This window comes from Falco peregrinus, chromosome Z (genome assembly GCF_023634155.1).
Source record: "Falco peregrinus isolate bFalPer1 chromosome Z, bFalPer1.pri, whole genome shotgun sequence".
NCBI lineage: Eukaryota > Metazoa > Chordata > Aves > Falconiformes > Falconidae > Falco > Falco peregrinus.
Window position 1 is genome coordinate 12,166,453 of NC_073739.1, and position 144,179 is coordinate 12,310,631.

At 42.8% G+C, this 144,179-nt stretch overlaps 1 protein-coding gene and 1 long non-coding RNA gene across 5 annotated transcripts; one reads left to right on the forward strand and one right to left on the reverse strand.

Moving 5' to 3' along the window:
• Positions 1–4,363: 4,363 nt before the first annotated feature.
• Positions 4,364–81,863, reverse strand: LPAR1 (lysophosphatidic acid receptor 1). 4 transcript variants are annotated; one of them, XM_055791066.1, is made up of 5 exons: positions 81,345–81,436; positions 80,775–80,932; positions 57,075–57,244; positions 44,843–45,590; positions 4,364–10,280 (listed from the first exon to the last, which is right to left on the reverse strand). In XM_055791066.1, exons 3-5 carry the CDS (start codon positions 57,132–57,134, stop codon positions 9,979–9,981), a joined length of 1,110 nt encoding a protein of 369 aa, XP_055647041.1. In that variant the 5' UTR covers positions 57,135–57,244; positions 80,775–80,932; positions 81,345–81,436; the 3' UTR covers positions 4,364–9,978. The 4 variants fall into 4 exon arrangements, with proteins under 4 accessions (XP_055647041.1, XP_055647040.1, XP_055647042.1 ...); XM_055791065.1 differs by lacking the exon at positions 80,775–80,932 and adding an exon at positions 65,740–65,841 and having other exon boundaries at positions 81,345–81,412; XM_055791067.1 differs by lacking the exons at positions 80,775–80,932; positions 81,345–81,436 and adding an exon at positions 81,689–81,863.
• A 26,978-nt stretch (positions 81,864–108,841) lies between these two features.
• On the forward strand, positions 108,842–112,554 carry LOC129782767 (uncharacterized). Its single transcript, XR_008744867.1, has 3 exons — positions 108,842–108,991; positions 109,875–109,963; positions 112,056–112,554. It is a non-coding gene; the product is annotated as an uncharacterized LOC129782767 (long non-coding RNA).
• Positions 112,555–144,179: the final 31,625 nt, after the last annotated feature.

A 144,179-nucleotide genomic window follows, 5' to 3' on the forward strand; every position in this document is an offset into this window, starting at 1 on the left:
TGCTGCTGCCACCACCCCTGCCTGTGAGCACACGACCCTTTGGCCAGCAACCTGAAAAGTCTTAGTTTGCTGCTGGGATCCAGTGTGCCTGGTAGTTTATAACCCTGGAGGGATGTCCCCACCTGGACATTAAAGGTAAAGTAAGTGACATGGGAAGGGGAAAACAGCCATGAGTAAAAGTAGTGCCAAGAACCAGACTTTTGCAGACATCCACAGAAGCATGGTTTCATCCTTCACTTCCTCAGGCATGGGCTGTGAACCTTCCTCATCCTTCTCCTCCTCCTTTTCTTTTTCTTCCTCCTTCTCCTTGTCCTTCTCTTCCTCCTTCTCCTCCTTCTCCCCAGTGTGTTGACCACCTCCAAAATGAGTGGTTGGCACTGCCAGGCTTGGGGTCCATGTACACACAGGGCACTGTTGACACTGGTTGGGCAGTGCAAGCCTGTCCTGGCCAGAGCCGGACCGTTCCTGAGCCCTTTGACAGACGCTCTCTTCCTTCTGCCCCTGTGCCTGTCCCAGGTTGAGCATTCCTCATCCCACCACTCTTTCCACTGACACTGCTGGAGGGAGCAGAGCCATGGACAGGAGTGCGTGTATCACTGAACAGCAGGTGAAAGGATAGATGATCTGAAGGCTAAGCAACAGCTCACGCCTAAACATGTTCATGCAAAGATGTAGGAATGATATTTCAAAAATAAAAGAAAGGTCAGTCATCTTTTTCAAACCCTTAACCCTGTCCAGCAGAGGAAACTCTGTTTCCCTGATGTGCTTCTTTAAGAAATAACACAGGGGCAACCAGCTTGCCTGCAGCATATTGCGTTAGCTGTAAGGACATATATATATGATATTAGCATGTCCCCTGACACAAGAATTTCTATACAAGGTTATTGTCACTTGCTAGCATCTAGTTGTGGCTCAAAATCAGACCTCACTGTGAGCAAACAAGATAGGGGTCTGGGAGGCAATAGCAGCTGGACTAGCTCAAAGCAGGCACATTTTTTAGTAACTCCCTTGAACTAGGGAGTGTTTACTTATTTTGAAAAAGCAGGATTGCAAAGAGACACTTGAGGACAAGAAGAATGTACAAACTTCAAAACCTGCGGCAGAATAAGCATTAAAATATCCAGATATCATGAACCTTGGAAATAAGAAGTGAAAAAAAATAATCTGTGTCAGTCCTTGAAGCATCCTTCAACCTTTCAGTGGTAAAACACCATTTATATAAAACCAGTTTAAATTTCTGTTGAAGTGTGGGTGGGAAATGGGAAAGCTTCTCGTTTCATTTGGCCTTTTGAGCTCTTAATAAATGAAATACACCTAAAACAACAGTGTTCTATGGCCGTGTGTGTCTGTGCGTGTGTGTGTGTGTGTGTCTGTCTGTCTGTCTGTCTGTCTGTCTGTGTCTGTGTCTCTGTGTGTGTGTTTGTCTCTGTGTTCGTGTCTGTGTCTGTGTGTCTGTGTCTGTGTCTGTGTCTGTGTGTGTCTGTGTGTCTGTGTGTGTGTGTGTGCGTGCGCGTGTGCGGGAAACAACAAAAAAAACCCCAAGAGGCAATGCCATGGAAAGGACATTATTCTTTCCAAGACAAAAAATGCCACAACCCAAAATCCTTTCTGAACTTGCCAGAAAGCCTTTCAAAGGATCATACAAACCAAATCCTGCACAGAAGGACAGAGGGTGTTGTCTCCTCTGCTGTCCCTCCCTCACTGCAATTTTTCACCTCCCTGTTCTCTATATATTCTGTTTCTTTATTTTCCATAGAAACATTTAGACTGGAAAAGACCTTTAAGGTCATTGAGTCCGACTGTAAACCTGACACTGCCAAGCCATGTCCCTAAGTGCCACAGCTACATCGTTTAAACACCTCTAGGGCTGATGACTGAACCACCTCCCTGGGCAGCCTGTTTCAATGCTTCAGCACCCTTTCAGTGAAGAAATTTTTCCTAATGTCCAATCTCAGCCTGTCCTGGTGCAACTTAAGGCCGTCTCCTATTGTCCTGTTGCTTGTTACCTGAAAGAAGACAGTGACCTCCACCAGCCTACAGCCCCCTGTCAGGCAGTTCTAGAGAGCAGTAAGGTCCCATCTCAGCCTTCTTTTCTGCAGATTAAACATCCTCAGTTCTATCACCAGACCTGTGCCCCAGCCCCTTCCCCAGCCCCGCTGCCCGTCTCTGGACACGCTGCAGCCCCTCTACGTCCCCCTTGCAGAGAGGGGCCCAAGCCTGAACACAGCATTGGAGGGGCAGCCTCACCAGTGCCCAGTGCAGGGGGACGGTCACTGCCCTGGTCCTGCTGGCCACACTGCTGGGGACACCAGCCAGGGTGCTGCTGGCTGCCTGGGCCCCCTGGGCACACTGCTGGCTCCTGCCCAGCCGGCCGTCACCCAGCACCCCCAGGCCCTTTCCCACCAGGCCCTTTCCAGCCGCTCTGCCCCAGCCTGTAGCGCTGCGTGGGGCTGGTGTGACCCAAGGGCAGGACCCGGCACTGAGCCCTGCTGAACCTCACACGACTGGCCTGGGCCCATCGCTCCAGCCTGCCCAGGTCCCGCTGCAGAGCCTCCTGCCCTCAGGCAGGTCAGCACTCCCCCCAGCTTGGTGTCATCTGCAAACTGACTGAGGGTGCACTTGATCCCCTCATCCAGGTCATCAATAAAGATATTAAACAGGACTGGCCTCTGTACTGAGTCCTGGGGAACACCACCTGTGACCAGCTGCCAGCTGGATGTAACTCCATTCCCACATCATCCCCCAGGGAATTACAAAGAAACCGTATCTGTGATGGAAAGTACCTGGTGTTTACCTTGCAGCTTGGTTCAGAGATGGTTTAGTATGTGGAGGAGCTGCAGAGAAAAGCAACACAAATGAGGAGGAATTGGGAGGGCTCTTTGGAGAGGTGACAGGAGAGTCTGGCAAGAGATTGAGCTTGCAATGACTAAAGGAGCGAGCAGCAGATTCATAACCATGTCAAGGCTAAGCAGTTGAGAAGAGGATGGCTTTAGACAAAAGTGGAAGAGGCTGATTCACATCTGCTCCTGCCGGACCAGCTCATCTGAAGCAGTCCTGTCTTCCCAGCCTGGGAGGCGCAGATCTCAAAAGGCACAAAGCAGGATGGAGCGGTTGGCCCATGCAATGCTGAGGACTGTGCTGCCGGCTCTGGGCATTGTCATCCCAAATGTGCTGGCTCTCCAAGCTCCTGCTCTGCATGCTGCCTACTGCATGCTGAAGCTGTGTCCTGCATTGCTGCACGTGTTGTGTATTTAATGTTAACAGATCACCATATAAACAGTCTGACTTTGCCAGCAAATGGTGATCCGGGGCTTAAAACAAAAAATCCCAGAGGCATTGCAGTGTGTTTTCACAAGGCGTGATTTATTTAGCAATTGTGTATTTTGGCTTTCTGCTTGCTATGTCCAGTAATCAAGCTCTGTGGGGCTGCTTTACATTACACATGCCATATCATGGAAAGCTCAGCACCATGGCATTAGTCATGAATCACCAGGGTTTGGGGACAAGAAAAAACCAAACTCATCCCTTTTTGTATTTTTGTACTTAGTAATGCCCTGAGTGACTAGTACTGCAATTTTACCTTAGGCATGCCAACTTTACTTTCTGTTACTTTGCTGAAGCAGACACTTGGTTTCTTTCAGTATGTAAGTGATTAGCTTCTCTAACAAAAGGCAGGGAGGGGGTTAATCCTTTGCCTAGGTTAACCCTTTACTTAGGACCTCATTTCTTCAAAATGTGAAACAGGAATTGGCATAAGAAATAGAGTCTTAAGCCAGCTATGCTCAAACAACATTGAAATAACACTTTTTTTTTTTTTTTTTTCAGTTCTTCCTCCTTCCTATGGCTTTGCAAATGTGTGTGTGGACACATTAATTTCCATGTATAAGCCAACCAACTTTGGTTTAGTCAATGTACAACCTTCTACAGTATAACAAAAACTGGGGACTCATTCTAAAAGAAACAGGTCCCTGCACAGCCAGAAAGGAAAGGGTAAGCGAGAAGAGAGAAAGGAAAGGGAGAAGGGAGAGGGAGAAAGGAAAGGAAAGAGGGAGAGAGAAAAGAAGCAGCAGGTTTGTTTTCTCTATGCAGGAAAACTTTTCAATGTAGCAACAATTACATAGGAGGCCTGAGGTTAAATGGTACAAATGTGGACTTGAAGGAAGTGGGGCAGGTAGAAAGCAGGAATAGAACTGATTAGATGATTTACTGGCAATAACCCACCCCTTCACTGTCCCCGTGTTTCAGCCCTACACCATCTCCTGGAACAGGCCAGCCGTGCCTCTACACAGACACACTTTTTGGGTAATTCCCCTCCACACCCAAAATACTAGCTCTCCCGATGAAGGTTATTTCTTGCACACTCTGTATTACACATGCTAAATACTTTATTGTACTAGATACAACCTCTAAACATTTACAGTAAGTGCACTTAATAGCAAAATTGTTTGCCAGACTTCACTGGCTCTCTCCATACTTGTGAGTTATAAACATGGTTTTCTTTTAACAGGAAAACAAACGAACAGATTCCTGAGTCTCCCCCCAACACTTCTGGTTATCAGAAGTGTATCACATGCAAATGGGAACATTTCACAGAGGCTCTTGTTATAATGCTGGCTGCTTATTAGTGCTGGATTTCCATATACCACAGAAGACAGCAGCATAGTTTAATAACCTTGGTACTTGGGTGGGTTTTTTTGGTTTTTTTTTTTTTTTTTTTTTTTTTGGGGGGGGGGCGTTTTGTTTGTTTGTTTTTGTTTTTTTGTCAACCTCTTTTCTTCTCCTTCTAGACTTAGAAAACTGGAGCTGGGTGAATAACTTTGTGGGAAAATCCTCTAAAAAAAGAAAACAGGAGGAAGAAAAAGGGCAGTTTCTCTTGAGGAGGCATAGCTGGACAGATGTAAGAGTTAATACTCTTTAAGCTTTCTGTCTATTTGAAGTGGCCTTTCCAATCAAATAGTAAAACTCGGGCAATCCGCCTGAACAAATGAGTTTGCAGTTGCAAAACTCCTCCATACAGACATCAGTGTATAGCACAGACTGATCACCAACTGATCGAACTGATAGGAGAGGTAAGGGTATTTTCCAACCTAAATGATTCTATGATTCTATGACTGGCAGAATTGCTATTGTAAATTGCTCAGCAGGAAAGCCCTGAGGAGGAACAGAAAGGAAAAGTCTCTGTTTGGGTTATGTTACTTCTGCAGCAGGTGGAAAAGAGCCATCTGCTAACGCTGACCTCTGCCAGCTCCATTCTGTCTCATGGTCAGAAGGGACCCAAAGGAATGACAGCTACAACAGGGATGGGGGTCACACCTCAGCAGAGGATGGGGACAATGCCCTAGAGAAATGCCTTTGACAGCTCTGCTTTGCACCACCTTGATTCACAGTGACTGAAAGGCAGACTACAGGTCTGTGCATCACAGCCTCTCCATCTGGCACTGTCCTCTTTAATCCCACCTGGGGAGAACAATGTGCTGGGTGGGCTTTTATTTCTTTCATGGAAAAAGCAGTGTGGTTTTAGCCCATGGATAACTGCTGCCAGGACAACAGATAGAGCTGGTGGTGGTTGCATCGCAGAGAGGAACCCCAGTTGGCTTCACAGTAGTTATGCCTGGTATCTGGCAGCATACTTCTGGTGCAACACAGAGGTCAGAAAAAGCTACCAAAAGCTGCCTCAGAAGCAGTGCCCACTTGAGTTTCCTGGGACAGATTGCCTGCGGCCAACCCCTCCTGACCACCACCAAGGTACAGACCCAAAGACATACTCCCCAGAGTGACTTGGAAAGTTTCATCTAACTGCAGTGCCATACTGGGAGAAATTTATGACAATACTGAAAAGTTACTTTGGAGGGGAAGAAAAACTAAGATACTGGACATAAAAATATCTCCATTCCTCTTTTGACACCCAAGTTGCCCAGGCTTTGCACCATGAACATGCCTGCCCTTTCTTTTTTCACTGAGTGACCCACACCAAGCCTTTGTTGCCAGCTTGTTTAAGCAGTGCCACAGCTGACTGGTTGGGTAAGACAGAGTTAAAAAAACAACAGTGGATCTTGGGGCAACTATTATAAAAATGCCATTACTGGTGCACTACAGGCAGACAGGTGTGCTTGGTTTTAGGAATCACTGAAAAAGCTCTTAATTGGTCTGCCCTGTTTCCTTGTGCCAGCTATCTGCCCAGCTTTGAACATCCCAGTGAGCAGCCAGCCTGAGGCTACCAAGAGATATCAGAGAACACAGAGCAAAAAAGGGGTTGACAAGAAATGCAATGTGTGTCAAACACAGATTACATTTTCAACTTTTCATGTAAATGCTGTGAGTAACAGTTCTGTGGACCAATGGGGTCACCCAGCCTCTATAAATGTGATAACAACAAGGAGTTAAAATTCTACTTAATAATACTTCATTCAAAGAAAAAAATTTTAGTTCTCAGACTTGTGCTACCACCAAAAAAATGAAGTAGGAAAAATACATTTTCTTTGACCTACAAGTTATTTCATCAACCATATTCCTTTTAATACACAACTCCCCACCACTACAATTGCTGAAACAAATACCATTACATTTGAAGTTCAAGATGATTTACTTGGACCAGAGGCAGCCAGCAACAAAAGAATTTTAATGACTGTGGGAGGATCGTTGGTATTTTAAGAAGTCTTCTAAAACCTTTTGAAGGATTTGAGATAAGTAAAAATAAGTGGAGCGATTTTTTTTTTTTCCCATAAGTACTTTGCACCATGTTTTCACATAGCAGGAGTGAGTTCTACAACTGCACAATGAAGCTGGAAAATCTGAACAGAGAAGCAAAAGTTAAAATCTGAGATGAAACGAAGTGGCATGGGAAACACTCTAAAGAAGACAGCAAATGAACCCTATTCCAAGCTCTGATTTTTATTCTCTTTGCTCACAGCAGCTTTAATTTCATTAGCTTGCAAAGAAACACTCAATCCACAGATCAGATTTTTCAAGGATATAGAGAGATCATGTCAAAAAAATAAAGCACTAATTAATTTTTAAACAGCAGCCACACGCTCAGTGAGTTCCTCTAGTGGAATCGTACAAGCAACGTTTGTGTTCTGTTGCCTTTGCTTTAAAGCATCGCACTTCACCTTCTGGAAGAAAAAGCCACCTGCTGCTAGAAGTGCTCTGATTAATCTACATAACAACTGAAATTTTAACTGAAATTTAACTTAAATCTTAAATTTAAGTGTTCAAATGGTCCAGCTTCTTGAATTGTCAAATGCCTCCTTGGAGAAGAGCTGATCGATGTACCTGGGCAGCAACTGCCACCTGTCACAATTACAATAAGAAAATAAAAGCTGCCCTGGACACATATATTCACAAGCGGCCTCTGGACCCACCTGCATATCATGAACAATTGCATGGTTTAAAACTACTCACCCACAACTTCTCTAAAATCACTGCACTTTCAGCACAGTAAGCTAAGGTGAATTAGTTGCTGCTCTTTCTTAAGATCATCATCCCCCCACCCTATCCAGGAGAGATTCACTAAACAGCATGCAAACAGCAGTGAAAAGGACACTTGGAAAGGGCACACTGTCCTCACGCCTCCCCCAACCCCCGCCCAACCCCCCCCCCCCAAAAAAAAAACACCCCCCCTCCCAAAAAAAAGGAAGTGTCTATGATATCCTTCTTTCGTGAGGGAGCTGGGGACAGCAAAAAGTGCTCTGCCTGATCCAAGGAAGAAAGCAACTATGAGCACTCTTGAGAAAAGGAAATTATTTTTTAGTCAGATGTTGCCGGTCATTGGAGGCACTCTTACCCTCTCCCTTCTTCTGCTTACCTGCAATAGCTCAAACACCATGCAAGCAGTAATGAAAATTTATGAGTGGCTTAGCAAGAAGATGTTTTTAAATCAAAAAGTTCATATAGCTTGTTCTTCTTTTTCTCAGTACTGTTATGTGGATAAAAAGCAAATCGGCCTTCACATTCACTTGCTCTCAAATAGAGTCAGGAAAAAGAACTGGTTTGTCCAAAGTAAGTGTGACATTCAGTAACTCGGTCAAATGGCAGATAATGTTGTGTTTATCTTCTCTGCCCGCTCCATCTTCCACAATGTCCACACAAATTTGGCTTGACAGTACAGATGAATTTCAGTTTTACTAAAAGCCATGGCAAAACTTCCAGCTTTATTCAGTGGAGACAGTTTCTGCTCACTTGCTGCTCTTCCCTCCCTCAGTGAGGAACTGCCTTTCCCAAGCTATTTTATGCTTGGAAGCATAAAATCCATACATCTCTTCAAAGCAAGGGATGCTAAAAACTCTGCTGCTTGCTGGGCTGACCCTGCCTCCTCCATTTCCTCCTTGCCCGAATGGGAGAATATTGCCCCTTATATTACATTCCAGGACAGTACTTTGAAGGATACATCTCTATTTTTTTTGTTTGTTTTTTGTTTGTTTTGTGGTTTTGGCTTTTTGTTTGTTTTTTGGTTTGTTGGTTTTTTTGTTGTTGTTGATATAGAGGCAAATTATGATGAGTAAAATGCCCCCAGGAATTTACTGTTGATATATTTGACATTGTCAGGAGAACACACAGCTTCCCAGTGAAAGGTCCCAAGTTTTTTATTAGCAAGATCCCATGTTTGTTCACTTTTACCCCTGTCAGGGAGTTTTGATTAATGTCACTGATTCTTGCTAACGAAGATTCACACAATTGGCATTTCCCTTCAAAACAGCCATGTACATGAAAAAAATCCGTCTGTTAGGTTAGCTGTTCATAACAATGTGCATGTGTGGCTGTTACCTGTAGCATGGTCTATAGGTATACAGACCTATAATATATAGGTATATATATTGCAAGCATCACTTGCAATAGCTGACTACCTATGTCGTTTTCACCTTACAAAATAAAATTGTACCTTGGTTCTTAGTAGTCCATGGCTTGTAGGATGAAGCATACATCTTTTGAAAGATAGCCTAGAAATGTTACTCAGTGCAAAAATGCAGTAGCTGTTTGTTTTTTCTAATTACAAGAAAAATACCATTAAAACATATCCATTTTTTTACATTAAAAATCCCTTTGCTTTCCCAATGCCATAAATATATATATTTTAAAATCTATCAACCTGACTGTAGCCCTTTCAGACCTTAGCAATGTGTTGTACTTTAAGAACTTGTCCATGAAAAACTTGGGACCCCTCATGTGTCATACATTGCATACTGCTCTTCAAAGAACAACGTTAAATACCTTGTGACTAGAGTACTGTTTATTTCATAATCTAAACAAACACTGGAATACAGTCTATGCTTTTCTACTTTCCTGAAGACTTTACAACAAGGGTTTGTTTTTGTTTTTTTTACCTAATTAAAACAATCTGCATACACACAGAGCATGCATGCTTTCTAACACCAGTAATGAAGGTAAGAAGAGTCAGTTTCCATCATCTTTCTGTTGCCTGTATTAGAAAAAAAAATACTTTTGTTTTTAATGTAGTTATGGCAGAGTGGCTAAGGATATGAAGACTAGAGCACAGTTTTACTCCCTGCACAGAAAATGTTCATCACAAGCATGCTGATGATGATAAATATTACATGTCTATTAAATGATAGGCATACTTTTATCCCCTTTACTCCCTTTTTAAAAAGACTAAGTGGCTACATGTAAATGCAGTGAAGCAGGTATAAGCTTAATTAATCGGAGTTGATTCAGACTGGCACCAAGATGCAGCGAAGTCCGACAAAGTCTCAGTGAGGCTTTCCATGAGCTATCGATGACTTTCACCACAAGGCACCTGCCTTCTGCTTTTTGAAAGCAGAAATCAAAAGCCTTGCAGCTCGGCCAGTCCTGCAGATGGGGTGGACTGCGCCAGTGTGTTGGGCTCCCTGGAAAAGAAGCACTTGTAGTCCATTAGTGTTTGAGAAAACCTTGTGAGTGGGTAACCTTCCCTGGGGCCGTGCTCCCACCCAGCTCTGTGGCATAGCCCGCTGCTCTTTGTCGGCCACGCGGCTGGCTGCGGTTTTACACCACCGAGTGGTCGTTGCTGTGGACACCAGCCAAGATGGTGTGGTTCAGTGAGGATGCCGACCGGTCCGAGCCTTCGGTGGGGCCGTTGGCACTCTCACTGCGCTGGCAGCAGAGGATCTGCTTGAAGGTCGCACTCATCTCCTTGTCCCGATAGGAGTAGATGATGGGGTTCATGGCAGAGTTGAACTCCGCCAGGAGCAGGAAGAATTTTTCATAGGCCAGGACGTTACACTGGGGACAGCAAACATCAAGGAGCAGCAAGACTAATCCTGGGGTCCAGCAGATTATGAAAGCACCTAGGAAGAGAAAGAGAGGACAAAAACCAACAAACCCCACAAATACACTAATGCACCATTACTTGTCAAAACACTAAGAGAACCATCCAACTGGAAGTGACAATGGTTTTCTCTTCCAAGAGTATCGTTCCCACACTATTTCTTCGTTGACCTGATGAGAGGGATGTGTTTCAAAGATCTGTAAATGGTTATGGGCAGCACATCAAAAGAGCAAGGCATTCCCCCCACACACACTCACCATCCAAAACTCTGCTTGGCAAATACTTTTGTGTTTAAAGTTGATAATGAGGAACACTTTCCCTTCAGCTAGAGACCTCTGACTAATCAATCTCTTGATCAGGAGAAACAATGCAGTAGTTTACTTCTCAAACTAATAACAACAAAGAAAACCTTTCTGTGAGTGCTGTGACTGAAGCATCAGTAACAGAAAAAGAGTGGTGCAGGCAGCGATTCTCAAGAAAAAGAAAGACTGGGTCTTGTTAATCCATTTCAGCCCCATTATGTAACGGAAAGTCCTAAACACACATCCTTCTTGCACTGAAATGCCGGCCTTCAACAGATCTACTTCTTTTTTTAGGGCTCTATTCACTAGAAATTCAGAGGCTCCTCAGGCTTCAATAGCGTAAATGCCAAATGCCTCACACTGATTAAAATGCTTCCCCCTCCTTTCACTGCTTTGCAAAGCTCTGAGGGGAGTAAAGCCCAGAACAAAATTCAGAGTTCAATACAGAAATGAAATCATATGCCTTGCACTTTTTTGGGAGTACTCAGTTAAGCAAAGATGAAAACCCCTTCCAAGGTTATAGATGTTTTAAATATTAGCACTGCTGGGGAAGCCCTTACACACTAGTCATGTCAGAACAAAGACAGTGCTCCTGAGATTTTCCAGGCTGACATGCTTGCCTGATGTGGAAACCAAGTCTTATCATCAGTGGGCAGGCTCAGCACAGGCAGCAGCAATAAGGGCTTCCCAGCACTACCTGGCAAGTGCTGTTTTCAGACAGGTTCTCCTGTCACTGTGGTATTTATTTGCTAACACACTGACTTTGTTTTTTTCTGCAGTGATGCTCTCTGCAGGTCTAGCAGCTGACTACAGTCAGCCTCTGGAGCATGCAGACTTTTTGCCGTGCCTGCCAAGAAGGTGCCAAGCTATTTCCAGTTTGGGCAGCAGCGCCTGTAAGCTGTGCAGACACCTTTCTGTTTGGATACCAAACTCACCTAGATCAAACAGAAAAATGTTTTCTGAAGGGCTTTGCAAACATGCGTGGTGTGCTGCGCTACAGACACTGGTTGCCAACCAGGCAACCACACACAGGCTTCCTACGTACCAGAAGACACCCCTATACTGAGCTTGCTCACAACTGATGGTGCCACAGTGCCACTCAATGCCTATCACTTTGCTGACCAACTAAGACTGCAAAGGGAAAGAAGCTGTTAGGCAAACTGCTGGCTGACAGTACAAAGCATCGATGTCTTTGGCCAAATGACTTTGTTAGGGGCTGGCAGCAATTTTACAGCATAGGGATGAAACTCTCCCACGCCAAGGTGGCATCAAACACAAGAATACACTTCACAGCTTTTGTCTGCAGCTCTTTTGGAATTCTAGCAGTCCTAGAAAAGAGTACTTGAAACCCATACAAAGGACTACAGTCTTTTGTCCCTTCCTTGTACCAGTTCCCAGAAAAGTAGAAAACGTCACCTCTTTATTTGCAGGATTGTCTGCATTGATACAGAGGCTGTCCTCTGCATGCAGCAGCTCTGCTGAGCTGGTTTCTGCAGAAACCAAGCTAAACTTCCCAATTCAACCACTCACTCCTGAAACTGGTGTGTTCAACCTCTTAGCTAGCGAGGCAGTGGTAGACTTTGTTCCAGCTTGAGCATGTATTTTCTTCATTACAGTCTGCCTCAGGAGAACATCAGAGAAGGGAACAGTGCAAGTCTTGGGACCTACAGTTGAGTACCAAAGACGATGACAGCATCCTCACCAGGCCTGTAGCAGAGAAGTCCAATGCGGGAACAATAGAGCTGACAAGAAAGCTCTCAATGCATTGTTCAAAGTTGCAATTGAAAGCTTCCAATTTTTCAACAATTTTTTGGTTTTCTTTTGTTTCTTTTCCCCCAGATTTGTTGTTGAGAATCTGAACATGCCGAACAGAATACGGTGTTGCTCTCATTTTTTGGGTATGTTAAAAGCAGCAACAAGAAGAAACAGTACTGTGAGGCAGGTAGGCATTTGCCCTTGGGAAAGCCCCAAATTCTTTGACAAAAGTCCACATGTGGCCCACTGCATTGACACTGGTCTCAGGCAGAGTTTCTGAGCCCTTCCGGGCTCCTCAGTATCTCAGATAGGTCCAATAACTCATATGCTGAGGCTTGACATGACTGCACTTCAAAGTGAACTGTGACTGAGCAAGCAACTAAATGCCCTGTGAAGCTCAATGCTACGCTGAAAAAAGATAAAAACAAAGGGTCGCTTTCCCACACGGCTCTGGAAGGGTATGGAAGTAATTACTCTGCAAGTTGTCACCCTGCTGCTCACACTGGACATGGAGCTGGGTCAATGATGTGCTGGCAGCCAGGGTGTCGAGAGAAGGAGAAACCCACGCTGCCCAGCTCCAGACCTGCCTGGGTAACATGGACTTTCTTCTGCCCTGGCCCCCAGCCACAGGCCAGGCTGATTTTCCAACCTTTCCCCCATGTGGCAGCAGCAGCAGCAGAGGAGCACACAGCATCCAGGACCTCACCTTTGTGCAAACAGGGCTAGCTTCAAGTCTCTGAACAGACAGCTCATTTGTTATTGGAAACTAAAACCCACTGAAGACAGCCCCATTCATTCTAGAGGGTTTTATTTTATTTTAGCCCCTGGGATTTTCCTAGCAAAACTTCCCATCATGCTAATGGCTCCTGCAGCTTATTAAGTGCTTGCAAATGGTGACACAAACAATGCTTTGGGTTTTCTCACTTGTTATGTAACTGTCAGTACCCTGGAAAATACTGGAAAGCATCACTCATGGTAAGGGCATGTTTGAGTTAGGTACTGTGCAAGGAACATAAAAATGTCAGGCTCCTATTACTTCAGATTTAGGAATCATCTGTTAACGTTGAATTCTTTCTCTGAAAGGAAACACAAGCTTGGAATTTATTTTTCCTACTTCTTACTTGGAATATTTGTCAAAGTAAAGTGATACTAAGCTAAAAGCTAGGTTAAATTCTCCCCTTTCCAGAAATCTGTTCTGTATTGATTTCACCAAAAATGAAGATCTAAGAATTTCACATCTAATAAAACTATGAGATCCAAAAACTTCCTGCTACCAAATACTGAAAAGCCTTAAGCGTACATCAAAATCTTGATGTATTTTTCTGCTCAGGAACAGAACTGAGGGTAGCCTGAAGTAAAGTATGAGTAATTTCCACATGTACCTTAATATTTTACAAACATGGTCAAAGCAATGATATACAAAGCAGTTCTATTGCATTCAGTGAATTAATTTGTTCATCTTCATGGGTATGTCATTGTCACGCCACGGCACTAGGAGAGCCCAACATGTACAAATAAAATCCTTGGGTGGCTGAAGAGCACCGTGGCCTGGAAAGATAGCACCTTGGGGTGACACCTCCAACCCTGGCAGTCCTTAGAGGTGCTGGCACTGCACAAGGCTGACCAAGCTGTCCAGTTGCAGAAGGAGGAACATCCCTGTGTTGCCTGGCCAAGTTCTGCCCTGCAGGTCTGGCAAGAGGGATGGGTGGGGAAGAAATGGCCATCAGGCTGAAGGGGCAACTGGCTAGCCATGAGACAGGAAAGCTTGAGGGAACCAGAAAAATGCCACTGTACATTTTAAAAAAAGATTTAAGGAGACAAGAGGAGAAGGGCTGATACAGGCCAAACTTTCTGTTGCTGTGTGGTACTTTCATCCATGGCTGAAACTCCAGCTCCTCATGCATACCCTGTCTTGCTGTGCTGTGACAGAAGTCCACCAAGGGCTTTCCAATCACCACAATATGACTTCATCACATCTCCCTGAACCTGGTGCACCAGAGCAAATTGCATTTCCATAGTAGCTGGATGCTTGGGAACTCCTGGGTAAGCATGGCATGGCCTCACAGCAATATTTGATTGCAAGACAGTAAAAACTGTTGTGGGCAGTAGGCATATGAAACCAACCATGATAGATGACACAAAAATAAGCGAGTAGAAAAATAAAAGAGAAAACTCCAAAACCCAGCAGCAGAAAGGAAACAAGCTACATGAGAATAAGCACTGATGAACTAGTCACTCATTACTAGGATACCAGACTGGATGGCTACTCATGAAACTTCATGAAACTTCTCATGTTAGCAGGTGAATCATTTTGTAAGCAGCAACTTTCCCTCCCCCCCCCCCCCCCCCCCGACAGCCTAAATCTGTGTTTATTCTATGAATGTTTCTTTTCCTCTAACTCACAACAGCAAAAAAGTGTTTCTGCTCCTGCCAAGTCACACACTGCTGTCCCTGGGAGGCTCCAGTGGGATGTGGCTCTTGTCAATGCACACCTATTCTGAAACACCCCTTTTCTCCTGCTTAACCATATTATGGCCCTTTTGTGTGTCCTTTTCTACCCATCTTGATGTTGACCCTGACTTTGCTGTTTTCTGGCACAGCCTTACACCCACCCTGCAAATCCCTTGTAAGAAGAAGTCCATATGGAGGTGAAAAACTATAGAAAGGCCCTCTTGGAGTGAGAGAGGAGAAGGGGGAATAAAGATCTCACTTGTGTTTGCAGTTTTGTAAAGATTACAGAAACCGGGTAAGGCACTACCATATCAAAGACAGAAAAGACCCACTCCAGCTGAACTGCAGCGACATTTATGTTCTGCCACTCTTGCCCACACACTGTCCTCTCCAAATCCCTTCCTGTTGTCAGTGGCACTTGTGACAGGTGGCTACACCATCTCTTCCACTGGGTTGATGGTGACCTACAGAGGAAAGGACATCGAGCATCACTGCCAGTTACCCACAGGGAGAAGGGTCTTGCTGCACATTCTGCAGGCTGAAAGCAATGCTATGGGGAGATGATTTGTTTTATTTAACAAAACTATAGCCAAAAAGACCTACAGAAATGCCTGGCAACTTCCATGCCCTGATACAATCCCACCCTCAGCAGGGAAATCCACTTGCTGTGTTAGCTGAGGAGCAAGCTCATCAGCCACAACACAACTGCACTTCTTCATGCCCTAGCCATCTGTAAGCTGTATCAACATCCCTCCTTATCACACTGCATAACTGTCTTGTGCATAGCATGAATAGACATAAGTACTGCATGAAACAGTGCTTATTTAGTTACATATTGTTTTCCCCAGATAATTAGAGAATGAAATCTAAAATGAATGCTGAATAATTATATATGCAAAAGATCCATGAAGATCATTTATCACACTGTAAACATACAGAGTATATGAGTTGTTCTTCTAATTCTAGTCTGACATAATTTTCCCCAATTTTGCCACAATATTACTACAATATTGCTTATAGTTCTAGGTGGATGAAAACACAGTTGTTGCTGGTTTTTGTAGTTTCTGCTGAAAATAGTCTATATTGGGGTAAGGTGTGCTTCCACGCATGGAATTTTTATGTGAAAAAATAAAATGTGGCTACCACATACGGACCAGATTAACAAATGTAACATAATCCTATGCTGAATTTGGCAAATTCTGCAGAACCTCAGATATACAAGGCTTTTCTCTCCATCCACAGACTCCAAAAGACTAGTGGAAGATGCTAGTGAAAGACAATCCTTGAAAAAGGAGGAGGGCAGCATGCAGCAGGCCAGCAAGAATGGTCTTGTTGGAAAGGGTGCTATCAAAACCCCTTCATTTATTTAAGGTGTCTGTGTTTAAGGAAGCTGTGTGAATTTTGAATTAGTGAGAGATTTGTAGCACACTCCTGCCATTTTTGATTGAGGGCAGAATGCTGCTTTCTCTGACATGTGTCTGGGAGACTTGGATGTGATGGCCCCCTTTGGGTTTCAAGCCAAACATTTCTCTGGTGGAACTGTGTATGAAAGGAAAGGTGGATACCTCCAGCAGTGTAAAACAGGAGATGAGAAACAAAACAACACTAAATAACATCTACATGCATATTCATGCAGTGGTATCTTAAATATACATCTCATAAGATGATTTGGAGCAAGATGACCCAAGCAAATATGAGAAAATACACAACTATGTGGCATATGGGAGGAGCTGGGTGGTATGAGCTATCAGCTTCTCTTTCACAACACTATACATACCCATCCCTGGGGACCCCTGTTTTAGTCTTCCATGAGCTGAATAGCTCTGAACGTGCAGGTTACAGATAAAATCCAGACATCAGCTTTTCCAAGGACCCGAACTCCACATGAGAAGTTGACAGGTTTGCCAGATTTTTCAGTATACTGCCTCCATGGTTTGGACAGGGATTTTTAAATAATCTGTTTCTGCTAGTACTGCATCCATTCTCTGACTTCCTACTTTCTCTACAGCTATATGCACCAGCACATTCCGGTTTCTTCCTGAATCCTGTCTGAGCTTGCAAGTTTGGTCAGGCTTTGCACAAAATAATGGGTGGATCATGTAGAACACAGAAATCTTGCCTTGATCCAAAACCTATTTCCCCTTCCCAGCAGGAATACAGTGCTTGCTTCTAACATGTCTTCACTTTTGAACTCCTGTGCACAGAATTTACTCAGTGTTTAAGGGGTGGCCACCTTTGTCAACAAATCACCCCCTCTCTGAGGATCCTTTCTGCTTCCCTCTCAAACCATTCATCTGGTTTAAAACAAGCTGATAACTTTACATGAATGCTTTCTTGGGGCTCTGCCTGTGCTCTAGCTGGGCTGGGAGGAGCGGCAAGCCTTGCCTACAAGTTAAGTTCCAGTGCATGTTAACATCACCTCATTCTGGGCTTTAATATTTAGTATTTCACCTGTCTCTCAATCTCTTTAATGTTCCTCACCTTCTTTCTTTCCAGAGAAAATAAAGTAAAAAACCTCTTCTTAAATGGACATGCATCCTTGACCACAACTGATACTCCTGATGGCATACAGACTCCTTTGCTACAGGCTGGCCTCTGCTCTCCCTGTTCTCTTCCAGTGCTCACATCATTTCACATTTCACATCACCACACTGCTCTTGACAATTTGTCATTGAAACACTGATCTTACAAATTCCTCGGTGAAATCTTCAGGTCAAAGTCTTCCTTTTAAATCAAACACACTTCTGCATCTACACCTGCTGCACACAGGGCCAGCTGAAGACACCCCTGACTCACTGCAGCATTTCACTGGGTGCTGACAACAACCGACAGCCAACAAATGTGCTGGTAGCACCAGCCGCATGCCTGCTGCCTCTCAGCATGGGGATGCTCAGACGGAAAAAGCTTGTGGTCAGTACGACTGCATCTACAGCCATTGCACCTCCCTGTTTCTCACGGTGGCCGACACCTTCGGTCTTCTCTTTGTGTTTTGGTTTGCAAGCCCAGACCAGGGTAATGAAGAGCAGGTTTCTCTCAGGAGGACTTGCCAATGGCAGCTGTGGGAGTCCTCGTGAGCTTGCTCCCTGCAGCACTCTGAGCTCGCCACGCCTGAGTGCTTGCTGCCAAGTGCGGGAAGCAGGGTACGCTGACACTTGGCCTCCTGCCTCTTCTTCTGAAGGTCCTATCTGCTGGGTGTCTTTCCACCTGGACCCTGAGTGGCCTTTCCATAGAGCCTTGCACCAGCTGCGGATGTTTCAGATACCACATAGGTCTCCACGCCGTTGTGTTATCTCTGTAGTATCTGAAGCTTTTGAAGTTTGAAACAGCAACAGACAGAAAAGCCTGGAGAGAACTGATAACAAAACAAAACAAACTGAAGAGAAAATGAGACGTGAGCAGAAGCAAGCAGTCAGAACTGATCTGTTTATTTCATGGGTGCTCATTAAATCCTAGCCCAGGTTAACACTTGCCTGGTGTCATTCTCTGCCTGCTGCTTGCAGTCCTGGAAAATGAGTTCGCTGGTCTCTGGCCAGCTGATCCAGCGCCTCCCCAGTATTTGTTGACTGACACGTCTGAAGGAGAGATCAAGTGCTAATGCAAATGGAGGAGACCAGGACTGTTTTTCAACTGACACCTGCAAACCAAAGGCGTTTGAATACCTTCGCCTTTCAAACTTATGCTTGTTGTGGTTTTAAAGAACAAATCGCAAAGGCAGCACGTGCAAACCACTTTCCAAAAAGAAAGCAAAAGCTTTGGCCCGTGGCAATTTATCCACGTGCATTTGAATCCCTCAAATCAAAAAGTGTTAAAGGAAAACAGAATTCACCACTGATCTAGTGACTGCAGCAGAGAGACAGTGGTCCCCTCACCACTCCCTGCAAAAGAAGAAATGAAGCCTTTTATCTATAAAAAGCATTTTAGACAAAAACAGGAAGTCATTAAACACCAATGGTCAGGATTCCAACTGATTTCTAAATTCATAAAGATATGTGAAGCTAATCTCTGAATAAAAGCCTGGCTGTTGCCAAAGCAATCTGAGTATTTATCTCTGTGTAAAGACAAACGGTAGTCCCTGTGGAGTTTTGCTGTTGCCAAAAACCTGACATATGGAGGAAATTTTAGTGTCTTTTTCAGCTTTCAGCCGTTCTAGATGAGCCTTTATTCTCTGTTGTGGACACAAACACTCCTACAGTCCCAAATCAGTGGCAGTAGCTTGGCTGGAAAAGGAACACAAAAGCCCATCTGATAAGAGGCTCCTGAGGCTCCTGGTCCCTTCGACACAGGACAAAGAAAAGCAGGCAACCGATGTCTGGGGAGAACTAGAAGCAAGAAACTGCCTTTCAGTCCATTTCTGGCAACCTACCTGCATCCCCTAGCCCAAACTCAGCCAGGATCCTCTTTGTGGGCACTGATTGCGCAGGGTCATAACTGGGGGTGCCAGGTGGGTGACAGACCCATGCCTGAACAGCAAGAAGACCCTGTCCTAGGAGTCTGGTGAGGCCTTCGGGTCCTGGATGCGGGGTAGCTGGAGGTGGCCAGGTCTGGCGGCGATGCGGTGTGTAGACAAACACGCCTGGGCAAGCACGATGGCTCGCCACAAGAGGTCATCTGAGGCGGGAGTGGGACGGCTGGCACCCTGCAGGCCGGGCTCACAAACTAGAGACTGTTCTGCCCGTCTCCACAAGGTATATTTAGCGCGCCTGGGACTTGGGTGTTTCCCCACTTCTCTAGTACCTGCAGTTTTCAATCACAGAAAAATCATTCACAGCCATGATGAAAAAAAACCCTGTCTTGCCCACTTTTCCTCTGGAAATCCATGCACCGCCTGCGGTGCTCTGGTACTTTCCCATGGACAGTCACAATGCTACACTCAAACAATACAGTTTGTTTAGCAGATTTCAAACAACTCTGGTACAAGAGATTGTTTAATTGTATTTTCTTTTGTTGTTAAGGGCATTAAGTGTTACTGATAATATGTTTGGATAAGCTCCAGTTGCAACACAAGTTTCCAAATGAAGCATGGGTGGATGCAATTTAATATGTAAAGGACTGCTTTGATTCTTACATAAGATGAAACTAATAATATTAGAAGAAAAATATTAGCCTCTATCTGCTTCCTTAATAGCAATAAAATTTGTTTCTCCCATGCGAGTACCAGACTATGAACAGGAGAAAGGGTTACAAAGAGGTAGAGATACTTAAAATGACTGTTATATTCCAGCTCTACCTCAACTACAATAAAACTGTGTGTGCTTTTATTTTTGCATAGACATATGACAATTTATCTCATTATAGCTAGCTGGTTAAGCTGTGGTAGACACCCCTCGAAGGAACTGCATCAAGACCAGTTACACAAAACAGTTTAAAGAATCAGAATCCACCGGTGGCAGTGCTCCTCGGGCAAAATGAGGCACATGAGCTCCGGGGTGCAGTGGACAACAGGGGAAAACCCCTCTGCGTTAAAGGGATGTCACTCCAGAATAAACCTTCTGGAAAATCAGTCTGTCTTTTAGATATGTTAGGATAGCCTCCTCCTCAAAAAGACCTACTCCTCATCTGAGTAGATGAAAAGACTGCCTTAAAGCAGCAGCAGTGTTGGACAGGCTGTACACAAACTGCAGCGCTACCGTAAGTCACCTGCACACCTCTGCACTGAAGCAGCGTCTAGGTCATACAGATATTACTCAGGTTATCAGACTACCAGTAAGGTGTCTACAAATAGCAATGATAAAACAGAGGGATAGCAGACAGATATGGCATAACACTTCACGAGAGAAGCACTGAGTAAAACGAACCACCCAAATTTTTCTTCTGATAAGTAAATTCTGACAGTTTATCAGAAGGGTAAATTCCAGGTTTTAGCACTTAATTCCATATGTACTTGTTTAAACCTGTCTCTATGAGGCTGACAGCTTGGGTAGAAAATGCAGCTTGTGGTCTATATTTCTACAGGAAGATGAGACATGATTTAAAGGGATGCAGCTACCTCTTGGTTCTCACAGATACTTCTGAATTCCCTTGGAACATCTCATTTTCCCTGTCTGGACAAGATGTCATCATAGTGTAACTTATGTCTTAGGCGAGAATGGAAGATTAGTATTTTATCAACTACACTGAAGCCAGCCTCTGGCTTTTCTTTCATATTCAAAATCTGGATTCTCTTTCATATCAGTCAGAAAGGAGCAATGCAGTTGGGTATAGCAGGTACTTTTTTCCCTGTCAGAAGGGTGTTTACTGTCCTGCAGCATATAATTTTACTGTGGTAATGAAAGTATTTCTCATACTTAAAATGGGAAATACAGCGAAACAAGTCTGGAAATGTTTCATTGCTGATGGTAGATGTCTGGATTCCAGTGGCAGCTTTTCTGTGTTTTCCTTTGTATTTAGCATTACAGAATCTATATTGATTTAAAGTCTTCAGGCAAACACAGAAGACAGCACTGATAAAGTTTAGCCTTTATTTCAACTCAGCTTCCAGAATCACACTGCCAAACTACGCATTACTGCGGGAAAAAAAGAGTGTGTATGCAGCTAGCCCCCCTCTCTCACCAGTACACAGTTGTGGAAAATCCTGGGAACACAGCTATTTGGGGAGAGATCCTTTGCGCAGTTCCATGTCATTAGGTCAGGACAAAGCAAGGGAAAAATTCAGAATGCATTGGACACCTCCATCACTACTAGCGAGGGAACCCCAGTCTGATCCACCTAAAGGGTTAGCTGTTAAAACTGCTTCTGGGTTAGGTGAGTGACATATCCTCTCACCACGACTGAGTTTTCACAGACTCCACATATTTATCTGAGATGTGAGTTTGATTCAGCATACTGAACTAAGCTAGTGTTTCAGTTGGTTTTCAGGAGCAGCGCTCTACCTTTGGCAGTCTGCTCTCCTGTGCTATATTTAACCCCTGCTATACAAAGTATGGCACCTAGAAGTGTCCAAGAATAGCGCTTGCCTTTCAGCTACTGTGTTAGCACCACATCCTGCGTCACTGTGGCTTAAAGATTTCTATATAAATAGCCTCTGAAACCACAAAAAGAAGCACTATCACACTATTTTCAAGGTTGCTCAATCTGCATGTTTCTGAGGATGTGACTCCTTTGACCTCTGGCACACAGTCTGCTCCAGTGTCCCCATAAAAGACTGTAGATTTTGGCTATGATAAAAAGGAACAATAACGACGAAGGAAAAAAAAAAAAAAAAAAAAAAAAGCGGTCTTCTCTTTCAGCTCACTTACTCCCACCTACTCATGAAAGAGCAATTTTATTGCAGCAGAATACTAAGCTACTTTCAACACCAAAACTGGGCTGATTCCCAGCCACCTCCATTTCTTTCAGGGGTGCCCACAAGAAGTGCCAGACAAAGGTCATTTAAATCCAGCCCTTATCTACCAAGTGAGGAAGGAAGAGGTGTCAACACTGCTGCTTTCTTTCTAGCATGCCTGGACCCCAGCTCGGCTTTGTCCTGGGTCTTCTCCTGCTGGGCACGGAAAAAGCTCTGTTCCCACTGAACTCTTGGCCTCTTTTCTAAGGTTACCTGTCTCCAGACTAAAGGGTGAAACCACCTCATCCCTTAGGAAGACACAGAGAAGGCAAGCTGCTGCCAGCGGAGAGCTCATGGCTGTGCTCCCCCACAGACATGCTGGGGAGCGTGCTGCTTCGGCAGGGCAAGATCTTGAAAATTCTTCCCTTTTAGCACTCTCTGCTTGCCAGGGACTTCAGTCTTCAGGGGATAAGGGATTTAAACCATTCAATGTAAAATCTTTGGCAGTTGTAAATGACACCATCTAGTATTTTCAAAATACAAGACATTTATCTGAGATGCAAACCGAGTGGATTTGGTAATAATTCACCTCACCATTATATGCGGCAGGACAGTACTTTTTAAAATAACCACTAACAACAGCTCCATCAGATGCAGCACATCAGCTAAGTACAATGCAGGCCACACCAATGGCTGCCAGAAGCAGAATATACCTGTTGAAAGCATTTGCTTCGCACTTGGAAAGCCTGAGACTGCATGCAGAGAATGATAAAGCAGTGGCATCCAAAAAGCAAGCCTCATTTTTTATCCACGCTCTGATGGCCCTTAGATCTGTCTAATCCCCACTGATTGATCCCATATGCTGTGCCCACTGGCCACATCTGCACGGCATGCTGCTCTGATCCGTCAGTGAGAATAGGTTCTAGATGCAGGTTTGGGATGTCTGCTCAAAGAAAGGGGACAGCATACAAGCAGGGAGCCAGCCATCAAAGAAATCATAACTCCACTGACTTCCAGAAGCAGTTGTAAAAACAAACAGTTGCAAATGGTACAGCTGCACTGAAAGCAGGACTCCAAAAGAAAAACAAAGGCTCCTCCATACTCTCTGTGGAAAACCACAAGAACTTTCTGCAAGTTTATCAGCCCTTAAAAGAAGGTCTTAGTATGTCTAAGCCATCTACTGTAGTGCATCTTTCTGTTTTAAACAATGCTGGGTTGCAACCATGGATACAGGTTGCAAAATAGAAAACCTAACTAGCATAACATCAGCTGTAGTTCCCCAATGAAAGAAGAGCTGAAGGACCAAGACTGCTACCAAATCATAAAGGCAGTTTCCAGCTGGATTACCTTCGGCATCTTGCACAGGTCTGCAGCTCAGCTATGGGGCTGAGAAGGCAGTAAATTGATGGGCTAGCAAAAGGGATGAGACAGGGCCATGCTGATTAAAAGTACACCTCCTCAAATCACTGCTGCCAGCTTCTGAATTGCTCCATGTTAAAAAAAACCCCTACAGCACCAAGGAGACAGGTTCTGCTCACTGGCACTGCTCGATGGTACCAGCATGTGTCCAGGAGGTGAAACCTGGGGACACAGGAAATATGTTTTATTGCAGTGTGAACTAATCAAAGCACTACATTGAACACTCCTTCTCCAGGACACACTCAAAATAGTGCTTGCGTGATCATTCAGATTGTTTCATTCAGCACTGCTCACAGCAGTTGAAGTCAGATTATTTTGGGACAGACACACCAATAGATGAACTCACAAGATTTCTGCAGTTGTTTTTGTAGCAGTTGTTTGTGGGCTTGCACCTAAAGCAACTGGGAAGCTGCATGAGATAAACTGAGACCTTTGAGGCAAAAGGCCCTCCACTGAGGAATTTTTGGATTAAAAAAAAAGGCAGAAAGGGCAATTAGTACATTGTAAGCAGATTGGTTGCAAAATCCTATTCAGCAAAGTAACTGGTTCTAAGAAGTACCTCTGCTGCTTTAAATGAAATGCACAGCTTTTTTTTTTTTTTCTTCAAAAAAGAATAAACCCCAACAATTTAGCAACAGACTGAAGGAAGAAAATCATACCTAACCTCATTTTCTTTTAAAATATCTTAACAATGAAGGAATATTCAGGGAAACTCCCAACACAGCAGCAGTGTTTTGGGAGGCACATAAAGGAGAAGCCCTGATACAAACACAGATCAACCTTTGCTGGACTTCATTTAAAGCTCCTGGTGATAGTTGCTGGCTTCTCACCACTTTTCTGCAGAGCTCAGAGCAGCGGCCATAAGCAAAGCCAGGCTAGCAAAACTAGGGATGAATGCAGCAAAGCAGCGATGCCATTTCAGTGATGTAGGAAAAGCTCATGCCTCCAGCTGCTTGTCTTTAATAGGCAGGCTTTGTAGCCTCGGGATTGATCACAGCTGTGGCTCAAATAACAAAAAGCCAAACCAAGCGACACAACAAGCTTCAGATCTGCTGGGTTCTTGCTAGCCATTCTGCAAACCGAGAGGAGGAGAACAGCACAGATTTTCTGTCTCTGATACCTTCTTGGAGAAACAAGTGACAAAAGATGAGTGCACTTGTTCCTCCTCAAAATTAATGAGCAATCAGCTTCCTTAGTCACCTGGTGACACCAGAAGTGTTTTTACTGGCACCAGTGCTCTATCCGCTGTCCTGCCATCTGAACCCTAATACGGTAACTGCATTCATTAATGCGCTATCTTTGTGTGTGAGAATACAATGGGATAATGACCAGGAAGGTTTTCCAGACTAACCTACTGCAAGTTTGATGATTCCATAGTACTTCCAGCATGTATTTTTCTGAAAACACTCACTATTTATATTTATTGTTCACTACTCTCCTGCCTTAAACAGCATTTATCAGAGAAGGCTGGAAGCACATTTCACCAGCTGTAATACTTTTAAGGATGCAGTTTTGGTGTACGCAATGAGGCTGAACACGGCTATGGGCGCATGACAGGTAACGTGGTCTGGGCAGGACAGAGTCTTTGCTCCTTGTTCATTTCATCAGCTTTTGGCTGACCTCAGGTCTGAAGCCGACTGAGTGCTTTGCAAAGCCTGCGGTGTCGGGATCCCTTCGGAGCCACCTGGGTCGGTGAGCTCTGTGTGCTGGTGCACAAGATGTCCTTCCTGGTTGTGACTCAGCCGCCCTCCTCCCTTACTGACATGGCTTACCTGCAGAGTGTGCGCTCCTCACGCCTGACCCACCGCCGGAGAAGCCCGAACCAGTGCCTGACCATGGGGGTTTTGCAAAACCCGAGCTGTGCGTGACTGGGGAGGGGAATGGGTGAGAACAGGGAGGTGGCAGCAGCACTGCTGGACACTGTTCCCCTCTTACCCTTCCCAAAACCAGGAGGGATTTTTCCCTAGCAAGCCATAAACAGTGTCACTCTTTCACAGACAGTGCTGGCTCTTTTTTTCCCCCTCCAAACTGGCCAGGGATCCCTCGAGATCAAACCCTGCTACTGTTGCCTATCACTGTGACTGTCCTCTGGCATCAATGCTTTCTATGCTACTGCATAATAATACATTTAATTAAATATTTAATAATATATTTATATTTAATTTAGAATAAATTATCTATAATATATAAATTATATAAAATATAGAGTTTAATAACATAATTAAAATAATCATTATGCGATACATGATAATATGATTTGTTATATAAGAATATAATATAATAAAGCAGTACAGTTACTATACTATTGGCTATACCTTACAGTCACAAAAGGAAAAAAAAAAAGGCGCAAAAAATGGTGTCTGCACCTGATCTACAGCCTGGAAGTTCCTCATCTCCTCCTTATTCTTCATGACAGAATAATGATTCATCAGAGTTACTTTGGGCAGGAGTTCAGGGTTGATGGGAGAGGGTTGAACTGCAGACATTTCTTAGGGTTCAGTTGTGGTTGTCAAATACTGCTGCTAGCAGCAGGTCTGAGCTGGAACGTTACTTCAATGCAAGCATTTTGAGTGGAAAATTCATTCATTCACAGTAGATGGTGCAGGGCGCAGGCAAAGGCAAACACATCAAAAGCAACAAAATGAGTTTGTTCACAAAATGTGGTACACACTGTCAGAAGACTTTTTGATACTGAGATAACTACATACAGTACAATGGGCGCAAGGAAAGGGAAAGGCGGAGGAAGTATGCCAATGCCTGTGAGAGTGCTGCATATTGCTGCAACAGGCAGGTGTAGACATTGACAGATACAATTTAAAACTTAATCTTTTCCCCAGAAATGTTCTATCGAGACATGTAAAAAAGATGCGAAGCGGCAACCCCAAAAGTTGTTAACAGCAGAAGAGGGCCATATGACCTGCTACCTCTCCATCCTTCTCCCTAGCTGTGCTTTCTCAATTTTGTGACACTACGAAAGTTGTCCCATCAAGCCAGCATCACAAGAGCATGAGCTGTCTCCTTCCTGTGCTGAATAGCTGAGAGCACAAACTTGCTGATGAAATCCTTTCTTGCCACAATTCTTAGGTGATTTTTCGGGGAACATTCATACTTAAAGCAACTTGCAACACACTAAGCAGGGAGAAGGAAAAGAGTGTGAATTACGGAACAGTACTGATGTCTCTCTGGCTCATTTACCGCTGCCTGGCTTTTCAAAAGCATGTTGTTACCACAGTTTTAGAAATTATTTAATGCCACTGTGGCATTGTGTTTGTGTTGCCTGGCTTCAAGAACAGCTAATCCTTTTTTTTTGTTTTTGTTTTTTTGTTTGTTTTGAGGAGCAGTGAAAACAAAAATACTGGCACACCTCCATGCCAAGGGAAGTGATGGGACTCTTTGGGAGTCCTTGCTGGAAGGACCAGGAGAAGGAGCCAGAGCAGCCTCCACTTTCTGGCTTCCTCAGAGAAAAAGGCCAAACAGTTCACAGTGGTCACCCAGGGAGAGTCATGGCCACCCTCTATAATGCTCCCTGGCATCACGGCACGGCCAGTGAGCCAAAACCCTCACTCACTGGAGGCGCTCCCAAGCCCCAACACAAACTCTCTACCCCAGCCATTTGTTGGCATTCAGAGACAACTGCTATGACTAGAATTTGAGGGTTCATCTCAAATTGTGCAGACCCACCACCTGTGCCATCACAAAAAGTGCAGGCCCACCACCTGTGCCAGTTTTTGGTTCTTTTTCTCAAGCATCTGTACAATTCTGGGAAAGGGAAAGGACACATGCATCACATGCAGACCAAAGGAACATTTAGCAGCTCTTGAGAGCTCATCAGCTCTAAGCAAGTCCTGGAGCCAGAGCTGACACTGCCACAAAGGGGGCAGTGGTGCTCGCAGAAATGAAGGATCCCCTGGAAAAACCTCACACCAAGGGCACAAATTGCAGTATGCGTATATGCCCTTTAATCTCAAATGATGAAAATAATCTAATATCACCTAAATGAATAAACAGTTCATACGTGAAGTGAGCTAACAAATAATTAAATATTTCCAGATGTTTCTGTTACTGGTATCTCTCATGCTGGTTCAGGAAGTTTCCAAACCTATTGCTAGTCTAGCAACTCTTCTCTTACAGCTCTTTAAAATGCTGGCAATGTGCCCGTCTTTTCCAAGCACTTTGTGTTTTATTTTCCTGGGGCATGAAAGATAGAGGTATTTAGACAAAGAAAATATACTTCCAAGCTTCCAAGCATGTGGACTTTTTTTTTTTTTTTTTTTGCTTTTGATAGTGGTCAGTCCATGTCATGGAAGTGGAGGAGATGGTTTCAAGATGTGGCAACATACATCTCTTATTATCGCAGATTTCAGCACACAGAGAAATCCATCATATCACACTATTGCAAAACGCTGTCTGCAAAATTGCATATGTGCAGCTTTACAGGCAATTATGTCAGGATACTAGTACCTTTTCTACGCACTGTGCTAAGACTACTTTCTTAACAATAAAACCCCTTAACTCTTTAACACAGTGTCAGAAGCCTTCTGCTTGGGCTGACTTTTTTTGTTTGTTGTGGTTTCTTTCTTACATACATCTGAAGAGATGCTCAATGAAATTGCTCCACCCAACAGACTTTTCTCTTTCCTGTTTGAAAGCAACTGCAACAAAAAGAGGCAGTGAACTTAAACTTCAAATGAAAAGATGGGGGTCAAAGCTTCTCTAATAAAATCTCTAGCAAGTATAACATTTTCTTTAGTAATTTTTATTATTTTGGAGGAGATCGGTACTCCACAATGCAATACGCAATGGAGACATCCCATTGCTCACACTTTGCAAGATTCCCTCTACTGTACGAATCAAGGGTAACTCATGATAGTTAGCCTGTGGATGCAGGAGAACACTCTTAAAAGTTTTGGGAGAAAAGCGCATTGTTTTAAAGCAAAGTGCATAACGTACAAAGCTTATGGAGGATCACAGTCATGAATTTAAATAAATTTCATCATTTTTTAAGGTCAAGGTCAGGTTTTAAAATCTGGTTCAAGTTCCTGCTAAGATTTCAGCAACGTTTTTGGTGAAATCCTGGTGTTAACACAGCCAAATGCAGAGCTAGTGCTTCACCCAGCTCTGGGTCCAGCTCTTTCTGCTTATTTTAAATGGAGGAGGTGTTAGAAATTTGAGGCACTGTCATATGCACTGTATCCTGGAAAACTGCTAAGCTGGTGGCTGAACATCCCTCCCAAAGGGAAATACTCAAGCAGGCACAAATTTCTGATCAAGCCTTGACTGGTTGTTATCTCTGTGCAATCTACTTTTTCAATTACTGATGCTCTGTCAGGTGCTTAGCTTAGGAGCTGGAAGTATGTGACAACTAGGTTAAAATAATTTTTTTTTTAAAAAAAAGTACCTTTTTGGTGTCAAGTTTCCCAGAGCACTAAGGAGGGGTTATAGTCTTCCTAGAACAAGCAGAATTTGGGGAAGCCTGGAAAAAAATGTATCCCTACACTACAAACCACTGCCATGCAGGAGGGCGTGCCCCAGTCCTACTCAGTTTCTGTGGGCTCTGCTGGACCAAAAAAGCCCCCCCAGATCTCAGCAGCAACAGTAAAATAGCCTGTGCCAGCAGTGGCCAAGGGCAGCAGGCTCTGTTGCACCCTGGTGCTCTGCTCCCTGGGGAGCAAATGCCTGCCAAGCCAGCTCTGCAAGCTAGGTACTCGATACTCCTCCCACTGAGGTAGTTGTCTCTCAGTCAGAGATAAATCAACAAGGGGGCTCAATGATGAATATTTAATTGTACTATTTCCTAAACTTTCCAAGGGAAAAAAAAACCAACCTTTAAGTTTCATATCCAAAATTAATGGGGTATCTTTACTTATTTATTTGGTTTTAATTCTTAGCAACTCCAAGTTTCTAGATGATTCAGAATTTCTTGGGAATGTAAGCAACTTGCAGATGGGCTGCAGGGTATGAAACAGGCAATTTCAGCAAAACCAAAAAAATCCCACCTGAAACATTCAAAAAACTAGACAAAAAAATTAGATAATTTCTCAAAAGTGTAGTGAATTAAGAGCTCCCTGTTAATTAAACCATGCATGCCTGTAAAATCAACGTCCATATCCATAAAAGAAGTGTAAGAGGTTAAATCTTCAATGCATGTTGCTAATAACATACGCTTCAATATTTTTTTAATGCACACTGAAAAAACTGAAGTATTGTCACTGGCAGGGTGAAAAAATGCATCAAATGCTTCTTCCATTTCACAGCCTCGTTGCAAAAACTCAGGGAAAATATCTTCTCTTCTTAGAGTAGTAAATCTCAACACACTGGATATTTACATCTATGACAATGGTTTCCTGTAAGGTATCTATACTTTGTTTTCTAGAAATAGACCTGGAACCATTTTTCTCCACCGTGCCACAAGGCAGGACAGCCTGGCAGCCCAGAGGCACCTGAGATGGGGCTACCAGTGCTGTGGGACAGGGTGGTCCAGGCTGCAATGGCCCCACAACATCCTCCCACAGCTCATGCTCCTGTGTACCATCCTGGTGGCTGGGCTGGCTCCCAGAGGTGCTGTTCCTGCCTGCCAGCTGAACGGGGCAAGGCTACAGAAATAAAGTTATAAATAACAAAAGGGAGTGGAGAGATGGGAACAGCAGGAGGGCAGGTGAAGAATTAAAGAAATATAAATAAAAGGGAAAATCTCACAGGAAGCCGCATCAATCACTAGTGTGTTGTCTGGAATGTGCTTAAAAGGTCACATTTTTTGAGTGCATATGGCTTTATAAGCAACTCTTATGCTTAACTTGGTGGGGCAACTGGGGCCAGTGCTGCATATCTGAAAACCTTCCACTCTTTAACACCTCCCACAGCAGCACATGGGTATTTGACAGATTAACAGACTGAAAGCTGAAGTGTTCATCGAAAGAATGCTACGTTAATTATTCCCAGTTAATTAGTTTTCTTTGTTGGGTTATTTAAATTGACCCCTCCTCCCTCTAGACTGAACCAAGCCAAGGTTTTCTGCTGGAAAGAACTCAGCGGAACTCATTTCATGCAGAAGACTGGCTAAACAGCCAAGGGTTGGATCCTGACTATCCTCAGTAAAGGACCATTTTTAATCCTCATGGTCTACAGAAGCTGTATAAGTCTCCTAACCAACAAGCATTCTTTTTACCTTTTTTTTTTCCCCTTCCTTTTTTTTTTAACAATAGGAAGGACGTAACACACTTTGATATTACTCTCTCCTTGTTGAAGGAAAGCAAATCCAAAACGCAACTGGGAGGCACAGCCCGTCCATGAGGCTGAGCATCAGGCAGCAAGCAAGCAGCAAGTGATGATGCCTCGGCATCCAGAACCCCTACACATACGTCTCACAACACTGCTTCCACCTAGGGAAAAGGCTTTCTGGGAATCGGGTTGCAAAATGTAAAAATGCAGAACAGGGACATAAAGAGTGATGCCAAGGGGGCTGAGCAGGCAAAGGAGTTTTTGCAGGTGGCCTTTCTGTGTACCTCCCATCCCTGTGGGGCAGACTCAAGCACCCTCCCTGGGGATGGGAATGGTGAGGGCAGAAGCCGCTGCTGAAACCTATGGAGAAGTGACTGAAACCAGCTGCTGGATTAACAGCTCTCTCGGGGAGTCTCTTTATCTTCTGTCCTCACCTGGGGCTGGTAGGCTTTTTCAAGTGATCTCATTAAGCCCTTAGTGTGCCTGAGAAAGAAAAAGGAAGGAACCCCCAGATCTTAATGTTTTCATAGCTAAATCCTGCAGACCACCCTATATTCTGGCACCAGAACAAAAGCAGAGGAACAGAAAAGCCAATTTTCTTAATTTCCCATTTCTCTATGTTGTATTAGCAATCACTTATATTGAATTCATAATAACAAAATATGTGATCTCTTTAAGGAACAATTAATACATTCCACTGCTGTATACTACAAAAGGTACTTCCAAAAGATGTATTGTTGAAATAAATTAATAAATCTTCATGGAGAACTCATACAAGTTCCAAAACCCATGCCAAGCATTATTAGAAATGCCAGTTCCTTCTGTATTTCACGATGTACCCAGGGGATCAGCTTCAGCTACCGAGGTACCGCATCTCTTCCACTCTCATCTAACAGTGACAGTTACCTCCTTTTCTCTAATATAAATTATTGACTCATCAGCTTCAGAACAGGAATTTTAGTCCGCACATTTAATTGGGAAATGATTCTTCAGTTTCCTAAATGCCATAGCATACAGGAAAAAAAATTAAAAAAATAAAGGGGAAAAAAAAAGTAATCATCATGCAACTACAAGCTTCAGATTAACCGTATCAGTAGTCAACCTCTTAAACAAAATACAACACAAATTAAAATTCTACCAATTTACCTATTCATCTTGCCTGAATGTAAGTCTTTCCTTCCTGTTACTGTCAATCTTACAGATTTTTATTTTTTTTCAAACCTTTAGATCAGGGGTCCTCAAACTATGGCCCATGGGCTGGATACAGCCCCCCAGAGTCCTCAATGCGGCCCCCGGTATTTACAGACCCCCCACCCCCACCCCCCGCTGGGGGTTGGGGTGGGGGAAACCAAGCAGCCGCAGATGGCTGCCTGCCACTGCATCCGCGCCGGCCCCCTGGTTAAACAGTTTGAGGACCCCTGATTTAGAGCTTGTGCACCACCCCATGACACCCACCCTGCACATTAAGATGCGACACCCTTTCAGTAACCCACCGGCATCTGTGTGGCTTTTAGCAGTACAACCTATGTTTCAGGTGATTTGTGGCAAGTCAGGTTGAAGACCCAATGACCAACACTCGCACCTGCAACTGCGATTAACTTTAAACATTTCAATTGTGTCTAGTGCAGTCACCACATGGAGAGTGTGACTTTCAAATGGCACATGCCTGAAAGCCTATAGCAGAACAGTAACTGACCAAGCAAGCCTTTTGTTATTCTGAAATTACATAAAACCTCTCAATATCCACCTGACAAATCATACACTTGAAGCAAAGCAACAGATACGAAAACCGGAGGCTTAACTGTGACCCATCTAAAATGTAGAGCATGCCCTCTCCATCTCCTTCAAAGGCAGAAAAAAATGACAGAAATTTCTCAGTCTCGGAGGATGAGACTGAAACACTTGGGGATGTCAGCAGGACCACAAGATACCACCTTCACCTCTTGCCTTAAGGTAGAAGAATAGCCCGTGGTCCCCTCAGATGCATTCTACCATATCCAAGGAGCAGAAAGAGCAAAGTTACAAAGTTGCACACTGTTAATATGTGTTTGGAAAGCTCAGAAGGTGATGAGAACTCAAAGAAACACAGCAGTTGCTTTTGTGTGCAGCAGCATGTAAATGAGAGCGTTGCTGTGGAGGCGAGACTGGATAACACCAGTAGGAAATCCAGACAGAGCAAAGGCTTTTTGATTCAGATATTGAAGAGCCAGGTATCTTTCTGTGTTGACATCACTTCAGAAATCACCCATGGTAATCTAAAAATCCACTACATTTTACAGGGTGGAAAGGCAGTCCTCTTCATATTATTTGGCTTCCATGCAAACCTTACAGTTTATTTTGCCTGGGCACATGCATGGCAAAGGCAAGGGATCTCCTGGAAAAGGAACTGGTCAGCACTGAAATCCATTCGACTATTCGCCTCCAGAGGAGGAACGAGAACATGCTGTGACCTGCTGATGTGACTTTGAACATCAGGCATTAGCAGACGTGCTTTGCAGGTCTGCCAGCTCAAGACAAACAATCTTCTATTGCAAATTTCTGTTTTGACCTCTTCAAGCAGGGCTTAGGAAAACCCACACATCATTCCCACACTGCTTTCTACAGCGTGGTACAAGCAGATGGGAGTTGATATGCATTTCTATTTGCAGAGAAGACACAAGTTTTCTCCTTCAGCCTCTGCCTTTCTACATCCATGAGGCTTTTCCCAGCCTGGAGTTAAGTGACTCTTTCTAGCCCCTTTGCCAACTAACTGAGAGCAAGGGGCTGTTTCACACATCACTTAAAGTTGACATTTTTTTACTATGTATTGAAAGAAATATATTTCCCCCTTAAACAGTTGTAACCTGAAGGTAGAAACATCATTGCTTAAAGTACATAGCCAAACTCATGGCTATGCTAGTAATTTTTGAGTTGTAACCCACCTATATGAAAAGCAGACCTTGTAGCACCAGCTGCTGATTAATAGGCACAACATTACTGACTTTTTAATACCGTTATTCACCAGACTCTTCACTCCTTGCTCTGCTCACCAGCTGAAGAGATAAATAAAAAACCAGCCTGTTCCTCATATGTTCAAGGTTTGAAATTAAACTTTTTCTATGAAATTACTAAAAAAAAAAACCCAACTTTTTCTCCCACTTCATGGGAGCTAACCAAAATGCACATGCAATAGCATTGGCACGGAAGCAGGCGGGCTGTGAGGGGCAGCATGTTGCACAGGAGACCTGCAAGTGATGCTGGGTCCCTGGTGCAGTACCTCAGCCTGTTTTGGGGCGTTAGTACAACCACTACAACCTGGGAAAAGTAAACAGAGCTTCCACTGCACCCTTTTCTCTTATATAAGCAGGATGCTGTTATGGTAGAAAATGTCATTAAATGTGTTTATTTTGATAACTCATTAAGGTAACCAACTTAAAAAAAACCCAACATATCATGAAGGAAATCCAGTTACATATCTAAACACATTTAATATATATTTGAAGACTTACTCTAGATTTCCTTTTATGAACTACAGTTTTCAATTTTAGCTTGTTTAATGGAAGAAAACGGCAACCATCCTACAAAAACACAATCGATTTACGCAGGCTTTTTTTCTTAACTCTTATATACACAGCTTCTGCTTGGAAAATTCACTTCTACATTTCTCCTTGTACAAAGGTAAAAAGCGGGCACTTAAAAGCAACTTCAAACAAAGGAAGACAAGAATTATCAATGCCATGTGTCTGAACAAGTTCTTTCTGAGGTTACATCAATATCAGAAGATGGGAAACAGCTCCAAAGCCTCTTTTAGGAGAACAAGGAAGGTAGTGAGTCCAGAGTCAGAGAAAACAATTTCCATGAAAAGAAGATAAATGCAGGAGCCTGGCAGCTTCTCCTGCTTGTAACAGCTAAATTCCCTCCCTCGTCTTCGGGGGCCAACGACTTCTTTCATGAAGGAAGATGGTTCAAAAATCTTAACTGTCCTTGTATTTATCTGTGGTTATATTAGCCAACTCATACTTAGATACCATGTACTTTATTAAAGCAGAAGACCCAAGCAGATAGCTCTTACTCCATCGCAAAGAAATAAAACAGGAAGCACTTCAGACTTAACAAATTATGTCATAGCTTCTGAACTCTCGTGACCTTCCATACAAGCTCTGAGTCCTTTTACCTGCTCTCCAGGCACTGATGGGAAAGGAGATGTGTCCACCAGTGGACAAGAAGCACACTTGAACATAGCGTCAGTGTTTCTCTATGTGGATACAAGGAGAGAATGAACTTCAGTGACTTTTCTAGGCTGAGCAAAGTGGAGGGGGTGGCACGAAGGCTTGCTGAATGAGAACTGCAGAAAGCATGAGGATTTTCTGTTGCTGTTGCTTTCAGCTTTAAAGGACGATGTAAAATGTGTAAGTGTGTAACAGATACTTACTCATGGAAGGGCTGAAAAAAAAACAGAAAAAAGCAGAAAAGACCTTTGTGTGAAAGAAAAAAAAAATAAAAAGCAGTCCATCTGTGAGCTCAGTGACTGCATCCCCAGCTGAGTGAAACAGGAAAATAAGAAGCTGTTCTGCTAATCAAGCCAGAACCAGAAGAGCTCAGAATCAATTTTTTCTTTCACGTTCAGGTTCAAAATACATTTATTGAAAAAATGCAGAAACTAAGCCTTTTCCTTGACAACACTTTTCATGCTGAGATTAGAAGGAGGGAGGCACAAAAGCTGTTGTCTGAAAGCTATCGCTCAGTGCTGACCATTTCCCACCCACTGACTAGCGGCTGTACCTCAGATATCTCAGCAAGCTTTTCCACTGACAATACCTTTGTGTTTTGATGTTAAGAGCCAGAGTTTCATTGAAACTATAAAGGAAAAAGTAATTTGGGGTTTAAAATCATATTCTTGTGTATTCACAGATTACCTCAAAAAACAGACAACCCAGAATACTTACTCACGCTGCTCATGTGCAATGAAGCAATGCACAAGAAGGAGCACCACTTCTTCTCTCCCACAAAACAATCTCTTGTTTTCAATGTTTTCCACTGGTGGAAACAAATGATTGTTCAACGCCTCATTGAATGCCGTTTTGCAATGCGACAACTTAACAGCTGGCATTTTTGTTCACGTAGTTTCTCAAGCCAAGGTCTAGTTTGAGCCGTTTTCACTGAAACACGGCAAGGACAAACTGTATCTCAGAGATAAAAACAAAAAAGGGTGGCTGGACATGGACATCACCCAAGATCTTCCAGGCTGCAAATACTTTAACAGTTACCGAGGCCGTATCAATTTTAGCTGAGGATGCAAGAAATTTAACCCAGAGAGTTAGCGAAGAAATTAAGCAAAACATTTAGAACCAAACTCCCCATGCAATTGCATGCTTTCTAGAGGACAAAAAGTTATCTTGCAAGCAGGCATTCTGCAAAAGCCTTATTGTTGCCTCTTCTAAAAGATGGATTTCCATCTTTTGTTGCAAAAAATTCAGCTCAAAAAGCCCAGGATAAATAGATAATGTCATGACATTTTACATGTAAGCCTTCCTGCAGATGCTGATTTTCCAGTTTTTTTCCTCAGTAACAATTTCAACCCTGGGCCTTCAGCTTTTCTCAGATTTTACCGAGAGCTCTGGTTTAGCGGAGATGTCCCACAGCACATCCCCACCTCCGCTATTTTGGAGGAGCCAGGTTGATAAGTACTCACTTGTGGACGTAGCATGGCTAAGTGGAGTCAAGCAGCAGAGTGAGCTATGATACTAATTTATTTGGTTTAGGGCAGATTTTCACTAAGTGAATTTCTTTCTTTAGCCAGCAGTTTGTTATTTCACCTGGATCCAACAGAAAAGGTTGGATTCTACTGCTTGGAATAAGGGTGTGATTTCAAAGTCCTATTATTCATGAAAAAAATAAAAATCAATTTGCTTGGCCTTGTTGTAAAGAGTACCTAACTTTTGCCATTACAATTAAGTTTTAGAAGCCTTTTGGAAATGAGACAACCTATGCAAGCAATTAGAATTATTTTTTATTTTTTTTAATCAGAAGTTGAACGTGAGTACAAACAGAGAACTACTCAAGGTTTATCGCTCTCTGGCCATTCTTGGAAGAAGGCAGAGAGCTTTCCTTCACCCTTTAAATTTATTTATTCCCTGAAAAGGTAATAAATTATACTGAAGTCAGGAGAAAGACTTTTATTAAACAAGACCTCATTTCCATTGTATGTAAAGGAATGGATTGACTAGAGGGATTTTCCCCCTTCAAAAGTGAAATAAAATAAAACCACATTCCTGCCTTGGGAAATGATGGAAGTTCCTCAAAGCACAGTTTCAAAGGAACCCAAGTGAAAATAAATAATACTTATTCTTAACTGAAGGGGGAAAGAAGGGGGAAACTTCCAAATGGTTTCCCCAAGGGTGAAGCAATGAATTACACAGGGATACTTGGAATACTTCAGAGAAAAGACAGTTACCAGGGACATAATAAGCTTTAGCTGGGAATGCAGCAAATTTAATTGGAAGGGTCAGTGAAGAAATTTAAGCAAAACTGTTAGAATGAGACTCCCAACACACCCGACCATGCTCCAGGTTCAGAGGAAGAGCTGTCTGGATCCAAGGCACCAGTAACTTCTGCTTTAGCAAGGAGAGCTTGCACAGGCTGGTTTTGAAAAAGAAAGCTCCTTACGAGGTTTATCACACAAACAAACTGACTACACTGTAATTTTCAAATACTGTGCTTCCTTATTCTTTTTCTGTTCAATATCCTCACCAGCCAAGCAGTACTGGGAACAGGTTTGGTTTGGGGCTACCAGACAAAATTCACAAAGGTTAACTGGAATTCATTTACAGGACTATAAGTGACAATAAAAATGACTGGGGAGCAGTGAGATTTAGACAGACAGGTTAAGTGTCAGAGAACGTAGCCAGTATTACTTTTACTAGAAGCATTAAAAAAATGAAGCAAACACAAAACATCCTATGCAAGTCCAAAAGGTCTTAAATTTAAGACACACTCCAACCATTGCATAACTACATATAGATTATAGCTTAGATCCTAACTTATTTTTAACAGTTCTTTGTGAAATTTTTTCTTTGTTTTATAAAACAGAGCTAGATCTGTCTAGTAGAGTAATCAAGCTATATTTATCACGAAAATAAGAATATGGATATTTACACATATGAACATAAAAATATTAGTCCACTTGTTATGGATAAATAGACATCAGGAAAATTCTATTTTTTGTTATTAAATCTAAAGATTTCACAAAGAAACCTTCTAACAAATATAAGCGATAATATGAAGCCTTCCGTTCTGTTTCACCTACTCGTAAGCTGAATGTAAGCCATTTTTTAAGTCAATGCCAAAACGTTGTTAAGATGCATGGGAAAAATACACCAAAAATATTTTAAGTAGTAACAGCAAGCCCTAGGAGCCACCCCCACCCCAAACTGTACATGTTATTTTCCTCCAAGGAAGCTTCTGAGAAGAAATCACACCTACTCCTAAGGACTTCCATGAAAAGAAAGATATCAAAAACCATCAAAAATCCTATATGATAAGCTATGCCATAAAAACCCCCAAACCATACTTAGAGAATAATTTTAACAGCTTGAAAGTATTGCTGCTACATTGCAGCTCTGAAAGCACTTATTATAAACCTACCCTCTCCCTATAATGATAGTAAGAACTAATACTACAATTAGTCCTCCTCTGTGAGGAGCACTCCATATAGACTATAGTCATCAGCCACGATTTCCTGGTTTAGTTGACTGAGTGTTAAATTCACAGTTTATGCACTTTTAAAATATACTTATCTAAAAACACTGGGACTGCACATAACTGCACCCTGTGTGCTAGAACAGAAACTCATTGATGCTCAGGCTTGTATTGCCAGTGCCAGTTTCAGAATTTATTGCCCTGTTTTTCTGTCAGAACTAAATCAATACACAAGCAACATTACTGTGATGTAGAGGTCAGGCAGGGTTGATGACTCTGAACGAGTCCCCAGTGTTGACCACAGGGTAACCCAATATTTATAACTTCACTCCCTCGCTTCCAGAGATGCAGCTGTGAAAATGTGCTACTGTCATCTGAACTCCAGCCTGATGTCACTGCCCAGCCCAGCTCTCTAATAAAAACGTAATAATGTCCAGGCAAAGGAAACCCAACTGGTTCCTGCTCTTCTGCAAATGGGGCCACTGCTGCCTGGTGGAAGGACATCTCAAAGTTAAGATGACATCCTCATTCTTAGTCATCGCAGGCAAAATGCTGCTGGGGAGCTCAGCTCTCTCCATGCCAGCAGGACTCTTCAGGGAGAAGGAAGTTGTCTTCTTCCAGTCACAGGGCTTAGAAGTAAACCCTGGCTTCCCCAAAAGTTCCTCTTACCAGCTGCATTTGGCTACCAAGGATGATGTTTGCTTTGGCCCACCAGAATAACTTTACATGGGCTGGGAAGGTCTGCTGAAGTTCAAGCGATGACATGACTAAGCTCTGTCTAGACAAGACCATCTTCATCTCGGTCCAGTATCACTTAACCCGGTAACCGGTGAAATATAGTTAATAAGGCTTAGGTAGGTCAAAGCCTTATGATTCAGGGGCTGAAAAAGACAGGCCATCCCAGTTAACCACGTGACACTGCATGAGGGGTATGGACATAAAGATATACCCGGGGCAAAACACAGGGTACTGCCACTCAGGTTGTAGCACTATTTCAGAGCGTCTTTATTTTCTACTGAAAATCAAGCGCTCTTACTGCTTGAGGAGAGGAAGCAGGAAAAGGTGCAAGCTGCGTGCCAGAAGAAACAGAGTAGATATTGAAAACATCGTTTTAAAAAAATGTGCCTCCTCAGAACTTCATGATTTTGATCTTGGCATGAAATGCTGCATATCAGTCAATCACCCAGAAAGGTTAAAGTTATCAATAATGCACTTCATTTGCTTTAACTGTCTGGCTACAGCACATGTTGACATTCAAGTGCATTACCATAGTTACTTGCTGCTTTCTGTTTCCATTTGGTAGCTAGATGTGAAAGAAAACCTACAAAAGTACAAAAATAAGTCTCTCATGCAATTCATAACTGTGGCAGAGAGGGCAGGAAAAAAGCTGTTGCTGAGCAGTTCCACCCTCCCAGATGTTTATACTGAACTTCCAGATGTTTTCCTTGCATTTATTGCTTCGTTATAATAAGGGACTGTCTTCAAACACAGTGAGACTCCTTTAAATCAAAACAATTTATAAAAAAAGAGCCTTCACTTGTTTATCTGTGCCCACATTAATTTCTAAATCTTACAGAGTAAACCACATTCCTCCAAACAAAGTGGATGGTCTTACAGGAGGGAAAGGCCCAAGTGTCTTTTTAGTTCCCAGGAACATAAAGGGTAAGCAATTGTGAATTCCTTCTTTGCTCTCCCTACATCCTGGCAGCTAGCTGTGGTGCTCGGCTCAACAGGCATGCCTGATTTTGGCCAAATACTATTGGGAACTCACCCAACAGAAAGCTAATTGGCAGGACTGGTAAAATACATGTAACAATAGCAGCAACAACCCTTCTTATTTAAAATTAAGTGATAAAACCTCGGTGTCATAATCTCACAGTCTAACTTCTAAATAGAGAATAATGCCCTAAGACATGTGTGGAGGTATGGGGAACAGTTATCCACATTGCAAAAGCAAGAGCTCACGAATTAAGGATGGCTGCTTAACCAGCATTTAGGAAGAAAATATACAGGGTAACTTTCCAACAGTAACAATCTAAGCCGGTAGTTGTCTACAAATGTGGGTATATAAGAACCCACAAAAGACTAGCCTTTCATGACTTATTCCAGGCGATGGAAATCCAGAGCAGAGCTAGTTTTTCCAGCCCTGAGCTCTGAAATCCTTTCTTAGTGCTTTTGCCATAGTATTATAAAACCGTAGTTAGTTACTCTCATCCATTTTGGGGCCAAACCTGCACTGGGCCAAGTCAAATGCATTCAGACTCTTAACTATGATCTCTACCAGAAAAACTGTTTAGCTTTGCCTTTAAATATAAGATGAGAAAATGTGGGGGATGGAAGAGAGGATGCCAACTTTCAGCTGTCACCCAACTTTCTGCCTGTTCCCTTGATTGCTCATTTAAACATAACACATGGTAGTGGTGAAAGGCAAAGTGTCATTGAGCTGCAAGCCAAACCCAACCAGATTTTATGGCTATGTGTGTTAACACAGTTCAGTCCTGCCTTAGCCCCAGTGCAAAGGGAAGGCGTGCTCCAGAGAAGGAGCTTTATGTTCCTTGTTACTTTCGAAAGATTTCAAAAGCAGCCTTGTTAAAAGAAAAAAAGGGCTAAACTATGAAGTCACTTCCTTCTGTTTGAAATATTTTATTCAAGAAAAAAACCCAAAAGGGCATGAAAAGAAAAGAAAAAAAAAATCTGCTCTCTGCTTATGACTTGTTCCTAGGATTCAGCATCCCACCCGCTCTGCGGGATGACGCAGTGTGCCAGATCCCGACCGTTCCAGCCAGGGCATCAAGCGCCCGTAGTCCTCCCACACAATCACCCTCTTGTCAGCGGCGGCTGGCGTCCACCCCGCACACGCTGACAGCATCGCGTCCAGAGGACTGCACCCCCTTCGGGGCGGCTCTTCTCCTCGTGGAGCAAGGCGTGAGGAGGGCGGGCAGTGCTGGGCAGCTAACGAACAAGAAGCTCTTGTGTTACTTCCCTCCCCCTCCTGCCCCCTGAAACACAGAGTGGATGGGGACAGGGGAAAAGATGTTCTTCCGCTTGCAGAAGCGAGGCTTTGCCCGGGAGTACAGCCAGCAGGAGAACTTCAGAATGGCCGTTTATGGAAGTTTAAAAGTCAAACGAACAGTTCATTGCTGCCCAAGTCACAAGGGGGTTACTTATGGCTAAGCAGCATTTTAACAATGATCCTAAGATGAGGACCAGTTTGCCTGCCTCTGCCAATGCTCATAGGTTTACTCCAGACTCCTAGCTCTGTTTTTCCTTGGTTCCCAAGCCACCCTCCCTCTCCTCCAGAATGAACTGCCTCCTCCTGGCTAAGTGAGCTGACACACATAAGCTCCCTTCCCCACTCAGCTGCGGGGCAGGAGAGACGGGAGAGGGTTCTTAAGAATAAACTGAAACACTTCCTTTCCCCATCTCCCCTCCAGCAAAATGGTGCTTTCTGCCTCAAACAGCAACATATTACCCTGATCTGCACCATTAAGAAAGGCAGGGTGTCTTTTCCTCTGTGTCATCGAGGTTCACTGATGCAGAAAAAAAAGAGAGATTGCAGGACATAAGCATTCAGCAAGTTGCTCCCAGCAGCCTAAGACACTCACCATTTCTGCCTTTCCCAAAACTGAAGCAGATAAACTTGCAGTGGTATGTATTGACTACCTTTGCAAGAGGGCACTCAGAAATATGGCACTTGAAATTACATTTTCTGTTTGTGAAAACTGCAAGCCACACTTACAAGCATACCGCAAGCGGCACCAGAATACCAGGACACTGGCCTGATCAACAGGCTGACAGCACTGTCTACTCCAAGCTGAGCTACTGTCTAACCAGTGCTTTGAAGGGACGCTTAACATTTTTTTTCTTTAGAACCATAAAACAATCCTTCACTGGAAGTGCAAATCCAGTAATATGGGACAGCACTCATCAGCTGATGGCAACTGACAAACATTTCTCAGGGTTTATTTAGCAGTCTGCTTAACTCCCTGATGCACAAACATTTAACCTCACAAAAGTCCCTGTGGTTGCCCCTAGGCTTGCTTCTTGAGTTCAGGCTTTTTTTTTTTTCTTTTATTTATTAAAAAAGCCAAAAAACCTAATCCACAACAAACCCACAGGTACTTGCCAGCTACCTTTATCTTACAACCATGACTCACAGGTAGTAAGGCAGTGAAAGCATTGCTGCTTCTTTACATATAGCCCTATGACTGACCTCCTCTAACCAAAGAAACCATACTACTCTGGGAGGGAAAAATACTGAACACCAAACCAAAACCCAAACAAAAAAGTCAATTTTCAAAATAATACCAAAGTGGGAGATTCGAATACAGGAGGACACATGTCACAGCCTGGGAACGCCTTTATTTTCCTCAAACCAATTTAATAAAGTAATATGTTACCTCTCTTTGTAAATGGAGTTTTGTGCAGATTAGCAGAGGTGCTAAAGCAGAGCATGTGCACGATACTGAATGAACTTAACTGCACCAGAAGCAAGGTCCTGTTTGACTTTTGAAGAGAGCTTCAACATGTGCTACCTGCAGTCCTGAAAAAAATCTTACTCCAGATAGCCCCAATGAGGAATCAAGTTATTAATGAACTACATCAGCACCCAAACTTGAGTCACCTTCAGTTTGGCTAAAGCTACTTAACCTCTGGAATTGTTCCACTGTTTCCAGAATAATACCTGGGAAAAATAAGGTACTTATTAGGGGGGGGAAAAGGGCTACTTGATGTTGTTTGTACACATCACTGCTGTGGCCACACTGGGTGATCTTCCCTGTGACCTCTGCTCATAGGAGAACAGAGAAGGGTGCAGTCACTATCTCACTTTCCTGCTGCATACATATCTCTAGTCCCATACTGGGAATGCCTGCGATTAGCTGCCATGTACTGTTTATTCAGTGACTACTTTTTTATTCCTATAACTCTGCATTGCACTGGTATGAATGCTTACTATTTCCCAACTATTTTTTTTTTTTTTTTTTTTAACATCTGAGCTAGTTTTTCACCTCACAGGAAATACTCCACTGCTGTATGAACAGCAATTCCTTCAGGAGGGAAAACAAGGATCTACTTCCTAGAAAGCAGACTGCAAAACATGAATTTTCTTTGTGTTCTTAACCTCCTCTTGCCTTCTGCAAGGAGGATCATGGAGGTGGGACAGGACAGATTTCCAAAACACCAGGCAGTCAGGAGAGGTTTTACCCACCACTACAGCCTCCCTTGCAAAACTCACAGAGATTCTTTCCCTAAAGAGAAGAGCAGGCATGTAGGAATACATCTTACCAATGGCTGAACAGGTTAGTCAACTACACAGTTCATGTTCTGGTTACAAAACTAATCACTAGGTCCAAGAGTAACATGTACATTCTTAAACTAACATATGAGTTGACACAGTGACTCACATCAAATCTCTGCAACTGTTCTGCTGTGTTTGTGTAGACAGAAACTGCTAAAAAACCACAAGTCACAGTGTAAAGCCATAGAAATCAGGATGTCAAAGCAAGAACTGGGGCTATTTATGGACTACTAGGGCAACTTCACCATACAACAGGGTACTAGGGTCCCAAGAGACCTGTGTACAGTGCTGGAGGACCTCATGGGTGGGAACACAGGTTGGGACAAAGAGAAAACTAGCACCATCCCTGCCTGCCTGCAGCTCGCTATTATGTGTGGCAACAACGAGCAGGATAAACTGCAAAGAACATCACCAGGGAATGGTACCCAGCATCCAAGCCATGCTTTTGCATAAGAAAATTGGGAGTCCCAGACAAAAAACAAATACAGCAATTCACAGAAAGACAGGAACCTTCTGACTCCGAAGTGTGTCATGACATTTGCCTCACGTTTCCCTGTTTTCCAGGCCCTGAAGTTCAGGCACCTCCTGAGCAGTGTGCTGAAGCACACCAGTGCCTCATATGCTACTTTTCTGCATTAGAAAGTTGTCAAGTGCTCAGATGTGCCAAATATTAATGACCTGAGCAAACTGTACACGCAGCCCTGCTTAAAATGCAAACCCTTTTTCTTCAGTAGCCTGTAGCCCCTCACTGTTCTTGAAATGCAAGTGCACTGCCTGAATACACACGACAGCTTTTGGCTGGCAAAAAGGAAGTGAGAGGTACTTCAGTGGAAGACTGAGCCTTCCCTGTACTATTTTAAGGTTGCAGTCATTTGGCATCTTCAAAGACAAAAGAGCCAACACTGCACAGTACAGGCTGCTACAACAGGTTTTAAAACTGCATTGCTGCTTACATCTCGAGGCTCGGGATTTTCATCAGTTTCATGTCACAGAGCTGAGTGGCCAAGTCTCTTATGCCCACTTCCATAAATAAAATTTCTAGTCCAAACACAGTAATGAATGCTGGGAGTTCTGTTTACCACCACCTCTCGTAGTGTCTTCCAAATGCTGCTGAACTCCCAGAAGCTGGACATGCATTACTGAAATCTCCTGATAAGAAACAGAGGGGGGAGAACAGGGGAGGCAAATAAAGCACTTACCAAGCACAATGACCACAGTCTTCAGGAGGCTCATCATGGTGTCCCGATTCCTGCGGGGTCCAGAACTGTGCCTGGACATTCTCATAGTCCTTTGGCGGACATACCCAAAGATATGAGCATATAGGACTACCATGACCACAAAAGTGACCAGGTTGAAAATAGCCCAGAAGACCAGGTAGGAGTCACTATAGAGTGGTGCCATGTTGGAGCAGTGAGTGATGTCACAAATGCAGTTCCATCCAACACTTGGTATGGCGCCCATGACAATGGCCATAGTCCAGATTACAACAATTACGACCACGACTCGCCGGTTGCTCATCCGAGTATGTAGCTGCATTCGGAAAACCGTTATGTGCCGCTCAATAGCGATGGCCAACAAATTGGCTACAGAAGCTGTCAGGCTAGTGTCAATGAGACCCTGACGGAGAAGCCAGGTGCTTACAGTCAGTCTTCTAGTGTTGGGTCCTGTGTTGAACATTAAGTAAAAGTAGGCCAGCCCTGCAAAGAAGTCCGCAGCAGCTAAGTTGGCCATTAAGTAATAAATAGGAAAGTGGAATCGGCGGTTGACATAAATAGCCACCATAACCAAGAGATTGGCCAGCATTATGAAGATGCAGACGGTAATCCCCAGTCCCATTACAAGTTTGCTGACAGTGTTCCATTCCGTGGCTAGATATTTTCCACTTCGGTTATAAAAGAAGGCAATGGTTTCATTGTAGTAACACTGTGGTTCGCTCATGGCTGTGGACTGAAAGAAGAGAGGGGAGGAAAAAACCAACAGAGAGAAAAAAAAGAATGACATCAGAACTGAAAACATATGATTGCTTCCATGGACAAGACACGCGCAGAGAGCAGGGAGGGGGACAGGAAGGGAACACACTTCAGAACAAATTCATTTGTTCAGACCAAATGACATTCCACAACTCGCAAACAATTGCTCTGAGGAGTCCAGTAACAGCAACCAGATTAGAAACATCCAGAAATGGTTCCATCTGCTCTGGGAGCTAGCACGATTTCTGACGTAGTTGTAAATTGCACTGCAAATGAGCTTCTGGCTAAGCAGACCTGCTGAAAATTCACTTAAAAAGAAGGGCATGCAATTTGTAGGAAAAGTTAACGTTGTTACAGGGCACCTTATTTACATTATCAGTGCATAAAACTGTTGTTTGGCTGGAGTGGTGTTAAAAAGTGCTTCTCAAAGAGGAGAAGTGGATTACATACCCTAGCAGGTTTTGATTCATTCACATCTCAATCAGGGGCATTCCTTGTTGTTCTGTCTTAAAAACTGGGAAGAATACCCTAGACTAAGATCATCAATATGCTCCAAGACAGAATTGCCAGGGCTGGGAGCCATGTCCATAAAACATGCAGTGCATTTACAAACAACAGAAGCATATCAGTGTATTTCTGCAAGCATTCTTCTTTTTTTCATCAGCCAAATTTCAAATCAGGGTTAGAAATATAACTCATCTAAACTGGCTTATACCAATTTGAAATAGGAGCAAAGCAAGAAATCAGAAAAACAGTATTCAACTTAACCAGTGTTAAAAGCATCAAGCCTTATTTCTTGCATTAAGTATTGTTACAGCTATGTTAGGGAATACACAATTTATTTTCCTCGCAGAGTACTCAGCTGAGCACAGCTACAGGTGCAAATACAAGCCTTATACTCCACCACAATGTGGAAGTTTTGCATAAAGCTGTTAGCTAACAAGAAAATGCTTAACGAGCTTCCTTCCTCACTTATAATCAGTTACTCAAGGTGCAATTCCCAAAAGGCAAAACTTAGAAAAAGAAACCCTCTGAATGACATCCTGGTTCCCTGTTTGGCACAGCTTAACCACAAAGATGTAATAATAATAATTAAAAAAGCCCCAAACCAAGAAAATAACGTCAAAAAAGTCTCTTTCTAAAGAGACCCAGGAGACTTGGCTCTGACACCCTACTTTTATGGCTGTGAAACTCCACTAAATTTGAATTTTTACAAGAAGACAACCAATTTTAGCAAGAAACCAGGTAATAAGACCAATCAAAGAACAGAACAACAAGAAGAAAGGATGAGAATTTCTTCCCATTAAAGCATGCGAACAAAAAACTATGTTTTGGACAGCTCCAGCCGTTCTGCAGGAAATGCTACAGCTAACCTAACCTTCATGTTGAAACCAAGATGTACCGAACTGGGAAACAGAATTAGTAACTGGACTTGAGTGAAAATAGTATCTGATAAAGATTTCCTTAGAATTACCCAGAGCTGTTTCTGTTTCATTTTATTTCCATCTGTTTGTCAACACAATTAAGCTAATTTCAATAAAGCAATATACAAAACTTTCCACCTATATCCGAAGTGCATTACATGACATTTAGACTTACGTTAAAGAAAAAGGTCTTTTTTAGAATGATTTTACCTCCAACACAAACACTGATCAGAAACATTTGCAGACCCAGGATAATAAAAAGCTAGAGTAAACAGTATTTCTCAGCACAGTGACTATAAAACTTTTATTGTTCCTCTAGGATACATCAACTCTCAGGTTAGAAACCTTTCAGCCTTAATTATTTAAGAATTTTAAAAAGTTCTCATGTAAGATTTTTCTGTTGTACAGAAAAAACAATTTATAAAGGATACTTAAAGGGGAACCTAGCTACAAGACATCTGGCTTTAATTCTTTGTTTAAAGACCACGTGGTAATAACAGGTCAAGTATAGGAACCCTTGAGGGAGAGAGGAAGTCATACGAATGAATTAGTGGCCCTTATAAAAGCTTGCCAACATCTGCATTAATTATGTGAATGCCCTGGTTTCTTTGCTTTCTGTAGGAATACCTGGATGCAGTCTTGCAGTCTGAATTATGGAGGAGGTCAGGACTCCAGGATCTAGTGGGGACTTTTGCATTCCTGACTAAATTCTCTCTTTGTCTATATATTTGTCCATCTAAATTCCTTTCAGATGGCTGCTGCCCATATGTAACTATTCCTGCTCCACAGTTGCTCCTGTAGGCAGAGGCCAGCTACACCTGACAACACATTTTTAATTCAGAAACTTAAATTGTGGTAGATACACATAAAAAAAAAAAAGGTGATTGTGTGGCTTTGTTTTGCAAGTGGGTTTAGAATGTGAATTATTCCCTTATTTTGTAATATTTTCCCCAGCCTTTTCACATGAAATATGAAATAAGTTATGATAAAAAATATCTTGTCTTCCTCACAAAATGCCAAGCCAGGGCTGAGCGTATGCAACACACATGAGTATGTAAAACATTACAGTTAGACTTGTTCTATTTAAAAGCACGACAGCACTGCAGCAATCTTGGAGGAATAGCATGAGGGTCACTGCTTCTCTTCTCATTTTGAAGACACAGGAACAAAATGCTCTGTTTGCATAAGGGATCTTGGAGAAGTTTTGTTTTTAAGGTGTACTAATTTAAAACCTGGGAACTCTTTTAAAAACAATCTTTTCAGTCCCAAGGGAAAGAAGTGCAGAAGAGATAGTTTGCTGACAAAAGTTCTAACAGGGGAATTTCAGATGACCAGCTTTCTCAGATGCCAGCATATATCTTACAGGAAGGTTTTGATCTCCCAGGTCATGAATGTACAAATCCCAAGGCATTGCATTTACCTATGATGCTGCTATCTGACTGGAAAGGCTCAAGCGGGAGAGAAACACAACATATCTCCGAGTACCGAAAGTGTTAACATACCATAACAGCCATCCAAGCAGGCAGACTCATCCCCTCTCCTGCCCCTGCAGGAAAAGGGGCAGGGAAGTTTATATTTTAATTTCCTGAAGTTTCACTCAGTGTGTTTCATTGCCTGGGTAAGCCAGATGTGCAATGCCCTGAGATTTACCTCATCCATTTAGAATATCTCAACAGAAGTTTAAAACAAACTGAGCTGCAAATTGCCCATGTTAACTGAACCTCTAGGACACATCCCTGTAGAGAAAAGAAAGGTCTGGATTATAAAGCAACAAGACAGATAAAGCAAAATGGAGTAATAGCAGGCTAAACACAAAGCCTCCTCTAACCACGTGAGGTTGATTTAACACTCAAGACACAGTTGTCCTAAACAAAAGAACAAGAAAGTCCTGAGCACATGGAGTTAAACCTCTTAATATTTGTATGACGTAGTTATAACCACAACATAGTACACACAGACCAGGAAATTTGGCACCAGGACTTAATAAATAAACCTTGCTCTGCTTCTATAGTCAAAACCAAGTCCTCCTGTGACCAGACATCACCTTGGCACTGGCCTTTCCAGCCGCTACATGCTATACTCATCCTCTTGGTTCCTCTCCTTTGGTGGTATGGAACCAAGCCACTGGGGTGGCAGTGGGGAGACTGGGAAGAAAAACCCATGCAAACATCTTCAGAGTGTTTTGTGTTTGATTTGTCTCGCTGCTGTCCCACTTCTCCATCACAGCTTAAAGAGTGGGGTGAGGATCTGGATCCAAGACATGGAGCAGCTTGCCTGTGGGATGTTCTTAAGTGAGCAGGCCCTTACCCACCTCTTCCCTCTTGGGAAAGGATCAGAATGGAGAAGGTACTGGCTGCCTGGAGTGGGAAGGCGAGAGGGGATCTCTGAATCCTGCCAGCTAAGAGGTGAGTGACAGCCCACCTGGTGAGGTCTGTGCGTGGAGAGATGCTTAGGGTGGAAAACAAACACCACCAAGTTTTCAAACACTGCTGATTGATACCGTCTAAATGAAGCATTTAGTTAGCACAAGGTGCCTGAGGGGCAAATGATCAGTTTACAAACCCCACTACAATCCAAGTGTTTGCTGAGTTCCTCAGTCCACCTAACAAAAAACAGAAAAAGAAAAGAGGACACTCACACCCCACCTCCACCCCCGCATGCACAAGTGTATTTATTTCTTACTGAGAGAAACAGAACTGAACATTCTTAGAATACTAAGGTCTCACTTCTACAGAGCTTTTAAAACTTGGAAACCACAAAACTTATTCCATATCCAAGAAAATTCTTAAAAATATTTTGACCCTAAGCTCTCTGAACACAGTCTGCTCCTCTTCCCCCCCCCCCCCCCCTTTACTGAACTAACCTTGACATGCTGCTGTTTTCTTACCCAGAATGCAAACAGGAGATGAAAAGCAATTTATTTGGCAAGGAAATCTGAGGGAGATTATAATTTTGTACACAATGAAATGCCAAGTACAAGTCAGCGACCACAATTTTGAGAAGTCATGCAACTTGCATGCAGTCTCCTTCAAGTTTGCAGGACTCTGAGGATACTCATTCTGTACAGGATGAGATTTTATTTCTGAGGTAGCTAGTATTGGATCCTAAAAATAATATTTAGCATTGTTAGTGGCACCAGAAATCCAGAAAACATTTCAGGGGAAATGCAAAGTTAGGAATGATGGACTAGGACTCCAAAACAGCAAGAGGTGTCTTACACCCTTACATTTAGCGCTGCAGTGACTGGAAAAGCAGTAACACTGCCTTCAGTTTACATAAATACTCTGAAGTTTACCAATATACCAGGAAGGCTAGAGCTGAAAAACTCTGGGGAAGCACCAACTTCAAAATCCCAAATAAGAGTATCAATTAAGAATATTTTAATATAAGCATAAGCAAGTAAGTATAGGAATAATTGACTCAATACGTAAATACTTTCTTAACCCACAGCTGCAAAACCATGGGTTTTATGAAAATAAAGTTGTAACAGATGAGAAAAAAATTCCAAGTTGCAACAAAAAATTTCTCCATTATCTAATGAAAAACACAAACTATTGTTCAAACTGCAGAAAGAAAAAGAATAAGTTTAAAAACAAAGGGGAAAAGACAGTGTTTACTTTAAAGTAAAAGTTTAGGAGGCATTTACCCAAAGTTCAAGTAAAATAAAAAAATAATTAAAAAATCAGAAAGTCTCAAGGCAAGGGTCCTGATTAATTATAGCCTTATGCCTACTATGCCTATGTACAGATACAATCTCCTCTGCACAATGAAAGTATGAAACCCTACCACCAAGACACAACAGCTTCTCACATATTCTTTTCAGAATTGCATCTTCCGAAGTAATTGTTCAACACTTAACGAAAAACTTGTACAATAAGGGATCCTTTTAACTCTGCTGTGACATGATAAAGCTTAGGGACAGTGTGGCAATAGCTACCGTATTACATCATTTTTAGGATGCTTTTGTTGTAAACTGTATTACTATGGAGTCTCAGATCTAACAAGTGTCCCAACTACTAGAAACAGAACTTCTCAGTTCAGTGTCTTATACCTGGAAAGAGTAACCTCAACCTATCTAGCCACTCAGTGTACCGAAGAGATCCAGACACCAGCAATACCAGAAAAAGAAGCAATTTTACTACTGAAAGGTATAATTCACAAGTGACACAGATCCTGTTGGAAACTATGATTAAGACCTCCACAGACTGACTATAAAATCAGGGAGGGTGTTGACCTTCTCTACTGCTTATTCACTGTTGACTACTACAAAAGCAAGTTCAAAAATAGTTTCCATGGGCTAAAAAAAAAAAAAAAGGCATGAGTGAAAGCAGGAAATCCAGCAAACTCCAAAAATACCTTTCTTCTGGAAGATGCCAGGGTAACTATCAAGTCTGAAATACCTCGACTCAGCCCTACAGCTTTTCAGGACAGATAAATCAGGAGCCATGAAATTCGCTATTCAAACACAAGAGCATTATTGAAGAGTAGTGATGGTCAGGAGCAACACTGAGCTGGCCCAACAGCACTGCAGATTACAAAAGTTGAACCCACAGAGGCAGCACTTGGTACTGCTACAGAAAGGAAGCATGCATGCACAAGCACATGCACATGAAGTCTCTTTCACTGCAGAATTCTGCAAGCAAAAGGAGTTTCAAGAAATTAGAAAGCTAGATGAGTTGGGAAAAATACCCAATGAAAGACAGTGAACTCATCCCTCCAGCAACCTACCCAATAATTCAGACACTGCTGTGTTGTTCCTCCTTTTCCACATTTTCAGGTGAGCTGCATTGCTAGCCAGCACTACCTACATGTTCTAATGAACATTTTCTAGTTGAGGAGCAAATGTTTGAATCAGAGCATAGTTCTACATCGTCACATCCCACTTACTTTGCTAGCATGGCTTAAACACTTTGAATATTAGATAATTTTTTTTTCCCAGACCAAACAGCACTTCTCTGTCACCCCATCTCCACCATTCAAGCTCATCTTGAAGGGGGGCCACCACTGCAACATGGAGGTATTGCAAAAAAAGCTAATTTGCTTTGCCGCTAGGAGAGACATGATAGGGCATGTTGAACCCAAATCAGGTAGTTGAGCCTAAATGTCCCATACAGAGTATAGAAAGGGCTTCTGCAAGCCCTGCAAGCTTCATTTTCTTCTGAGAGAGCTTTCATGACAGGCTGAGCTACACAAGCAGTAGCCAAACACAGCTGTAGGCTCAACGTTTCCCAGCTTTGTGGGAGATAGAGGAAGACAATTGTAGTCCATCGCTTAATTTAGTGACTGAAATACTCCACCTCTTACATCTTCAAAAGAAGTCTGTGTCATGATGCAGACTAGGCTTCTCCACCATCTTGCCCAGCTCACACTCCCAATGCCTACCTGCCTCACTCTCAACATCACAGCCAGGCATCTGACCTGCTGCAAACCCCTTGAAGGCTGCTGTGCAGGACAAGTGCAGCACAGGACAGACCTTTCCCAAAGACCCCAGTCCCAGGAAGAGCTTTCTGGAGAGGGGTGCAGCACACAGTCCTCTATCTGTGTCACTTTAGAATCCACAGGAGTGGAAGAAATGGGAAGGGAAAAAAGATCTGCGCCTCTAACACCTCTAACATGGAAGTGAACTTTCATGCATCCTTTGGGTCCAGTTTGGTGCTCAGTAAGCCAAGCTGGGAATTAATTCTTGGCTATAGCGGCTGAAAGACTGGCCTTTTATGTGGACAAAATGCTGTAGGTTACTGGGGCTACTTGCACCTCCAGGGCACAGCTTCCATTACTCCTTGTGAAGCAAACCAGCAGTGTGAGCACTTGGGAGAGCTTAGCCTACAAACAAAATGCTTATTCAAAATTATGTTAATGAGCACAGTAAATTTCATTTTGGACTGGAAACTGAGATTTCCAAATGGAAATAAGATGGCTATTCTGTGTTTACCATGGCAAATAATTTTTTCTTGAAATATACATTAGACAGTTTGTGTTTCTTTTGCTTTGATGCACTGTTTTGTGAAACATATAAACAGAATATAGAAAAATATTTCTCAGAGCTCTGGCAGCAATGGGTTCTCTACCAGTAACTTGTTCATACAGTACTGAGCAGCTGCCTATAAGGCAGTATTGGTCTACTTCGAGCAAAACAGAGATCTCTTTTGAACTCCTGGTAATCTCCTCTAGTGTAAGATTAAAAAAACCCATTCCCTATGACGCCTGTAACTGGATGTATATAGCTCTGATCACAAATGACTACTTCCAGTCTCACCACTTCCTTTTGTTCTCGTTTACCTTGTTCACCACCACCACAGATTTGTTTTGGTAGAAAGGTTAATTTGTTTACTCACCTAGAAGGGGAGAAAAAAAAAAATCACCCATTTGTTGATGCAGAATTGGGCACCAAATCCAAAATGCAAATCGTGTTGGCCTTTGTTAGGTAAAGGGGTGACTCCATAAAAACTTGTTCTCAAGCATCATTATAAAGAGGGAAAAAAAGCTACTGAGGATAACCATCCTGTGGTAAGGGTAGTTTAAATCTCTTCCACTCCAATTCAAACAAAAAGAAGGGAAAAATAGGTAAGCATTCAGTGGCCCAGAGCAGGAGAAGTGGTTTTTGGCTCTGGTAACCACATAGCAATGAGAGGCCACTATAATGGAAACTGCTCTGGATTTCTCTTAGAAACAGCTGCAAAGCAGTTATTTCAATGTACTCATTTACTTCTAGTATTTGGCTGGTAGGATCCACTGCTGGCAAAAGCAAAGAGAAAATGATGAATTTTTGTTGTTTTCTTGTTTTAAGCATTTCTAAAGCACTGTTGGAAGTCCCTGGTTCATTAAGCAACTGGAGCTCAAATAATTTCTTCTTCAAAGGTTTTAGTGCAGAATTCATCTCATGCCATTCACAAAGAAAGAAGATACTAATCACTTTACAGAGTACATTAATCAGTTTAGATCATCACTTGTCATGTTTCCTTTTTGCAAACAGCAAAGCCCTCTGGGATGCTAAATGCTTCTCACAGAATTATTTAACTTTCCACTTACTGCATTATCAGACTAATCAGGTTTCTAATGACATAATTTTGCTTACACATAGCTGAGGTATGAAGTCATGTGTACCACAAAATATCCCCAACTTAAAAGTCAAGAAGTTTTGTTACATTTTGTTTCTTTCTCTTTAAGAGAATGACTTATCCGTTCTGAAACCACTAGACTCTGCCTTACAATAAAAGCTTGTTGCCAAAAACTCAAAGCATATTCTTGAAAGTTTTCATTTCATTGACTTCTTTGACATATTGTGGATGGTGTCCCAGAATGGTTTTCTATTGCAGATTTCAGCTATGGATAGCTAAACGACCCTGAAACTTTACTTATCCTTCACATTTAAACATGACCAAGATGCCTTAATTCTGTGCTCTTAATCACAGCTTATGCCTGTTAACAGGATGCTGGGCGGGGAAAGAAGACAGGAGCAAAGAGCTTCAGACAGGTCAGTATGTAGGGAGGGTACGAAGAGACATGACTATGGACAATGTGTTGCTTCAGTAGAGGGTTGCAGAAAGCACCAAAAGCAGTTTCTATAGTGGCATGCTAGCAATAAGAATATTTTAAAACAGTAACAATTTCCCACCTGGTATCCAGAAGGGACTTTAAAAAACTTTCTCAAGATGTGTATCTTTTGTTACCTGACTCAGAAGGCAAAGCTTGAGTAAGATACCATTTGCAATTAAATTAGCAGGAACTTATTGTGGTGCCACCACATACATCTGTAGGATTGAAGCCCAAGTGAAAACCTGTCATGGTGGGCTTCAGATTGCAAAAGAGCCTGCTGAGGTATCTGGGATTCTCCTTTATGGCCAATAAGAGTCTATTCCTTTTTGACCTGTGCAGTTAAAGGACTTATGGTAGGCAGAGGAATATTTATTACTGATATGCATATACACACGTAGATATATGTACATGTGTATATAAAATAGATAATATTTACTTCTAAGATTAAATTGACCAAATGTGAAGGAAACCAATTATTCTGGCAATGCCAAAAGAAAGTTTTAAGAGAAAACTTTAAACTTTATCTTTAATCTTTTTTTAAGTAGCAAAACACTTCTTCTGAGATGCCATCTAGCTCATGCAAAAGGCATGCAAGGCTACTTCCAAGTTAAAAAAAATAAAATCCTTCCCTGAAACATTAGTCTCTAAATGTCTTCTGCAGCACACTGTAGCATCTGCTCTGTTTTAAAAGGCAAAACAATGCACCCCAGGAAAAAAAAAAAAGGTGTTTTAATGAATACAGTTTTATAAACTATACCCAAAATTCATTTGTATGCTACCACAAATGGGAAAGGCAAGCTCATGCAGTCCCAGTCTGAAAAGTGCTTTACTTCAATACCTCCATCTAACGATGAAAGTCCATTTTTATGCATGAGCTTGAGAGAACAGCATTGTTCTATGACAATCTCCCACACTGAGATACAAGTCTTTTCTTCCTGTTGCTACTTCTTTTCAGCTCCTAAGTCAAACATTATTGATGCATAGTCTCTAAAACACATGCGTAGAAGGGCAGCTGTTCAGATTACAAGTCAATGACCAGAATCATCCATTTATCTCTGACCTTGGGTCTAGTGATGCAAGTCCATGGCAGGATTTAATCAGCAGAAACTCCCTGCAGTCACAGGACACATGTATTTGTTGAACCACAAGTACAACAGAGTGGTGACTGTGCTGATCATCAAGTCCTTTACAAGTGATAGCTTTTCTTCCACTCATTCTTGCACCACAGTTGACTTATCTTCTTTTCAAAAAGGCATTTATCCTTACCAGCAATCCTTAGATACACAAATTTCTCATATATAAAGAAGGGTCTGAAGAGACAACCCGTGGAGGCAGGGGGTTCAAGTGCCTTTCAGGGCACATGAGGAGATCCCCTGGGGGAGTCTTTCTCCAGAAAGGGAGAAAGCAGCTAGACAGCCTGGGCTACAAGCATACAGCATCCACCTCCAACTAGGTATTCTGTTCTGCTGTAAAGACCCAAAATCCTTCTCCTGACCCTAAAAGGGACAGAGACTTGGAAAGCAACAAACATACTTCTAAAATATACTAGCTCTCCATATGAAACACAGGAGAATGAGGAGGACAAAGAAGTTTCTCCAGAGCGGATTTTGGGTTCAGCTCACTTCACATCACCACCTACTAGTGAACATGGTCTTTGTAAATTCACAGGGTCGAGAGATTTCTGAACTACTGCACTTCTTAGTGCAGATTGCTAAGAGGTATAGTCTCCTGAGCCAAAGAATCTTCAGCCAACAAACAAAAGCAAAGTAAACATAAAATCTCCTGTTATCTGACATCTGCCTTAAGCAATTGTCGTGCCTTCTACAGTAAAATGTAGAACTTAGAACTGTTAAGGATGTAACAGACACTTGGATCTCTATAAAGTCAAAGGGATTTTGAAAAATGCTTTTCTGAGATGAAATCTTGATTGTTATTAACAGCTCTTTCTGTTTGTAATACATACTTCACCAGAAAGACACAAGTACTTGGTGTTCAGTACGTGGAGCTGAAGAAATCACTTTAGTATTTATAAATATCAAGCCTGAAACACACACTTTGATTCATGATAGCAAGATTAGTGTGTTAGTAATTGTAAGTACATTATTAATTTTATTACGGCTTTCAGCTTAAAACTTTAGCTTTCCTGATAACACTGAAACTGAAATTTCCTGTGGCATTATTTCAACCGAACCACAGTATGACCTTCTTCTATTTTGTATTCACTAGGCACAGTAAAAAAATGAACCATAGCGCAGGGATCACCTACATGGAGTCAATGAGGACTGTATTTTGCCATATATTTTCTTCTACAAATAGTAAAATAATGTCATGTGTCAAAATAGGACAACATTTTTAGCAAGTGATGACTGTCTAATACAATATTTCAGCTGAGTCACAGAGGGAATTTTAGAAGTGAGACAGGAGAAAGATCTAGGATTCAATGAGGAAATAGGAAAGAGGTTCAGTCAGTTTAGTTGCCAGTTTCATTGTGGTCTACTCACCTCAATTACCTCAGGTTGGGACATCATGGAGGACGGCACCAAATCAGTGGGGATATCCATAGTAGCTCAAAATATCCCTGCTGTCCTTTGCACCCTTCCTCTGCACCAGCAAACCCGTGGTAGGAACACAGAAGCACTTCCTCAGACCCTAGTCATGCTGGCATTTGCTCCTAGTAGGAAGGGAAAAAAAAAAAAAAGTGTTGAGAGTAACAGAAGAACTGGACATGCAGTCAACACCCAAGCCCCTCGGCTGCTGCAAAAACCAGCCTGTGATTTTGCACAGCCCAACTTGCTTGCATGACGATTCACAACAGATTTGCAGAGAAATTTCAAAGGGCACACTGGAATTTGGTCCAGAAGAACAAAACAATTCACTTGACCACACAAATTAGAATTTACACAAACTGAGTAACAGCAAGTAGGCTAATGCACAGACTGTACACATTTGCAAGGAAAGATGGTCGCTTACAGAGCACTGGAATAGTGTTAACGGATTTTTTTTTCTGTAGTTCTTTTGTTTTCCCTACACACCAGAAAAAACAAAACAAAACAAAACCAACCCCTCACAGAAAAGTACTCATGGAATTACTTGCTGGAATTTAGGATACATTTATTTCCTCAGCAACTATTGTTTTACAGTTTGGTGATCACATGAACTTTTCTTCTGTCTTAAGAAAAATAACTTAAACATTATGACATCCTTATCCTTGATTTATTTTAACCATACATATTTGGTGTTTGGGTTTTGTTTTGTTTTTTTTTTTTGACAGATTTGCTGTAGGTAAATATACTGAATTGCTGTGTAAAGTTTGATCAGTTCATCCAATTTTACTTCTGTAACTACCATGTTTATCAAGGTTAGATCAGCTTCCCATAGGTTTCTATTCTTTGGTGCAAAGAAAACTAAACGAAAGGGGAGAAAATGGTAAATGGCCAAGAAGTTAATCCCATTTAAAAATTCTGGACTAAGGCTACTGCAGTTTTCTCCCCCCAGTCAGGTCAGACATATAAAACACCACCCACAAGTTAGCCACCACAGAAAGGATTTTGCAGAGACACCTATTGCTCTCAGTATCTACCAGTTCCTATTCTGTAAGTCATGGCAGAAAACCACACACGCTAAGTGTATTCAGCATCCAACAAATGCACCAAAAATGGTGTCAAACCTAACTAATCTTTCTAACTGAGACCATGGTGTAGTCATACAGACACAGCTAGTGACCTTCCTGGCCACCGGTTCATTTTTTTTCAACAGTAACGCTTACGAAGCCAAGAAAGAACAGATCATGCTGTAGGAAAGTTGCACTCCACATGGTTTTCTGAGTCAGTTATGTCTTTTTTTTTTTTATTCATTTAAACTTAGCCTTTGCACACCACTGTGGAAATTTTTCCTCCTTCTTGAAAAGCATCATCTTGAAATGCCTGCCTCACATTTCAACACATCCCCACATGCCTTACGTCACATGTAGCTGTCTCATCTTCCAAGCTCTAGGATCACTTTTTCCATCTTTATATAGCTTTCCAGTGACCCCTATTCTTTCCTACTCATTTCTTGCTAGTAACCTTTCATTCTTTCCACTCCTTGCTCCAAATTTCTACTATACTCTTGAAGAGGACAGAAAATGGAGATTTAGCAGTCTTCCACTGGAAATTGAAGAACCAAGCTACACATCCTTCAGGCTTCCCCTTTTCTTTTAAAAAACAGAGGTTTGCCTTTTTCTGAAATTCACTGCTTTTCGTACAGTGCATGACAGATGAAGGAAACACATAGCATCAACTTGAAACTGCTTTTCTGACTATCTGGCCAAGAAGAGAGTGATTTTCAGTAAAACTCCATCAACAGCCTCAAGATCCTCAACCAACACATTTCATCACTGTCTAGCCAGCTGTCACAAATATAAGAACTCAGAAGACCTTTTTGTTTGTGTTCTTCTGTGTCACTGTACCTACTTTACAGCATCTCACTGTTAGTTTCTTTTAAATTTTATTCTCTTAATCCTGAAACACTGCCACTCCTGGATAATGAAGATGGGGAAAAAAGTACTGATAAAGCAGACTTTAGGGAATACTAGACCAAAATCAAAAGGTACACTTAGAATCCTGTTGGCCACATATGAAAAGGAGAGGAAATCATAATTTTTACTAGGGAGCATCACAGAATAGAAGAAAAAAAATATCTAAAGAAAAAAAACCACCAAACCAAACAAACAGGTCTCCTCAGCCTTTAGCTAGTTCTGTGTACTCCAGGTAGAACACAAATGCCAGAAAAAGCTTAACCCCATAAAATTTAATGAGCACTTTAATGCAGATGAGAGATTTGTCTGTAGTAATTTTTCACCATAAAAAAACTCCTTAGCCTATGACCATTCTACATTTTTCCTTCTGCACTTAGCTGTATTTTTATTGCTGATATTGCACTGATACCTCAATTCGCCTTGAAAAGGGAAGGGTCTTCTGCATGCGTCTTGCTTCTCAACCACCTGAACACAACCTACACAATAATTAGGACCTTCTGCCAAATCATTAAGCTTCTAAAAGCATTCCAGCTGAAAACAGGTTGGACTATACTAAAAGCACTCTCCCCTGGCTCCCGAACCACCCCATCTTCTTCAGCAGTAATGAAGTACAAAGAGGACTGTGCTTTCACAGCAGTGCAAAAACAGACTGGCTCCATTCAAGCAAACAAAGGTGGCTTCTAACTTAATACCCGTGTGAGTTCAGGGTGCAGCCCCGTGTTTTTCAAGAACTGTGAATAAAGGGAATAGGATCCTCAAATGAACTTTACGAAAGGGCATTATGACAGAAAATGTAATCTCTATTAAAAAGAAAGCCTGAAATGCACAAGCACAGGAGTGGCTCCTTACTAATGAGATTTTGATGGCTTGCTGCACTAAAAGTAACTGGGGAAAAAAAAAAAACCCCACAAAAAACCGAAAAAAACCAAAACCACAACACCAAAACACCAAAATTTGGAAGTAGATTCACAGGTATTATTCCCAGACACTGAAACTGCAGGTGTCGCATGTCAGTACCAGCCTACATACTCTTCACAGACGCTGCTGTCTTTACTGAATGCATCTGCAGAACTGCAAGCTGGGAAACACATTGGATCTGTATCAAAAATTTGTAAAATGAAGATTATAAAATTTCTTATCCTCTGTTAAGGTGACTTATCTCTAAGAAACTATGTTTCATTGTAATAAACTACAGCATTTAGAAAATCATCTGTAGTAATACATTGAGTTTTTGGTTAACTGAGGGGAAAAAATAATCAGCTGACACTCAGCAGAGTAGCTTATATCTAATATGCAGAGCAGGAACACACCCTCACCAAAAACATACTGCTTTCTGACATGCTATCATTAAGCACCACGATTACTGGATTAGCTCTCTGAGACCACAGAGAAGGGGAACAGTGCAGTTTTGTTATTACGTGGAGTAGTTAGGAGAAATGCAATCACATATTACAGAAGCATCATCTTGAAGGAACTGCTTCTGGAAAATCCATTTTAATGACAAAAATTATTACCCCTTATTCCTCCCCAGTTTCTTGCACAGTACCTTGTGATCTGCAAATATCAGGAGTGATACAGTAATACCAACAATTTCTGCATTACTGTGTATCTCATCTGGGCCTCATCTAGAGTAAGGTGCTGGGACTGAAAGGCAAATTGGATTTTCACAATTTGTGTCTGTCTCTTGTGTCAGAGAATTTCAGGTGTCCTGCATCATTCCTACCTTTCAGCTTTGGTTTCTTGCACCCGTATCAGACTCTTTTGGTATCATGGCTTGACTTCACAGACCTCAGTTTTCTGGGTTACATGACTCTGAAGATGCTGATTGGTAGGGCCATGAAGTGTTAAATGTGACTTAGCTAAACAAAGCTACCCTCCCTGCACACCTGTAGTGAATGAAAGCCTAACTTACAGTTTCTCAGAGAACAGTTTGAAGTTCTTATTGATCCCAGATGGATAGGACCTGTAAACCCATCAAGGAAAATAAAACAGAACAAAATGCAAAAAGGTGAGAAAATAAGATGATCGCCTAAGTGTCCCACTTCCAGATGTCACTTCAGAGACATTCCAGATTTCACATGGCATCTGAAGTCTTGCCATCCAAAAGTCATCACCTGGCATCACTCACCTCCAGCAGCCTCTTTCACTAAACAACCATCGCTTTTAAGCATTAGTTTGTTCAACACACAAAAAAAACCTCTGTGACTCCACCACGCAGCCTTACAAGGCAAAAAGGCAAACAAACACCATCCAGGGAACAGCAACAGCAATGACTTGGTGGGTCTACTGCTTCATTTTACCACTTGTTAAACCGATGGTGATAACATGAATTTTTAGTTATCTGCTATGGACTTATGGAGGTGTTTTTTCTGCTCCCAGTAACCACTGAGCTAATAAAAGAATAACTACAGATGCATTTTTTATCATGTAAGAAAATAAAAATGAAAGGCAGAAAAATTGGTTTCAATTTCATGCATCTAAGAAAAGAAGAGGCTTTACTGTTACTCCTTCCTTTACTACAGTGACTGCTAGAAATTATTGCAAAAATCTGGACTTGCTATTGCAAGTTACAGAGCACTAGATTTTCTTCCTAATAGAAAGATACTACCTCTTTTGAGTCCTTATGCTACTTTAGGTAAAACCTTCACCGCCTCTGATGCTGTCACTTTGAACAGCATATGTACATCCTCACAGAAATGCAATTCACTAGCTTAAACCTGTTTGAAAAGTCACAAATAATTTTTTCAGAACACCAAAACTTTTATTGACGTATACTTCAAACAAATTGATTAAAAATCCTAAAAAAAACCTAGGATGTGTCAACATGATTTTGAAGGTGAGCAGAGGTACCTGCAACTGTGAAATGATAGTTTTAGCAAACTGGCAAAGGGCAAACCACATCACAGAAATACAGATAAGAAGCTCTTTATCTCCCTGAAATTGCAAGGTGATCCAAACTCTGTTAGCATTGACTTCTTTGAAACAGTTTGTTTCAGCAAGCCTTTGCATAAACACAGCACTCAATTTTTCTCCTCCCGCCCCCCCCCCCCCCCCCCCCCCAATCCCTTCTCACCATTCTTCAGTTCATTACTGGTTAAAATGAGGGGGAAAGCCATATGCTACCTCCCTGTCCTGTCACCTCAGGACTTTACTCCTCTTCCCTTGCATGGTATGTCTGGAGTGGCGTTTCAGCAAACATCTTGTTTTGTATCAAGAACCAGACTGCTGAATGTTGGAAGTGAGTTTGTTACGTGGTGTACTTTGACAAATAAATGTGCAGAAGGAGAGGCATAAGACATGTGAAACTTTACTGGATGACCTGCCAAAGCATAAGGACAAAGTGAACTAACTGAAGCAGTTATGATCTCTACAATCCGTATTTCCTCCCAATTCTGCCCTCTCTCTCTGTTCCAGGGTGTGTTCTGCCTGCAAATGAAGATAACCTCCTGTGCCCGGTGTCAACTTGCTCAGCAGTTGAAAGAGCTGCAGTAAGTTAATAGCTGTGATTCAGTATTGGGTAAAAGAAGCAGAAAAGAAATAAAAGAGATTTCCAGACAGATGGTGCCGCCCATTGTTATACTCTTGCCCTAAAGTCCTTCTAAACAACAGCAACAACTCTTCCACTTAATGAGACTCTTTCCCTACCTTCTCCCCATCAAATTTCTGATGTCTCAGGAAGGACATCTCCCCTTTCAGCAGATGCATCAGAACAATTTGGAAGCTGACACAAAATTAACTGTCCCTGCCAAATTTGAATACACACATTTTACTGTACAAATTCTGCAGCTTCGTTGCTGTCAGCCCGACTCTTTCACCTCATCCCCCTCTCCTGAAAACAGGATAAAGGCTCCCACCACAGCAACATCTATTACTACAGCAGTAAGTCCTGGGCTAGATCTAGTATATGGTACTGACGAAACAGCTTTACCAGCAGTGAATCTGAAGTTACACTGCTGGAATTGGAAGTCATTTTGTCGATAATAGCATGGAAGAAGATTATCATTTCTGACGTCACAGGCACTGATGTGAGCTCTGACTGGGTTGTACCACTGTTCATATACATCATAGTAGGAAGTGGATGCAACTATTCAGCATGGCTTCAGGCCAACTACCAACAAATTGCCCAAGTTACATCTGTTATTACAGCACACGGAACACTACCCTCTGTTGCCCCAGTGAAGGCCAGTTGTACAAATGTGCCTCATCCCAAAGCCTTCCCATCTGTTGCCTCTAGTGACTGGACAGACTGCTTTAAAGAGCTATGGAGCTATAGCATCTTGCCCATTTGGAAGATCTTAATCAGAATGAATAAATGAACTGTGAAAATGGATTTGTGAGGTTTTACTGAAGGGTCATTGAAGCCTGGAAGGGGAGTGCCAGAGGAAAGGGACAATGTCTCTCTGCTTCCTTTGCTGTACCATCACCCCCCCCGGAAACAGCCTCTGCCAGTAAAGCTAGATGTTTCTTGAGTCCAGCTTCACTGTCTAGAAAGCTAGGTTTTACTGGAGTTTGCTAATACAGGGGAAGGTTCAGACACAACTATTGGAGATCTCTACCTTGCAAATGCTGAAAAAAACCCCCACCCAAAAACCAGAGTAAAACATACTTGATGATCTCTGCCCTCTCCCGTTAGTGAGAGTGACTATCACTGAAGTTACAACCAGCCCTAAGAAATTGGCCATTTTTTTCAGTTGGAGATCAAGGACAGACTTAAGATGCAACAAAACTTTACTCATTCCCTTCTGCAGAAGAAACTGAGGTCGTCACAGGGAACAAGGTGAGTTTTCCATCCTGCTGTTATGCTAGCACTTCACACATGGGCAACAAATCCTTTTTTGCATGCACAAAGACAGGCAATAACTACACAGAGTAAAAGATGCTTAAGTAATACCTCATCCCCAAAAACACAGCACGTACAGTTGCCCAAATTGCAACTGGAAATCAATCTATACCCAGAAACATTTTTCCATCAACTCCCTGTCCTGGTGGAGAAATGACCTAATCATTTCTTTGCAGTAATCTGTGGTTAATTCCCTTTGAGATTAAATGTCAGTTCTTTGCCAGATGCTGTTTAAGACATCAGACCTTTTCTTTTGCAGGCTGAGTGGGTTAATCCAACAGCATCAATTTCTACCTGGATAATTTCTGCTCACAGAACTTCAGTTACTGGTGAAGTAATTCACTATTTGAGCACAATCATTTCCAGAGCAATTATTAAAAAAAAAGGTTCATCTGTTGTGTCAGGTTGGAAAATTACAACAAAGAAGCTGTCTAACCAAAATATCATTAAGCTTTAAAAGGGAGGGAAGGAGGGAGGGAGACATGCAATAAGAATAAGTATTTTAAATGTTTCACTGTCATCATCAAACAGCTTGTTAATAACAAAAAAACCTGGCAAATACAATGGATAATTGAGCTGGTTGGCCCCCAAACCAGGATCAGTTAGCACTAACCCCTCTCTCCTGCCATCACTGTTTGGCTATACGGTAGCAAGACGAGATCCAGTGAACTGGGGACGCTTGCAGGGCTGCAGGAGCACTAGTGGAGCTGCACTTCAGGACATCCCATGCAAGCGCAAAGGCTTACAAACACCTGCAAAAGGGTTGGCAGTGAGGTAGGCTGAGATAGCTTCCTGCCAAAGTGCTGAGAGAGTGCAGAAGAACAGCCTCCAGCAAGACCTCTGGACAGCAAGTGCCATCACTACCTGCCCTCGGATCTCCAGCATGCTGCCTGACCCACATCGAAACCTCCTAGGAGACCAGAATGAAAGAACACGAATACCCCAACAGATCAGATCACAAGAGCAGAGAACCCCTGTTTCGGCTGTTGAAAAACATCCTTCCTTTACCCTGTGTGCATCATCTGCTTTCTGGCTTTTTTTCTTTAAACGTGATCTGAGCACTTGCGACTTTAACAACCAAAAAAGCAGAAGGACAAAAAAAAACCAAAACAAAAAACCCAACCTTTCCCAAGTTCAGATCTAACCCACCCACTGAACATGCCAAGGCAAGTACTGTTTACACCGCCGCTGCTCCAACTTCAGAACGACAGTGTCCTAAAAAAATTGTCTTGGAAGTGATTCAGCATCACAAAGACAGACCACAGAACCAGGGGTTTTATTATTGCTATGGTCCCACTGCTTCTGTGTGTGTGATGCCTGCTTTGATTGCACTTTTTCAGCCAAAGCTTACATTCCACACAATATGTATAGCACAACCACCTCTTAGCCACTAACAGCATCAAAAGCAGGACAGCAGCATGTTTAGCTGTGTATCACTTTGCAGACTGCTTTACTGAGAACAGCAACCACTGGCCAGAGCATTCAGCTTTTACTTAAGCCAAACCAAAACAAAATATTAACAAAAAAACAACTTGCGAAATTTAACCTCAACTTGCTCACCCACCTGAAAAGCATCTTATCAAACAATCAGAAATAAGAGAGCTAACTTAATGAGATCAAATAAAAATGCAGAAGCCCAAAAGTGTATTACTAAACAAGAAAGAAAAAAAAAACCCACACAAAACAAAAAGGAACTCGTCTTTCCTACTTTCCCTTCTGCCTTCAGCTAACTCACACCTGTACACCTCAAAGAGTTTTTAAAAGGTGTTCCAGGGAAGTCTGCAACTTTCTGAAGATAGAAGAGACTTACAGTTTCCACGGCTTCAGTCTTCACTTTCAGGAGAGCAATACAGCTGTTAGCTTTCCTCATATAAGGGGGAAAAAAGACGAAGCTTTCAGCAGTAATCCAAGGCTAGAAAGAAAATTATTTCAACACAAATTTAAGTAATTGTCCTTACATTCAGTAGGACTCTTCCACAACACAATAATCAACAAAGGATCCAAAATCTACGTCATTTGCATTCACAGCACAGCCTGTGCTTTGGGGTGGGGTGGGGGTGGGGAAGACATCAGTCAAATCTTTCTGAATAGGAGCTCTGTGGTTAATCAGGGAAAGATCATTGTTCTGGTCTCCATAACTAATAATATGAGTACTACAGGACTGCTGCTAAATCGTCCCATGACAGAAAACAGCCTGTAACGAGCTCAGCAAAGACGTGTCAGGTGGAGCCTCCTTCCCCACGCTAAACAATTTCATGAACCCTACAGAGGCAGCACTGTATGAAACTGTCCCTCTTCCCCACTGCAAGAGTAAGGAGACAATCTGTCACCTTATTCATTTACCACACACTGAACGAATTTACAACCATAAAACAGTACCACCGTGCAGTGGCACTCCCTTTGAGAAGCCATCTACTCTCACAGAGAACACATGGGTCAGGAGAGACATCTTCCTACTCATCCCCTGGGGGCAAGATCAGACCCCCTGCCCACTCCTCCCAAAAAGCACATAAATCTGAATGTATATAAAACCATCCCAAACAATAAACCTCTATTCACAGATTTTCAATGCAAAAAATTCAGTAGACAGTACACTACCCTGAGGCACTTATCTTGCAGGGAAATGTTTTCCATATGCCACTCTTATTTTGCCTGTCCCTGTGCCTCATACCCCTTTTGAGGCTGACAAAAGCAGGCTGAGTTCCACCAAAGGCCAGACAGTCCAAGTGTCAGTAATTGACCTATGCATGTCTGCCCTTTTCCTTTACCTGCTCTGATGTTTATCCCCGGAAAGGACCTTCAGTTGTTTTACTGTGGCCACCATGAAGGCTCTTTGGCGAGTAGATTATTCCTCAAATTACAAGTATTTCATTCCTTCTGGAATTGTTTTTGTCTTGGGGTTGTGTTTGTTGTTGGGTCTTTTTTTGGGGGTGGGTTTTTTTGGGGGGTGGGTTTTTTTGGGGGGTGTTTTGCTTTGTTTTGCCTTTTTTTTGGGGGGGGGGGGGGCGGGGCAGGGTTGTTTTGTTTATTCAGGGAAACCAGGAGTCTGATCCTCTGCCTATGAAGTTCAAATGCATTTTGTTGATGACCTCAATGGCAGGCAAAGAAGGCAGGAGGACTCCCACTTTCCCAAGCATTTGCTACAGGTCCAAGTGAAGTCAGAGAGCTCCAGCACCATTATTTTGCAGCACGTACCCATGCGATTTCCAACATGCATGAGCTGGTTACTCATGGTAAAAGGTATTTGAGAAGATGATGTTACAGCATTGATTGAAGCAGAATGGATTCTCATTTTGCCCATTGTGACACATTTTCAGATTAATGGAACTAACCAAAAACATCTTGAAGGAAAAATAACAAACATCTTCCCTCCTCTGTGTCAGTGGTAGCAAGATGCTCCATCAAAAGGTCTTTTCTAAGGCATATAAACATCCCATCATGAAGGCAGGAAACTAAACATTGCTGTATCTGATTAAAAATAAAAGAGATTTTTCTTGGCCTTTCTAGTCTTCAGTGTCCAAAACAATTAACTCCTTTCCCTCAGGATATTCTAGGGGACCTGCATCTTTACTATTCTGACTTCTGTTATCAGAATAAAATGCCATCTTTCACTAATCAACATAAAATACATTTTGAAGGGAAAACCCCATATTATTTGGCATTGTAACATGAGAAATCATGAACACATTCACCCTAGATCATGTCAATTACGGTACAAACTGGACTCACATCCGCAGCAGTCTAATCCACAAGGCATGCAGTAGTACACTAGGTTTCTCAGCATACTGCTCAGATGAGATTAAAAAGAAAAAAAGAGGCACTCATTTTCTATTCAAATCTCAACATTTTTGCTATAAATGCCACCACCATCCTGTCCACAACTCAATCATGCTCCTTTTCCTCATTAAATACAGGAATTTTTCTCTGTTACACATTGAGGGATTTGAAATCTGATTTATCATTGGACAAAACTTCATTTTTAGTTTGTGTACTTGTCCTTTTCAAGAATCTTTTCTGTACTTCCCTGACCTAGGTCAGCTTGCACCATCCAGTGCAATTCTCTCACTTGCTCAACCTCCTTTCCTGATTAGTTCCACATTGTACCTATTCAACACACATCTCTTGGGCAGCATTTTCTTGCCTTTAAATCCAAAATGATACTTCATCTTCTCTTGAAGCCTCTTCCTTCTCTGAAAAGATTCTTGAGAGCTTTGCCTTAAAAGTCAGGCCTGCATGGCCTCATTTTCTGCAGCTCCCCCTTTAAAGACAACCCACCAGGTTGCCTTCCCATCACCATCTGGAACCCCTAGACTTATTTCAGTCATTATTTATCAGGAGCGTAGCTTCTCCCAGTGGCCTCCATTAATGCTTGTTTATTATGCATTGCTTAGAGATGATCATTGCCTTCCCACTCTGCAAGGCTGGAGAACCTTTTCCCACCCTCACTTGGGGCAATGAGTTAGCATCTGCCTTAATGCAAGGGATGCTGGCTGGTACATGCATGTTTCTTCAGGTGTTTGGGGAGCTTCTTCAACAGAACTATCAGGTCAGCGTAAGGTAAAGTAACCAAACCAACCACACCCACCCACCCACACAAATTGTTTTAAAACATCTGTAGTAGCAGCACCAGCTTCAAGAAACAACTGCAGCAGCAGCTCCATTAGATTTTTTGAATTAGTGAGTGCTGGAACAATAAGATGTCCTGGAAAATTAATTTCTTATTCCTCTTTTTCAAGTTAAAGCAACATGAACTAGGAAGACTCCAGAGTAATAATGGATGCCATCATTTAATTTCAACATTATGTCAGTACTCTAAACTTGAAGAAAAGAACCACCAAGAAAAGGCCAAGAAAATAAAGAGGAAAAGCACAGCTAGACACAGACTGCTGGAAAATAACACCCATCTGCTCTGGCTTATGTAAACAAGTAACTACAATATGGATGGTCTCTCATAGCACAACCACAAGGAAGCTTCTGTCATATGACAATGTTTTCATAATCTGCACTTTCATCATAATGATTTCTAAAGTAAAAAATACTTCTAAAATAAGTAATTCCAAACCAGTTTATTAAATTATTTTAGAATGGTTTATTTCTACTGACAGACATTAACTTTGAAGATGTTAAATAAGAGGGAGAAAAGTTCAGAGTCACCATGGATAGCTTACGATTTAAGCCACACCATTAACTGGTGCCAGCATTGTGCACGCATGTAAAAGAAGCAAGTATGGTGTATGCTTTTGTCCTCCTCCATTATAAACAAAAAAACCCCAAACCAAAACCCAAGCAAGGAGCTGTTTATTAAAATCATTCTGAACACTGGGGCTGCAAGAAGTAGTTTTCACCTCACAGAGCCAAGACGGAGGCATTGCCTCACACTAGTAGGTGGTAGAATTTAATTCCTAGTGCATTCTCATCACAATTTTGCTTACTAATCAGTATCATTAAAGAAGACAGTAGTAGGCAAAGTCACTTGTATCAAGGTATAAATCACCATATAAGATATCAGAATGCTTTTCTCCAGCTATCACTCCTCAACAGGAAAAGCAGCAAGAACATAACCTTCTCAACAACTTACAGACTTTTAATATTTATTTCCAAGAAGAAAAAACAAAGTAGTACAGTTAAATACTTCCACAGATCAGCAACAGAGACTCCATTTGTTAACCTCACCTGACACCATCCACCTTTTGTTTAAAACTCAGAAAAGTAGTAGTATGCTGTCATTCTTCTGAAACGAGTTTGTATTTAAACATTCAGGCAATATCCTTTTCACTAGATAAAAAACATCTGGATGATAACAGAATGTCACAATTCTTTAAACAGCTTTGAGGGGGGCCAATGTTAAGGCAAATACTTCTTTTTTCCCCCTCCATCCACAAAACAGATGTTCAATCTTCAGGCAGAATGAACCACCACAAAACACAATAATCTGGAAATGCTGAAGCCAAGGAAGTCCACAATTAAGCATGCCAAACCCAAAACCCCAAATTACAAATGTACTATCCTAATATAGATCTACACAGGCCCTGACCAATGGTGCACAAACAAGAGTTTAATTAAGTTTATCTGAAACAGAAACTTGCCGGCCACCCCCCACAAAAAAAGTACATCAAAGACTGCAAGGAGTCAGCTTAACATAGTTCAGGCCAGCACCAATGCAGACAGAGTAACTGTTTATCAACTTCTCAAACTATTCATGCTGCTCCAGAAATATTTTTCTAACATCTGCATCAGTTCAACTGACTGTTCTCCAGGCAATTTCTGCAGTGCTGTATTTTGCATAGTTAAGCTGAATGAAGTTTAAAGGAATTTAGAATTTACAATAAGAAATAATTATCTTAATGACAGGGTTTAAATTCCCTATTCTCACGTCACTGCTTTTTCCCAAGACCACAGACTTACTTATCTGATGAACAGCAGTGACCCAGAAATAAGATCTTACCTTTGATCTTGCCACAATGGAGGGGGAAGCAAACCCAGTAGCTCAAGACAACAAAAATCGTAATGTTGACAAATGAAAGGTAATTACTTCTTGCCCACCACACGCAAGTCTTTGGCATGCTTAGGGCAATACACACAGAACTTGCGAGTCCAGGCTGTAAAATCAGGGCTGCTTACTCCTTTCTTGGCAGAGATTGAACGGAATTCCTTATCACCACAGTCTAAACCACTGTCTATGCAGCATCCCGCTCAAACAGTTACGGTTTTTGAGGAACAACTTTTAGGGATGATCAGGAAGTCACACTCCCCAAAATATCCCTGGAGCAGCAACAGCTGTCATGGATGCTCAGCAGAGAGCTGCAGCAGAGTACTGGGGTTTGGCCTTAGGTAGCTCGCTCTGATCATTCCATGAATTCAAGATTTATAAACACAAAGCAGTTCTCAAATATGCCCTGAAAGGAGAAAAATGCAGGACATACAAAAATTTCATCACCTTGCTCTCTGACTCTTCCCCTTTCAATTATCAAGTGAAGTTTAATGCAACTTAGGCTGCTGCCTATCTGAAAAAGCAAGTAAACACTGAGGAAGATTAGCACACAGCTTGACTAATTCACTTTAAGAATTGACTTGGATTAACTCTGATTTGTGTTTAGCAGACAAGCTTTTAGTGCATACAAGAGGTCACATGAATTAAGTGGGTTCTTGTAAATTCACACCATACTTCAGTGATTACTCAACTTCAGCTAGGTCCTCAGCATACATACTGCCCAATGGAAACAACAAATATTTCAATCAGAGCATTTAGGAGACACCAAGAATTCAAGTGGAAAATGCAAAGCCAGGGGGAAGAATGCAGTCAGTGTAGAACAGCAAAAACCACCACCACCACCTAACGCACACAATGGCAGAAAAGTACTATCTAGTCTGGGTCACCACTTTTAAGCTACATGCCCTTTGCACACCTTTTAAAGAGCAAGAAAGGAGAAAAAGCAATCCTATTGTAACTGAATAGCAATGGATTGTTCTTAAAGAAAAAAGAAAAGCAAACCTAAATATTATTTTGCCTCAAACTCTACCCTTGGAACTCAGTTCCATGCACATTAGCATGGGTACAAACATTAAATGCACACACACTTCAGAGCCTCCTTAAGACAGTTCATTACAAAAGCATAAGGTGTAAAGCATTACTCGGGAAACCATTAGGATTCTCTTTGCAACCACACAAATAAGCTAAGTAGTACAAGGGACACAGGCCACAAAAGGAGAACATACTGAAATCCATCCACAAACCAGAGTTTTTAGGCACCCCACCGTCGCAACCCACCAGCTGTGTTCATGACACCAAAGCTAAAGGCTCATGCTGAGCTCCCCTGACCCCTGACAAAGCCCACTTAGGCATGCAGGGTCTGGTTTTCAGTCTCTCCTGCTGCTGAGCAGCCTCTCCTACATCAGCCCCTTTACTCCGCTCTCATGAGACCCCACGTGGAGTACTGCCTTCAGCTCTGCAAGCCCAATGTAAGGACATGGACCTGTTGGAGCAGAGGAGGGCCACAAAGATGATCAGAGGGCTGGAGCACCTCTGCTATGAAGACAGGCTGAGAGAGGGTTGTTCAGCCCAGCCTTCCAGTACTTAAAGGGGGCCTTCAAGAAAAAAAGGGGAGGGACTTTTTACAAGGGTTTGTAGCAATAGGATGAGGGGTAATGGTTTTAAACTGAAAGAGGATAGATTTAGATTAGACATTAGGAAGAAATTCTTCACTATGAGGGTGGTGAGACCCTGGAACAGGCTGCCCAGAGAAGAAGTGGATGCCCCGTCTCTGGAAGTGTTCAGGGCGAGGCTGGATGGGGCTTTGAGCAACCTGGTCTAGTGGAAGGTGTCCCTGCCCATGGCAGGAGGGCTGGAACTAGGTGACCTTTAAGGTCCCTTCCACCCCAAAACCATTCTATGGATCTACACAAACATGTGTCACACAGCAGAATTGGCACCATTTTGGAGAAACCCAATGGCTGCTACTTGGTCAGCCACAGTGTAGGGTCATTGCTGGGTCCCATCTGCCTTCAGTCTTGCAGCAGTCTCCTTTCAAGGGTGCTCCACTTAACCCAACAGGCAACACTGACTGTCAGGAAGAGTAAAGCAATGTAACTAACCAAATCCTCAAAGTTTTCCAGTATAACTATACTAGCATCCCTCTCTAGTGGAGACACAGCTTATGGAAAAGCCCCCACTGCAGGGTCCCAAGGGGAAGTTCAAACACAAGCAGAACGGTCAGGGGGAAAGATGGGGCATGGGATCACTTCTGGCACAATTACGGGAGGCAGATGCACAGCAGCTTGGCATTCGAGTTTGCTACTAACTGAGAAACATCACCTCATTTTTGTAGCTCCCCCATGCCTGCCAGTGCTAAAGCAGGAAGGAGTAGGGTGTGGCTTCAATGCCAAAGCCTTTCCTGCAGTTTTGTGCCACTCTCCTGAAGGAAAAAAGCAACTGCTTTCTCACAATAATTGTACCACGAGTCCCTTCACAGTATCTTCAAGGCTTATTAAGAAAATTTTAAGGAGGAAAACCAAAAAAAGCTGGTTGAGAGACTTCTTTACAGGTCTTTGTCATTAAAATCTGAGCAACTGGCTTCTGTTCATCAGAAACTTTGTGGAGGAGACACTGAAGATGGAAATATGCAGGACCATGGTAGAAGTGTTCATTCAGGCATACAAGTTTTAAGGCATTTATGTGTTCTACAGTCATGTAATTCCCTCCTGTCATCAGGTTGTCATCAGCTTGCCCATCCCTCCCTGCATTTTTTCTCTAGGCTGAACCTCTTTGGATGCTTTTGCATGTGAAACTTCAGCAACCCAAGGCAGGGAACAGAAATATATTTTACTTCTTGGAGAACCAGGCACTAAGCTATGCTACTCCTATCACCTGTTTGCCAAACTGCAATAATTCCAGAGACCTATTTTAAGCCCATTCACCAATTACCAGAATTGCTTTGATCACAGCAATACCCTGAAGTCTCAGTCTGCTTCCAGTCTCACATGCATAGGATATTTGAAATAGGACACTGCAAGTGCTGTAAACAAGAAGCTGAAAGACTAGAGGAGCAGACAGATGAATTTGGAAAAGTCTTCTCTAGTTTGCAAGGTTTCCATACAGGGAAATGCACTGCTCCGAGGTGAAGTTTTCATCAGTTCCATTGAAAGCTTTAGGAGGGGCAAAATGAACCTGGTGCATTGTGAGCCACATCAGGACAGCTCTCAAAGCCCTGTGTAGAAACCATGCTCAGGACAGGTCAAAGGCATCCTGGCTCATCTCCACAGCATTAGTCCCCATGTCTGCCACATTTTGGGAGTAACAGCAAGCAAAAGTAAAGACCACTAAACCTGATAGACATTTATAATGGTATCTTTCAAGTGCAACATGTCACATTCATAATGGTATTCCTCGAACATCAGGTACCTATCCAGACATCCGTTTGCCTGAAGTTGCTTACCCCATCACAACATCTCAGGAGAACACAGGGAATCCTATTTCCATGACTATAGCAATGAGGGAGCAGTGACCCTGTTGGAGCACTGGCCTTGCATCTGCAAGAGCATAGCAGTTTACAAAGGGAACACATCAATGGAAACAGCTGAACACCCCAAGGAATTCTTCACCAAAAGCCAAGGCTCCATTCCTCAACCAAATCTAACAATTATGTGGATGGTAAACACATGCTCAGGTGTGACTTACAGCACATCCAAGGTGGCATATAGGACAACATGCTCTTAGTACCTTAGCTGGTTCCTCCTGACAAGACAGCAGTACCCAGGAACATTCTCAGCACAGACCCAGGGAATATTCAAGTTATTTTCCTGTACCAATAATTTGCCAGTCAGACACTTCAGCAGAGCTGTGTACACATTTGCAAAGGCATCTTCCAAGTACAATAGTCATGACATTCAATGCAGCATAAATACAGAATTTACTGTGCAGCATTCTCCTTTGGGATTTACAGGCTTGTTATATCAGTCTGAATCTATTCTGGTCTATCGCACATTGCCATACCAATTTCCTCAATGCTTCTGAACTTCAATAATTAGTTTTCTATGTTAAAAACTAGCCGGCAACTATAGAAATGTACTACAAAGTTTAATCCTATAAGCGCATCCTGAGGCAAAGTAGCCAAATTGTCCCTATACATCCTACTTACAGCTTCATTACCACACCAAAGCAACACCTCTCCACTGCAACTCATCGCAGGACTCTACCTACCTTGTAAAACTACTGACCCAATCTCTACAGGGAATCACTGAAATTTACGTCTACCAGCTGAGCTGTCAATGAAAGCGCTCTGAAATGCATAGATAGAAAACACCCACCCCTGCCAGCCTTTGCTGCTACTTTGTATTTTCTTACACGTAACTGTGAAAGTTATTAGTAAAATAACAACCAAATCTTAAGGGTGCTAGGACCCAACAAGTGTCATCACAGCCACACAGTAAGGGACTGGAAAAAACACAAGAAAATGGATCCCACCAAGAAGTTCAGTGAGCACCTGACACAGGCAGGGGAACCGAAGGAATACCATGTCTTGACCACAGTAAGTACCAGCACCATCCCTCCCAGTTCAAGGCAACTTCTAGGGGCAAGGTGATCTCCTGCCGACACAGCAGTTCTCCACTGAGGTCTCCTGCCTTTAGCCAGGCAGTCGAGGGCCAGCAGCTGTACCTGGTGCTGCTTCTCGACAACTTGCTTCACCTTGCCCCAGAGCAGCAGACAGTGGAGATGCTCACCACCTGCGAGGCTGCCGTGCTGCCAGCTGAAGGGACAGTGACCACTGCAGCAGCAGCGACTCTTGCTCACTGCTGGCAAAGTTGATTTGGAAATGAGCAGCAAAAAACCTCGGGCTTTCTTCTGCACCACCAACCTGGTGACACCTGCAGCCTGGCTGGGGACAGGAAGAGAAGGGGAAGGCACACTGCCCATCACACACTGCAGCTATGTAACGGCACCCCAGTTCCCTCACTCTGTCAGCAGCAGCAGCTCAAGGCGTCGGGACACCGTCCTGCAGGTCTGACATCCACAACAGATCAAAAGCAGATGACTAAACATTTAGTGAAATGCAGTGGCAATGTACCCGTCACCAATGCCCCACTGCAACAGACAAAACAACACTTGCCACGCTTGCAAGATATGTAGCTATTTCCTCTTGAGAGGTTAGCAGCCTTTCGCCTTTCCTGCACACACCGACCTGAAGGATAACTACCTAACAGATAGGAATGAACAGCATCTCCCTTGACTTCTCAGATACCAGTAAGTCTTTGCTGGAGTTAGTGTCAAAGCTTAGTGCTCTTAAATAATCACACACACATTCAAAGAAAATTTGAATCTCTCTATGCAGTTAAACATTCAACACTCATCCAACACTTTTTTTTTTAATTTAAGCAGAACTGCATCCAACTTCTTCACAATAAAAAAGGATACTGTTCTAGTCATACATATTGTTTTCAGCCTGGATGGAAAAATATCATCCTCAATGGCCGAAGAAGTTCTAAGAAAAAGTCTCTGCAAACTGCTCCTATAAATAATGTACTGGCACCATTTTGTATTTGACATACACGCCCTAAAAAGAAGGGGAAGAGGGAGGGAAAGGGGCTTACAATCAAAAACAGTATGCATTTCCTTTGCCAGATTTTTACCACTCTGAAAATCTCCAGCATTCTGTACAGAAAGATCTTCCCTTTGATGTCAATCCAATGCTTTTTTGCTTGCTCCTGCAAGCACTGCAGTATGCAATAAATTTTCTAGCTGGCAAAGAAACGGATGTACTTTCTAGAGAGTACCTCTGAAATTCACCCTACTTAGAGGGTCACTGTGGCACACAGATTCCTAAAGAAAAGGCTAACGGGTGCGTAGGTCTCATGCGGGCATGTTACAGACATTTGAAGTTCATCATATATGACCATCAAAATGATCAGCACTATTTCATCAGTTTCAAAATCCACTTCAGCCGATGTTTGCCTGTTGTTCACAGCCAGAAGCAAAAGCCGATATTACAAGGCTCAAATACTTGCCATCTTTGTATTTTTAAATAGAATTTAGAGGTTTTCACCTTCTGTCTAGAACACGCCACATGGGAGCCAAAACAAATAATCAGTGCCAATGCCTCTCAAGTTGAAGTAATTTAAAATAAAAATAATGCAATTGGCACAAAACTGTAATGCAGTTCTCACCAATACAGTACTTGTGCCCCCAACATGTTTCCTCCTGAAAGAGATGCAGCCGTCCCACTTTTGCAACTGGAAGCATTTTTCATGTCACTGATCCATGCTGTGTACCCCCACCTCAGCAGCAGACCACGATGCGATCTGCGAGTGGAAAAATGGGGAAATGCTTACCTCCTCTTTCCCTAGCAGGAACAACAGCCAGCTCCTCATCCAGCTCCACCAGTGATAATCTTAAAGGCGTTTGGAAAGCAGAACACTCCCCACACGCCCCAGCCTAGGACACTGTCCAGGCTATTCATTCCAGGAGTAGCCTGAGGAGGAGGGACATGGCTTCTGACCCCTGGCAGCATGGCTGGCAGGGGCACGCATGCCTTACCCAGACTCCTTGAACCACAGCAGCCACATGAATCTGTGGCTGTTTTCATCTGCCAGAAGCAGAGGAAGAAGGTTTGCTTTTTTTATGAAGAAATACTTCTTCACAATGGGGCGAACATGCCAGTGCTCACCCGTTTACATGCACTAACATAACTACCTGCATTATGTGGGTCAAGAAGGAGCCAGATGCAGTAGAAAGTAGATGCAGGTCTGAGAAAAAAAGTGTTTAACAAACTACTCCAGGCTGTGCCTGTCAGGAAATTCTGGGGACTTTGCACTGATCTAAGCAAGGGTATTGTTCCCTATGCAGAAATGTAATGTCTTAACCACCTTAAAAGGTCTTTTTGAAGGGCTTCTTAGAGAAATGGAATGATCTTGGAGTTGCCATATGTAATAGGGACACACATATACTACCCAAACTGGCACTCACTAGGTTCTTTTCCTTACTGGTGCTAATTGCACAAATAGCAGCTACATTTTCAAGAATAAGAGGCACCAGTTATTAAAAAATGAAAATTGATCCTAGAGTGAAACCTTCAGTTAAACAATGACCAAGACTTTACAAGCCAAGCATGCTGTTAATCAGCTCAGGTGTGGAGGAAGAGCTTCAGGCAGTCAAGGAACAGCAACAGGTGAAAGGAGAGATCTGGATATACAAAGGCAGGCACTTCTCAGAATTCTTGAACTTCATTAAAAATCAAAACAAGGCACCAGACCTGCTTCAGATGTTCACTCTCATTTGCTTCAGCACAGCAATGAAAGTGCAAAAATGCATAGGCAATGCTTCTACTTGTTTTAAAGCAACTAAGCTTGAAAGATAAATGAAGAAAACCAAAATCTGAGTCCCCTGAAACGTAAGCAGAACAGCAGCTCTTATTCCCTCCATAGAGCTTTCCTCTGCCCTAGAGTAATCTAATATTTCTGTCAAAGCAACACACCAGCCTTGCACCTAATCCAAAGCCATTCAGTGCCAACAGAGATTTTAGCATTGATGCCTATGGGCCATGGATGAGGCCTTAAGCACTTGCATTAGCTACAAAGGACACAGGGAAAACACAAAATGTCTAAGTTCAGCCCTAATGCTGCATCACTGAGGAGTGTCACATTTCTACAGCATTACCTTGCAACGCATGGAAAAGCAAAGTTAAAAACATACATGGAAAGTGCTACATAATCACTACCTGTCCAGGCCATTACCACCTCAAGTCCCTGTTGATCAGATCTTTCTGGAGAGCAGTGGGCTTCAAATTGTCATTACATCACAAGACTTCAAATGGGAACCTTAACTGAAGGGAAAGCAACCTTAAAGAAAAGGACAGAGCAAAGGGGGGGGGGGGGGGGGGGGGCGGCGGCGAGGGAAGAGTGCAAATAGGTTTTTTCAGCGATTACCATTGCCTTTTGATAACTCCTGTGCTTTTGTTTAATTTTTTTTTTTTTTACAACAGCACTGTTTACTTTTTTTAAAAAGTTTGCTTCCTTTTCTTTTCATAGTGCTAAACTGTTAAAAAAAAAAAGAAGAATATAACCTATTGTGGAAGAAGAAGCAGCAGTGAAATACACAAGAACTAATCAACAAGCTGTTTAGTAAAACAGTTGTGTTTCTTTTTCCTAGCACTACTTGTGGCAGTTGCAGTTCAAACAACCCATTTACACAGATTTAAACTGAATTTAAGTGTCCCTTAAATTACATGCATTTTTCTTTATGGAAGGGAGGAATTCTCACAAACATAGCTGATTCGAGCTTTGGGAGGGAAATGATAATGAAAAGGACAACAGTCTCACAGTACAACCTGTTCCCACTCTCAAATTCTTCTAGGTGTCCTTGGACATCACCAAGACCATAAGTAACAGCTGTGAGAACTCCCCATCCAGCCCTGTCGGTGACAGAGCTGCACATAATTTCCCCCTGAACTCATGCAATAAAGAAGCCACACAGACAGCAAATGGCACGGTAACAGCGCTCAGCAAGTGCAGGCAGGTCACCACCTAGAGGTGCTCCAAGCCAGCTCTTCAGATATCTGCAGGAGGCAGCTTACCTCTGAGAGCCAGTGCACAGAACTGCTGGGTACTCAAAGATGGTGGTGGTCTCCCAAAAACAAAAGCTACTCAGAAGACGTGCCTTTCGGTTTAAACCTCAGAATATCAGAGAAAGCAAGCTCAATACGGAGATGCTACTAGGAAACAACTGTTTATTAAGGTGTTATTAATGGCCCATCAGAGCAATGCAAAAGCCAGCCCTTACAGAAGTCCTACCTAAGTTTCAGCTCCAGAGCTAAACACTTTCATCAATACCCTTGTCCTGTATTCCCCACATGGTTTTGCTGTGTGTAACAAGCTTGTAACAAGCCAAGTTAAATTTTTTCTCCTATTTCTTAGCAGAGAAGTAATTAAAATATATGTTTTATATATCATATTTTTACAATCTTCCAGAGTTACTGATGAAAATCATGCAGCTGTTAATTATCTTTGCACACAGTGATAAGACTGCCTGTTAATCACTCATTAAGCTCACATATTAAAGCTGGGTACACAGTGTAGCATTACTTCAATTCTGCATTTCCCATGTGTTTTGTCTCAAAAGCTGTTTAACCTTTCCACCCTTAATATTTGTTTTGAAGAGGGAAGGAAAAGAAAGCAGACACCAGTCAGTATTCTCTCTCCAGCCAGCACCATTACGGGTAACTTCTCAGAACAAAGTTTGTAGCAGCCAAGGGTCTAACCAGTGCAACCTGTAATAAGGAGTGATCTGGACAACAGCATACTGAGCATGAAGCTATGTTTCCACGTATTCCTAAAATAACATTTCCTTAGTTATTTGCAGCTGAAAAGCCAGAACCACAGCTCAGGTACAATTGCACAGGATGAGACACTGTCAATCTTTTCTGGAAAAACACAGCATTTGATTTTGGGTAGTTAATATTTAATAAAAACAACAGTAAAATGCTGGCCTATCGAGTTGCTTTGTAAGTCTGAGCACGTATCAGTTAAGGAAAAACGTATGACATGCCTAGAGCTGGTATTAGCGAGCTGCAGGACGGAACCTCACTTAAGCCCGTGCGCAGAGAGTATGCTTCAGTCCACTGCTGAAATTGCCAGAAGGTATTATTTTAGTACTACAGTATACCCCATCCTCACACAGGAGTAAAAGGCTGCATGGCATGCAGTCCTGGCTGCCAAATTGAAACATGACTCTCAGACCTGAGAGTGACTCATTTTAAACCAAATGGTACAACACACCAAACCTGACTTAGCTTGCAAGAGAATTTCTCTGAAAAGATAGAATTGCAGCAGTTTTAATTGTAAAAGAATGCAGCTACCCTAATTCCCCAACACTTTGGGAACACAGGTTGCCTACAGAGGCTCCTGCAAGAAATTTTGCCTTGAACCTTAAAAAGAAAAATTACAGCGGGGGAAGAAAAAAAAGAAAATGAGGATTTGAGCAGCTTCTAATTTTTCTAATTTCTTCAGACAACTGAACTCAAAAAGGTATGACCTTGTTTCACAGAGAAATGCACAAGAAAAAAAGTTTAGGCATTCCAACATTTTTCTGATAAAGGGCTATACAGAAAACTTTTCACACATTTCCAAAGGAAGGATCTTTTTTGGCTGGGAGGTTTCCCATTGTGGAGCTATTAAAAAAGAACATGCACAAAGGAGTGAGACGGAGAAACCTGGTCCCTCTGGTTCCACCTCTCTCTTCTCACTTCACTTTACTAATGGCTTTTAACCTAAAGCTCCCCTCCTTCTTCCCACCTTGCCCATCTTTCTCTAATACTCCATACCCTGATACTTCCCATTCATCCTGTGCCTGTGCTTTACCTTTGCAAACACCAGGGATACACGCACACATGTCCCATCTGACTTTGGCAGGCTCTTCATCCAAAGGACTGAGGAAGTCAGGGGAGAGAGGTGGCAATCATTTTTTTAGCTAGGACTTTTTCCACTGTCTTAATTTGGTATAAATAAATCCAGAGAGACTTCGTGGAAAAAAAAAAAAAAAAAAAAAGAAGTTAAAAAAAAAGAAGAAAAAAAGTTAGGACAGGCCCTAAGTAAGCGAACAGTGGCAGTACTGTCAGTGTCCCTTCATCAGCCAAGTGTCCATTCCTTACTCCAGGCCAGCCTCAGCGGCGTTAGTACAGCAAGAACAGCTGCCGGACCCGCCGCCCAAGCCCGCCCAAGCCCACTCCCACGGCGCCCCGTGCCGGACCCCCGCTTGCGGCGCGCCGCCCGCCTCGCTGCGCCGTCCACCCGCCGCGGTTGGCACCAGGTCCGGCAGCACCGCGGAAAACACCCAAAAAGAGGAGGAAAAGCCCGGCGGCACGCAGGCGGAGCCCCGGGACGGCGGGACCCCTGCTCCGCTGCGCGGGCGGCCCGCCGCGGGGCGCTTACCTGCGGGAGCTGCGCGGGCGCGGCTGGAGGGAGCGCGGCGCCGCCGCCGCCACCGGCGCGCACAGAGGGATGAGAGAGAGGGCGGGGGGCGGGGAGGGACGGGCTCCCTCCGCCCCCGCTCCGCCCGCCTCCGCCGGGCGGGGGCCCAGGTGCGCCCCGCGCCGCCCCGCCCCGCCCCGCGCCGCCCCGCGCCGCCCCGCCCCGCCGGACCCCGCGCCCGCCCCGCGGTGGCCCCGGCCGGGGAGCGCCCGGCATCCCCGGCTCGCCGGCATCCCCGGCTGTCCCGGCGGCGGGCTGGCGGCCGGCCGCGCCTGGCGGCAGCGCTGGCCCGGGTCGAAAGCTACCTCGAGTAGGGGCTGCGGGGCTGCGGGCAAAGGCTGCCCGGCGGCGGCATGCGGGTGTTTCTGGAGCAGCCGAACTTCTCCCGCTGCAAGTGCTGGGACCCCCTGCGGCTGCCGGCAGGAGCCGGGTGCGAGATCCTCTTACTGGAAGAATCAGTCCGTGCGTTCACCAAACCCCTGTAGCTGGAAAGGGGCAGGGTTGCGCGGCGGATACTTTTCCAGACTTCTTTAGAAGTGTTATTTCATTATACACAACCAGATTCAAATTTCTTCTACTACCCCCAGCCCCCCACCAGCTTTTGCTGTGGAATAGCCTGATTCCGTTGGGTTGCGGGAGCATCTAGAGGCCACTTTTGCATGTGCATGCATCAAGCGAAAAGGCAGTGTAGGCTGCACGGCACTTAGCATTCAGAGGCTGAAGTGCCTAGGCGTTTCTAACCCCTGTAGAGAGATTTTTAGAGAGATTACTTACGGCTATACAACAAGCCAGCAACTGCCTCCAGCGGTACAAAAGCCCATAATGAAAGACCAAGCCCATTTAAAGTACTCCTTGTGTTTCCCAAGAAGCCAGAAAGCAGCAGAGAGAGTTCTCCTCAAATCACACCTTTGCTTGTGTACTGTCAACACAATGATGACCCTAGCTTCTACAGCTACTGACAGTATCTACTGTATCACTTATATTGCTGTTATTAGAAAGATGTTCATCATCCGTGTGAGCACATTTTTTTACTGCCATGTCTGGTTAGGAGCTCTTTCCCTTTAGGAAGCAGTCAAATGCTCTTGTCTGTGTGTGTATCAAAAATGGTTATGTATGTGTATATATATCTTTATTTCAAGAAGACAGAAGTTTGGTGCCCACACGCTACCAGACCTTGTTTTTGTACTCAGCACTGTGATTTAGCACAGAGACTGAGCTTTAACATGCTGAAAAGTCTTGTTAAACATTCAGCAGGCCATTAACTTTGGCAAATGCTTGATTTCATCCTCTATCCATTTTCAAAGCAAGCTACCAAGTGTTTGCAAGGAGTGACCAAGAAGCATGTTCTTTTACAAGCTCTAATACATGGTTTAGCATCCATACACTAAGTGTTGTGACAGTCTTTAATGGTTTCCCATCTATGCACAGGCTGCATCCAGGTCGGACAACAACTGCAGGCTGGAAACAGTGTGCTCAAACTGCACGTGTACACCCTGATGGTAGAAATGGGGTGACTTGCATGACCCACCGGTTGAAAAGCAGATCTTCAGAATGTAAAAATGATTCCTCCCATGCTATGTCAATAAGTTTTTCTTGTGTAGCTTCATTATAAACCAGATTTTACTCAGCTTTTTTGGGAGTCAGGGGCTGCCTGCATGTGTCTACAATTCCTGTCCTGTGCTTAGCCAGTTCCCTGGGTACTGCTGTAACAACCAAGAATAAGTTAAATATAATCAAAGCTTCAAGCAAAGGATGAGCTGACAGGACCTACATCTCAGTGGCAAGACCTACCACCCCAAGCAAGCAGGAGCATGTTTCATTGTGATGGTGCAGGTATGAAGACGGTCGGTGGGAAGAGCCACTGCATCTGCACATTGGTAATTACCACTGCATAGCCTCCATAAAAACATCTCACCTAGTATGGTTACTCAGATTTGCTGGTTAGGACCTTCTCTAGTGACTTTACCTACTGACGCCTGAAGGAAAAGAGCAGTCCTGTGCTCATGGGGAAAGCATGATCTGTGCATGAGGTGGAATTATATGAAGGCAAAATGATGACACATGTTAAAAAAGAAAAAAAGTATTTCCGAGTCCACCTTCAGTAAAGTAAGGTAGTTAAAGCAGCAATGTTTTTTCAGTTGCTCTGATATCTGTTAGTGAGTTCAGACAAGCTTGCTTTGCCATGAAACAGTGACTTCTCATTTATTCAAGGCTAATATAATTAATTCTCAGTCTCCTACTCTTGCTCTAACTAGAAAATATAGGCAATCCTCAGTAAATCTTAGAAACAGGCAAATACTGAAGGTCCAGGGGAGATCATGTGGTCTGACTAAGTTTAATGAATGTAACTTCTATGAGACTTGGCTGTGCTGCTCCGTGGTCTGAAATGTGTTTATGTAATCACACACAGATGTACTGAATCGCATCAGATAGGGAAGTAGTTTTCACATCTTTCAGCCTGGAAAAAAATTCTGATTCCAGAACAAACCTTCTAAGTTCCATGTGCTCGATTTTGTGAATTGATTCAAATCATAAATATGCTTAACATGTACGCACATTGATATATTTAATTCTCAGTGTTCATAGAGTTTCAGCAGTGTTTGCAAGATTAGTCATACAGACCCAGAAAAGTTAAACATCTAATTCCTCTTTGGTAAGGGCCTGGAAAGTACCTCTGGTGTTTTTAATTAAAAAATAAAATTCAGGGAATTTACAGTTAAGATGTCTCTTCATTGTCACTTCTCTATGCAGCATACTGTGGTGTTCTTTTAACAATGGATAATTTAATTTCAGATTGGAAATGTGCCGCATCTTTCAGTGCTGTGGATGCTTTGAAGGAAGTGTTAGATGAGACCACAATTAATAGTATCTTAGTGGGGAAAAACTGGGAAGCTTCAGCATTATCTGAGACAGGAATATTAGAGAACTTTAAAAATATTTTCAGTGTAGACTTTTTATTGATCAGCTTTTAAGTATGTTCCAGTTTCTTAAAACATCACTGTCCACAATGAGTTGCTTAAGCACATGTTACGAAGAACAGCTCCAGCAATGCATGCAGAATAAAGAGCTCTCTGGAGTGTGACTTTTTGCTCATTTGTTATATATAGACTATCCAAACCCCAGTGCTCAAATGTAAGGGATCTGTTCAGAACAGGATGCAGAGGAATATGAGCAAATAACCTTACCCACAGTTGGAAGACACACTGTTCTCCAGAGCAACTTCAGACACATCTGAAGTCCCACAGAAAGAAAGCAGCCCTATCCGTAAAGCCACGACATCTTTGTTCTGTTGTGACGCTTCTGCCCTCCTTCAGTCTCCTCTGGCCTCCTGCTATGTATTTACAGCAGCAGTGCACGATGGCCTACGAACCATGAACTCCCAAACCTGGAAAGCTCTCAAGGCAGAGAGCAGCTTTTTCCATGCAGAGTTTCTCTCTCCCTGGCTCAGCTTCATGCTGCTCAGACCTCAGCTCATCTAAATGCTTCTGCAGCGTAGCTGGTTGCTGAAAAGCTAACACAACTGTACTCCTCCTGCAAGCCAAACTTTGGCTTTTCATGGCTTTCTGCCCACATCCAGCCCCTAACAGCAGGACTGCAAGGCTGTGATTGAAGGGAAAGTGGGTGCCCATGGGTGCCTGAGCAAACCAAGGGTTAGCGATGTGCCCACAAAAGCAGAGGAGATGGCTGTCCCCCATAGCCTCCATGGAAAGATCTGGGTCAGGTAACACGGTTTAGAGCAGCCTAATGCCAGAAACAAGAATGGCATCCATCCAAGTGATCAGCATGTCGGCTCTTTGTGAAAGGGGCTTTAGGTTTGTCCTGGCGCTTGCACTATCCACGCTGCTCTGAGATGGTCACACCAAGATTTGTAAGATGCTTCAGGCAAGTTACTGTGAGAAGTGTGAAGGAGTCCAATGCATTAGTGGCAAATCCAGTAATAACTTGTACACCTGAAGCCTCAGCTTCACTGACCTTAGAACCCATGTGTCAGTAGGTGCCAGAGCACACAAGAATTGGTGGTGTGAAGCATATGGTGCTTGTTTGGGTTGGGCGCGGGGACAGGAGGCTGCCTTTTAGGAGCAGAGGCCAGGAAGCTGACTGTTGTGGCAGCTTCAGAACCACAGGGGAGGTGAGAGAGTGAGGGCAAGCTGTGAGTTTTGGGGTAAGGGCAGAAATGGGGATAGCTGCAGGATCCACAAGGGGAAAGCAGTGGAGATAGGCTGGGGACATGTGTCTCCCATGGGAGGGCAGCAATGTTGAACAGCCCCACGTGGCATCAGTCCTTTGGCTTGGAGATGTGCCTGGGCTGGAGCCTGGGACTGGGTCACTGCTGCTGTTTTGGGGAAGCTCTGCTTTTATGCAAGATGCCTAAAAGCCCAAGTAGCCACCTGGACACTGCTACTTGGCCAGCATTTTGTTCTCCAGGTTCTTTAAGAAACAGCGTTTGTTTGTAGGGTGTTGAAGAAAGACTGGATGGTGAGTGTTTTTCTGATTTATCTCTTCATAAAGCATAGGATCCCAGTCTGCTATGAAAGAACTGAAATCCCCCTTCTCAGGAGGATACAGGGAGACAAGGAAGAGCTTTAACCCCGGCAAGTGTTGCGGCAGCCAGTTAAAGCGTGCTTTCACACATCTCCAGCACTCACCTCTCTGACTCTAGCTGTGAGGTCCAGTGAACATAAAATCCTGTCCCAACAGAGTTCATTAGCTAACAGACAGCATCTAAAATACATAATTTTTCCTGTCTGTGCCCTTTCACTGGGAACTCAATAATATTTTTCCACCAAGAAATTGAATGCTGTACTACTTTACAGGATTAAAAAAAATAATTCTCGGAAAATGTCTGATGGAAACCGCTGCACTGTATATAACTTTGCACATCAGTTTAGTCTGTTTAAATGTCAGATCTCTGAAGAGTTGCTGGAGCTATCACTTGAAAAAAAAATAATAATGGCAGGTGAAAAACTCAGTCCAACATTAGAATTTCATTTCATTCAAACAACAGTATTTATCATTAATGTCTAAGTGTTGTTACTTCCACTGAAATATAATTTGCCCCTTCTGTCTCTTCCAGAGCTTTGGCACCATGAACCACTAAAACATTTCTGTGTGGTGCTGTGTCCACATGGGGATGGGGAACACACAAAGGAGAAGTGGAGTGGGATTGAAGCTTTAACTGAACAAAATTTAAAAAAACCCACCCTTTCAAACACAGGATAAGACCTGTAATATTAGCTGAACAGTAAAGAATTTGGATATATTTAGTTAATGAAAGCTATTGCTTGAAGGTAAGATTGGTTCATTTATGTCTGCACAATAACAGCCCCAATGCAGAACATATGAATGCCAGATGGCTGGAACTGTTCCATTAATGAACTGATGCTTTCATTGTTCTGAATTTGATTTTGTAGCTTTTTGCTTATAATGATTTGATTGCACCATTAAAAACCTTCAATAAATTCCCAATAAATTATTCAGTGCTCAGAATGCGAAAGAGGAGATGCCTCTCTGCCTCCATTTTCCATTGGCCTTAAATGGGACTTGCAGGTGTATAACACCTCTGGCAGTCAGGCTGATGAATACATTTCATGCTGTTTTCTTAGTACCGCCATTTAAATAATGTATGCAGGACCCACGCACAATGTTCTTCTAAGGCACAGGAAGATTCATTCCAGGTGACGCTCCATTAGAGTCAATGGAGTTATCCAGGGAGGAATATGAAGGACAAAAAAAAAAAAAAAAAAATAAAAAATCATGGGTGTGTATATAGGGAGAAATTCCTTCCAAATATGTGAAAATACAGGAGTAACATCAGGCACTGGGAGACACACTTTTCCTCCAGAGCACAGGCCTCTTTCATTAAACATAATTCCTATTATAATAATCTTCCCGGTCTCCAGGTTTAATTAATAAGCAGTCTAGGAATCTATTTCTTGTATATGTTACCACAGGCACATTAAATTTCTGGCTTACACACCTCCTCTCTAAACTTGCTCTAGGCTTCAACACTCAACTCCAATGCTGTGGCTCTGCTGCCACCCTTTGTCACAGACAGACCTGGTATAGTTAGGTGACAAACATATCTCTGTCCTCTGTGGCTCCTCTCAGATCCCCGTGTCTGAACAGAACTTATGAACAGGGAGCCTGGAAAAAGAAAAAAAAAAAATCTAGATATTGGTTAGCAGTGAGGAAAGGCTTCCTACCAAAGCTGGGCTTCTGCTCTACACCTACCTTTGAGATGCTGGAAGGGCTTCAGTCTCTAGTGCCAGAAGTGAAGCCAGGTCTCTTATTTCTTCTTTTACTTCCACTTCAGTTCTTTTAAGGTTGTACTTATTAAGCAAACTAATAATAAAGTTAAATAAAATAAAAGGGGGAAAAAAGAGGAAGGTAGTGAAGTGTGGATGCAGACTGCTCACAAGACCCTTGGGGACACACTCTGCTTTATCCTGTTGCCCAGGGCCCCTGTGCCCCTTTTTCACATAGCTCCAACAAACCTCCTCTGGTATTGGTAGGGATTATTTGTCTCTGACATAGCTTTCTGGGGCACGACCACACTGAGAAAGAAGCAGAGGTCAGGTAGCAGAGGGAGGTTTTGGTGCACAGCCTCCTTAGCATGAACACAGGAGTACAAAGGCAAGTTGGGGTGGGGAGAGGCAGGAATACCAGGTAGCAGAGCTGGCAACCCTTTTCCCTGGGCACCTCTTTTCCCTCAGCAGAACACAGATTTTTTCCTGGGGTGCTCTGTGTGGTTCGATCCTCCTGGATTTCAGCATTGTGTCTCAGGGATACTAAAGCCAGGGGCTGACCACCAGCCTGGAAACCAGGCTGTAAAGATGGGGTTCACCCCACCGTCTCATTTCTTGCTCCACCTGGAACACTGTGGGGTGTTCCCCTAAGTTCCACTAAGACCTGGCCTACGGGAGTTGGGTCTGCAGGGGAGCTGCAGAAAGCCCTCCTGTGTCTTCCTGGTGTAGGGGGAGAGGACACTGAGGCATTCTAGATGGAAACATAAGTGTAGGTTTAGATCCGGTCACCTGCCAATGGAGAGCAAGCCAGGGCAATGGAGAAATCTCAAGGATTTGCACACCACCACAGAAGCAAAGCCCATAAAGTCCAGAAACTCAGATGCTGCACCCTTACAAGTGCTCTGCTGGCTGGCTGCCACAATATCTCTTTCCCATCAGGGTGATGTGTCACATCACATGTGGTGAAATGTCCCTCTCTCTGCCTCATACAAGTACGGAGGAAAGACTTGGGGTCAGCTCAACCTCATTAGTTAGTAATTGAAGGCCTGGTTGCCTGCTAACTATCTGTTGCCATTTACAGTTGAATCACTGCTTGTGTTTACAGACCACCACGTAATATTTGCAGCATTTGTTTGCAAATGTTCTTGTAGCTCCTTTGTGCTGCCTTCACAGGGCAGGCAGAGTAAGGGCTACAATGAAAACCAGGCAGAAAGCTATTTGTTTGATGCCCGTGGAGTCAAGGAACAGACCCCTTGACCTCATCAGCTAAAGCCACTTTAAAACTGATGAAAGTCTAACCCCGTATTTTTAACAGATGAGCACACCTTCCCTGATGTCACATCTGCTTCTTTGAGCAGCTGCCAGAATGTAGCTGGCTTGGACTGTGGTTTTTCAAAGATTTCTGGATTCCCAGTTCTCCTATTTTTTTAGTAGGTAGAAGGTGTCCAAAGTGCAGAGGGAGGTCTGGTAATTTCCATGGTAACTCTTTGGAGACATGCTTGCCTTGATGGACCTCCTCAGCACCAAGAGGAGCCAGAAATAGCTCCAGTTCTGGCTTTTGAGCAGCGCTATTAAAAAAAAAAAATAATGTGGGGCCACATCAGATTTTGGTTTTCATTTTTTGTTTTGAGGAGCAAAAAGCTTCTCAAGGAAAGGCAGAGCAAAGGGTCACCTGAGCCAGGGCAGGGAGGAGGCTCAGGAGGGTGTTCAGTTCCAAGGGGACACAGGCCCATGGAGGACCCTGCGCCAGGGCAGTGGAATCAGAAACAGGAAAAGCAAAAGTAAAGGAACAACAATGCACCAACCCAGTCCCCTGTACCACCCGCCGCCTTATCAAAGGGGCTGAGTGAATGTGGCAAAGAGAGCAAAAAGGGAGAAGAGGTGTCAGGAGTGCAGCTGAGATGTTTCTCTAAGTGTTTGTTTAATTGTTTTTGTTTCTCAATACCAGAATCAATAACTAGAAGCTGATTAATTTGGAATAAATTAAATTGGTTGACATTTCCTGACACAAAACTGTGTTTTTTGGCCCATGACAGAAAGATGCTGTCTGGTAGGCAGAATATGGGTTACTGATTCCTACAGTTTTGTTGATGGAAGTAATGGATGTCTGGCTGTTCAGGACTAACAATACCTGAATTCAAATCCTTGCTTTACCATGGCTTAATATCTTTAAGCCAAGAGTATGTAGATGTTTTTATAGAAAACATGTTTATCAGTCATCAGTTTTGAATGCAAAGGACAAGTAGCCAAGGCAATGTCTGTGGCAGCTACTACACTTAAAGTCAGATTTAATTACTTTTCCCTGAGCCTTCAAACATATAAGTTGAATTAAAAGGGCCAGCCTGCTTCTGCATTAGCCTGGGCAAGAAACCCCTGCCTTCCAGAAAGCAATAACTCTGTTAAATGGAAGGGAAAAAAGTGTGCTGCATTACAGGAGAGAGGCACTGACCTTTCCAGAGGTTAACAGGCAACGCACAAAATAGAGATTTTTTGTTCATTAGGAGGAAACATGAGAGCATAATTAGAAACAGGCCATGCTGTATGGTTTTGCCTACTACTACTACTATTCAACACAGCAGAATAGAGGAAGGTACCCACTAGTGTGGGGGTTGAATTAATGATTGGAAATTTAATAGTGAATGATTAAAATAGGCACTAATTTTTTTCCCCATAGAAGTTAGGAGACTAGCGATTGAGTGTTTGAACTTAAAATCAGTTGAATAATGGTAATTTTAAAAACATGTAGGTTTTTTATTTATTATTCAATAGTATAGGTAATGAAGAGGAATGTATGCCATTCAAATATATCATTAGGTGGATGGAACAGTAAGAGGCAATAGGAAAACTATAAGCATACCACAGAGACTGATCTATTCAAATTGTCCTGAGATCTGTTTATAAAAGACCCTGAGCCAAAATTCAGTCTCCATCTCACCAGCTGTGCATGAAGGCTGAAAACAAAGACTTTTCCTTTCTTTGAGGCATGCCCATACACCCTGTGAAGGTTAACAGGAACTGCAGAAGCATTTGCCCTACGGGAAGGTGGAGTCAGGAAAAACACCGTATTGAAATGCTCCACCAGGAGTTTGGTGTTCAGGACGTACAGCCCACATGGATATATTGAAACCATTTTGTCTTTCCCTTCCCAGCAAAAGCTTTGTGGAAGTTGTAAAATGTTGAGGTTGAGCAACGAAGAAGTAGGTCGGGGTGCAAGGCTGGTCAACTTCATATACTGGGAGCCTTACTGCTGAATTACACATGCTTGCTGCCACATGCTTAAGCTACTTAAAGTAGAGGCTTTAAAAATCTGGCCAGTCTGGCTTATTTTCTGCTGAAAGCCATGGAGCTGTTGCTAGTCAGGAAGAAGTTCTAAAGCCAGGGATTTGACACAACCTCTTGGTCACAGAGATGACCCCTGACTCAGGTGGCATAATGCTTGAATCACTGGAAACAGAAGTGTCACTGTGCCTCTTTCCATTCAGCTGGCATCTATGGGACAAGATTCATAGCCTGAAAAAGACCAGAAATCCAGCTCCTTTTCAGACAAAATATTCTGGGTACCATTTTGAGGCACATGCTTCATGGTCACAGATCGGTCATCCCTGCAGTGTATCTTCCTTTCTGACACAGAGTAAAATACATGTGTGTTTGAAATTGGATTGTAAGGACAAGAAAGAAGGTTTTCCTTCATGTGGATGCCAAGAATCACTTCTTCTTCAAGGCACATTTGGATATTATGAACAGGTGGATGAGCCAAGTGAAATCCACTCCTCAGCCTGGGTTCGTCCCAGCTAAGGGTAAACGCAGATGCATGGCAGCAAATCTTGCAACTCAGATAAGGTGAGTTTATGTGGTCCCATAAGCACTGAGTAAGTGAAGTTACATATTGTGCAAGAAATCCGAAAAATTGTGAGGCAAAATGCCTAAAAAACCCTATTTATGAAAGGACTGATATCATGTATAGTCTCTGCATTTTAAATAACACTGTGTATAATGTGCTACGTAAGCTTTTTAAATACCATGATTTATTATACCTTCATGAACTTTGTTAGGATAGCTTTTAAATATGTTGCATTAGAGGACATATTGTCAGCCAAACACTTCTGGACCCTGTTATTCTCTTTTGCCTTTTGAACTGTGACCCGTTCTTCATCCCTAGTGTGATTCAGCCAAGCTGTTATTTACTGCAGTGAGTGAAAGATTACATTTTGTGGAGACCTAACACCTAACAAGAAGGCATCCATAAAGTCATTCACACAGTAACATGCATAACTTCTGTGAACTCCAGAAATTCGTTACTCCCCCAAAATACACAGGTCATATAGAGGCAATGATGAGTTAATGGTTGAGGTCAAAATCAAGTTCTCAGTGTCAGGAAAGGGCTAACATAAATCACGTGGCTTTACATAGAATCATAGAATCATTTAGGTTGGAAAAGACCTGTAAGACCACCAAGTCCTCATCCACACCACTGTCTGCATGCCTAAGTAGCTTAGCGTGTGACTTCCATTAGCACTTGAAAGGAGTGTGACAACAAAATCCCTCATCTTCAAAATAGGAATACACCCTAGTAGTTTAGCACATTCCTGGGAAGTCTGGAGCAATGCACTACTTGTGACTTGGGAAGGGTGGCTTCCAGATGCTCTTTTGGTCAGTCAGTTAAGCAGGGATTGTGTGCAGTGCTGCTCCTCAAATTGCAACTCTTTTCACACTGCTCATGCAGCAGAACAAATACCCGTGCTCCCTGGGATGAAGTTTAAGAATAAAATGTAGCAGGACTTCTCCATTCTGCTTCCTACTGAATCAGAAGCTTGAACTTTGTTATGCCAAAGATGTATAGGCTTTACATTGCTGGAAGTACAAGAAGACTGCAGGTACAAGAAATAGCAGATTTCCTTTTGTAGTAAGGATGCTATCTGTACAGAGCAGGAAAAGCTCCTCCCAGCATCCATGGCATGATGAGAACATGCTTCTCTTGTCTTGCATCCCATTCTGGTTTCCACTGTGCTTCCCAGAGCCTACCAAGAACAATAAATCTGCTTCTCTCCTACTCACAGATGGATTTCATCTGGAGGAGGATTATCTTCAGGTGCATAGTGAGGGGTTGTCTCTAAAAATAGCATCTGCCTTCTAGAAAAACACCCTTAGAAACCACCATCAGCTAGAAGTAATGGAGATAAGGCAGGATGGAGAAGTGGAGGAGGAGAGTGGTAAGTCCATGTGGTCCCTCCGTGAGCTGGGCACCTGCTGCAATCCAGACCAGCTTCCAGGACTCCTGGAGGAACTCAGGGTCAGAGGTTTCAGTGAGAGTGAAACTGAGAACAGAGTCCCTCAGGATATGGAGTGCAGAGGTGAGCTTTGAAAACCTCTGAAATTAATCTCTACAGTGAAAAAAAGATACAAGGCCTTTTAGTCTCCTTCCAAATGCTCCATTTAAAAGCATCAGTGCTAAACTCAGTGAAAGCAACAGCAGGGGTTATACACTCTTTGGGGCACAGACTGTGTTTTGCCAGTCTCTAGCAGGGTGAAACATCAGTTTTGAGTGGAAACTGCAAGTATTGTAGTTAAAAGGAAATAAGAAAAATGCAATTCATACACTGCCACCCCATACATCTAGGGCTGTTGGAAGCATGTGACTCCTGGGTTTGAGTTTCAAGTGACATAAAAAGTCCATGAGTATCATTACTACTAACCACATGCCTTGCCCCTCACCCACTCTTACTGATGCAGACGTTGTCCTAGTTTCGCTTAAGCTCAGCGTAAACTTGCATTTCACTGCTGTAATGTCACAGACATGAATTAGAGCTCCTTGATGACATCATAGTCACGAAACTTGCCTCACTTTGCTAACTGGCAGTGGAAGTCTCACTCCTGACTTCCAGTGATGCAGAAGACAGTATGCATGGTGCAAGGGCGCAAAACGAGGGGATGAAATAGGGGCCTTTGTGACAAAAGGAGGCCAATTTCCAACAACAAAACGAAGCTTGTGCTGGGATTTTAAAGTGATCATGTCACAGCTTGGAGCTGCTCTATAAAATCTCAACCTGCCACTGGGCAATGGCAGACTTGAAGGCTTGCGGGTGGCAGAACTGTAAAAATCCAGGAAACTATCAAATAAGCACAGCTGTAGCCCAGAACCTTCTACCCTGCAGCAAATTTGAAAACCACTTGACTTTAAACATCCCTCCTCCTTCTGTCCACAAAGAACATGAGATATGGAAATTTTGGGACTGGGGGCTGGGAACACCAAAGATGCAAGCCTTGTTATCAAACTTTCTTCTAACTCCACCATCATTAGTTTGGCTGATGCTATTCAGAAAAACTGTGCTAAGGAGATGCATTTGATGGAATTACACAGAGCAAAAAGACTAGGCACAAAGCAGAAATCTTGGAAGGCTATATAATGTTCTGAGATTATAAAGCAGAGATTTATAAAGACACAGGAAGAAAACTGAATTTTGCAAAAGAAAATATCTCTAATAACCAAACAATAATGATAAAAAGCCTTTTGTCTGCAAAATCATCCCATGGGTTTCATTGTTTCCTCTTGCAAACAATGTTATCTGGAGAACAGGCAAAATTTCCATTTTACAGTCATCTATATGCTACAAGAACAAGGGGGCAGCACAGATGAATTGTCCTTTCTGAAGAACACTTTTGCTGTACCTGAAAACCTCCCCTAAGATTAAGGTTTTTAAAAAAGTATATTTCTCTTACACTTTTTTGAAGACTAGAGTTGTCAGTGATGCCATAAATTTGGAAAAGAACTCCCCACCTTTCCTGCCAGCAGCAGAAGATGTTTTGCCCTACAGCCACGAGTGATTTTAGATTACACATTAAGATTTGATCAACATATGATTAGTGTATCTGAGCATTTCAATGAAAAAAAACAGGCTGGCATTCAAAGGCTGAGGTCACTGCTTGAAAGAGAAATGTACATGCATAAGGACACACATGCCTCCTCTTCATTGGCATCTCTTCCTTTCAAAGCACGTATAGTCACTGACCTCCTTTGTCTCTTCATCTGTGTCTATTTAAAAATGCCAGTCAGTTTGAGCTGTGTAAAAGACTTCTAAGCTAAGTCTGATAAACATCTCTGTCATACTGAGTATGGTCTGTAGTAAGTTCTTTATGGTGGCTTACAGACAAGACTTCCTTCTTGTGGCTTCGGGAGGTGTGCGCACAACAGAAGCAACAAGTACTGACCTTGCCAGAATGGACCATCACCAGCACAGGTGGGAAAGCCATTATTCCTCTACAACAAACAAATGTATAAATAAAAACAAACCAGAGCAATGTTAAAGGATTTGTGCCTAGGTTGAAAAAAACCACCAGGAAGCAATTACACATCTCTGCTTTTTTGTTGAATCTTAAACTGTGCAGCACTTGCCTTCTGCTGAAGCGAGCGATAGGCTCTTGTGACTCACGGCTACTTAAGCGCTTGTCTCTTACCTGCTTGCTTACCTTTCACTGCAGCCTAATCCTTTACTGGCGGATCTGGAAATGGATTTTACTGTATCAGCACCTCCTACGCTCTCTCCGGCCTCCCAGGCTCCACTCGTGGGGATCAGGACTGTGTTGTGCCAGATATGTATATGCTAGAGCAGAAATTCATAGACTCTACAGCTTGCAGTCTTAATAAGCAAGACCTGCAGAGAGCAGGAGGGAAGGAAGGGTTATATTCCCCAGTAAGAAATGAGGGATTTAGTGATTTGCTCAAAGTTGTGCATGTAATTGCTGTCACAGCTAAGAACTGGAAGCAGAACACTGGTATTTCCAAGTGCCAGAACAAAGAAACTAGACTTGTACAAAATTTGCTCAGCTGTGATTAAAGGAAATAAAAATATAACTTAAAAAAGGAACCTAATGGTTTTATGTTTGATATGTAGCAAGACGCAGAAGTAAATCCCCCACCCCCCCTTTCTTAAACCCAGATTCCATGTACAGATGCATACAAAGATGAATTCAGAGTTTAAGTGGGTGAAGTTTGGTTTATTCCCCTGGAGATGTGCTTGTTTACATATGGCTGAACTAGAGGTATTATGTCTTTGACAACATATTCCATTAATATTTTTGTACATACCCATCTGAACCACAATCTCCAACTGTTGTCTGTTACTCTGTTTTTCAGTTGTTTAAACTTTTCACCTTCTTGCTGACTTCCTAATGGAACAGATTCCTCGTGCTCTGGTTTCTGGTGTTGGGGCTGAGGGGTTTTTTGTTTTTGTTTTGTTGTTGTTGTTGTTGTGTTGTTTTGTTTTTGAAGGTTTGTACAGATTTTCCACCACTTTGAGCAAAAGTTTTAGGAATAAGTATGCAACAGTGGGACCAATCCTTTTGCCCTTCCTCATTCTGAGGTTCTTCTTTTGGTTTCAAGAGTAGAATCTGCCGAGCAAGACACTACTCAGCACAAATAAAGTTGGCAGAAGGAGCCGTTAAGCAGAAACAGAACTCCTGTCCCTCAACCAGAAGGCATTATGATTTCTGTGACAAAGGAGATCATGTTGCACTGTTGTTCCTACAGTCACAATAAGAGGAACAGTCAGTTCTCTGAAATATATAATTTTATTTTAAGCAGTTTTTCATGGCAGAGTGGGCTAAGCTAACACTGCAGCTAGGGTCCTGCAAAGAAAAATCAGAAAAAATCCTTGAAGGTCAGATCCTCTTGCCCCTTTTGGTCTTTAAAAATACAGCTGGAGGCGGGTGGGAGTAGCACACCAGGCAACTGTGACCTCCAAACACATCTCCACAGGACACAGCCATAGAAAATGCTTGATCAGATGCTTCAAGTATCAACATTCAGATTTATTCTAAGTTACACCTTCTTGTTCCTACAGCATAAAGGGCACTAACTTAATCTGCTTGGGACAGTGACAAAACCTGTGCTATCAGATCTGTGTTATGCTAACCACCTCCTTAGACTGAATGTATGGACACACCTTTATGACCCCAACTTTTCTTTTGAAACAGGATTTAACCCTTAGAGATCAGGGGAAAACACCTGGGAAAATGCAGAGTAGATGCAGTAACATAAGGCAGAGCATGTACCAGGAAAGACAGTGGTGTGAGAAGCTCCTGCTTTACTGAGGAATAGATTTGAGGGAAAGGAGACAAGGCACACCGGAAGAATAACTGATATTATCCAGAGACAACACAATCCAAGCTGCATGTTGACCAACTGGATATTGACCCAGGGGGCAGGAACTGGAGAAGCTGAGAGACATGGAAAACTTCTTAGGAAAGAAAAGCACTGCAATGAAAATTCCTGCAAAGCTCAATGAAAAACTGGAGGGGGGTGTGGATGGGGGAGGGTGAGTGTCCAGGGAAGCAGTCAGAACAAGGAAAAACAATACAAGAAAGACAAGTGAAGACTTAATGACTGAAGCAGAAACTGCAGTAAAGTGGGGAAATGGGGAGCCTTCTGCCAACAGACAGTCTGCAAAAGAAGAATTTGGGCAATCAAAAGTAAAGATGGAAAACATCCTCAGATTCAGTTAGAACAACACAGAAAAAAAAAAAAAAGGCACAGACTTTTAAACAGAGTGAGTTCCTCCTTAATACAACATCCAATGAAATATGGGAACATAGCCAAGATATCATTAATATTACTCCAATAGTAATGTCAGAAATAGAAGCTGCAATTCAAAAGATGAAAAACAATAGAACAGCCGTCAAAAAAGTCCTAGCAGTAATGCTAAGGGTATGTGATATCCATCACTTAAAAGAAACTGTGGCAGCTCAGCAGCAATGCTTGAGAAAAAAAAAAAAAAAGAGATCCCTGCAGCACACTGGAAACATGAAGTTATTGTCAAAATGCCCCAAAATGGGATTATAGGAACCATGACATCTGGAAATCAGTTATCAGCTGTATTTAATCTGAAAAGTTCTCTGTAAGCGCTGCACCCCATGGGGTAAAAGGAGCAGTGGATGGAAAGTTTTGGGAACAGTCTGGATATAGGCTCAGCCCTGTATAAACCAGATACATCCACTTAGCCTGTTGTAGATATATGCAAAACAGATCTCAGTGGCTTTCAATGCTCCCAAAATAGCTTGAGGAGATCTTTGCTGTGGCGTGTCTCTTGGTCCAAGAGAAGCTTGGCCGCTGTTATTAATAACAATAAGGAAGATAAAAGTGAAGTGCTGTAGCAGAGAAAGAGTAAGCAGTGATGTGGTGTGAACACGCCTACAAAACATGGCTGCATTTCCCTTCCATTGATATTAGGACTTGCCCTGATACTGATAATGAACATGATACTGAACAACAACTCCAAGAAATGACAAGGAATGACACCTGAAAAAGAAAAAAACAGGTCAAGCAAAGCTCAGATTCCATTATGCCAAAGATATTTTTCTTAAAAATTGGTTCTCAGCAGATGTCAAGAAGATAAAACTTTTACCTGAGTAGTACAGTAAAAGCTAAGAGAAACCACAAGAAAGTTGTGAAATTAAGAACAGCAAAGATATCTGCAGTATTCAGTCAGCTTAACACAGCAGTCTCCCAGAGGCACAAAGAAAAGACGGTGTGTAGGAGAAATCTTTAAGAAGAATTTTCCCCAGGGAGAACAAATACCTGACCTCATCTTCAGAAGGGATAGAATCAGCCGTTAAGGAGAAAGCAAGGGTAAAAAGACAAGCTCCCACACTTAGCATCAACGTCTTTTATGAGGAGACACTACCTCTCCATTTTGACAGCACAAATGCCCCTAGGTACAGCTCGTTGCCACAACATGTCACAGTGTCCAAGTTCTCAGGAGTTCTCAGGAAAAGAAAAGCTAGATGTTTGCATGGCTGCTTAGAGTACCCTACACAGATTGTTCTTTAGAAGATATAAAAACAACCATACTAAAATTTCCAGCCTTTCTGGCTAGCTGACGGAAGACAGTTGTTATACCATGGCTGTGAGCTGTGGTTACACCTATTCAATGTGCTTAACACATCTAGTAGTTCTCTGAAGGCTGTAAACCACTGTGCAACCTTAGTTTGCACTGCACACGTGCAGAATTTTCTGAATGCTTTGAAAGACCTCTGGGTAAAACTGGGGGCAGACCACCAGCAGAATAACCATGCAAATGTAACTCATTGCTGTCCTCTTTTTGTCTATGCACCTGACAACAGGTTGGATGTATGATCAGCAGATTTGCCATGTGATGCTTAGCTTCTCATACTTATTCTGCAATCACTTCAGAGCACCAGTGTAGTTAACTCCTTAACAACACACTGACATTTGTAAGAAGGTCCATTGTTTTGAGGAAAGCATATCTCAACCCTTCTGCTAGTGTTGCTTACAACTTGAGGTCTAAGTCAGTAGCAGGTTGAGATTCTTGAAGAGTTTGCAAAGTTTAACTCAGGGATGTGAGACTCCATGGCCTCCTCCAATACGGACAGGAAACCTTTACATATGCTCCCAGTAGAATCTTCAAAGGGTGAGGCAGGAAAACACGTGGTGAACATGTGGGCTTCTGTGGGGGGTGGTTCTGCTGTAATGGATATTTTTCCTCCATCAGTTTGTTGTGATGCAGACAGCAGATCCTGAGGGAATAGTGTGGCCACTCCTTGGAGTGCAAGATCTGCTTGCGCTGCAGTGACAGGCAAAGCTAACGTTGCAACCATTTGCCATTGCCAATAGCTATAAGCTGCAGGCTGGCTTTAGTTGAAAAAACATGGTATCACAAGCAAAGGTGAGCATATTTTCTAATGAAGATTTCCTTGGCCCTGATCTCTGTCACTTTGTGGAAGCTTATGCAGCAGAGGGAGAAACTCCTCTTGCTTTGCTTCACTGCTTTTTTTGCCAAGGGCTAATTATTGCTTATACATTGCAGTTATATAACTGATTATCCCAACGTTAATTAAATCCTTGCAATCCTTAGAACCCCAAGCAATGGAGCTGCCATATTTAACCATTGTATTTAATCAGTCAGTAGGAGAAGGAATCTCCTGTTTAGAGTGGAATATACTCTGAATTGCTCAGCCTCTCCTTGTAACTTCCAATACCCAGTTTCTTAAAGGAAAAACTCATTCCAGTTTGCAAGCAGAAGTCATGTAAAGCTCCCTTCTGCTTGTCCTCCATGCAAACAGCACCACAGGAGTCCACACCCTTCACCGCTCATGACTCTGCACCGAACATAGTGTCTACACAGAATTATTTTGTGTCTCTGGCTCATATCCTGCTTGAAGAAGCAAGCTGTTAGTTTTTTTCTTCCTTGATCTTCAGCTCAAAGAGCAAGGCTTTGCCTATTGCATGTATGCAGAACTATTTCTTATGTACTCACTTGACCTCAGTTGCTTCTGCACAACACAGTTCCGCAAGGAAACTTTGTGCCATGCCTGAAGTGAAATAAGGTTCCAAGACACCAGGAAAATGTGAAAACTGCCCCAGTGCTTTAGCAATATATTCTATACTCAGTCAAAACCTGGGAAGGTTAGAGAGAGGATGACAGACATTAACATGAAGAACTGCTGTACCCAGCAGTGCGCTGCACATCCTTCTTGATGACAAGTGTCATTTTCCTCCAGCAAAGAAGCCATCCCTTCTTCTTCCTTTCATCAGTTAGGAAAGATAGTGTTTCAAAGCGCATGTGTGTTAGCCAAAATTGTCTCAGTATTCTCAGAAGTGGAAAGAGGAAAACAAGCCCAAATATTTTCATGCACAAAAAAGTTAGAAGTCTGTTTCTATGGATATTGTTTGTCTCAATGATGCAGTCACTTTGGTATGAATCTGATTGATTTCATGAGCAAAGTAACAAAATGTTGGCTAATGTACACTACTGCTATTGTGCAGCAAGTAGAGAACATAATTGAAGATGGCTCCTTCTCGTTTACCCTGGGTGGCTCTTGAGTGGTGGCTAGAATGAAAGCCAACAAAAAATAATAATTCTGTCCCTAAAGCATGCAGGCATGACTCTAAATTCAGACCAGGAACAGAACAGGGAGGAATGGAGATAGTACATTTTTCATGTTCCAGAGTAAAGCCACACTCCAAGCAAAGAAAGGATGGGGTAATCTTCAGACTCTGATTCCTCAGTAGGGGATGAGATGTTGTGTTGGAACTGTGATATTCCGGTATTTTGCATCTGGTCAACAACATCTTTGAAGTACTGGGAAAATCAGAGATAGATGCAAGTAAAATACAGAGTGGAGAAGACTTGTGCCACGTGGGAGGGTCTTGCGTAAAAGTAAGCTATATGCCTTCAGCACTGAATTCCAAGCAGGTCAGAGGTAATAAGTGTAACAAATCACAGTTCCACAAGTGCTTTTCATGCCATTTAACGTCCTGCTGCTGCATAGTTCAGTGAGGACATGGAACAATTGCATAGCAGGTGAATGCAGCAGCTTTTCTTCTGACCTGAGGACAGATTTGTGTATGGTTTAGAGTAATCTGCAGTCTCAACGCAATTGAATTGTGTTTGAAAAAGCACTAAAACATCCAGATGTTTAATGGATCCTTTAAGTCTGTGGAATTGGGTTAGGGATCATGCATACAAATCCTTCCTTGTTAGGCTTTTCTGTAAGGCTAATTTGGCTGGAAGCACAAATTGCTCTTGTCTAATGAAAACAACTCCCTTCTCCATCTTAATATTCCCATCTCAAAGTTACTGAAAAGATTAAGAAAACCCTGGGAGAAGTCCAGTTTTCCAGGATGGGAGGTCCCTCCTTTGAGTAATTTAGTTTCTTCTTCTTACAAGAAGTCAAAATCCCTCTTTATTTCCCTGAGTTCTCTTCCTCCAAAATTTATTTTAAAGTTTTGGAGAGTCTGAGGTGTGCTAGGAGCATGTAATTGCAGCCTCCACCTTAGAAATGCTTCAGAGAGACAGTGGTGAGAAAACTGTTAGTATGAAAATAACAGCCTCACCAATATACCCACTCACAATCCACAACTGAGCAGCATCATGATTAATGTTTTAGAATCTGTCTTTTCTCTCCATTTAGCCCTAACCGTTTATAGCCAGAGTTCCAGTCACATCAGATGTTTTTGCAAAAAGCAAGGTTGTTTTTTTTGTTGGTTTTTTTTCTTTCTTTTTTTTTTAGAAAATAAAAACTGTTCCATTCAAATTCTCTTGTCCTGTGTGTATGGCACAAACCTTTTCAACAGAAATAGCTTCTACAAAACCAAGCCCTCATTAGACTAGTCTGGACTCAAGTGGATACTAGGGGCAAACTGTCGGCGGAACTTTTATTTAAAACTAAAAATGTCATTGTTACTATAGGCCTTTAACTTCTGCTTTAAGGAACAAGTTTTCCCAACCCCACCTTACCAGTTACCAGAATGAGATTTAGCATTATTCCTAGGGATGCACTTCTACCACGGAAAAATATCTACTTATTTCCTATTGGTCTTTCAGTTATATTCAGTAAGTTTTAATATAGCAAAAACTTAAACCTGAACTAAGGTAAGATAAGAATTTCAGGAATATGCTACCAGCTCAGGCCAGCGGTTCATCTAACTCAGTTTTTGGTCTTGAATAGCATGGGGAAAGTATGCATGCCTGGCCTCACTTTGCAGTCCATTCCCCTTGTACTACTCCCCAGCCTGTCCGCTTGTGTCAGGGATGTTTGAGAGCACTTCCCCATGCCTTACAGAGCACACTGACAGACCTGTCATCTGTGAATTTGCCTCTATCCCTTTTGGAAACTTTTCTGCTGTTCTCATTTGAGAAACTTTTTCTTTTTTAAAATGCCTATGTTCTCCATTTGAAAGCTCCTTAACTTCTGTAGATTGTGATCTATCAAGGACTTGGTTTGCTTTGTTTTCTTTTTGAGTTGTGGCACACAATTTACTTTGGCTTCTAACACGGTATTTTTTAAAAGCTCCCTTGCTGCTCATAGGCTCTAATTTTTTTCTGCCCTAGATGTTTTTATGTGCTTTACAGTTTGCTTCATTTTCTGCAGTTCCCTTCTTGAGATTGAGCAGCTTCACACTACATTTCTTTGACATACTCTCTCTGCTGCAATGTTAAACTTAATGCTGAACCTTTCAAATGGACTTCCTACTATAGTTCCTAATTTTGTTATTTTAAGACCTAAGAGTTACTCTCCTGAGCTTATTTTGTGCAGTCTCCTGACTGGCATCCTGACTGCTGCTTCCTGAATTCTCTTCCTAAATTTATGCTTGTTCTAGAGCCAGAGATACAGTATGGAACAAAAATTTGTGTTTCTTTAATAGCAAAATCTGGTGGCTGCTGGCCTAAACTTAACGTGGATCTACTTTGCAGTGGCACAGTTACTGTTGTTCTTCAGCCCTGATGTTTGCAAGCTGCAAACTAATCTTAATTCCAGCCATACCCTTCATTATTTCACTGAGAAACCTGATCTTGCTTGTCCCAAAAATATGTTGTAATTAGCTTCTAAAGAATTGACTTTGAGAGCTCTTCAGTGGAAAAGATAACTGGATCACAACAGAATGAGTACAGTTACTGAATAATGACAGTTAATGAAAAAATACCCAGGACGTATAATACTATATGCAGAAAGAGAAGGATCTTAGTGATTTAATTCTTAGAAGGTTTTAAATATTAAGAAAGATCACTAATCTTTTTACAGCTGTATCTTTCCTTTCTGCTGAAAGTGTACCTGCTGCTGAGAAGCTCAGCATGCAGTGAACCTGAGGACAGAAGAGTGTTTTTCCAGATGAAAAGAGTTTTTTCATTGTCTAATCACTATTATTGATTTGTGTTATCACAAGTGGCTGTATTTGTTACTCTTTTTTTTTCCTGGGAAGGGCTGATATATGTTTACACCAATTCTTGTCTTTTGTGCTTATCTTCACCAATGTCATTTTGGTAGCTGGGCAGCTCCTCTTGTTCCTCTGTCTCCAAGCCTCACCCTCCTGGGTGCTATCTACATACCCTGTGGAACTATAATCCCCATTTTCTCCCCAAGAAATGTCATGGATCAGTCCTTAGTATACCTGAGGTGCATTATCCAATTGCAGTCTAATTCTTACTGTATAGCTTCTACCTTACCAAGCTGTAAACATACTGCTTTATCAATAAACACTGTTCTTGTGGAGATAATGTATGGAAGAAGTTTTCTAAACTTTCTTGTTAATGTCTTCAGGAATTATGATGCCTAAAACTACATTCGGATTTGCTTTCCAGCTGCTCCCTTACTTTGATCCAGACCTGCTGTACTTTGGTGGCGTTGTTCTCATGGGTGATGTCCATTCCCGTTACAACTCTCACTTACTTGCATTTCCACTGCAACAGCAACTGAGCATCTAGTGGATTTATTCTCCTACACTCTTCTGAGATCCTACACTTGAGTCACACTCCCATGGTTACAAGTCTGTGCCAGTGCCAGTATGGTGGTTTGACCTTGGCAGCATGCCAGGCGCTCACCAAAGCTGAGTTGTCAGTTGTCCCTCTCCTCCTTGGCTGGGCAGGGGAGAGAAGGTATAAGGAATGGCTCGTGGGTCAAGACAAGGATGGGGAAATCACTCAGCAGTTACCATCATGCACAAACAGACATCACTTGGGCAGATCAGTTTAATTTACTACCATTCAAATCAGACTGGGACCATGAGAAATAAGACCAAATCTTACAAACACCTTCCCCCGACCCCACACTTTTCCCCCCCACCCCTCACTTTTTTCCGGGCTCAACTTAGTTCCTGATTTCTCTATCTCCTCCTCGCGAGCAGTGCAGGGGGCTGGGGAACGGGGCTGTGCTCGGCTCATCACACCTTTCCCGCGCTGGTGCTTCCTCCTCACGCTGCCCCTGCCCCAGCGTGAGCCCCCCCGCGGGGCGCAGCCCCCCCGGCCCAGCCGGCTCCAGCCCGGGTCCCCGCGGGGCCACAGGCCCTGCCCGGAGCTGCCCCAGCGCGGGCTGCCCGCGGGTCACAGCCCCCTCGGGGCGTCCCCCTGCCCCGGCGTGGGGCCCTGCCCGGGCTGCGGGGGGGGGGCTGCTCCCCCGTGGGCTCCAGGGGCTGGGGGCACAGCCCGTCTCACCGGGGGCTGCACCACGGGCTGGGGGGGAACCTCTGCTCTGGCGCCTGGAGCCCCCCTGCCCCTGCCCTGCCCGGCCCGGCCCGGGTGCCTGCAGGGCGGCTGCGCTCACGCTCTCGCTCCCCGCTGCCTGCGAGCGCCTTTGCGCAGCGACTTTCCCCCTTCCCAGCTGTCACCCCCGAGGCGCCACCGCCCTCGCTGCCGGCTCGGCCTCGGCCAGCGGCGGGTCCGGCCTGGAGCCGGCTGGTGTTGGCTCTGTGGGGCACGGGGGCAGCTTCTGGGACCTCCTCACAGAAGCCACCCCTGCAGCCTCCGTGCCCTCCCCCCCCCCCCCCCCCCCCCCAAACCAACCAAACCCAACCTTGCTATGCAAATCCAATACAGCAAGTAACTGTTCCCTGTCTTCTAGATCTAGGTGCCCCCTGTCTCGGACTGGATCTGAGTGTTTTTTCACTTTCAAGGACTTTCAAGGGCAGCCAGTAGAAGGGACCCCAGCAATACTGTTCCCTGCAGCTTTGTGACAAGGCACGGAGGAAGGACCCTAAAGAAGCAGCTTCACCGCGTAATGTCGTTGCTCTCTACCCAGCGCTCTCCTTTGGCAATCCACCCAGTAACTGCCACAGGACCCTGTTCTGCAGTCAGCTGCCTGCAACCTGTGACTGTTATCATGAGCACTGCAAAGATACCTCTGGAGCTGCTGCTGATTGTGCCTTCGTTTGATGGTCTCACTGGGTACACATTGCTGTGGCTAAAATAAACAGTTTTGAGTGGTGAAACCTTGAAGTTAATTTGCCTTTGGGTTTTTCAGCAGTGGTTGGTGTTCAGATAACACAGCAATTTAACCACTAGATAGAGCATTATCTTGACCGAAGCATTATCAATATGGCAAATAGAAAACTGTGCAGTCAACCTCAGTTACCTTTTCCTGTTCAACATTCACTGCCATTGGGCTCAGGGAGGCAACAATCTGCTCAGTCCTGTGCTGCACCAAGCAATGCTTTGAAAGAGCACAAGCTAACACAACCCCTGACACCTCTGTTGACTTTTCCAGATACTTTTCCAGTAGCGCTTTGGGAAGGTAAATTTGCCTAAATGTTAAGTGAAAGCAACTCAGTACTTCTGGGAAGCAAATCCTCTGTCATTACTACTAATGCTAGCTGGTGAACAGGGTTACTAGGAGTGGACTGGACCCTGCAGCTTGGCTGGACAAGCCACAGCATTCCTGGGAATGCAAGTGTATTCCGGAATGCACACGTGTGTACCTGTGTGCACAGGGTGGGACATTCACAATATCCACATTCAAACAAAAGAAAGGCATAACCAACACTCACACAGTGAGCCTCGTGTGGAGTTACAACTGAGCTAAGAAGTGATGTCACATGTCAAGGAGTATTTTGTTGCTTTGTTTCCTGCTTTTTAGGTAAGGAAATTACATTAGGTACCACACATATCTAAGTGAATTGCAGCTGTTCATGTACTTATCCCTGTCAGTATCTACAAGGCAAGATTTCCTTTAAGATTTTCAGCTCAGCTGACCCTTCTGAATCACTGTGACCTCTCTCACCACAGGGACTGAGTGCTTTTATGCCTGTAATGTCACTTATCTCACAACCCCTCACACACTGGAACAGTACTACTGCCCCTCTCACACAGGCAAGAGCAGGAGTGCTGGGGGATAAAAGTCCTGCCTGACAAGTCCATGATGGAGGTGGGTGCCTTGCCCACATACAATCTACGTGTCATCTTATCTAGGTGCTGTATGAACACACAGGACAACTGGAACAGCATGCAATGACCGAGCATGTGTCAGGTCAGGTTTTGCTGCAGTGGCCAAGCCTGGGATGGGATCAGATTGGGTGGTACTTTGTTGAGAAAGTGTCAAAGAGTTGATAGATACTTCTTTTCCTCTTCTTTTGGGGTATATACATGAGATAGGAAAGAGCTGTGTGCTGGCAAGGCTGGCTTTGGGGGTAGAAGAGGAGCTCTTCGCAGTTCAAGACAAATAAAAAAAACTTATCTTTGTTTGCTTTCTTTTTTTACAAAACACTTGGCTGCTGAAAGGATGCATAAACCAAGTTTCCTCCTGCTATGTTCCTTTTCCTCTGTCACAGTTTCAAGATATTCTTCACAATCAAACGCTTAAGAACAATTAAATATCTTTCCAAATAACAAGGCAGCAGCCAGAGGCGAAGTCCTATATTGTCCAACTCCAGTGTGAGCTTTCAGACTGAGCCTTCTCTTTTCCCTGAAGCTCTGGATTCCTCCTCTCTTGGGTTTGCAGCACCCAGAATTTATTTAGAAAACAAGAGAGTTTAACCCCTAACAAGCAAGCCATACCATATTTACGCAGTCAGATGCAACAGCCCTGACTGAAAGGCTGGAAACCCCTACAGCGAGGGACCTGACCAGTGCTTTCAACATGTTATTTAAAAACAATCTGTTGGTTTTTATAGCTTTTGGCTATATAGACAAAACACAGCCAGTTAAAAAAGTAAAATTAAATAAAATCTAAAAAATATCTGGTGGGGCTTAGGCTCTTTCCCTTCAGTGCCTTACTCCTGGCTAACAAAATTAACTCACAAAGTATTTGGTATCTTTGCTGCTCTGGACTTGGAGCTATTCCAATGCCAAACTGTCTTGAGGGGTGTGTGTGTGTAGTGTGTTTCTAGGCCTCCTGACACATCACTGTTGTTGTTCTGCTAATGCAGTAAGTCTAATTTGTTCTAAACTGTGATCCTCTTCTTAATCCTACTGATTTACTTTCTACTTCTCACCATTAATGTACTCAGAAACCTTCAAGATTGCAGCAGTAGGGCCACTTCCTTCAAAATATCCTATCGTTTCTTTGGCCACATGGAATGTGAATGTTGTTTCATCTGTCTTCATTAGTATAACAAATGCTGCTTGAATCCCATGGCAACCATACAAAAACACCTGTTAACACAGAAAATGAAAAAGAAAGACAGATTAATAAATATATAAATACATAAAATATATATTATAGGATATCCAACAAAATGATAAGAGGAAAAGCAGATTACTTTTTTGTTGTGGGTTTTTTTGGTGGTTTTTTTTGTTTGTTTGTTTGTTTTTTTAAATAAAGACTTGTAGATGCCCAGTCCAGCAGTTATCTTCCACTGGCTGTTTGGTGGAGAGGCACAAATCCACTTACACAACCAGAAAGAAATATGCAAAAGCACACATATCAAGCACAGAACCATCCTGTGTTTGTTTATGCCTATTCCATCACACGTTATTTGGTAGGTCTTATATTGTGGCATTTTGGTTTTTATATGCTGTGCAGTACTTCAATGAGCTGTTGTTTTGCAGAGCTGTTCTGTCAGTTTGTGCTCTTGTAAATATGTCTCTGAAATGGTGGAGAGCTAGCTAAAATTAAAATCATATGTCTTTCCAGCTGCAGCCAGCAAATGAGGATAAAGGCATTCCTGAATCCCATTAGAGGATCTCTGTGGTATTTCAGACATCTTGAGGTTGCTGTCATCAAGCCTGTCCCTACTAAAGATCACTCCAGCATTGTAAGAAGCTCACCCTTACAACTGTCATTATGGCAGTACTAATTGTCCTAGGAGGTGGGTGGTCACAGTGAAAGTGAACGCTCTTTTGCTCCTGCAACACTGAAACAACAGGCTGCTCTGCTGCAAATAACCTGTGCTGGCGGACTCCTAGAACTAAGTAGGCAGCCCAGGGACGTAGGAGCAAACCGTGGTGGACTCCCTGCCTCTGGTGGGGGCTTCCATCGACTCAGACCCACGTTCGTGAGAAAGCCCAGAGCATGAGTGGAACCCATCAGCACGGACAAAGGAGCAAGGGGAGCAGGCAGCAGAACTCAAGTGTGAGTTGTAGACAGATCAGTTCAGCACATGGTGTGAAGCAGGAAAGTAAGTGTGCATAGGATATTAAGCGTATATAACCTAATGTATTAATAGTCATCATGAGAAGAAGGAAGTAAGGTTTTGAATCCAGTAGATAGACATATGTAATATCATGCAACTCTCTCATTTAATCATCCCCCATGAATTTTGTACATTTTCTCAGATTCTATAAACTATTTTGAATTTCCAAATGTGCGAGCATCATCTGGTAAATCACCTGCCATCACATTTGCTTACTAATGCCAGAGAACAAAATTGGGTTTAATTTGCAAAATGAGGTATGACCAAGCAATTGCTTACGGATATTGCAACGCCACTGTGGACTTCCCACACACAGAGCTACCCTGCAGTGTGAGACTGCATGACACAAGGCAGCTTTATGCATCTGAGCTCTCAAGGGCTCTGGTAGTGTTAGTTATCAGTTCCTGTACCAGTGTTGCTTCTGTGGTCACTCTTCTCACAGCAAGCACACTTGCAGCTGCGACCTTGAACCCTTGCTCTCAACCATGAAGACCAGTAGAACAAAAAAGGTTAGTCAATGTGGGCAAAATGTTCCTCCCCACTCACCTCTAACTGCTTGACCTGGTGGGAGGGAAAGCAGTTTTCCTGGTAAAACTGGAGGCTACAGTCACTGAGAGCTATAAGCTGTGGGTAAGGATGAAGGGTGTGTGGTGTGAAGGAGCCATACCTTTCCTGTCTCTTCATGCATGGCCCTTTCCAAAAGGCAGCTGTCACCAGGACCACAGCTCTGCAAAATATTTCAGAAGAGGCAGTCCTCAGCCTCTTTATATGTGGTTCCCCTCTTTATATGTAGGGGTAACATCTGCTATTGATACTCAGGGAGTAGCTGTGTGCGTGCAAGTAACAAAAAGCTATCATAAATACAAAGAAATGAGAATTTTTATTGAAGGGTGTGATGCTTCCTCCTTGTTTTCCCCAGTGTATGTTCTGGAACAGAAAAATATTCCTTTCCTTCATTTTTCTAGATACTAATCTACATTTTAAGATTTTTTCTTCTTCCTGGCTGGAGTAATTTTCTTGCCTCAGCTGCTAGAAGTACTCAGCTATTTATTTTTCTCATTAACCACCACTACCACCGCTAAATGGAAGCAGTTAAGATTTTCAACCAAATTAAAGTTGTGAAGCAAATGCATTGATTAGTCTTTCATCCCATACTTTGCCAAGTCTAAACAAGAGAGTGCACTTGTGAAAGGAAGCCTGTAAGGCTGAGGTCACAGGGAAGGTAAAACCGAAAGCCACAGGGTTTCTAGATTACACACAATATTAAGAACCACCACCAAACTTTTAGAAAATTGTTATAATCTTTAGGAATATGAATTAATTACAGGATCATGCTTCTTGAGGTAATAGTGACAACTTATATGTTCTCCTTTGTGCATATTTTTCAACCAGATTATCGCAAAAATGTTCTTCAGGGAACAGGGTGACACATCCTTATGAGGATCTTGGGCCTCTCTGAGACCATCAGCTAGTCCAGGAAGGTAGGAATAATATCTTCTGTGGACTTTTTTTTCATTCTGGTGCAAGGCTGACAGAGTTGCTGCCAGTAGACAGGAGATGGTAGCAAAGATACATGGGAAAAAGATCCCATGGGGAAAGGAGAGATAAGGAGAGAAGGATTTCGAAACACAGCTCATTCCCAAACTGGAGTTTATCACATATGTATTGTAACTTCACTGTCTGGGAAGTACTGTTTGCATGAAAAATGCTTTTTCCCCTGTATCACCAGATTTACATAGACACTATTTTCCAAACTAGAATTTCTTCTTCTTTTCCTGAGTCTTGCCATGATCTAGATGCTACCAGTACCACAGCTCTCAAAGGTGCCATTGAACAGTATGCTATGCAGGCCATATGATGGCATTAAGTTTAAGAAATTAAAAGTGCATTAAGCGTAATGAGAAGTATGCTTTAAGAAATAATGGCTTTTCACATCTCTGGAAACAAGAAACCATACAGCTGAGAGAGGCTTGAATGACAAAGGTCAAGTTCAAACTGAGATCACAATATCCCCCCAAAAGGTTGGCGGTGTTTAGATGCAGAATTTTCCTTTAGAGCATTGCTACTGCAGCGAACTGTGAGTTTAGCTCCATATGCAACACTGAACTCTCTCAAATCTCCTTTGGATGCAAATCTTGATCTGGGTCCATCTCTGTTGAGCAGCTTTGGCAAAACCTAAGTACATCAAATTTGTGCTTGTTGAACCTTGTGTCGATTTCTGCCCTCTACTGGAAACGAACCCGGTGGCACTCATTTGCTGCCAGAAAAATATCTCCTTGCACACACATGGGTGATGCTGCTTATTTTCTGCTTTTGTGACTGCTGAACAGTTTTGCCTGTAAAACCACTATTTTGGGTGACGGTACGGGAAGTGGAATAGGTTGTGAAATTGTAACTCTGAAGCATTCTTGCAAATACAATGAGGATTTTAAGACCATGGGGAAAGAATAAACCCCAAACATTACACAGTGACATTTTTACATTCTGTGGTGCAGTGTAAATTTGTTTCTTATGGCCCTAAATAAGAGGCATGCCAGTTGCAAGCGGGTCACTGAAGCAAGTACCTATCCTTTCCCACTGGGTGACATTCAGGAGACAGCTATCACAGGCCTGCTGGTGATTGCTAGATTTCTTGTAAGTTACGATTACCATTATATGACTATATTGGCTCGTGGGTGTGTTGGTCTGCTTGCAAATGGGAGACAGTGCTTTATTTGAGAGCTCTGGGAGAAAGGGAAGTAAATCTGCTTAGGAAAAAATAACAGTGAGAATGTAGATGAAATTATGGATGACACCATAAAGTTAGACAACATGAGTGAATGGGGCTGTTACAAAGAGAAGAAAATTCTGGCAAATGCTCTTCAGGGGCACCACCACCCCAGGGTGAAGAGATCAATTACAGATGCAAAGTTGCAGGTGCCGGGAGCTGTCTGTAAGTCTCTCCCTTGACTTGTCCTTTTTGTGAGAGTTTTCCCACTGTCCCTCACATGAAGGTGCACAAGCAGAATTGGGCATAGGAATACTGAAGCAGGTGAAGCAAGCTACTAAAATGTTATGACAGTCATAGATGGCTCATTTGGGAGTATTAAAGAGTACAGTGGGATGGAGTGGCACATATTCTTTAATAAAGGACAAGAAAACATTTTATGGTGTAATACATCATGGTAGGCCAGACAACGCAAGTGTGAATCTCAGTCACTTTCAAGATCTCCCTGATTCCCCCTTGTCTTTGACCATTAAACGATTTTTGTATTGTGGGAAATCCAATTAAAGACTAATTAAAGACTAATATTTATCTCATATTCTTCCTCCCTCCTTTTTGTAGGCTTTGTCCACATAGAGAGCTGTGCCAGTATTGCTTGGTTGGTGTTTTTAGGCAAACACTGTTAAATTGTTAGTGAATGTCTAAACAAGAAGGATCGAGAGCCTCTGACTTACAGGCTTTCTCATTCTCTCTTCACCCCTCGGAATGGCCCCAACAGTAGAGCCAGGTCAAATCACAGCAATTCTAGATTAAGCTTTTGTGTTTGACTCTTGCTGATACTCTGTTCTTTTGCTTTTCTTTTCTTGTAGTGCCAGTCATCGTCCACGTGCCATCTGTGTTGTCATCTGTCTGCACCCCCACCTCCACCCCCACAACTCAGGAAGCATTATAAACTCAGAGCAAGACTGTATGATCCAAAAGCAAGTGATCACTGCAAAGAAAACTGTCCCAGTCTAAAGAGATGCTGTATGAGCAAACAGCTGCAATACACTTTCCTGCTTAGCTTTATGGATATTTATATATATTATGCTGCTTATTCTGATAAGAAAGTTGTATGCTGCCAAACAGAAGAAAATGGTTTCATATCTAAAAGTCTGAGTTGGTATTTTTTTGACTTTCTGGAGCCTTAGGGATGTCCTGTTAATTCCTGAGTACTGCCTTGCACAAACTGCAAGGCAGCTTCCCCCATTTTCTTGTTTAAAAAGAAACTCCACTCAGCCTGCCTTTTCTTCTTTGTGGTTCCTCACATTTCTTTCTACCAGCCCTTGCAGAGGTGAATTCCCTTGCAGTGAGAATGAAGAATTTCAAAGCAATTAGGAGGTGGGTGGTTAATCTTCATGAAACTTCTCAACTGGTGTCACTTAGCATTACTCCAGACAGCATCAGCATAATTAGGCTAGTGCTTCTGGCTTTCTGGTTTGGCTTCTGCTGCTTGTAGGTTTAAAATCTTTGTAGGAAGCTTTAGGTTTCGTGAGCTGGTAGCAGAATACATGCTCAAGTTGATGTCTGCAATGAGCTGTCTGGCAGAAGTAGCAGGCTGTTGAGATGACTTGTGGAAAAACTTCAAGCTTGGCAAAACCCCACAGCATACTTTCTAAAAGCAAAACCCCAACAAAACCTTGCTGGCTTCATGGTCTGACCTTTCTTCCTCTGCAAGCGTCATGAAACGCAAGGGAGAACGTGACTCTGCCTACCACTGCCTGCAGAGCTGTCCGGCAGCCCTAATAGTGGTGATGGGGAAAAGACTCACCTCTGAGTCACTCTCTGAGTTGTTTTTGGTATCAAGCTGTGGCTCAGGAGGAGCCTTGTGGATCGCAGCTTCACTTCAAGTGGCATGCTCTCATCATTTGCAGTTGTGTCAAATGCCTTATTAGGGCTGTATTTTTTTTCCTTGTTCCCATGGAAGGAGGAAAGTGACTGCACTGCTATACCCAGACAGAGCTCCACCACCTCTAATGAATGCAAACATATTTATTTTTTTTTGCGTGAAACTCCAGGACACTTTTTCTCTGTCCCCCCCACTTCAGAGCACTGAGAGCACATGAACATTTCACAGACCTGTGCCCAAACCCTCGGTCAGCAGTCACTCCCCTTCTCCCCAAACTGCTGAATGCTTCTAGTTTATGCTTCCCCCACTTCAGCTGCTGCTGCACTGGTCCAGTGTTGATTCAAGTGTCATCTTACCCCTAAATAGGTGACACTGCCTTGTTTAACTTCAACTTCTTTCACTTTATCTAGAACAAGCATTTTGCTTGCCAGATTTCTTTCCCCTCTCTCTCTTCACTCTTCACCACATCCCAAAAAGGACTGAAGAGGAATTCATTTCCAGCTGTGCAGGAAAGGAAAGAGAGCAAAACAGTTCACAGTGCAGCCAAATTTCAGCTGAAAGATGACATTGCATTTACTGAGCTCTAAGTGCAGATGAACAAATGCAGAGCCTATTTAATTCTGATTCATACTGAGCTCTGCCTGACCTAAACCTGGTCCATTTGTCTCTTTTTCCAAGTTTTAAACTATGACAGCAACAGGAAAATTAGAATACATTCAGCCTTCATTTCAACCAGGGCTTTCGTTCCTCTCCTTGGTTAGGATCTACCCTAACAACGACAGTGTTTGGCTCAGGATTTACACACCGAGCGGGGATTTGACCACCACTTGGAGCTCAGTTCCCAGTCTGTGGTTCAAGGCAATCTGCAGGACCTGGAGTGATATCATTTCAGCCAAAGCCTTCCCTTCCTGTCCCTAAACTGGGATTGTCATTCCTCACCTTCTTGCCTTTTGCCAGCCTCATCCTATTGCTGCAGATGCTTTGCAGGGACCTTTACCATTCAGCTGTGGAGACATCTCTGTTACCCTGATGCAAGAAGTATTCATTGTTTATTTACGCAGAAATCAGCATGTAAGTGCAGGCAGGCCCAAATGACTTAGGGCTTGGTGGGTGCACAGGAGCCAGTGGATGGCCATGCCACACCAGCTCTGAAGGCCACCCTGCCTTTGGGCAGGAATCCCTCCTGCCTATGGGGGTGGATCTACTTCTCAGCTTCCAGACCAACTTCCTTGCCTGTAAGACAGCATCAGTTCCCAGAAAACTGCACGTGGCTGTGGCTGAAATACCAAGTGTGATTCTGTCTCAGGGATTTGCTGCCTTCATGCTGTGCTCCAGCTGTGCTTTCATGGCAGATGACATCAGCAGCACTCCTCAAGCCCAGCATATAATATTCTCAAAGCAATACAGAAACTAATTAATTCCAAGTGTGCCCCTAATTTCCTGACACAGCTTGTATCTGCCTTTACTTTTGCACATGCAGGAACCAAGCCACCTTCTTTCTCCTCATCCTAAGTGGTCTTGAAGTAAGCAACATTAAATAAACATGCAAGGTTGTATATATTCCGTACAGACTGCATGGGGTTTTTGCAATGTGGATCTCATTAAGATCAAATGGGCTAAGGGAACAGCAAACCTGGCATTGAGTAATAAAATAATCATGATAGGCCTTGTGTAAGCCAAAGCTTTCAGAGGAATTTACCACCAAATTCAACATTCCAAAAAGTGTCCTTTAATTTTGCATGTGCAACTACAAACACTTCATCAATTTCACAGCGTAACTATCTCACACTGAATACAAACTAACAGGGGCACTAAAAATCAGGAGACATAAGTCTCATGCCGGTCCTGCAACTATTTGATCAAAACTCAACAAAGTCAATAGGAAGTCTTTTCAGAAAATTGAGCAGTTCCTACATCACATCCTAAAAAGTTTCCCGATCAAGACTATGCCCTTTTTAGGGCTTATTTTAGATGCAAATAATTTTGAACCACTCTTAACAAAAGTTAAATACTTCACAAAAGTGTTATACCTGTTTTAACACAAGAAGAAATGGATTTGGTTAAATTGGTGTAATTTCACTGGAAGTACACTGTGGCACTATGACCCCAAGCTGATTGCTTATCATTGCAAAAGGCGAGTTTGTCACCTTTTCTGGAGCACAACACCCAGCTGTGAGCCCCCGTATGCCCATGAATTTGTTTCTTAAACTCCACAGACAGCACGAGACCATGTATTGCTGCTGCTATTGTTGCCTTCGTAATGACATGCAGCAGCGAGCAAAAGCAGTTAATCAATTTTCTCCAAAAATCAGATTGAAAATGTAAAGATAAATATCAATTTGACATTAATAATGTTGGGTTTCTTCTATATTTTTCCTATCAAATATTGTATTTCTCTTGCTCGTCCTGTGTCTCATTCAGCTGTTTGCTTGAGGCTACACTAAATGAATGAACATGAATGGAGCTCACAGAAATGTATTTTTCAAGAGTTTCTACTGTTCACAGTGGTGGAAAAAAGCTCAAAAATGTGAGTAAAGTGATTGCTACAGGGCTTGCAACTGTAAAATAAAGGGAAAGGAACTCACTACATAGTACCAAAAGTTGTTCAGGTTATTTTCTCCTAAGCTGAATCCAGTCATCTTGAGGCTTTCACTCAGGATTTTGGGGTGTTTTGAAATGATGACTACTGCAGCAGGCTGGATAGGGTGACACTTGAAAAACCTGCCTTCTAGTGTCCCTCAGTGTTCACAGTTAAGAGGGTCCTTTCCATCAGGCTACAGCACATTCCTATACAGCTCACTCTGCACAATAAGCATTTTGCAGGGTCAGTCTGCAAAGATGCTTTAGTTCAGGTCAGCCAGCCTGAAGCCTGGATTTTTCCTGCATTTTTGAAGGGTTCAAAATGTCATGATCTGGGGTCACTCTGCACCATAAACTATTGATGTAGCCTTCTACATAAATCACGCCGTTAGAGATTTCTTTACAGCTTTTGGGTTCAAAAATGGATCTTCCAGCCCCCACAATCACAGTGCCTCCCGGCCAGCTGTGAATTAGGTGAATTACCTCAAGCTGTTAGCTGCAGCACGTCTCCTTCCAAGTAATTAATGAGGAGGAGAGAAGAGATGTTTTCCAGACTCCTGGTGTGAGGTAAGAGTTGGCTCCTCTCCTTTTCAGTGCAAAAATGGCCGGAGAGGTACCCGCCCACATGAGCCTCAGTTAAGCGATGTGAGGTGTGGGCTCCTGGCCAAGGGAGCAGTCTGTTGCACAGTTTACCCCATGCCACTTCAGCACTAATGAAAGAAAAGGAAGAGGGGGTGAGGCTGAGACTACACTGACACCAGGAAAGGTAGCATGCCTTGTTGGCAGCTCATGATTTTGCAGGAGAAGGTATGTGATTGACAACCCCATGATCCAGTACCGGGCTCCAGTCATGAGGCACCAGCTTCTAGGAAACTTTTGCAAATTTTAATATTTTGTTGTTGTTGTTGGTCCCAGGGTTTTGTGTCACGATGGGCAACATAAATTGCCAACGGCTTGTTCCACATCCACCTTGGGTTGTGGGTACTTCTGGGCTGGGATTCTACTTTGGTCACAGCACAAAAAATGCCTTTTGCTTGAATGGGAAATTACCATCAAGCACAGAGAGATCTGATCGCCTGACTGGGACTATTCCTCACTAGAAAGATAAACAGTAACCCCAGACACATCAAAGGCTTCTGTGTGAGGTGGAGAAGAAAGTCACTGTCTGTTCCACTGGATTTACCAACACACTTGTAAAAAACACTAGCAGATGTTTTAACTACACAGACACAGCCTAAAATCACATCTGTCACACCCAAGTAGGTGGTATAACATCTTCTGGCTTCAGAAAGGTCATAAGCCAGCCCCGAGGAGGACCACCACCTCATTACCCATTTATGAAATGACACATCCGAAGGGGTGATGAGCAGGACAAGTGGGAGCTGTCACCTGTGGATCTGGAAGTGTGACCTTGCCTGCCACAAGAAAGCAGCAGCAACAGTCTAAACATGTGAAGGACACAAATCACAAGGCATAAGCATGGATTAAACTGGTAAAAATGAGGAAAACATGGCAAATATTTCTGGGCAGTTAGGGTACAGTGGGGCACAAATTTGAAAAACAATTAATTGCTTTCAGAAGTTCAAGCACATAGATAAGTGATGTCCAAGGATTTATTGCACTTCTACACTCACATTATTTTTTATCCCCAAACCACTATTTTATGAAAACCTTAAACAGTTATTACACACATTACATTATCTTATGTTCAGTCTTCCATGAATGCAATCAAGCCCTGGGCTATGCTGTATATTAAACTTTGGCTGGGCTCACTCCTTCCTCCTTGTATTTTTCCATTTTTTTATGATGTTGTAAGTTTTGGTTTTCTTTCCCTGGAATCTTATTATTTTTAATTAAAATAAATAGTTTTAGTGTATCCTTTCTCAAACGATGCAGACTATCTAAAGAATGCTGGAGCAGTTATTTTAATTCATTTTTTTCTAAAATTTCCATTGTAGTTGGAACATGCTTTGAACCACTTCTGAAATTCCTGTCTGGTGCTTTCCCCCTTAAATGTTTTGCTCTGTTTCTTTCATTGTTTCCTTTCTCAAGAGCTATCAGGCAGAGTTCTTACATTTGAGGTTAGCATAGGTAAGACATCTTGGTGTCTCTCAGGGGAGAACTGTGTGTTATCACAATTGTTTTACCCTTGTGCAGGAACACAACTACAACATCAACAAGTACCCAATTGATCTCCTTTGGTGGGACATAGAAATGAGATCAGGCTGAAGGTTTTTCCTCTGATTAACATACACATTCAGCATCAGAATGCTGCTGGCATAGGTATTTTAGGTCAAGAAAGACACCCTCCGTATTTTCTTCAAAGGAAGAGAAATGCTGCAAGGGACCACAGACAATATACTGATATAGCCGGTGTCAGTCAACCTGGGAGATGCTTTCAATGATTTCATTGGGCATTACTCATGTCCACCCTCCCATTTCTTGGTGATATCATTAATTCAATAGCAACACCTAAGTCCCATGTCAGCATATCCTGGCTTTTTGACCACTGTTTCCAATAACCCACTTCTGGCTGTAAGCACGTTGCAAGTCCCTATACTCCAGTTTGTTCCCATCATCCATGGTTTCATGATCTGTTGCAGTTAAAATTATGGACAGACCCCAGTGATACTGAAAAGATGTTTGGGTCATCTAGTAATGATAGTAATCGACTTTACTCACTCCTTGCTTAGATTCCAGATAATATTTGCAGTCCTCTGCCCTTCTATACTTAAAACATTTTTTCCTTTTTAATACACATGAAATTAATATATCCAAGACATACACAGTTTCATCTCTGCTGACCAAGCCCCATACTACATGTGAAAAGCACAAAGGCAACAGAGGAGTTCTAAAACCTTACACAGTTCATTTACAGAATGGTACAAAACTGTGCAACTTAGGTAAAAAACGTTTAAGGGAAAACCACAGGCAAAAGAAAAATATCCTGACTTCGGGCTGCCACAGAATCTAAAATTGAGGAATGCTTTTGCTGAAGTTCAGAAGCAGTGTCTGACTTGGGTCAAACATGGGCTTGTTATCAGAGAGATGCAGCTCATGTTCATTTCAAAGCATAAGCTCCTGCTGAGATGAAAGAAAAAAAGAAAACCAAAATTATGTGTGGCTTGGTGTTTACAAAGTTTCCCATGGGATTTTGTGCTTGTCTAAATCTGAATTTGAGGTGAAACTCATACAGACATTGGCTAGGTAGAAGTCATAAGGCTGAAGTAATTGCTGACTGCAACTTGCTTAAAATGCCAAGTTGATACTGCATCTTCACCTGTTGTACCACTCTCTGCAAGCTCCAAGAAGTCACTGCAGGAAAATACCACAGCAGCATCACAGTTCCTTTCCTACAAAATGTTGAAAACGTAGGCTCCTTCCTACCACCTCCAAGAATCCCTCTGTCAGCTGCGCTAGGTCCCGTTCCTCCTCCCAGGGCAGGCTTCATCTCCTGAAGTTTTGGGTGAAAATGAAGGTTATTTCTTCCCATCTCACTTCTTACCACATGCATGAAACAATTGATCTTTGTACTATTTGTAACTTGTTTGAAGGTTTATGTGCCATTGCACGTTCTCTTCTTTAAAGTAAGCACCCCTAGTTGTCCCAGGTAATTTTTTCTAATTATCTTGTTGCTCTTGCTTGGCTCCATCTTTCATGAAGTGAAGCAGCCAGCGCACGTTCCTGCCAAGGCCTCCTGAGCTCCAAGTAGGAAATCTGAGGAATCTGTCCACCAACTGAATCTGTGTAGTTTTAAGTGTCTTCTCTCACTACTCACACTTTAGTATTAAGTTTCTTCTCTCACTATTCATGCCTCTTTCAAGCTCTCCTAAAACTGCTGGTATAAATCAGGCCTCTGAAGTGCATATCAACTGGTTTGCTTCTCTGGAGGGAAAAAATCCATTACTGTTTGCCAAAAAGGGCTTAAATGTTCTCACTCTTCACAGAAATAGGGCCACTAGCCCTTGTAGCTGTTCAGGAAAAAAAATAATGCAGTAGTTTTGATGACAAATAGGAGGTAAATATGGCTGGCAAAGCCATCGCTATCTCTAAAGGGATGTCTCCTCTGGCTGCAAAAATCTAACTTTCATGACCTCTTCCTTCTGTCCTTTTTTGTAGGCAAGCAGCTGGTTCCTATTAGCCTGCAGGAATGCCGTCCCCTGGCTGGTGCAGAAGTGAACGTGCCATTTGAAACCTGCAGCTTGCATGAAGAAGGGAAAGGAGTATCCTGCAAAGATCATTGAATAATGATGACTAATGATCCCTTTCCTACCTACATGATCTATCCAGAGACATTATCTGACTGACTTGTGTTTTTTCAGCTTCCCTTTTAAAACAAATGTGTTTTAGAGCACAGAAGCCACTGGACTGACCCAGGAGTATGTGTGTTACACTATTTTTCTTCTCTAAAGCTGTATTAAAGTTCTCAACAAAATACAGTCTTTTCACTTCAGAAATTACTGTCTAGAGGCAAAAGCTAACTCCTCTTTCTGTGACCTTCCCAGGCATCAAAAGTCCTATAATCTTGTTGACATCACCCTGTGCCACAGACACAAAATGTCTTTAATTATGGAAATGAGATGATTAAACTAATTTGCACATGCATTTAGCTACCAGTCTGTTGTTCCTGTTTCAGACATACAGAAAGGCTTGTATGCCTGTCACCAGATCTGGTTTTTCATCAGTACTGGATCAGTTTGTCTAATAAAGGGTAACATCCCTCCCAGTAAACCTTGCTTTGTTGATCATCAGCAAAATCACACTGAGGTAACACACGCTTAACAGCTGTGGATGCAAACACGCATGATTTTGTGAGAGAGACCTGACCATTGGGACATGCCACACATATGTTTAATATATATGGGAATGTAGCGAAAAGCTAAAAGGAAGAATATTAATTTTCCTTTGTCTCACATATGAAAACTAAGAACTTTCAGACATAAAATACAGGCTTTATAGATGGCTAGCTTGAATTTGGCATTGGAAAGGGAGAGTTAGAGGATGGGAGAATCCTTATTTGAAACTGAACTAAAAAATTCCCTTATACATTGTTTTCAAAATGAATAAGATGTAATGGCTATTTTATGCCTATGTGATCATTTTTCCTGTATTATTTCTCATGTTTGAAGCACGAAATTTACAGAACAGAAGTATACTTACCAAATTTAATTGACCACAGACATAAAGACTGCGAAGTCTAAGTAACTCAGGATAAAAAAATGGCAGGAAAATTTACAAGGTAAGAAAAATGAGAAAAAAGGACATTTTCTCCCCTTGCAGATAGTAAATAAGCTAAAGAACAGCTGCAAAATAACAATCCTTTCTTTCTTCTGTTTTTACAAAACTATGATATTTCTCCCTCTGGAAGCTGCAGATGCCTTGGTAGGCTCCTGACAGCCTCCCCAGGGCATGGATCGGTCAGGCTCAAGTGTCTGAGCTCTGCAAACACACCCACATCCAGCTCTCCCTTCTAAGAGACTTGAGCAGGAGATCAGAGATCACATACGAGCTTAATAATGGGCAGGCATATTTTGTGCATTGTGATTATTCTGTAGCTTCAGGAAACCTGGCTTGGAAAGTCACGCTGAATCTCCCCAAAGACAGTTTTTCTGTTTTTGTAAGTAAACTGTCCTACTAAGAGAAGTGTAATCTAGACATGGGCCAGAGTCCTGCAAGTAAACTGGCTCCAGGAAAGGCATGCAGTTCAACAAATTGGTTCCAGTGGTTCCTGAGGGGTTACCACTGACTGCCCTGTAAAAGAAGTTACAGGTAACAGACCATCTCATTGGACCATTTGATTTCTATTTTGAGCCATGGTGTTTTGTCAGCTGCCCAAGAATTTATGCAATGTCAGACAAATGCTATCGGATCCAAACAACTGATGATCAACCTTTTTCCGGACCAGTTTTGGAAGAAGACCCTAAAGCTCATACCCATTCTCAGAATCATCCTCTGGGGACCAAAAAACAAACTTCAAACAAAACCATTTTTTCCAATCTTCTCCTAAAAGGGCTGCATATTGTCTGGGGTGGCTGCCTACGACCAATGTTTAAACACAAGAGGATGGCTCTAGTTTCAAGCCTCAGCTACCTGTATGATGTCTAGATTCACAGCAGTAATGGAGAGTTATTTTCTTTTGTACCTTGTAAACTGCAAAATACTAAGACATCACTGTATGCTCCTGTTCCTATTAACAGAAGTTTCACTACTGTTCTCCATGACAGCAAAATCTGCCTGGAAATGTGCATATTTCAGATGCACAACTACCCCTAAGTTGAAGGGATAAACACTTCCTCAGTGGCACAGAGCTCATTACCTCAGACATCACACTCCGAAACGACCAAAATGAGAAGAAAAACAAACAAGCACATTTTACATTTTCTACTTCTAAAACATTTCCTCTTCCTAATAGCAGGTTTGATCACCTTCCTATTGATATTTTTAGTATGTTTGCTATTATTTCAGGATGAAATAGCATTAGGTGTTTGTGTGTGTGTATGTGTGTGCATGCATGTAGTCAGTCTTTCACTGTGAATGAAAAAAAACATGTATATGATAGTAAGATGTTCAGGCACAGGTCTTCTGCCTTGTCAAGGTATTTTACCTATGTTCATGAGACTGAGTTTCATATTAAGGTAACACTGTCTTTTCTCCATGAATCTATTGCTGTATTTTAGTTACACATCCAGTGTTTCAATAAACAACACAGGACCTACAAGGCAACTTGCACAACCGCTCCCTAGAAAGGTCACATCCCATATGTAACCCTTTCAATACTTACATGCTGGGGTCAGTAGTTGTGCTTAATATCTGTGAGATATTCCACAACAACATTTAAGGTCATACGTATTTTCATGCTTAGAAGCTTTTCCTGTTATCAGATTTCTAAGAAATACACAAGCACTTCCTCCAGTCTCCTCTGTTCTTAGAAACAAGTTATTGTTGTCTATTATTTGTTGGCAGGGGAAAATGACCCCTGTCATTGCCACTGGAGATAAGGAAAAGCTTCTCTTGGGAGAAAGAGTAGCTGTAGGACAGTCCATCCAACAAGAATTTTTGAACATTTTTAATAATGAAACCAAGGCTATCCAAAACCCAGTTTTGCAAAATGGGAATGAAGCAGCAAGAGCAAGGAGTGCATGATTCTGCCAAGGTCACACACATCTGCAGCACAGCCAGAGGAGCAGTTTGCCTGATGGACCAGGACGATAGCAGAGATAGTGCAGGCACACAGCGGCATCGCCTAGCTGCTTGTTCCTCCCTCCAAAATCTCTCCGGAGAGATAGTAAGTGGGGGTAGGCCAGCCCTGCCAGAGGCTTTTCCCCCCAGACTTCTGCCTAGCAAAGGAAAGCTATGAGATAATTGTCAATGAGAAAATGAAATGTCTAGTATTATCCTTCCAGCCACAGCCATTCAAGTAACACAGAACATTAGATGTATTACTAAAAACGCTGACTCAAGTTAATTCCTGGTGTAACTTCACCACAACCAACAGGCACAGAGCTGCAGTAGCTGAAACTAACTTATTGCATCCGAAAAATACAGCTAATAAGGTATAAAGAGTGGCGTAGTACATGGATCCAACAGTTAGAACTAATGTCTTTACCTTATAAAAGAACAAAAAGAATCTGATCCACAGAGTGAAGGTTGAAAACATTAATACTAATTAAAATGACACTCAGAGCAGTGAAATGCCTACTCAACAGCAGCTTCACCTTGCTGGGAGGAACACCGGCCCGACTCCTACAGCAGGAGTGAAACCAAACTGATGATGCTGTTCCATCCAATTATCAGGTAATGCCATGAAGGTTTTCCCATGCACACTTTGGACCCAAGCTATATCTTCAGTTTCCCTGCAGCTGAATGTTTCATTGAAATTATGCAAACATCCTCTTAAATTTCAGATGGATTCTGTCTGTGGTTGTGATCTGGCACAGGTTCAAGTGAAACAGCCTTCTCTGGCTCTCCAGAACATGCTGACAATGGAGACCTTGTCATTGTGCTCCCCTGCTGGTCCCAGCAGCTAGGATGCAGTACCACAGAAATGAAGAAAGTCGCTCGTTTCTAGCTGGTATTTCTGTTCCGGCTGCAGAAGGGATGTCAGCCAGGCAGAAAACAAGAGAGGCTTCAGTGCTATGCAACAGGCACACATCTGACATTGCTAAAGTTCTGGACTCTCAGTCTTAAAAGTAATTTTGTGATGTTAGCCACCGTCAGCACAGAGGTTGTGCTTAACTGTCCAGAGCAATGCAGGCTTGAGTTTTACTGCCTGCTCTCACCCAAGCTTAGGTGGAAACACAGCGGTCTTGCTTCCAGGACCCAATGCTTCCACCACACCTCTGGTCTGATAGTCCCCTGGTGCAGGACAACAGCAACCCAAAGTGGGAAGCAAAAGCTTTTCTATTTGTTTAAACTTTTCTACTTGGTTAACATATGATTTCTGCACAAAAGCTAGTGAAATCTAGACCCATGCAAGGGGGTGGGGGCTGCCCCTGTTTTGAGGTTGTTCCTCCACCCCAAAGTGAAATCTCTCAGGTGTGGCTCAGGACAACCTCTTTGTTTCTACTTCTCCCCTTCCACCCTCTACCAGGCACTCTCCTACTCTCCCAACAGCACTTACAGCCAAATTTCCTGGCTTTGCCCTATTATTAGGGGTCTGTCATTGTGTAAACACTTTTAAACGGAAATATTCCAACAATATCCTTTTTTTGCAAGGTTGCGTTGCTGGGCTTCCCCTTAAGATTAGCCTGCCTCAGGGACTACCTCACCCCACACCTTTTCTCGCGCCACTGAACCTGAGCTGTTTTTCAGCAAAGGTGGCCAGAGTCCTGAGATCAGGAAGGACATGCAGTTCATGGAAAAGCAGAGATGCTGGATGTCCTGAGTCTGAAGGCCTGGGTGAATATCAACAGCTGGCCAGTTTGGCATCTGTTCCGAGTCAATGCTTATCTGCTTTCTGCTCCTAGGGTTCAGTTCATGTTTAGCCCGGAAGATGAAAGGGAGAGATGCCGCTGGACAAAAACAATATTCTGTATAAAATGGAGTTGCTTTTCCACATGCAGCTTAGTTAGAAGAGAAGGGAGTTAAGCATGGTAAGAAACATCTGCTTGGGTTGGAAATTAAATGTCATGTTGAAGGACAGTAATTCAGTATTTCACATAAGTGTCACAGGATACTAACTTCACCTTTATTATTTGCTAGCACAGGTTTTGGAGTGGGGGAGGTGGGTAAAGTTTTTTTCTTTTTTACTTTTGGGGTTTTTTTTCTTTCCTTTTTTTTCCTCCCCCCCCCCCCCCCCCCCCACTGCCCCGCCTCCCCCCTTTTTATTTTCCTCCTCTTTTCTTTTGCCATGGACAGAGCTTTAAAAACTCCCTTGTGATGGTAGAAAATCCTGGTTTTGGCAAGCTCAGTGGCTTGACAAAGCAACACACGTGACCTAATTCTACAGACAGCTTTGTGCCTCTTGTTTAATGGCTTGCAAATGAGTGCACATGAAGAAAAACAGCAGCCAGTGGAGTATGAGTAATCCAGCGGGGAATGCAGTTTGTTACGGGGATGCAGAGAGTGCCTGCTCACAGCATGCATCACCCACGGTGGCAGCCAACAGTGTGGGACTCCCCTGTCAAGGGGGACGCAAGCTGGCTGTCACACAGGCCCCAGTAGCAGATGCATTGGTTTTATTGGACAAGAATGGGAGCAAGAAGCACAGGGGCTCAAAGACCCTTTACTGACAGGTCCTGCCCCTTCCCCTCATCTCCTGTACTGCTTCTTTGGATGCACCTTGTGGGCTTGGCTTTCTGAGTTACTTTCCCCTTGCTTGAGGACTATAGAACCTTCCTTCAAAGCTTATTGAAGTGACAATGACATTTCACCCATCCTGGTTCTCAGGAATCCTCAGTCAGCCATGATTGAGCTGTACCATTTGTTTTGAAAATAAATCTTACTCTTTACAGCCTTCATGCATTCGGGGGAGACTCCTTTCATGTTCTAAATCCAAGCCTTGCCTCTCCTGATTTCTATAACCACACAAGCACATTCTCCTAGACAGGCTTGGTACTGGGATCCAGTCTGTCATTACAATGACAATATTGCTTAGACTAAGCTCTTTTAAGAACCAGACAACCCCAAGCTAAAGAAGAGATGTGGTGAATACAGAAATGCAGCGTTATGAGAAAAGAATAACGAAGAATAGCCCAAAACTACTCTGCAGTATCTTAGCAGTAGTGGTCCTAGTACAATCTTTTTCAAGTGCCACACAAAGGACATGAGAGAGAGATATATTTCAATGTATTTTTAGAGTGAACCTCTTAGAAGTTGGTGCCAGATAGCATTAGCAGTCTTTGTCATCGAAGACACTGTTTTCTACTGTGAAAATGCAACATCAGTGTGTGCACTGACCTCTTTTGCTGTCAGACCCAGCTATGCCTGGGAGCTGCTTTCAGCTGCCCTGGCTTTCTGCAGGACCTGCATGAATCCTGCAGAGGCTCAGAGCCCTCCAGGATGTGGAGGAGCCTTTATTTGGTCACCAGCAGTCGGCTGTGTGCCCTATACTGCTCCTTTGTGTTCTCATGGGTGCTCTCCGAGAGAGAGGACTGCGGAATAATCTTTCCTGAAGCTTTATCCCATGTGTCTTAAAAATTACTATTTTTCTACTCTATGCTTTCCTAACACAGACTTGTTGCTCCCATGTTGCCCAATGATGTGGCTTAACCCCAGATGGCAACTAAGTACCATGCAGATGCTTGCTCACCTCCACCCTCCCTCACTAGGATGAGGAGAACCAGGACAAAGGTTAAACCTGTGGGTTGAGATAAGAACAGTTTAATAATTGAAATAAAGTAAAATATACAAGTAATAATAGCAATAATTGTAATGAAAAGGGAGATAACAAAACAGAGAGGGGACCAAAACTCAAGAAAACCAAGTGATGCACAGTACAACTGCTCACCACCTGCTGATCGATGCCCAGCCAGTCCCCTAGCAGCATCTGGCAGGCCCTGGCCGACTCCCCCAGCTTATATACTGAGCATGATGTTCTATGGTATGAAATAGTCCTTTGGCTAGTTTGGGTCAGGTGTTCTGGCTGTCCTCCCTCCTGGCTTCTTGTGCACCTGCTCACAGGTGATGATGGGAAACTGAAAAGTCCTTGATTTGGGGTAAGTACTACTTAGCAACAACTAAAACTTCATACTAAATCCAAAACGCAGCACTATACCAGCTACTGGGTGGCAAAAAACTGATGGGTGTTTGCAAAATAGGTATGTATTAATTCTTAAACTTCAAGTTTCTAGGTATCATTAGAGTGTGGAAGGAATAACAGAAACCTTAGATTAGGGTTCTGTTTTTCAGAAATCATTATACTGCAAAGAAATACTAATGATGTCCTGGAGGAAGTTTCCAACAAGAGTGCTTGCAATACTTTAACCTTTCTGGGATTTTTTATGTTATGAGACACAAATAGGGGCTAATGCTTCCATAAAGCATAGACATTAAAGAGGGAAATTTGTGACTGATCACAACATAGGTCTCAGTATTAGTTTTAAATTTGTCAGTCATTTGGCAAAGCTTGGGTCCCTAACCAGCATTCAGTTTCAAGTACGTTTCTGATAAGGAGAAATGACCCACCAGGCACAGTGGGGTGCTTCTCCCAGCATTTTTACACATTGAATTTTTTATTTACATTAACTTTGCAGTGTAGAATGTTCTGCTTATTAAAAGGCTCTGGTAAAAAAAGGGTGGTAAGTGGTCTGCAAGGAGAATTTTAGGCCTGTTGTCCTACTGGCTTGTTGTTTTTTTAGGCTTGAGATTCCCAGCTGTTTTAAGACTAAAGCTGTATCTAGGGGTAGTATGAGAATTATGTGTCGGTTTAAGACTGTAATAAACAAAAATCCTAAGTGTCATCGGTATCACACCTGAAGGCCATTTAATTAAATTAAAAGCTTCTGCAGCACTTCTCTTTGGGTCTTTTTACTTATTCTTAAATTCATGCTATGCTAGCTAATTTACAGCTAGGGTCAGAAATCAAAGTAAAATGTTAAACTGGAGTTAAAAGTGGAGAATGCATCATTAAGCTGAATTAAGCAATAGTGCAAGAGCTGATGCTCATACTACTTTCAGTCCACAAATATTTGGTCATTGAGAGGCTCATTTAGCATTTGGGTTATGGTTAAGGCCATATGGTTATGGGAAAGAGAGCACAGAATCACAACGTACATCCACTGCAAGCTGCTACCCATATGAGACTGTGGTGCAAGACTAGCCCTCTGACTTCCTGAGGGTCTCCAGACACAGGAGGGCAGAACTAAACTGAGGATTAGGAGGGGTTTACCAGTCAGAGTCAAGTGAGACCCATAAGTTATGTATATAAGCAGGTTCAGCATGGTTGCCATCCTACCCTATGGCTAACTTCTAATGAGGGTTTACTTACTGCTTTTGGGCAAGATGCTTGCAAGGGTAACTCCATTGTGTTTAAGACCCAGGGCTAGCAGCAAGGTCCAGACTTGGGGGTGCACTAATAAAGAGTATATTCAGGACAGACCAACAATCTAAAAGCACAGCTGGTCCCAACATTCACCATCAGCTTGTTTTTGGTCATTGGAGTCAGTGGGTGTTACTGGAAGTGGAGTTAGAAATACAGCTAGGATTTGGACTGGGATAAACTGAAGCTCTGGAGAAGCCAGAGGAGAAGCCAGTGCTGCCAGCACAACCTTAGGACAGTAGAGGCCCATCTCAAGGCATTCTTTGAGCTGCAGTTTGTTGTTTCCCCAGGCTCATCCTTGCTCCTGGGAGGCCATGTGAGTACAATTCCCCTTCCCTGGCTCCCCTACACCTGCTCCTCAGCAGGGCCCAGGGTCATCCCTGCTGGGCCACTAGCACCAGGAAAGATTAAGGAAGAGCCATGGGGCTACTGTGAGGGTGGTGGGTACTCAGAGTTAGGTTTCAGTGTAGGAGAATGCAGCAAGAAAAGACATCAGCCCAAGTTCAAGCACTGTCCACAAGATGCTTGACCTTGTCTCATGTTTTCTGATTTTGGCTTTTTCCACCCTTCCCTTTCCGCTTTCCTTTTCCTTACAGAGTATCATCACTAATCTAGGACACTACCTTACCCACCCCACAAACCTGAGACCTAAAAATAAATAGTAAGCAACACAAAGTCCTAACTTAGGTTACTAGGCTTTTCTCAGACTTTTTTTCCCCCCATTTTTTTCTCCCAGCTTGAACTTCAACCTTAATCACAGCCCTTGTTTTAGCTACAGTTTTATATCTGGTCTGGTGACCTCTGAAACCAAAACCTCAACATCGTCCTGTGTTGAGAATTTTTGGAAACTGAAACTCTAGTTCAGTGACATTAATGCAGAAGTTAACATTTCCTTGCTGGTTTCCTCCTTCAAATGCCATAATACCGCTAATTCCAGTACCACCAATACTCCTCTAGATCCGAACTGTAGGCCATTGGTACCTATGAACCTCACTTTGAAATAGCTGGGGAATAACGGTAATGCTAACTTCCAACATATCTGATGACCTATTTTGAATTTCTTCCTCTATCCAATTATTTACCTGAACAAACACCTAACATTGTTCTCAATCTGAGTCATGAAACACACATGAAATCCAAATTTAAAAGTAATTGTAGGACCAAGTGTTACTGCTGTCGGTCCCAAACAAGATTACCCGGCAATTTTAAACCCCTTTTTTGCTTTAACCTTTTAGTGCCCCTTTCTGGACCGTAATCCCAGCATATACATGAAAGACAAAAAGTAACTGGGGAATTACTCTAAATACCTGTGTCACCTCTATTCTCCAATTACTCGAAGCCTGAATCCTAATTATACCCCCCCCAGGCTTAACTTATGGGCTACTAAAAGTGGAAGACCTCAAAACATCCCTGTAACTGATGCCTATTTCCTCTCAGCTCCATTTGGAAACTTGTCTCGAACATCCTCATTGGAGGTGTCCATTCATTTCTAGCTGCCTAAATCCCATTCAAATGCTTGGTAACTGTCTCGTAATACCAGTCATTTTCTGAAAAAGAAAATGTGGATCCAGGCTGATGCCAGCTCGCAGCACAGCACAGCTGATCATTCCTGAGTTCCCCATTTCTCCATAGCTCTACTTTTCCTGCATCTTCCTAACTCCTAAAAGTAGCTCCAGGGACTTGTGCCAAAAAAACCCAACAACCAACCTCAAAATGTTAATGTGCTCGTAGGTTGTATTCAAGCAACAGCCCCAAACACAATCTGCTCTCAGGTCCTTCCTTCCCCTTCATCCCATTCATACTAATCCCTCACGAGAGCTACAACTCCTGTCCTAGTTTTAGTCTCAATGCTCAATGCCAGGTCTCTGAACCTTGTGAAACTTTCAACTTAACGTTACCAATTTGCACAAAGGAAAAAAAAATAGGACCCCTGTGAACACGTTACCTTTTATTTCTTCACCGTTTTGCCTCCCTGAAACCCCAACACTGATCCCAGATTCTACCCTGATACTGGCCATAGTCTGGCATCACCTATAAAAGTAAGACATGTCTGTTTCTCTAAGAAAGATGACTAACGAGGTCCTCAACCCTAGCCTGAGGATAAACCTCATAACAACCAAGAACACCCAATCTGAAATAATTTAGCAATGTATTTTTGGTCAATTGCTTAGTGCAAGAGTCAATTTTTCTCCCACACTTGTACCTTCAATTCTTATGCAAAGCCTCGCTTTTCATGTAACTGGGGCTCTATACAGCATAATAATGTTTATATTAACCATGTAAACCATGATACTCTTGGTGGGTGCTTCCTTACAGAACAGGAGCTTGCACAAAGTGGAAAGGCAAAGAAAGGAGGTGGGGGCATCCTATTCATCCAGCTAGAACAAAAGGAAAGATCTGCTGCACATCAGGAAGGCCTTCTGGTAAGAAATGTGGAAACATAAATTGCTCTTAGGTGGATACCACCACAGAGGGAGGTCTGGAGAGATCCATCATTGATTTCTGGCTTGCTGGTCATAGCCAACTGCCCCCTGGAAACCTGTGAGAACAAGCAGTTTGATGTATGGCCTCAACATAATTAAACAGGCACAACTCAAAAGGATTTAAGTACATGGGAAGTGTTATTTCTGCAGTGCATATGACAAATTAAAGTGATACAAACTGAGGTGTTAAATATATTTTTAAGCTTTTCATAGGACAGAAAAGGCATCATCTTCTCAAATTTTCAACCAAATGCTTGAAGGATATGGTATTGAACTATGTTAAGTGACCTTTACAGCCCCTGGCAAGAGAAAGATGGGAAATAGTTTAAAACTTAAGGATATCAGAAGGATTGACTTTGGAACAATTATCCTGGTAAACCATTTCATTTCTCTGAAACACTGAAGTATTCTGACCATTCCCATCCAGCTACATGCAATACTCACCTAAATCTTTTGTGAAGCTGACACAAATTACTTCATGGGGAAAAAGCAAATAAGCATTTGCAATGGATGCTAAGAAAAGGTGGTCTTCCAGGTTTTCAGATCAGGCACCAGAGAGGTGATGTAGTCCAGTCACAGGAAATCTCTTTCAAATGTTCCTTCCCCCAGGACAGAAGAAAAATTGCTTCCTTTTCCTATGCCCTTGTCATGCTGAGGTCAAGGAGAAAGTCTAATGAAAGGAAAGCACCCATGGTTTAGTTGCATTTACTACACTTAGCCTGAGCATGTTTGGATTTGTGCTATGCAATATGTCTTCTCTAAGGTCAGCGCTAGAAAGTTCTCTATATTGTCTGGACAATAACATAAGCTTTTGCTTAGACAGACGTCTCGTTGTGAAGAGTGATTTACAGAATATTTATACAGTTTCACTTACTTCATCAGTGAGGTGCAGTTTACAGACTTGGTAACCACAGTGAAAAGGTTGTGGTATTGCTTATAGCTGTAAAAAAAATTTAATTTTTTTTGTTAAAAAAATGTAATTTTTTTATAGCAACATTGCTCAAAGAAAGATTTTCAATGATGACTGAGGTTTTTTTCATTCTTTTCTATTTGGAAGCTCTCTTGTAAGTCAAGTTCAAGGGGAAAAAGTGTTTGAATTTTACGTTTTTGAAAAGATAACCTGAAACTAAAAGGGAGAATTTACCAAATGTATAATGTTTTGAGAACAGATATATAGGAAATTCAATTCTGGATCAGAACTAAGGATTTCCTGTTGTGAGTCTTTACATAGGCTTGTTTGATACAGTGAAACAAAAGTTTCCCCAGCTCATTCATTAATATGGGGAAGAGTAGATCTCATCTTTCCCCTTGGGATGAAAATAACATCCTTTGGTGGAAGAGTCTTATCCTGTTGGCATAGCATGTGGGAAAATCTGCCTCCATTCTGGATCCGACTGTAAGACAAGGACCATTGCTGTCCCACACCTTTCTGTGAAATGGAGATTCAGGTTTATGTGCAGCCCTGGAGGAAGTGCCCTGTTGCACATGTTCAGGAGACACCTTCCCTCTAGATCAGCAGTGGGTCTGTTGCAAGCACAACCTTCTGCATGTAGGCTCATACCCATCAAGTAAACGTTGATGTCCAGCTCCTAAGGGTTTCAATGGGAGACAGAGGCAGAAGCAACTACATGTTTTTGGACTTCATTCTTTACCTCAGTTTACAGAAGTTTAAGCTTTTCCTTTGGGAGACTTTTAACTTCCATTCCTGGTTACATCAACAGGATGACATCACTGCACCTACGCAGCCATTTCAGGCAGATGAAAACAGCAGGTAAGATAGCTCTGAGGCACAGCGCTTCCCTAGTACACCCCAGTGCATCAGCTCCTGTGTTACAGCAGTGCCAGTTTTAGTTCAGCTGATGAGATATCCAGGATCCATTTGTAAAAATCAAACCTGGATGAACACTGCGTTCTAAATAATTCTGTTGTTTGGATAAATTTCAATACAAAATATTTATTCAAGCCTTATTTCTCATTTTCTGTGTGGTGTTTATACACATGTGCTCCTAGAATGTTCAAATGCCCAGTAACACAAAAGGCTTATTTCAAAAGCCATTAGATTTTATGTCCTCAAAAACATTGTGTTTCTGTTGTGCTATCTGATGCAGTCCATAGATGCGCCAGTACTACAAAAAGATGCTGTTCTTCCAGATTTGAAAGGAAATGTAGTGACTGGCAGCTTGGAGATATGAGCAGATTTGCTAAAAGAAACATCCACCAAACTCATACATCTTGTCATTTCAGTTAAATGCTTTATGAGTCAGACATCTGGTCCTCACTGGATGCCTCTGCATAGTCTTTGTTCAGTGGGATAAGATGGTCCCAAGGCTGTTTGTAAAGACTGTGCAGAGCAAGACTTGTCTTCTCTGTCTGGGATGAGAAAAGCGTACATGAGCTGAGGTTCCTTTCCGTAGTGTCGTACAACACAACCCATAGGACCCCCTGCCAGGGACAGGGACACCTTCCACTAGACCAGGTTGCTCCTAGTCCCATCCAACCTGGCCTTGAACACTGCCAGGGGTGGGGCATCCACAACTTCTCTGGGCGATTTGTTCCAGTGCCTCGCCACCCTCACAGTAAAGAATTTCTGCTTAATATTTAATCTAAATCAACCTTTCTCACTTAGATTACTATTCTCTCCAAGTAATAATATACAAAATAGAGTGGGAAAACCTACTGGTTAGGGTTTCATTCAGGAATGGAAACTTTTTTCCTAATGATCCCTGGAGTGGGTTCAATGTCAGTGACTTTTCATTGTTTTCAAGACAGAAACCAACAATGATAAGGACAACAGACATACCCCTCCAACTTTACTGAAAGAACTATTTTGTTTCAAAACACTTAGGCTGCATTTATAAACCACTTACTGGGGCCTGCTTTTTCTGTTGCTTTGATGTCAGTATGCTTAGTTTGAAACTCAGTGTAAATCGAGTCCCCTTTCAAGCCTGGGAAACACAGGGAAGGTGCCAACAGTAGGAAGTTCCTTGTGGGCATGTTGGGAAGGGTGGCTGCTAGGCCAGGACATGTACAGAGAACTGGTCTCTGCAGCTCTGGGTGGGTGGATGCAATATCAATAAGAGAGTTTCTGTGTGATTCAGCTTTCTGTAACTGAGGCAGGAGTCCCAGAGGAAAGCTGAGACACCAAAACTTGGTTTTGAGAAGACTGATGTATCTTAGGAATTGGAAGTCGCTTTTCTCAAAACAAAAAGTGAAATCCTAACTCCACCCCCAGCTTAACCACCCCTATGAACCCTTCTCATGGGTATACCCAGATTAACGTTGTTTACAGCTGCCAAAAATGATCCCCTCACCGATCCTTAGTGGAGTGGTCTTCCTTTGGATGGCAGCAGTGCCGAGGTTGATAGCTCCTTCCTATGCTCTGCCAGATCAAATCTTCACCCTCGTTGAAGCCTGAGCTGTAGCCACTGTTATTTTAAATGGCCTTTAACAGCTAGAGTACTGTGGTGACTGAACTGAGCATGAGGATGTCCTTGCCTGGGCTGCAGGTTTCCCACTGAAGAATTGTGCGTAGAGAGGAGCATCTTTACCTTGAACAATTGCAACAAGCAGATACTGGGCACGCTGACCTACTGTGAACCAGCCAGAACCCTGCTTCCCATGGGACATGAAACATGAGAAGGAAAAGAGGTCAGCTGTGTGAGACAAGTTTCAGGGAAGCAAGTGCATAAGCACACACATCCAAATATTGGGTAACAGAGGAGGTAGAAGTGAGCACCAAAAACACTGAAGGATGGGCTAGACATTTTTCATGCTATCCTGCTTTCACAAGCCTACAGGTTAGAGAGGAAATTCAGCTAGAATGGAGAGAAATCAGAACATTGAATATGGGACACAAATTCAGAAAATTCATGATCTTTTAGGAGCTTGGTTTCATAGCAGAACATGAAGTCCCCTAATCTCAGTGAAGTAAACCAGAGTGTGGGGTCTGGAGTCCTTTAGAAAATCCTGTCTCAGATCAAGATGACAATAAGAAAGCATTGGTGGGGAGGCCGTACTTACTCAGATCACCTGACATGCACTTAACTGGAGGAGGGGGGCCATTTCTTCTCCCAGGACGTATTCAACATACTCCGTGGGGGCACTCTGTTCCTCATCAGGTGTGCAGGTTTAGGCTAGGATATGTGCTTGTTACTGTAACAGTATCATCTTGTCATGAGGAGATCTTCAGTAAACAGACCCTCTAATGACTTGATGACAAGCGTGGAGGAGAAAATCAAAGTCATAATTCTGCTGCTCGCTTCTGTTTGCTTGGGTGCGCTAGTGCTAATCACGCCTTCAGCAAGGCATAAATCCTTGTTCTCCCTTTTGTGTCTCCACATCCACAGAGGCAGAAACAAAGCTGTCAAATTTTTGTTACTAATCTCTGCTTTTGGCATCAAAGTACTTATGATTTTACATTTTAATGACCATGCTCAGCCCTAAGCCCCTGACCATAACATTTGCCAGGTTTGTCCCTACTGTGGGACCCCAAGATCATCCACCACATTGCAGTAATCTTTACTCCACCCACAAACCTGATCAAACACCCAAGGAAAGTGACCACAGCAGTGACCCCATGATCTTAAATATGAATTAGTCGTTTTTATTGCCAGGAGGTCGCCACAGATTTTCAGGACATACCCAGTGGCAGCTAATTGCCTTTCAGCATGTTGAGAGGTTTTGAAATGGGTTCCTTGGGGAACTAAATCAGTTTTCTCTTCACCCGTCCTCTTCACAAGCCTGTGTGTTTGGGTGTACAGCAGAGATCCCCATGCCAGACCATTAGGTGACTTGTGATTGTTTGCTCCAGACATTAAGGAAATGAAAGTTTTTACAAGCATTATATAAATTGCTTTATTATTTGCAGATGTTCCTGTGCCATTAACAGATACTGTAACCATGGCAGTTATTTATTAACTGTAGGCTAATATGTTAACTATACTAAGTATAGACTACAGTCTATAAACCATAGACTATTAAAAACCAACTTCAGGCTAATATATTAACTATATTAACGATTATCGATTATAGATCTATTTCTGTCTAATCTGATATACTGAACAGATAACCCCTCAAGCTTTCAATTTACATTCTTCGAAACCTCTCACAAGCTGCAGCATTTAACACTGTCCCCTTGTAACCACTACCAAAATTACAAAATATGTGACACAATAGCTCTAACCACAACACAATAACCCCCAACATCTATATTAAATTAAAAATCCCACACCTGCTTGCACAGATACATGAAAAGCCTCTACAGCACTCCTGCACAAACTGTGTCACCAAATAATAAGCCAATTCAAAGCTTGTATCTGATTCAGGAGCAATACCTTTAAACCAGGTGTGGGCTCTAATCAAACTCATTTAGCACACTGACAGTGCTTGATAATTCACACTTCTGATGACTAGTGTGGGTGACCTTATTTTAAAGGCTCAGCATGTTCATTTCCACATGGAAAGAACAAGCAATACCTGAAAGTGAGAAGGAGGTGTCTTAGGTGAAGAAGTTTGACCTCTTGATGAAATAGCACTGAGAGGGGTAAAACTGGGGGACAAAGAAGGAGTTAGGTCATTGACGTCAAAAGCATGGCTTATTATCCTGACTGATAGGGTGCTGCTGTTTCACATCCTTACCCTGTTTGTGCCCATTTGTGGCTCCTTACCTCTTACTTCCATTTTTATCACTTGACCTTGATTTTTAATATGTGCTTCATCCAGCATTTTGCACAATGTGGATCTAACTCATGAAAGAGACTCCAGGGCACTGACGTTATAGAAATAACCCCTGACTGACAGCTTTGCTGATTGAAAACACTTCCAGGCCCTGAAAAATTGGTGTCAGGCCAGGGGATCCCTTGGGTCTTACCCCAACACACACCTCTGCAATGGTTTCTTTCCTGATTTCAGAAAGAGGTGTAGGATAATGAGGCCTTTAGCCTCAATGGTTTCTGGATGCTGTTGCCATCACGAACACTAGGATCAGTGGAGATGTCTATGAATTACCACTTAAGAGAGGTGAAAAAAAAGGGATAGGCAAATGAGTGCAAAACATAGAACAAACACAGATTTTACACCTACGGGTATATTTCAATACTCCTCTGACTATTCCTAAACTGAAAAGTGGCTTTTTTTCTGGTTTTCAAGCAGTTCCACTGCTGTATTGCAGTGGCAGCTCCTGAACAAACTTCTGAAATAGCAGTACATTAACACTTCTAGCACAGCTCACTAATGACTGGGGAGTTCAGAAGAAAAAATAATTTTTTTCCTTTTTCTGCGTATGCTCTTTGCCAAACCTCTATTCCCAAACAGGTAGTTAAATGTACTTCAACCGGACAAAAACTCCCAAGAAACACATACTCAGCTTTACTTCCTGACATGCTCTGAGTTGCTTTTAGTTCTGTATTTCTGTACAAACACACCTAGTGGCTAAATTAGAGGATACGAGCTACAGCAAATTACAGAGTATGTTTAGACTCACAGGCCTGCTCCTTATAGTTAGGGGAAGGTATGCTTTGAAACAGTTCCAGGTTTTTCCTCCTTGGTCTGCATTTGCTTTTTCAAACGCCCCTTTTGCCTTTCTATTTATGTCTCCTTCTTCCCTTTCGGCACCTCAGCAGCCCCTCTTACATTGCAGGAGGGAACACAGATAAATAAAAAGGCATCCAGCTGCTTTCCTGCTCTGCCTACTCACTCTGCTTCCCAACCCTCTCCATCACCTGCCCCACAATTTTGTCCTTTTCTCCCAGGGTCTGTCCCCGCTGGCCCTGCAGCTCTTTGCAGCCCAGCACAGGCACTTGTGCACCATTTGCAGCAGGTCTGGCAGGCAGGAGGGGTCTGGCTGTGGCTGCTGGACTTGACTGGCACATGCCACCACCACACCCGCTCAACACTTGTGGTGGGACAGGCAGTGAGGAGGGGCAAGGAGAGACCGACATCCTTTTTGCTCTTGCCCAGGCTCACATTGCAATCACACATTTGAGCACAGCCTGATGCAAGTCTCTCACTGCATCCCTTGGTGGTGGTGCTTGCTCTGCTCAGTCACCTGCGCTCAGCTAGGGTGGTTTGGAGAGCTATCCATCCACTTTGTGTTCACAGCAAACACATAACTGCTAGGTTTTCTGAACCCCCAGCAAAAAGCTGCACAGCAGAAATACAGAAAATGGCACAGGAAGTCCAAATTTGAGAAGCAGCTACTGGACATTATATAGAATTATTGCTACAAGATACAGTAAACATACCTGGTTTAAATGGTTGTTATCCAGATTGACTTTAACAGAAATGCAATTTCGGGTAAAGAAAAAAGTCATGTGTAGTCTTTAAAGTGCATGCTTTTAAAATATTTTTCCCATGACCAAATGTAGAATAAAGACATACAAATGAATATCTTTATGCATACTGTAAACATGGCAACTTCTCTAGAAACAGCTTGCAAAAACATTCTTCTTGTCATTTTCACTAAGCTTTGAGTCTAAGGTAAATTTTTTTTTTGCAGTTCCTCAGCTATGCCAGAAAACTAAATGCAGCTAGAAGTGTTCAAAGGCAATTTTCAGCATAGCCTCTTCCCAGGACTATGGGTACCTGAGGTCTGAACCAGACACAAGGTTACTTAGAACAGCTCGAAGTTACATTTGTTTGTAATCAGAATTTTAAATATCAGAGACAGCCAGAAAATCATTAAGTCTTCACAAAGTCCACTCCTATGACGTTCTTTTCCATCAGCAGTAGAAGCTTTTCTCCCTGCCTTGTATCAAGGACCTGTAAAGCAAGATTTGAGCAGAGAAGTCAAGGCCAAACTGGACCTCAGAAAAAATATTGCTAAGCACTGTCATCATCCCAAAAGAAAATTCTTGTTTTCAGTTTAGGCCACTACTGCAAAGAGCCGTGTGAGTCAGGCAACTATGTGGAAGAACAACAAAAAAGAGTCTGACAGCCAAACATAAACTATGGTCTTAACCAGATGACAGAAATCTAGGTGGAAACTGAGAAATAAAGCAAGCAGGTTTGGTCAATGAATGTTAGTGAGGGGAATGGATTTTGTCAAAACTGAAAGTAATGGCACCTTTCCAAGAAATTATTTAAATCTATCTACCAGGACAGAAATGAGTCTTTATTAAATGGAGACTACACTTTACAAAATGTGAATGCCACCTTGACCATTTCAAAGAATCAAGGTGTGAAATTAGCAAAGGGCTCCAAGAATGGTTCCTAACACAACAGATGTGCGCTCATGCTTGGTAATAACGGGATTTCCATGAGAGGACTGCCAAATGGCAGTGCTTCACATCTAGTTGCCAGCCCTACACTCACAAAACAGCTTGCTTGGTGTTTAAGTGCTACCATCCACTGAGCTTCTAACTTGCATGGGTCAGTGGGTACCATCCACATCCACTAAAGTGTTGCAGGAGCAAAACAGTTGAGAAATTAATGATACAAACAAGTTAGATGCAAGTAATTTGTTAATCCTGTGTCTGCAATCATGTCTCCCTCTTGAAAACTAACCCTTTCCTCACTAGCATGGCCTCTTGGATTCAGAACTCCCAGGACACTTGCAGATACTGAAAGGTGTACAAGCAGTTGGGCTGTATGAAAACATAGGAAAATGCAGAAAATCCAAGAAGTTGACAGGTGGTTAAAATGTGTGAATTCTTTACATGAAAATAAAGGAGAAACCCTCCACAGACTGGTGGATATAGCCTTCTCACAGTCCATCTCTTTTTGCCTCTAGGATTTCATGTCACCAGTGTCCTTGCTGATTGGATTTGACGATCATATTCCCCCCCCCCCCCCTTTTTTTTTTTCCAGTTTCCTTAGTGCTCTCAGAAATAGCTATCAAATGAAATTACTGGGTAATTATATAGCAGACTCATAAACTGCCTGTAATGATAATCTGTTATACATTGCTTTCATAAGCATAGAGGTAACTTTGCCATGTCACTGTGCCCTGCTTAAGTACTTCACCCATGATTGGTTGTACTTAGTTCACTATTTTATGAAAAATGAGATTTCATTGCATGAGCTTGGGGTCTTCTATTAAATCAGACTCCCTGACCACCTTGAACTTTAGCATAGCAGGAAACTGTTGTAGGTGAAATGTGGTATTTTGATCCACAGAACTTTACATTCCTTCTGGGGCTACTAATTGCCAGTCAGTATTGCTGGCCTCTTGGCCAGCAGACCTGTAAGTCCTGCTCATGGGCATTCACTCCCAAACCACTCATCCTTTTTGCAAGGACAGTGGGAGCAGAGGCAGGCTATCCTATATATGTGCCTGATGGGATTACATAAAAATTGATGGGTTTGGTGGAGGAGCTTTCCACTGCCTGGATGAGGAAGAGTGAGAACAGGGCAGCAAACAAGCTGTGGCTGATGACCAGTTTGAGGAATTGACATCCTGAGGTGCCTGGGAGGTACATGGGGCACAGGGGGTGTTGGCACTCCCAGCCCCTGCTCTGGGGAGAGGTGGAGGGGTTGGGGGGGGGGGGGGGGGGCTGCACAGCTGCTCTGCCCACTCCTGCATGTCTGGGCAGAGGGGTGTAAAGGGCCCTGCACTCACTTCGAAGCTGACTCAAATTAAAAACATGTAGGAGGCTGTGCCACTTTTCCCTGGAGAGGATGGAAGTCAGAAGAAAACGGGGTGTGGGGGGTGGGGGCGGGGGGGTGGGTGGGGGTGGAGGGGAGAGGAGAGTAAAAGGAGAGAGCAGGAGGTGTTCTCTGTTGATTCCCATCCCTCTCCTTCTTGGTTTTCAGTGGTCTTTCCTCAGTTTCTGAGCAGGGTGTATTAAAAGGGGGGAAGCAAAACAAGATGAAAAGCAGATTTTTCCTCTTTTTTTTCTTTTTAAAGTTAAAGAGAAATGAAAGGTTACAGTGTCATTTTCTAAAATGGGAAAAAGGAATATTTTCCTGAATTTGAAGTGTTGTCATAAACCAGAGTTTTGGCAAAGCTGCATTTCTCAAAGATGCTTTTGGAAAAAGAATATTCATAAGCTTTAATAGTAATCCAAAGTTTCAGAGCATATAGCCAGCAGTCTCTCCCATGTGGGCTGTGACAAGGGGGACAAGAGCAGGGAAATTATGAAGGAGCTGGACTCAGAGATGGACCCCTTGCAAAACCTGCTTCCCATTGCACCACGTGCAACAACACGCTTGAATCAGAGAGGACTGTGGGAGAGGGTTCCTGATTTCTCTGTTTCTCTGGCATTCAGCCATGTGTTCAGCCTCATGACTGCCAGCAGCAGCATCTCCCTGAGATTAGAAGTACACTGCACCTCTGTCCTCTCCTCTCTGCTGTGGAGGTAGGGTCATTTGATAACTGCTGGCTGGTTCGTGTGCAATAAAGAAGCAGGAATAGGTCCTGATGGTTTCTTTTCTTCTAGTTGCGAACAAAGCCTGCACTCTAGTGGATTACCTCTACAGGAAAGTGTAATCTATTTATTGATTTATGGGATATAATGACTGGATTTCCAGAAATGCTGGGCTCTGGTCTAGCTCCACCTCTTCAGGACTGTGAAGACAGCAAACCCAAGCAGACAAGTGCTTTATAAAGTCTTACCCCACCCCAATGCCCAGTTCTCCAGAGAACCTCAAACATTTTGGTTATTCTGGTGTCCTGGGCTGTGCATTGAGGACAGATTGGGTGTAGATAGCTGTCCATGTTTACACACAAAAAGGCAGTTTTCCATTGACAACTTCGTTACGGAGGATTAGGAGTATAATTCATTCTAACAGAAGTATTATACATAATAGTAGTTCTTTGACTGTCCTGGTTATGAATAGCTCCACTCAGTTTCATGGAGTCTGTCTGATAAAAAACAGATGAATATCTGGTCCACCATGCTCATTGAAACATACCCCTGATTAGACCTAGGAAAATCACTCATACTAAAATATTTGTTTGACACTTACAATTTGCTTGTTACGCAGTTTGAAGTCTCCTTCTGGCAAATTTCCACACTGAAGTAGCAAGGCTCACTCTTTAAGGGTCTGGTTCAAAACCAAGGATGTCAACATAACTCTTATTGTTGACTTCACAAGGCTTTAGAGCAAGTTTTAAGCCCCTTGCTCATGGAGGGTTCATGCCTATACCTAATGGTAAACAGGTTTAGAAAGCACTGAGGATACTAGGAAGCTTGTCCCTAAGTCCTTTGCCAAATCTGGGCTTAAAATATTTAGTAACACAATGTGGAGCTAGAGACAGTCATAGTGAATTTAAAAATCTGAGTGCATGAGGAACCGTTGTTATACTATCTCCTCTGCTCTTACTGCTGCCTAAAACCATAAAGTCAGGCATGAATAATGGGGGCCAAGAGCTAATTATTGTACTATTAAGTATCATAAGAAATGCTTTCCTGTATGCACTTCATTTCCATTACAAAGTGGGCAGGAACAATACTGTTGCCATAGTGAACATGTCTCACTGGCAGTGATGACCCCAATTCCACCTTCCAGCATTTCAACCCTAGGTAAAAGGCAATCTCAACAACAAGTATTCTCTTGGTTTGTTTGAGTGTATCCAATCACATATTTTCCCTCTGTGTATGATGGGAACAGTTAGATGACTATTTCTCTCCCCCAGCAGCTTTAAAGCCTGTCATCCATCCTCAGCTGAATTAAGCAGAGGGCGTCTCTCCATTCCTGCCCATAGAACCAAAAAAGCTCTATTAATTCCCTCTGTAAGGGAAAAGGAGCAAACCAATCTGCCCATTTCCCCCCTCCCCTCAGACAGAGGGGAGTCATCAGTGAACAGTCATTCTGAGCACCCACATGCCCAGAAAAATTAAGCAGAGGTCACATTTGATTTGCCAAGGATTTTTTTGTCACCTGGAGTCTTGTATGTCTAACAAGCCTTCCCTGCAGACAGGTCACACAAAATACCTGTCTTCCGCACAGATGTTAGTATTTCATACAGCATGAGCTGCACAGTAGTTCTGACAGAATTTAGGCAAAAAGTCAAAATGTGCAAACCGAAACACCTGAAAGGGAAGCTACTGAAGATTAGCTCCTGTGCTGATGAGCTACTTACTTCATGTAAGACTACATGCAGAATGTAAAGTCTGCACCTGCTAACAACAGAACCTGAAGTTAAAACCTGAAGTTAAAAAAAGCAGAAGTTAAAACCTGAAAGAAGCTGGACATGACTGGAAATACAAATATTAAAAATGAGGTCAACATGAGTTGCTGGAGATCATGCCACACAAACTGTTTCTTCACCAACTGGCCTTTCCCTTATAGTGCTCAATGTTTTGAAAGATTTTTGCTTATTTGGAAGTTCTCTACTGATATAGTCGAAAGTGTTAAATTCTTTCAAGCTCCAAAGACTCAATGGTTATTGAAAATTTACATTTGAGATGTTCCCATCTTGCTATAACAGTTGGATTGTGGCAACTCTAATAATTAGGATGACCAGAGGCTTTTGGGTTTAAATTTGACAGACCTCTGCCAACAGTAACAGTACTAAAACTATAGTACCTACCGCTGAAAAAAGGAAATTATAGCAGAAACATAAATGAAGGCAGCGTTTAACAGATGAGACCCTGCACTGACTACTTATGTCATCTTCAGACTAAATAGAGCAACCTGTCTTTCTTAATGATCTGGCTTCTTCTATTTAGCAGAATTTGAATGTTTGTTTGTTGTTGTAACCTGACCTCTCCAGTATTAATTTTCTCTCAGCTTCACGGATCTAGGGAGAACCTCAGAACTGTGCTGCTGACAAGCGCTACCGCGATCACCATGGGGAGCCAGGAATTCAAGGAGCAAAGTCGATGTAATCTGCTTGTATCTGGCTCCATGCAATTTCCAGTTGCTTTATGCAAAGCCAGTCATTGTTTGCAATTCATCAACTACAAAAACAGGACTGTGAGGCCCAGGCAGGTCAGTGTCCCAAACAAGACAGATTGTTTTTTAAATTAGAAGGGTTGAGCCCCTTATCAGTCATGCTCTGAGTTCTCACTCAACTGATAACAGAATCAGCCACCATGACACATTTTCTCAAACTTTGAATGACTGCCAGTCCCCATCAAGTAAATGTAACTGTTTAGACAACTCTCTAAGACTTCCCCCCCCCCCCCCCGCCCCCCCTATTATTTTCCATCCCTGATCACTTGGCTTAAAACAGGTAACTAGAGATAATTTTTCTGAAGCTGGAGATACTCCTTTTCCTCTTCCTTCCATTCCTTGCTGCCAACGTGATGTTAGATGGCGTGCACATGGTGCACGTGGGCTCTTTAAAACGCATTGAAAGCTGCAGGTAGACTTCAGCTATGTGGGCCAACTCACCTTTTATCTTCATTCCTCTAATGTTGTTACACTGTTTGATGATGCCATAAATGCTGGGATCCTCTGCAGTTCAGAAACCAGCAAGTTTTCCAGTGCCACTCTCAAGGATCTGTCATCAGACCTACAGTGTCTTCAAAGAGGGAATACTCCTCTGAGCCCTCTTGGAGGCTGGATGCCCACCAGCTTTAGAGATTGGTTGGTATTATTGAGCAGAAGAAGCATGAGGGTGCTGGCCCCTGACAACATGAGGCTGGCACATCTCGTGCAGTAATCGACAGCAGATGGG

What these genes read in the sequence shown, in the direction of transcription:
- LPAR1 (XM_055791067.1), bottom strand. Translation starts at nt 57,134, where the DNA reads ATGGATATCCCCACTGATTTGGTGCCGTCCTCCATGATGTCCCAACCT. An exon ending in CCCAACCTGAGGTAATTGAG is followed by an intron (nt 45,591 to 57,074) that starts GTGAGTAGACCA and finishes CTCTTCTTTCAG; the next exon opens with TCCACAGCCATGAGCGAACC. An exon ending in GACTGTGGTCATTGTGCTTG is followed by an intron (nt 10,281 to 44,842) that starts GTAAGTGCTTTA and finishes TTCTCTTCCTAG; the next exon opens with GTGCTTTCATAATCTGCTGG.